The following is a 144,179-nucleotide window of genomic DNA, read 5'->3' as shown; positions in this document are numbered from 1 at the left end:
CCCTAGGTAAGCACCCACTGGTCGTGAGGTTCCTTAGAGGTGCCCGGAGACTTAATCCTCCCAGACCGCACCTCATACCCTCTTGGGATCTCTCCGTCGCCCTCCGTGGCCTACGGGACGCCCCATTCGAGCCACTTGCCTCAGTTGAGCTGAAATTTCTGTCTCTTAAGACAGCGCTCCTGACTGCACTGGCCTCCATCAAGAGGGTAGGGGACCTACAAGCTTTCTCTGTCGACGAAACGTGCCTTGAGTTCGGGCCCGGAGATTCTCACGTCACCTTGAGACCCCGGCCCGGTTATGTGCCCAAGGTTCCCACCACGCCCTTCCGCGATCAGGTGGTGAACCTGCAAGCTCTGCCCCCGGAGGAGGCAGACCCAGCTTCTGCGCTGCTCTGCCCCGTTCGTGCTCTGCGTACTTACGTAGACCGTACTCGGCACTTCAGGCGCACTGAGCAGCTCTTTGTCTGCTTCGGAGGTCAGCAGAAAGGGAATGCTGTCTCCAAACAGAGGTTGGCCCATTGGGTGGTAGAAGCCATCTCCCTATCTTACTTATATCAGGGAGAGCCATGCCCCTTAGGTGTTCATGCCCACTCCACTAGGAGTGTTGCCTCATCCTACGCGTTGGCTCATGGCGCCTCACTAGCGGACATCTGTAGAGCTGCGGGCTGGGCGACATCCAACACCTTCGCTAGGTTTTACAACCTCCGCGTAGAGGCCGTATCCTCCCGTGTCTTGACATAAGACTTAGGCGAGCGGGAGGATGGCTGGTGTCGGCTTGCTGCGCCATTCCCACGGGATCCGTGCGCTATTTCCCAGAATGTTCCCTCCGGCGAACCCTGGGTCCTCCGCGCCCCGCAGTCCGGCCTAGATGCGGAGTAGTCCCTGACTGTGATCCTGCCTGGGTCTCCTTCGCCCCGCAGGTTGTGGCTTAGTTTTTATTATTCCAGCGGAGGAGACCGCTGTTTCCCTCGTGTATCCCTAAAAACCTTTATGGATATATTGAATTATTCTCATTTCCACATGTAAAGATTTCATGTGCTCCGCCCCCCCAACCCATGCTTCAGTACAACTGGCATCCCTGGAAGGGCCCCCTTATTGGACCTCAGGGCGTTGGGAAGGTTACGTTACACTTCGCCTGCCGGCACGTATACTTGTCAGCACGTGAAGTTGTTGCGTAACGCGGCGTCAGGGTCGTGGCCTTTTCCATAGGGCTAGTTCCCATGTAACGTCGAAGTGATTCGACTGAAGGGGAACGTCTAGGTTACGAAGGTAACCCACGTTCCCTGAAGGAGGGAACGGAGACGTTACATTCCCCTGCCACGCCCTGGCGTCGCGCTGACGCCGGCTCGATCGGCTCTTCAGCAAAAGCCTAACTGAGTGATGCGCGCGGCCATCTTATATACCCGTATGTACGGGGGCGTGGCCGCCGCGCACGTCCACTCGCCAATTTGCAATTGGCCTTTTGATATAAGGCTCAGAGATGATCGGTCTCTCAGGCGAGATCCCATGTAACGTCTCCGTTCCCTCCTTCAGGGAACGTGGGTTACCTTCGTAACCTAGACGTTTCAGTGCATCTTCAAAGGGCTTTACATGATCCCAGCCAAGGAATAATGGTCTTATCTAGTGAAACGATTTCTAAAAATATATACAGGTATGTGCCAAAAAATTAGAATAACGAGGAAAAGTCCATTTATTTCAATAATTTGTTTTAAAAAGTGAAACTTGTATGTTAGTTCACTACACACAAAGTGAAATATTTCAATCCTTTATTTGTTTCAATTTTAATGATTATGGATTAAAGACAAAAAAAAAATCAGTATTTCACAAAATTAGAATATCATGACAAAGTTTCAACATTGTAGGTGCCCTGTGTCCCAATCTAGTCAGCTAATTAACGCAAAACACCTGCAAAGGTTTCCTCAGCCTTTAAATTGTCTCAGTCTGGCTTAGTAGACTTCAGAATCATGGGGAAGACTGCTGACTTGACGGTTGTGCAGAAGACCATCATTGACACCCTCCATAAGGAGGAAAAGTCTCAAAAGGCAATTGCAAAAGAAGTTGGATGCTCACAGAGTGCAGTATCGAAGTATATTAACAGTGTTAATATTAAGAGTGTTAAGAGGAAGGGAACAATGTGGCCGGAAAAGGTGCACAGGTGACAGGGATGACCATAGCCTTGAGAGGATTGTCAAGCAAGGGCGGTTCAAAAATCTGGGGGAGCTTCATAAGGAGTGGACTCCTGGAAGGAGAACCACCACATACAGACGTCTGCATGACATGGGCTACAGCTGGAGAATTCCATGCGTCAAGCCACTCCTGAACCAAAAACTATGTCAGAAGTGTCTGTGCAGGGCAAAAGAGAAAAAGTACTGGTCTGTTGCCCAGTGGTCCCAAGTCCTGTTTTCAGATGAAAGCAAATTTTGCATTTAATTTGGAAATCAAGGTCCCAGAGTCTGGAGGAAGACCGGTCAAGTCAAGCTGCTTAAAGTCCAGTGTGAAGTTTCCACAGTCAGTGATGGTTTGGGGAGCCATGTCATCTGCTGGTGTGGGTCCATTGTCTTTTATCAAGTCCACAGTCAACTCAGCTGTTTACCAGGGAGTTTTAGAGCATTTCATACTTCCTGCTGCCCGACAAGCTTTTTGGAGATGATGATTTTATTTTCCAGCAGGATTTGGCACCTGCCCACAAAGTCAAAACTACCAGTACCTAGTTTAATAGCCATGGAATAACAGTATTTGATTGGCCAGCCAACTCGCCTGACTTAAACCCCATTGAAAATTTATGGGGTACTGTCAAAAGGAAGATGAGGGAACAGAGACCCTGAAATGCAGACGAAGTACCAACAAAGTACTGAGGACATAATACATACAGTCTTTAATCCATAATCATCAAAATTGAAACAAATAAAGGCTTGAAATATTTCACTTTGTGTGTAGTGAATTAATATAACATACAAGTTTCACAATTTGAAACAAATTATTGAAATAAATGGACTTTCCCTCGATATTCTAATTTTTTGGCACATACCTGTATGTATGTATATATAAATATAACCTCAAAAGCTAGCTAGTGTTTACAAAGCGAACGTGCAAAGAAAGCCAAACTTCCTTTCATTTTTTTTTCTTTCTTTTTTTTAATGACTGATTGTTTCACTAGATAAGACCCTTATTTCTTTTCGACTGAAGAAAGATATGAACATCTTGGATGACATAGGGGTGAGTGAATATTAAAAAGGTTTAAAAGCTTTTTTAGAAAGTTATGCTTAAAATTACTAATATATTTTAAAGTTACTGAATGATATGCTTAATACTGTTTTTATTAGCAATAGTAATACTACTACTAATAATAGAAATAGTTAACATGATAACATGGAGTGAGGTACCATTGCACATTGTCTGGAAAATACAAGTTAAAACAAGAGAGAAAGTTATTGAGAGCTACTTCAGAGAAGCTCATTTAAGGAGCACTGACCCAATACATTGTTGAAACTCGATTTGGTTTAATAGAGGAATCGCATGCTTTGAATTAAAAGCGCTGGCCATTGGACTTGGGGCAAATTAACATAATGTTTTCACTAGAACTTAAAAGGATGGTTTAATTATGTTTTAATGAAACGTAAAGTTGCCTGTCCCTCTGATTGCCAGTGGCCAGATGCTCTAATCAGTCTCCTTTTTCCCCCCAATCAGAGAGCAGGAAAATTCTTCTTTTGGGATAGACCTGCTGAGAGTCTGAATATGGATGTTAAACCCCCTGCAGCAGATATTAAACTCTCCGTTTGCAAAAAGTCTTTAAATTAAATATGTGTACTTGACGGTAAGCCCTTGTGTGTGCGATTAATTCTATTACCTGCGTTCAAGACCTAAACCTAGAATTCCGGAGGACCTCATTAATGAGGTTTTTAATAAGGATTAGGATGTCAGGGTTCTAGTGCCTTTCAGACAACTCTTACCTACCACTAGTGTTAATTTCGTCACCTATTTTTAATTTAGTCTTAGTCTTAGTCTTGTGCCAAATGTCCTTGTTAGTTTTAGTCATATTTAGTTATTCACATATCTTTTTTTGTTAGTCAAGTTTTAGTCGACGAAAAGTCTCGTCATTTTAGTCTAGTTTTAGTCAAAATCAAACTCAAGGTATCTTAGTCAAGTTTTAGTCGACTAAAAGTCTTTTAATTTTAGTCTAGTTTTAGTCAAAAAAGAAGTCAATATATTTTAGTCTAGGTTTAGTCAAAAAATTGTAGTCTTTTTTTAAAATAACATAACAATAAATAACTAACTAATAAAAATAATAATAAATAACTGAGATTATTACTGATACACATTTCAGTAAAAAAAAGTGTTTCACATATCTCAAACATTGGTTAAATGTCATAATTACCTGACAAAATACACTTGTTGTATGATTTTTGTTGAATGCAAATGTTAAACGTGTCTGGTTTTCAATTTCTGATTTAGGAGACACATTCACAAATGATTAACCCTTTCAGTGGTGAGTTTAAAATATTCTAGCGGACCCCTTATTTTAGAACGTTCGTCCTTATTGTTTCCATGGCGACGCATCAAGCTTGTCACGTGACACAACACAGACACAATAACACTGTATGACAGATAGATCGCTTTTATTTCGTTTTTCCTTTTTTTCCAGAATACTCACACACTTGCTTACCATGCCATGAACTATCTAATATTCCGATTCACAAATATGTATGAATTAGTATGTTTCGTCGTTTAAAACCCTATATAAATGATCTGGATCGTAATCTGTAACGTGAGATGGGCGCGGCCATGTTTGTTCGCGCTGCCGTTCAGAGAGAGTCCTGTCAGCCGTATTTACAGCACATATACATTCATCCGTTTCTCCCGAAATACATGCAAGTAAGTGGCCGGTGAACTAGAAGAGGAATAGAGTGAACTTTTTAGTTACTAAGCCTATGTGTATGTGACATGAATAAAACACATCGGCAAATTATATTTGAATAGATTGTTATTTGCTGCTTCCATAGACCTATGTGTGTATTTTACAAACTCTAAATGTCTCCTTTTACTAGTACTTATGTGTATTTAAATGTCTGAAACCTAAAATAAGCGTTATGTGGTTAAAAACACTGCATAGTTGTGATTGTATGACAAGCGCAGAGCTCGTCCGTCTCTGGCTCAGCGCCAGCCAGTTTGAATATTTTAAAGCCGTAACAGCTGATGAAAAAGCAGAGACGATTGTAGACGAAAATGAAGAGAGATTTTATCTTAGTTTTTATTTTATGCAAAACATTTTCGTCTCGTCTTTTTTCGTCAACAATAATGCATGTTAATTTAGTTTTAGTCAGCGTTTTTGGACAGTGGTGCAGTCTAGTCATCGTCTCGTCTTAGTCATGAAAAAAAAGGTCGTTGACGAACATATTTCGTCTCGTCTCGTCTGACGAAATTAACACTACCTACCACACAAACAAATCTTATTATTCCTTCATTTGTTATTTTCTGTGGTGCAGTAGCAGTGTGAAGAAGACAAAGTGCTCCCTGTGGAGCCGGAATGAGTTTTCTCTGTGAAGGGGCGTTACCTCTCTGTCACAGCAGGCACAGGAAATGCGGAGGTAATGAACGGTGACAATGACACGCCATGTCGCCCAGCCCACAAACCAGATGCTAACAAGAAAAGTGGCCACAGTCAGGGAATGATAAGGTGGCCGAAGTCTCGCAAAATGAAAGTAAAAACTTTCATATCCTGATAATTGCATTTTATCTTAAAGGGATAGTTCACCCAAAAAATTGTATGTTTATCTGCTTACCCCCAGGGCATCCAAAATGTAGGTGACTTTATTTCTTCAGGCGAACACAAACAAAGATTTTTCACTCAAACCGTTGCAGTCTGTCAGTCATATAATGGCAGTCAAAGGGATCCATGGCTTTGAAAGCCAAAAAAACATACTCAGACAAAACCAAATCAAACCCTGCAGCTTGTTTGAGGTCTTAACATGAAACAATCGGTCTGGATGCCCTGGGGGTAAGCAGATAAACATAAAATGTATCTGCTTACAAAAACATCAAACTATCCCTTTAGAGGAACACTCCACTTTTTTCGAAATAGGCTCATTCTCCAACTCCCCCCAAGTTAATAAATTGAGTTTTACCATTCAGCCGTTTGAAATCCATTCAGCCGTTCTCCTGTTCTGGCGATATCACTTTTAGCATAGCTTAGCATAGATCATTGAATCCTATTAGACCAATAGCATCGCGTTCAAAGATGACCAACGAGTTTCGATATTTGTCCTATTTAAAACAAGACTCTTCAAACTTCCTTGACTATTACTCCGGAATGGAAGTGTAGTTCCTAATCTTATCGTCCTGAAAAAATTGCAGCTTTACATTTTCCACCGGTATTAGTACACGCTATAATTACAGAAGAGTCAAGTTTTAAATAGGACAAATATCGAAACTCGTTGGTCATTTTTGAACGCGACGCTATTGGTCTAATAGGATTCAATGATCTATGCTAAGCTATGCTAAAAGTGATATCGCCAGAACAGGAGAACGGCTGAATGGATTTCAAAACAGTAAAAATCAGCTTATTAAATCGGGGGGAGTTGGAGAATGAGCCTATTTCCAAAAAAAGTGCTCATTTAAGGGAATAGTTCACCCCCAAATATTTGCATATTTTTTTACTCACCCTCATGATGTTCCAAACCTGTATGAGATTGTTTTCTGTGGTAAAAAAAAAAGTTTTTTTAAAGCTCTAGGAGGACAGTTTGCTTGTCTGTTAAAGGATTAGTTCACTCCAGAATTAAAATTTGATAATTTACTCACCCCATTGTAATCCAAGATTCATGTCTTTCTTTCTTCAGTCAAAAAGAAACATTCCAGGTTTTTTCTCCATGCAGTGGACTTTAATGGTGATCAGAGGGATGAAGGTCGAAACTGCAGTTTTTTGCAGCTTTAAATGACTCTACAAGGGTCTTATCTAGCGAAACAATTGTCATTTTCTAACAAAATAAAAATGTATGTACTTTTTAACCACAAATGCTCATCTTGCACTAGCTCTCTGATGTGCATCTATGACTTTATGCATTCGCGTTGGAAAGGTCAACACGTGATTAGTTCTTCATCTGTTTACTCCGGTTCAAAGAGGTAAAATTTCTCTTAAATTTTGTGCAAAGAGCGTTTGACTTTCTTTGCACATTTGCTTTGTAAACACTGGTTCGGTACTTCCACCTATGTCACGTGTCCTTTGCAACATGATTGCATAATGCATGAAGTCATAGATGCAGAGCTACTGCAAGACGAGCATTTGTGATTAAAAAGTATATAAATGTATTTATTTTTTTAGAAAATGACCAATCGTTTCGCTAGATGAGACCATTATTCCTCGGCTGGAAGCCCTTTGAAGTTGCAGTGAAACTGCCATTTGCACCTTCAACCAGTTGGCCACTACTGTATTGAAGTTCACTATATTGAGAAAAATCCTGGAATGTTTTCCTCAAAAACTTTAATTTCTTTTCGATTGAAGAAAGAAAGACATGAACATCTCGGATGACATAGGGGTGAGTAAATTATCAGAACATTTCAATTCTGGAGAGAACTAATCTTTTAAGGTCCGAAAATGACCAAGTCAAAACAACAAAAAGGCACAATTAAGTAGTCTACGATAGACCGATGTCTATTTTCCTCTCTAATGAGCTATTAATTACGGGAACTGATGCAACTCACTGATTCAGTAGGCAATAGGAACTAAATCAGTGAATCATTGAATCAAGTTGACAGTGAACTAATGACAGCAGCTCTCAAAACAGTATCTTACAGAGGAGGAAAATAGCCAGTTATAATGACATATTATATAATTATTAGATTTTTTTAGGAAAATATTGTATAAAATATTGTTTCATTATATAATTTTTGTTCCACAAGAAACTTAGTCATACAGGTTTGGAACAACATGAGGTTGAATAAATTATGACAGAATATTCATTTTTCATCACTTAAGCAACAGTTTTGACAATTCTCCTCACCTCACCTATCATTCATTTCTTTCAAGACACTGAAGAAGCATATTTACATAACATGGCATCAAATCTTATTATTCACAGACAGAATGCTTATTATTAGAGTGAAATTATGAGGTGTAAGCCAACATCATGAACATAGCCTCAAGCAGAACATATCCCAAAATGTGATGATAACAATGTGATGAGAAGCAAAATGTAAACACAAATAAACAGCTCTTTGGCAGGAAGACAAAAGGCTTCTAGACAATTGTGAGAACACACAGCACATTTACAAATGAAAAATGGGTCACTGAGGCAAATTTATGGATGGAAAGCTCATTATAGCAAAATTGTGCTTGAAAAACTACCTCCCAAAGTGCTCTTTCTTGCAACCTTATAGATTTATTCTTGTCCTCAGCTGACAGTGATGCATATGTACCAAACATTCTTGTAAACACACCAATATTTTCTTATTTATTCACCAGCAAGTTCCTAGAATAAAAAGCTATTTGTTAAACTTGCTATTGATTGGATTCTGATTTAATTTTCTGACACGCAAACCAAGGCAGAGATGTACAGAACGTCCCATGCTCTCAATATGCTCGGCACAAATATATATGACCCGTGAAACGCCTATTACCACTCACATTGTATCTCACAAATTTTACAGTGAATTATAGCTGCCACACAGACAGGTTATGGATTTTAGCCACTCCTGAGCTCCTTAAGCCTGCTTTTCCTCTTCCCAAAAGCTGTCCTTGACACATGGAGCTTGGTAGAGATTGGTGACAAGCCTTTCACTTTAGTCTTAGCTGTAGCTGCGGCTCAGACGGGTTTAAGATGGCTGCCCTTTACTTTCTGTCCTGAGAGGTGCTGGAGAGTGAAACGGGAGAAACTTGCACACCTCTCTGTGAGAGAGGACCTTAATCCGTCACCAGAACATCCAGCTAGTGTCCTAAATCTGGTAAACGGCCACTCACGAATTAGTGTGATTCTTAGAGTTTAATTTGAGTGTGTGTGTGTGTGTGTGTGTGTGTGTGTGTGTGTGTGTGTGTGTGTGTGTGTGTGTGTGTGTGTGTGTGTGTGTGTGTGTGTGTGTGTGTGTGTGTACCTGGTATTCATCACGTTGTGGGGACCAAATGTCCCCACAAGGATAGGAATACCAGTAAATTTTGACCTTGTGGGGACATTTCTCAGGTCCCCATGAGGAAACAGGCTTATAAATCATGTACAATGAGTTTTTTTGATGAAGTAAAAGTATGCACAATCTCCTGTGAGGGCTAGGTTTAGGTGTAGGGTAGGTGTAGGGCAATAGAAAGTACGGTTTGTACAGTATAAAAACCATTACACCTATGGAATGTCCCCATAAAACATGTAAACCCAACATGTGTGTGTGTGTGTGTGTGTGTGTGTGTGTGTGTGTGTGTGTGTGTGTGTGTGTGTGTGTGTGTGTGTTTGTGGGGCACGCTTGTGAGATCCTGTCCCTCTGAGCACACTCTCATCTTCAATTATTTTAGCTCAGTCATCCTGAATGCCGCCGACAGGATTAACATTGCTCAAGGAAATGTCAGAATCACAAATGTCGCTCACAAAGCCAACGTTGTCTTTATTTACGCAAAACAATTTTAAAACGCCAGAGAGCATGCGTTTTTTTGGCAGCGAGGTCACGTGAAAAATCTATGCTGTTGGCCGGATGAATAGAAGCGCATGAGCGCCGGGCCAGCGATGGAAAATGTGGGGATTGTTTGATCAGGCAAAGATGGCGAGAGCTGATGGCTGCCAAAATCCAGCGCCCGAAGCGCTTGTGTTCCGTCACGCAAGAGGAAGCACAGCGCCTCTGAACGCCAGGTTTGTTAACGCTGCCTGAGAAATGCTTTCTGATGCGATCGACAGCCTACTTAAAAATCTGAAGTTTTTTATTATGATACACCGTGATGAATTGCTGGATAATCAGTTTTATCCTCGATATGTTTGTCTGGTCTTCAGACCTTCATAAGAGCCGCTAATTAATGCACCAGATGCTTAAAAGTGCTGCTTTGGCCTGTCTAATTGGCTAACATACTTCCCATCCAAGCAAAGAGGGAATACCTATAGTAAATTTCTAGGAAAACTACCAGAAAAAAGACTGGAAGCAGCTCAGATAGACGGGTTTCCCCTGAGTGATCTTACATCTGCTTGTCTTACTCTGTACAGGCATTATCAGCCAAGCAGCAGCAGCATAAAAGAAAAACAAGCGTTTCTATGCTGTTAATATTCCTGACTGAACCGGGATGCGTCTCGCCCGGCCCCGGGATATTTTCTGCATATTCTGCAACGCTGGGGTGTTTAAGTTGAAACCATGTCCTCTGGACCTTTTGCTCCCTGCCACCCCAGGTTAGAGCATGTCCCATTTGTTCAGACGTGGCAGCGGCGCTTTGCCTCTGTGAATATCACTCGCGGGGATGTGAAGACGCCTGCTTGTGTTTTGTGAAAGAGGGAGCTGTCACTAAACTGAGGCAAACTTTCTGAGGATACTTCAGGGAGACACGGAGACCTAAAATGCCATGGTTCTTGTTGACACGGTTAACATATGCCACACACTTGAAGATTACACGATGGCTGCGGCATGTTTGAGCCCTTCAGCTTTAACAAATTAAATATGATTAAATAACAACTCTGTTTGTGTCATCAACACTAGAAACAGGCTGACACTATAAATTAGCAGCCACCTGTGAATTCCTGGCCTTGTTAGCATTCTGTGATGCCTGCAAGAGGTTAGAATAATGTTGGCATATACTCTATACAACCTGTAATTTCATTGAAAGCTTCCTTAGGGATGTGTGGCCTGCTTGAAGATACAGTTTCGTCTTTGTGTACAGAGTGAAAAACAATATTGACTCAGAGCAAATGTAATTCTGTTATTTCAGTTTGAAGTAAAGAGACGTCCGTCACACAGATAAGGCAGCTGCAGATAAAGCATACGTGTTTGTCTTAAAGAAAATAAGATAAGACGTGAATTTAATTAGAAGCTTAATATGGTCAGTACAGCCTCCGGCACTAAAATTTCTGAAATCTTGATTGGTGGTCTACGATAACAACCTTCGCATTAATAACAAGATTGAATTAATAGAAATTAGCTCTGTTCGCATGGAAAAAACTGTATTTGGGAACAAGCTACCCTGTAATTAGTTGTCAATCAAATGCATTGATTTTTAAAGGGATGCGCCTAAAACTTTGAATCTGTGAATGATTTTTCTTTGCAGGGAGTTAATGGACTCTGAGGCTTCAGAGATTCTTAGCAACATTTACCATCTCGTTGGCAACAATGCCCATCGCACGCATTTCTGTGCTTACGTCGAATCCAGTAGGCACTAAGCCCACAAACACGTCAAGTTACCATGGTGAACGTTACCACAGAGATGCAGAACCTATGAACGTCTTATCGGCACGTTGATTCCATCAGTGTCCACCTCTATCCTCCCCTGCAGGGGAACAGCAAATTAAATAAAATGGCATGATGAATACATCAAAGCGGCTTGATTAAAAAGGAAAGGATTAACCAGAGTCTATATATAAAGACTGAGAGACGGAGGAATGATGGGAAAGACAATATCGCAATTTAACGGAATTACACTTATTGCCCTGACTGCAGAAGGGCCATGTAAATGATATTAAGGAGGATAAGCTTTTAAACACCTCTGAGACAGACTGCCGCTCTCACAGCTTCATTGGATTATCTCGCTATATCTGATGAAAAATGAGATATTCATGCTTTCATTGTAAAGAGACATGCACTGGCAGTTCAGCTTGGGTGTCTTTGCACGTGTGCCAGCTTGCGTTATGATCCCTGCAAACATATGCGCACTTTCACGCCGGATCACATTCGACACCTACCTGAGCAATCACCATTGACCTAAAAACAACTGCAGAAATGTGTGACAAAAAAGCATTTAGTTCCCATTGACACCTGTGTGATCGCTAGTCTTGACAGGAACAGTTTAGTGTTGTGTGAGCGACAGGAACAGAGCCCTGCTTTATTTACCCAACTGTGATCACCCTTTTATCAGAGGCCCCACGGAATAGCACCTGTGTGTGTGTCAGAGCTGTGAAGTCACGTGTGAAGATGGCCATCAATGTCTCTCTCCCTTCTTCCATGTGCCCTTCAGATGGTCGCTGATCCTCACGCTGGTGGCTAGACTCCACACAAACTGTTTTGTGACATAACGCTGTGCTTCCTCTTATCTCTAACCAGTGCTCTGGCATGACAATGCCGTCGTCAGGAGAACTCCCGGTTGAGTATTTGCGCTTCCGCAAGTAAAAGCTTAGGGGGACTTATCTACTCATGCGTGATTACCATTTTAATAGGTTTATTTTCGAGGCGAGCTTTTGTGGTTTAAAAAGCATGTGAAAAGTAGAAAAACTCTTAGTTTAACAAAGCTCAGGGTAAATGTATGGCTCCTTAAAGAAGATGTATTTATTCTTTACTGTCTTGCTTGTTTCTATACACACAGTATTTCATATGTGGGGTTTTATTCAACTACAGGCATTTTTGTCCCTGTTGAATGAAATAAGAATATAAGAGTATTTTCTAGTGGTGGGCCGTTATCGGCGTTAACGTGCTGTGTTAACGTGAGACTCTTATCGGGCGATAAAAAAAATATCGCCGTTAATCTATTGTCAAAGTTGGGTTGGGAGCTGGGTCTAAACTACGCAAGATATGATGACTTTCACCTTGATATTTTAGCGCGGATGACGTATAACTAGTGGAATTGCACTGTAGGGGGCGAGAACGAGTCTTCAACTTCTGTGAAATTACCACATCAAATAAGACGTGCAAACATGGATGCAGCTATGAAGCCGCTTCAGGGCAGGTGCGTTGCTAGACCCTTTTTACTGGGGCACGTGCCCCAGTGAAATCTGCTGTGCCCCAGTAAAATCTCAAGTTTGAGTTATAATTTACTTTGATAATCCCGAAATAAAGACATTAAACTATATGCAACAACTGAATTGACGCTTCTAAAAGCAACGCAGTTTAATGGAAGACTATGCACGCAGAAATCCATGCCCGCGCACGTCGTGCAGCCTTTTGCGCAGAAGTACTTGGTTACACAAGTTTGTATAGGTAATTATGTTGTAAATGCAATTGTCAAGCAGTTTGTGATGCATTTTGGAAACAAGAGATGAGCGCCTGATCTAATGCGCCTCCTGGCCCGTTCTCGAAGACTTACTTTTAGTCATTATTTGGGTAGTATACATATTCTGAATGCCTTCAGCAGAATTCAAATTAGCCATTTTAATCTAGATTAATCTAGATTAAAAAATATTAATCTATGCCCACCCTTAGTATTTTCACACTCTAGTTATTTGACATGGTTCTTTTTTGCACTGAAATCATGAATGTGTTTAATGTGATGGAAATGTCAGTGGAAATGACATTTTTATAGCTCCTTTGTCTGGCTAAGGCTAACTCTCATAAATACACATTGATAACTATTTTTAAAAAATTACTTAAATGTAATGCTATTTCCATTGCTATGATATATATAGTTAAATCAAATATAAATATAATAGATTGGGATTAGTAAGACTTGAAATGTTTTTTAAAGAAGTCGCTTTTGCTCATCAAGGCTGCATTTATTGGATTTAGGGATTTTTTTGATGCTGAAAAAACAGCATTTATTAAAAAAAAATGGAAATATTTTGTAATTATATACACTATTGTTCAAAGGTTTGGGGGCTTTTTCTCTCTTTTTTGGAAAGAAATTAATACTTTTATTCAGAAAAGATGTGTTAAATTGATAAAAAGTAATAGCAAAGACATATTATTAGAAAATATTCTGTTTTTAATAAATGCTTTCTTTTTAACTTTTTATTCATCAAAGAATGCTGAAAAGGGTATCACAGGTTCCAAAAAATTAAGCAGCACAACTGTACCCAACATTGATTTCTGAAGGTTCATGTGACACTAAAGACTGGAGTAATGACGCTAAAAATTCTGCTTTGATTACAGAAATAAATAATATTTGAAATTATATTTTAAAAAATCTTATTTTAAATAGCAATAATATATCACTTTTACTTTTTTCTGTATTTTGAATCAAATAAATGCAGCCTTGGTGAGCATGCAAAACTGCTTCAAAAACATAAAAAATCTTGATCCCCAAAAAATGAAAAAATAAAATAAAATAAAATAAAATAAATCCCAAACACATATATTTAAAAAATATATGTAATATATATATATATATATATATATATATATATATATATACAACATTAATCATATATAAAAATTAATATATTTACATGTATTTCTTAAATATACACATTTATGTGTGTATTTCTATATACAATATACAAATATACACAGTACACACACACACATATATTATGTAAACACAAACTTTTATTTTGCATGTGATTAATCGCAAATAATCAATTTGACAGTACTATTGTATATATTATATTTTAATACTATTTGATAATATTTTTATTTTGCATAATGTATATAATACTTGATACTACGGGCTGTTGAATGCTTGAATCTGATTGGCTGATGAACGTTCTAATGGTGTGCATTATTTTCAGGGAAACGCACAGCGAACGTAGTTCCAGGCAGCTCTTGACCGCATTACATATCTATATCACTTCGCCACACCATTTCTGTTATTTCAAAGGTCCTTACTGCCTAAAACAGCAAAATAACCAAAACCCACAACTACACTGGCCAAACAAATAACTACAGGATAAAAACGACAGATTATTTCCATTGTTTTGCCACAAAATTACGTTTTATTATGTACAGAAAGCATACTCTATTTCTCCCTCTCTCTCTCGCTTACAGACGCACACACACACAGTTTGCACGCACCTTAGCATACGCGCTAATGTTGTTAGCAATGTTCTGACAATTAAAAACTTAAAAACTACATGACAGTTCTCATTTGCGAGGTAACAACAGCGTGGTCTTGAAGAAAATGATCTTAAAGTTTCACTATTAGGAGAGACACTGCTTCTGATCACTTTTGAAAGACGCACAGACTCAGAAAGGTAATTCACAAGCTTAATATCTCTCTCCCTCTCTCTTGCCGTCTGTCTGCATGTCTGTCGGTCTGTCTAAACTTCATGATTAACTGCATTAGTTTGCTATCAAACGCTCAAGTGTCATTGCTAGGTCTAAAATTACGTTTTGGAATTAGTATCGAAGGCATTGGATGAGCTGCGTAAGAAATTAATCCTACTCACAATAGCGTTTTAAGGACAAAACCGGACGAATGTCTTGAAATATATCATCTGATCGATGTCTCGAGTTGTGGTAACCGTAGTATAAGCGGAATAATTGACTTCGGTCCGTTGAATTCTACGAAAATAATGCACACCCGATGTGTAATGGGCAATCCGCTTCGCCTCACCACCTCGGGTGTGCTTTATTTTCTAAGAATTCAACGGCCCGTCGTCAATTATTCCTCACATAATAAACACATTTCTCATATTTTTGCTTTTGTCAAAACTTTATTAAGGGTATAATTGTTAGGAGTGGTAGAAATAATGCTATGGCTGTAAAAGAGTCTGAATATTTGAATTCTTTTTTTTTATAATAGAATAATTGGTTTTCACACAATAATGGATGTGTTTATGTTTATTTCATTATTTGCTTAGATTATAGTCATTTAAAATGAAATAGTTCATATTTTTATAGTGGATAGTTTCATAGTTTATTATTGCAAGTCTGAGACAAGGACAAATCAATAAACGTTAATAATAAACGGCATTTAAAATATAGCTAAATTAAATAATGAAGGTATAGTAAAACACTTGTTGAAGAGGTAGGAAACTGCTCCTTGTTTGTGTGCTGAATTTGATAAGCAAGGTTGTCTAGCAAACAAACAACCTGAATAGTGAAGTGGGCATCAGTCAATGTCATTCAACAAATAAAACCATTCTGTTACAATGCCCACTTTCTCCCTCCTTTTCCGCAAACCCAGACAGATACATATGAATATGTATTGGCCGTGTGATAATAGAGAAGCCAGGTTCTTCTTAAACAGCACTTTTTTGACAGGGATGCTGGGTAAGGAACAATTGAACAGAGATTGTTTCCAATACCTGCCTTATTTTAGCCTCCCTATCCATCAATAATACTAGAAGATGTCAGGATCAGATTGCACCTTATTTATGGAGAAAAGTTGTCACCGGATCTTGAGAAGGGATGACAATATCTTTGTACAGTATGTGGGTGTGTGAATGTGGGTAGTATATGTAGCTCCCACATGCAAGCCACAAGCTCAGTCTGTTATGTGGGAGCTGTTTGACAGGGAGGAAAAAATACCACCACGCACATCCCACTCTCAGGCACGCTTTCCTGCACAAACAAGCTCACCTGTTTATTCCAACTTACATTGACATACCTTCAAAGCTGAAGTGTATATTCAGCGCCACTAGAATCACCAAATGCTATTGCAAAATGATTGTTTTCAAAGAGGTTTCCCTCAGAAAACTCTGCCTGTCCGTTATTAGTCAGGAAAAGCAGAGTGCTCCGCCCCCAAACTCACCCCATTGGCTGAGCCACTGTTGCCGTGCGAGGCAGGTCGGAATTCTCAAACAAACAGAGCAATGTTTTGATAGGTCCACAGAGACACACAGTGTTTACACATTTCAGGGAAATCGCCCCACCAATGGCTTACTTTTAGTCGCATCTGCTATTAGGCTGGGACGAGAGTATTTTAACACTGAAAAAATTACACACTTCAGCTTTAATTAACAAGCTGTGTGGTAGTCAAATGCGAGTCCTGCTCATTGCCTTGGCCTCCTTCGGGGGAGATATATCCTTTCTCTCTTTTTCTCTCTAGCTGTAATTTAACCAACGGGGGCACGATCATTGATGCCAAGCAACACATCCTTGAATGATAATGAAAAGCCATGAAGCAGATGCAGAAATTCTAGTTTACAATGTTGTTTACTCTGTAGGCACCTCGAATGTCATAAACACATGCGCGCACAGTGATTTTTCTTTCCTCCGATACCAAGCAAACAATGATGCATGAAATCATTTGTCGGTTTGTTTTCTCGGTATACGCCTAAAAGCTCTACAGTATCGTCTAACAAAAAAGAGGAGAAAGGGGAGAAACAAACAAATAGGCTGCCGACAGTCACGGCCGTCATTCTGCCGTCAACATGTGAGTCAGTGTTAACTAGACGGTGAGCTAACAGAGCGCAAGAGAGCAGGAGATGAGACCACACTTCATGCTCCTCACCTGTTTTCGTGACTGTAATTACAGTCTAACCATGTTTTCCCTCTTTGCAGACATTTTACAGACTCTTCCTCATTTCTTTCAGCAAATCTCAGACATGCTTCTCCAAGCCAGACACACAGACAGCATTGAGTCTAGGCAGCTATCGCACACACACTGCAGACGAAGCCAGATGAAACAACATCAGGATCATTCTGTTAAGGGTTTATTTGATGCTTCTCAGCCCGCATGCTTGTTGTTTCCTTTTGTGATGCGTCATTATCATGGTATGCCTCAAAATTACGTTAGCGTTGCACAGGAGAGAAGTGATCACAGAGGCAGATCTCAGAATTGGGCAATTTTCTGGTAAACATGTGCCGAATAAAAGGTGCAATGCTGCTGTTAAATGGAGATGAGTCTGTTTGCAGAATCGGAGGTGTGTTGTATTTGTATTGCACACAGGAAGACTACAGATGTTGGGTTAAGACATAAAATAAAAAATGCAAAGAAAGGGTGAGAGAGATGGAGAGAGCGATTAGAAGATGTCTGAAATGCTTTAGCTGGAGGGCGGCTGGTTCCTCCGCACACAGATGCAGAGCACACTGCTACTTTTGGAAGAAGTCCCCTGTTTCACATAGATCTCACAGTAAGAGTCAAGTCAAATGCCTTCGTCTTTTCCTTACGGTCCCATAGCTCAGTGGGGATGTGACATAAATGTCAAGACTGTGTTATCTGTGCGAGTGCAGGCACCACTGAGCTCTGGACAGACCCGCCCTGTTATCCCTACTTTTCTTCTTCTTCTTTCTTGTCCCTATCACCCCTCCCTCTTTTACTTGCTCGTCTTTTTCTGCATGAGGCTAATTTATAACATTTCTGGTTATTCGGATTTCTAATGCTTAGTCAATCTCTCTGTGAAAATGACATAATGATGGATGGAAATGTGGACGCGGTATTATAAATGCCACATCTGTATTCTAAATGGGTTGGCATGACATGTCAAGCAGTGACAGTGGTGCCCTGCAGTGTGACATGCTCCTTCTAGAACTATTTTAAACATTTTTCTACTTCCTGTATAATTAGATCATGCTGTTTTTTTATGATGTTATATTAGTTGAGAGACTGCATGGAATATTTGGATTCTTAAAAATGTATATCACACCACAGGACTATTTAAACGGGTATTTCAGGCTAAAATGAAAATTTAATGTATAGATAAAACACTGAATCTTCTACTGTGTGTGAGTAAATAATGACGATATATTAATGTTTTGGTAAATTAAACTATGCCTGACTATTATTAGAGGTGTGAACACAACTAATAGGTAATTAAAAATAAAGGGTGATGCAAAGAGGGCATATGAAAATGTAAACTATGCCTGGAATATACACTACCATTCAAAAATGTTTGGGGTCTGTAATAGGGATGGGTAAAAAAATATAGATTTCTTGATTTTAATTGATTCTAATTTTTACGAAATTATATTGATTCTTAAATACCTTAGAATCGATTAGTCTAGCCTGTTTTTTTTTTTTTTAGTTAATGAACAGAACATTGTAGCGCACCTCCTGTCCAATAAATCAAAATGAGCTTTGTTACTTTTGATATGAAACATAGTCTCAGATTAAAAATTTTTTATAGAATAAATAGAACAGAATAAATACCATTTTGGCGCTGTTTAATGAGGAGTGACAGATCTCTGTAGTGCCTCAGTTCAAGAGAAGTTCCTCCGCTTTATACAGTTACAGCACAAAGTAAACATGAATAAACATTCGAAGGTATGTTATATATAAAAAAAAAGAGTACATCTTACCAAAATCTCATGTAATCGCTCATTCAGTGTTTAAACTGCGGAAACATGTCAGTGTAACAGCTTGTAAACAATATAACAAACTGTAAAAAACAATTCTGTGAGCATAACTTTGTTTGTCAGCTAGATAAATGAATTCCAGAGAAAAGCATTTTGCTAAATATATGTATATAAATAACATATTCCTCATAATTTCTACTGTTTTTCAATACTTAAGTTTACAAAAATCTGTCAAGTTTATATGACAGCCACCATTTAAATGTTTTTATTAAAAAATTAATTAGAGTAATTATGTAATTAAAAGTTAAATTAAAGTTAACTTTTAGTTTAGTTTAGTATTATGATTTTAACCTTCAATATCAAAGTTTAGTACCAACTGACTCCCAGTTGTATCAAAATTAGTTTTAATAAAAATACAGTAAAACAATAGTAAAACCATATATCAAAAGTTTAAACTTCTGAAATGCCTTTATAATGCATGATTTCAGTGCAATAGACATGATAATCAAAACCAAACAGATTTTTTAGCAGAGTATTCGAGTTACAAGCTGTAAAAGCACAGCCCTATTCTGGAAAGAATGCACGTTTCTGCTTTCAACAGCATGTTTCTGCTTTCACTCAAAAAAGCATTTTCAAAATGATATATAAATCATCTGTGGGGTATTTTGAGTTGAAACTTCACAGGTGCATTCTGGGGACACCTGAGACTTATATTACATCTTGTAAAAAGGGGCATAATAGGTGCCCTTTAAAATGTCCTTTATTCCTGTGATGGCAAAGCTAAATTTTCAGCAGTCATTGATGTAGTCTTCAGTGGCAAATGATCCTTCAGAAATCATTTTAATATGCTAATATAGTGGCAAAAACATTTTCTATGATTAGCGATGTGAAAACAGGTGTGGCCTGCGTAATATTTTGATTGAAACCGTAATGTGTGTGTGTGTGTGTGTGTGTGTGTGTGTGTGTGTGTGTGTGTGTGTGTGTGTGTGTGTGTGTGTGTGTGTGTGTTTGATGTTCTAACTATGTCCAATAAAATAAGAACATCCTCTAACCTAAAATCTGAAAGCTAATATTTCTGTACTAAAATGTGGAACATTCTTCTTCTTTTGCAGGTGTAAAGAGGGTTACCGTGGACTTCGTTGTGACCAGTTTGTCCCGAAGACAGACTCCATCTTATCTGACCCAAGTATGTGTTTTTCTCTTTGAGGGAAAATATTGTTTTAATATCATGGAATACATGGATTCAAGAAAAAATGAATGTGGTTTGGATAAACACAAAGTTATTGAGTTATTTCCATTCCTACTAGCATGAACAACACAAAGTCCTTCGGCAGCAAAATGCTTCATGATACAGCGAGCCAAAGATGAGAAGACATAATTTACTTGTTGTTTACTTGCTTTCCGGTCTTGGTTTTAGAAGTTTCCTGCCTCTCTAGCATCAGGTTAGTCTCTTAGCCTCCAGGGCTGAGAGTTCTCTGGCGTTTTCTCAGAACCGTGTATTGCTTAAGTAGTTAATTATACCTCTCGCTCTAAGTGCTGAAATTGCCGTCACCCTACAATGCCACGCACTCATGAAAATCAGAAAGCATTTGCATATGATATTTTCTCTATGGGAAAGCTGATCTCTAACTCAGCGAGAGCAGAATTTTGTTTAGCTTGACAGATATAGTGCGTAACCCGTTCACTTTCATTGTCTTGCTACACAGTGTGATTGCAGATTCTAACAAGGCTCAAAGTGGCCACGAAATGTTATCAAGTGACCATTTTTCATGAAGAGTACATTTCCCCTGCCATTACCAAAGTCCCTGAATGAAAGTAATTGCTTTGCTAATTTTAGGTCGATGCTAAAGTCATTAGCCATTTCTGTGCTAGATGAGTGTCTCACAGGTTAAAAAAAGGACAGTGGAACACAAGTAGCCAAAGGGAAGTTCACAGTCACGGAAAAAGCTGTCAAAGAGAGATGTTTGCTTTCGTATAGGTTGGTATTGGAGAGATTTGTGAAACCTCACAAAGCTGTGATTCATAAAACCTTCTTCCTGTGACTCGACTTTCTGAGAGCTATTATATCGATATGAAAGGAAGTCGAAGCCTAGGAAGGAGAAAGCGGAGAAAAGAGCTGTCCGGTGCACAGATGAATCTGCAACTAGGCTGTTTTTCAGAATGGCTTGCGTTGTATGAATTGTCTAGCTTTTGGGGAGTGATCTTTTACAGAGAGCGAGACGGCAACCTAAACTCCCATTTAGTGCACTTTGAGTTGCTGACCCCACTGAGTGGCTGGTAATGGGATCTCTCTGTAGCCTTTCTGCCAAGGCCCACTTTGCGTCCCTGATACTTCTCTTTCATATCTGATTTTCTCAATGAGAGCATTCATATCCCTGCTTTCCATCATGCCCTGAGATGGAGCCCTCATCTCTTGCAATGCCATCATCTTCTTCACGGATACACCTACACTATCCTGCTGGTATTGCCTCCTCCACCCTCCTGTTGACACCGTTCAGCATTACAGCAATTCTAGGCCAGCGCTGTTGCAAATCTGCTAAATTTGGGTGAAGCTTTCAGCATCTATAGTTTTTGTTTTGGGGGGTTTTTGGGCCAGTTAATCCAGATTATGTTTGAATTACAATCCATTCCTGCCATGAAAACAAACACAACAGGCTTTGGAGAGGCCTGCATGAGGAGCAATCACAGTGCTCAATATCTTATGTCAAATTACGGCCTTTACTATTTTTTCATAGGCGATTATGTTTTCAATTTATCTTTATTCCGCCCTGTAGAGGCCAGTGTTTGTTTTTCCCCATTTCTAGTTTGAGCCTGATGTGTATGGCCCAGTGCATCTTTATTCACTTAACCCACCAAATGAGGCACAAATCACCCCCTGGGGGCGGCTTGGCTTTATCTGCCACCTAGTCTTTTGTCCCCTGAGCTTTTTCACTATCTATCTCTGCTCAACACACCAGCACAAATCATCCGTCGACTGTCGTTTTTGTCTCCATATCGACTACCACGTAAGAGATGCTCCAAAGAGCCTCGCTTCTGCTTGGCCCCCAGCTCCCTGGCATAAGAAGGCACTGCGGGTCACTGTCTGCAGAAACCCACTGCTCAATATGAGGAATTTTGTCTGCACTATATGTGCGGAGGAGGTGTTAGAAGAGTAGTTCATCCAAAATTGAAACCATTTTCTCACCTTCATGTTGTTCTAAAGCTGTATGAATTTCTTCTTCCACAAAACACAAAAGGAGAAAATTAGTTTTTATTCTCTTTTGGGAATTGGTGTTTCCAAGCTGTAAAAACGATGCATATAAGTAGCATCAAATGTGGTCCATATGTATCGTGCACTATATTTCAACTAGGGCTGGCCAATATGGCCAAAAAATGATCACAGTCCAGTCCAGATCAAGTCATTTCCTTAACAAAATAAATATCTTATTATAAAAGTTAATTTCTTGGTTTCGGCATGTTCTAATGAGTAATACTGTTTCAAATCATGGAACAGGTTTGTGTTGCCTGACTTTGACTCATATCTTCAGCTTGCAGGGCAGGCTGCAATATTAATAGAGTTAAAAAAAAAAATATCTCTTAGAAATGTACATTTGACAAAAGACTGTTTGAGTTTTATTTAAATTAACCATTGGTCTTCTCTAGTAGCATACATTTAGATCATGATAACCACAGTTCAAACACATATAGCACCTCAATACCATGGTAAAAATGTAACTATGCTTTCTAGGTATTTGTATGAATAAACTAAATACATTTAATATAAATGCTCAAATGCTGTAGCTTAATCCAAAAAAATCTGTAATTATATTCCATTATAAGAACATGAATAAATATTTGTCTATCTTTGGAGCTGTGGTGTGCCAACTTTGATCTTTCTATTTGAAATTACATTTCATTACTCATTTAATACATGTCTACATTAATAATATAATAAAACTGAATATAAATATTCCACATTTCTGCCACAATTAAGAAAATTAAGTTTTACTGGACTTAAATGGCACAAATACAATTTCTCACAAAGAGTTGCTCAACAATTAATCAAAGGAGAGGTTGCTTTATGAACACAGAGAGTGATCAAAACCAGCTATATCACGCATTACATTTTCAAACGCGAGTTCGTACATTATTCATGGTGTGAGCACTTACACATTCAGCTCGGAAATTATCAATCTGTAGTAATTAATACATACAAATGACAAAGCCAAAATTTGGTCACCATTGTGTTGTTTAAGCTAAAAAGCAGAAATTTGCGCTTCATTTTAGATCTGTTTTCCACTCCGGTCATGAAAGCAGATATAGCAGTTCATAACACAGCAAGTGTTTTCCATTCTAATGTGTTTTTAACTCCACTATTACCCAGTCACTACTGGTAGCGTCCGTGTCCTTAATTCCCAGAATGCTGACGTCATGTTTCCAGACTCTATTATCCTGTGTTTGCATAGGTTTATTGATTTACCTTACAAATCTGATTAAATGACGCACGTTATCCCAGATGAACATTATAATAAACCCAAACTCACAATGCATACTACGCTTATATTAAAGCGCATATATCAAACCTGCATAGCATATATTTATTTAATTAAATAGTAGCATCTTTTATCAAGGAAAATTATATCTAGGGATGCGCCGAATGTTTGGCAACTGAAATTGTTCAGCAAAAAATAGCAAATTGTTAAATTGTTGTTCTGTAATTGACAAAACAAGACAAAACTGTAAAAAGCACATTTTGGTTATTTAATGTATGCAACGGTGAAAAAAATTGGCAAAATACATGGGGGGAAAAACATGAAAAAACGTGTACGGTAGACCAAGAATTTTCATTTCAGTGCATCCCTAATTATATCACGAAATAATAATATAATAATAATTATATTATTGTTATCGTTTTATCGCCCAGTCCTAATTCCAGCTCTTTTTAAAGCCAAATTATAGCTTTTTGCAATAAACAAAAAAATGTTGTCTGATTGATGAACAAACCACTCTTTTAAATTGAATCTTTTTAACAAATGATTTGATTTGGTTTACAAAACTGATTACATTTTTTGATTTGTAAATGATTTCAAAATTAACAGATTTGGTTCTCATGTTCTGATTCAGTAATCTGGTGGTAGTGGTTAGAAATCTCACTAGAAGTTGTTTTTTTGCAAAAATCAAACCTAAATTTATATAAAAAAAAAATACAAGTTTGTGAGACAAGTAGTGTTGTCCAATTCACAAATCTATTCACTAATCAATTTCAAGTTGAATCCTTTTAATGATTTAGTTAACAAAAATGATTTGTTTATGAAATTTACTCATTTGGTTCTCAATTTCTGACTTCGGTCATAGCGGTTAAAAGCTCACAGGAGGGTAAAATGTTCAATGCTATTTTTCTTGCAAAAAGTTTGTTTATCTTTAGAAGACATGAAATATAGTGCACCAGTCATATGAACCACTTTTATGAACACTTTAAGGATTAACTCCTTTTATTGAAATTGTACAAACAAATGAAGACAGAAAATTAATTTTTGTGTGGACTATGCCTTTAAGAACAAGAAGGAGTTTGGTTAGTGAAGCCGTTTTCCAAGCTGTGGATAAACCCGGGGTTCAGCCGGTGACTCAAGGGAGACGGATTTCACGACTGGCTTGCTCAGGGGACAGCGGCCCCTCTCATTTAGGTATTTATCTCTCGAGCATTAGGCTATGTAAGTAAGCTGCACAAAAGAGCTTTCGCCTATTGCTTCAACTAACGGAAGGATTAAGGATTTGATTCATTTTTGTAGTTCTTCCACTCAGTCTCTGAGCGACTGACGTTGATTCAATGCGCTGGGTCCTATCTCTCTTCGCCGGCATAAATGTCTCCCAAGGGTGACGGGACAACGGATGGAAGGCTGTGGTTTATGGGAGCAGTACATCAGGACCTTGCTGCCAGGATTCGAGGAATGCATGCATATCCGTGCTTAATGACTTTGTGTGTGTGGCTCATGACAGCACAGCGATTATGACTGGATGAATGTGGCAGTTATTGTGGGCAATCAGAGGCAGCCACAGCATGAATGGGCCAAGCAATGCTGGCAGTAGGGATACGACAGAACCGCTGGATCGCCGCCTGGGCCTTTTGTCTGGTAGAGCTGTGTTGCGTTTTTTAAAAATCTAACCAGATCCCACAAAACACAGGGAATTCAAAAGGCCCAAAGGAGAGACACTGTACAAAAATCTCGGGTAGGAGTATTACGAACAATTCTGCTTACATTAGCATTTAAAACAACCTTTAAGCGATTCCTCATACTTCATTGTGCCTGCGCTATGAAGCGCCTGCCAGTAAACAAGGGCTCTGTCCTTATTCGCCATGAATTTAAATCAAAGGCAGGAATTGGCTAAAACCACCATTCCTCGCATTCTCATTAAGAACTGCTGCACGACCTCTTCGAGAGGAAAAAAAAATAGACATTTCGCCTCATTATTTTCCCACAGATCATGTTTAAATTGCCGCATGAATATATGCAAAAATGCACTGCTGAAAAATTGAGGCTACTATGTGGCCATTCATCATTTGACAGAAGGTTTTCTGTCACTGTGTTTGATTTCTGTTTTTTCCCCTCTAAGTGTGTCCACTAAAGTAATCTTTCCCAGGCAAGCCGCAGTCTATTTAAAAACCTTAGACCACCTCTGTCAGAAAGCAATTAAGTGTGAGGGTTTCATTTTAATTTAAATGAGATTATATTACAGTGGCGTGAAAAAGGGGACTATTCAAATGAAAAGAGCATGAGTGTTCTTCTCTTTATCAGGACCAGCAGTTCTGAGGCTTCAGTGGGATAGAGAAGAGAGAGAGAGAAAGAGAGGGAGTGACTGCATTTAGAAAGGCGATTTGCTAGAGCGCTGCTCTGCTGGAGAACACTCCCTTAAAGAGGAGGCATATTGGCTAAAGCCTTCAGATTAATTAATAAAATTTTGGAACTAGAAAAGACAATTATAAGCACCTCCTGAGCATTACACTTGACATAGAGGCATTTCTAAAGCCCGTCTCTGACAAAATCCAGCTTCTCTAGGGGAGCGTTTCTTTTCTACAGGCAACTAACGTGCCTTTATGTGCTTTAGATTATAAACTGCTTCACCCTCTTCAATATTGTGGCTGCTCGTATCTTGGGTAATCAAGAGAAAGCTATTTTTGTTGCCGAAACGATGCCGCTACAAAATCTTTTCTCTTTCTGAACAATGAGCAGTTTTAGTTGACACAAAACTCGCTTGCTTTTTATTCACGGATATTATCCGGGTGATTTAATATGTCTTTGTTTGTGGAATCTGTATAATAACATCTTTCTCCTTGTTTCTGTCTTTCTCTCCGTCTGTTTAACCACTTTTCTCTTTGTTATTACTCCCTGAAGCAGCAGATGAGCTGGGCATTGAGTTTATGGGTAAGAAAATTTATTTTTTTATTTCTTTACCTCTTTTTCTTTTCTGCATCATTAACATGTGCACAGAAATATTTGATATGAAATTCTTTAGGAAAATTCTGTAGTGTGACATTCATTGTAGTTATTTTTTTACTAGGGCTGTCAGTTTGACGCATTAACTTAATAAATCAGTTATGAAAATATAAAACTAGGGATGCACCGATACGAATCGGCCGATAATGCTTGCGCGTTTTGTCAGTAAAGCCGGTTCTGTAATCAGCGGTAAATGCCATCAGGTGCGTGATTTCACGTTGAGCCGTATATACTACACACAGCCGTTGTTTACCGACAAGCTACGCAAATCAATGTTCATTATCAGTGTGAATGTGCGCAGCTCGTCAGTGAACAACGGCTGTGTGTAGTATATACGGCTCAACGTGAAATCACGCACCTGATGGCATTTACCGCTGATTACAGAACCGGCTTTACTGACAAAACGCGCAAGTGATCGGCCGATAAGGATCGGTGCATCACTATATAAAACAGTTAACGCACTGGCCCCGCCCCCAGACCTTTACATCATCTTATATTTCATACAGTTGACTGTTGACAAATATGATGCAGGGAAACAACTCTATAAATGCAGTTATGCCTAAAAATTCAAGATATCGGTGCACAAAATGCCCCTGAATGAGTCTCATATTTATATCATATGATAAGCCATTTCACACCACAATTAAGTGGAACAATGGAACATAAAAGATGGTTTTTTGAAGTTGGTGAAGATGGTTTTAGTTACCAAAGACTTTCATTGTATGAACAAAAAATACTGAGATGTTTCTAAAATTATCTTCTTTTATGTTCCATAGTTTATGTTAGGTTAGGCAGTTAAAGCTGAAATCTTTATGTATAATACATTTTATGTTAAATTAATTGTAATGTCTACTTGATACTTTCTCATTTAACACAAAAATAGCTTTAAATTTAAATGGACTGACAGCCCTAATTTTTACATATGTGACCCTGGACCACAAAAAAATATATATGTAGCAATAGCTAAAAATACATTGTATGGGTCTAAATTATCGATTTTTCTTTTATGCCAAAAATCATTAGGATATTAAGTAAAGATCATGTTCCATGAAGATATTTTGTAAATTTCTTACCGCAAATAAATCAAAACTTAATTTTTAATTAGTAATTTGCATTGCAACTTTAAAGGCAATTTTCTCAATATTTTAGTTTTGCACCCTCAGATTCCAGAGTTTCGAATAGTCATACTTAGCCAAATATTGTCCTATCCTAACAAACCATACATAAATGCATCAAAGCTTATTTAGTCATCTTTTAGATTATGTATAAATCTGAATTTTAAAAAATTGACACTTATGACTGGTTTTGTGGTCCAAGGTCACATATTATATTTTATGACCACATTTGAATTGAGAGACTTGAATTGAGATGCATTCGTCACAACGCAAAACCATGTAAATTGTATAAAAGTATAAAATAAATAAAGTATAAATGGTTAAAAAGAATTTAAAACAGGCTCTTTCTAATACAAATTCCTATTAATTTAAATCTAGCATCTTGATGATGTTCGAAAAATAAACACCCACATGCTTCTCCTCTCGTTCTTGACCAGCATTAATGTATACAAACACACATGATGCTCTCTGTTCCTCACAGAAGCCTAATGTTCTTGAGTCTCCATGGAAACAGAGCAAAAGAAATGTATTGTAAAGGCGCAGGGCAGCATCTGTATGGGCGATGCGGTCTGTGTGGCTTGTGCGCATACATGTGTGTCTGCTCACACTCGTCTGCGCATGTTGCTATGTATGTTGCTGTTAATTACTGCGAAGCCCCGAGGTGTGCACCTTGCTGAGGTGGCATGTTGCATAGCAAGTCTCTGGGAATGAGAAATATCACACAGCCCAGGGCTAAATAGATGCCTTTACCCTGACAAACCACAGTATCCACAGACTTAAAGCAGTGTCGACAAACAGGAGCCCAAAAACTGCTGTGAAAATGGATTTTCCACAGGCTTTCTTCTCATCTGCATCCACACACCCCACCCGACCATCCTTTCTCATGTGCCTGACAACTGAAAGCATTTCTTTAAGTGAACGAGTGAATCCTGTGAAGTTTTCCATTAGTCGTGCTTCACACGCTCGCCTCAAGATTTCCTCAAAAACTGTCAGAGAAGGAGAGATAGTTAAAGTGGAACTGATATGCATTTCTGCTTCTCGGAAATGACTGCCTCAGTGATTTAATCTGGATGGTGAGTGAGTCCAGTTGTGGCCATTACGGAGCGTTTTCCTACGAGAGAGAGAGACGGGAGGGGGGCTGTTGAGTGCACGTGTGCATGAATGGTCAGCTCTGTGTATTTGTGGCACGAGAGAGCATTTCAGTCACGGTGTGTGTTTGTGAGGGAGTCTAGCCATCTGCTCGCAGAGACTCTCCATCAAACCGGGGCTCAGTGTCCTGTGAGGATCAGTCTTTTGGTCCCTGCTGTCCCACTAGCTGTTCTTGGTTTTTCACTTGATGGTAAACCGTTTCAAATGGCCATTTTCTACTCCTGTGCACAAAGATAGATCCATATAGATTCTAGTCTAGTACAATTAGCTTTCAAGAACAAAGCTCAGACCGGAATCCCTTTGAACACCTTTACAATGAATTGAATTGCAGGAAATGAGTCACACAGTAAATCTCAGCATCCGTCTTCTGACATCTAGTCAAACTTCTCCCACATGAGAACTACTTATTAATCAGGGTTATGTTAATTAAGATATGAATTGAGCATTGTCAAGAACACTTAAAGGTCCCATATTGTACACATTTCTGGAGGTTTATTTTAGTTGTTGATGTCTTTAAGAATATATATTTGCGGTATAAGTGCCAAAATCCATCTCAATATATTTTTACAGCTCCTTTTTTAGGAGCTCTGTCAAAAACAGGTCGATTTTGGCCCATCTAATTAATATTCATGAGCCTCTCTTCTGATTGGCCTGTTGTTTTCTGAGCCATAGAGAGAGCCTAGCCTGCTGATACTCAACAGGAGAATGATCATTAATGTTTTTTTCTTTTTCAAACACCGAATGCAGTAAGCTACATAACTGTTGCTTTAGTAAAGCCCCTTTCCCCTTTTACGGGAACGAGCGCTGTGTGAACAAAAGCCAGAACCATAAAGGCAGTGTTGTAGTGATGATGCATGTTATCATGCGACTCTTCACAACGAAAAAATACCTGCAAAGTGGAATGAAGCGGCGATCAGGCAGAGCCAGCTCCTCACTATCAGCGCTGAAGCACAGTTTGTTCAGGTTAGTTTCAGTTTAGTGAAACGTACGAGTCGCATTACATCTCACATCCAAACGTCACATGTCTTTATGGGTTGTGTGTAAAGCACGCACAGATTCCGGAAAACAACTGTGAATGAACCAAATTAAACAACTCCGGAACAAATCATGGGACATATTATCCTTGTATTTACCGGAATCGCTGTGTGAAAGAGGCTGAAGTTGACGTGCCACTGGTCTCTTATATTAACGTTGTTCTGAAGCCTGTGCAATGATGTAATTTCGACATCTATCGACTGAACAGGGTTTTCTCGACTTGTTTTCGTGTTGTTGTTGCTTAGCAATGTTATGGACACGATATTGTCTGGGTTTGACAAAAGGAGGGTGGGACATGATTGGTGCTGGGGGTGGTGACTGAAGGCGGTGACTGAGTAGATCAAAACAGCTCTGTACACAGCGACCAGTTTCAGCAACATAGGCTCATTGGAAATAAGTGCCTCTATATACTGTATATTTCTGCAAAAAAACCTACCTATATGTACGAATCACTGCAGTTTCCAGTTGAAATGAACACTAGAGGCAGTAAAACTTGGACAACTTTTATTCCTTTTCACACAGTAGTATGAATTACACACTGAGTTTAGGGTTAGGTTTTGTGTAGGAGATATTTTCAACATGGTTGGGAATTAACCTTTAGTGACACTACCGGGATATTTGTGACCCCGGAGCACAAAACCAGTCATAAGGGGCTGAAAAGCTGAATAAATAAGCTTTTTATTGATGTATGATTTGTTAGAATAGGACAATATTTGGCCGAGATACAACTATTTGAAAATCTGGAATCTGAGGGTGCAAAAAAAATCGAAATATTTAGAAAATCACCTTTAAAGTTGTCCAAATGAAGTTCTTAGCCATGCATATAACCAATCAAAAATTACATTTTGATATATTCACTGTAGGAAATTTACAAAATTTAAGAAAAATCAATAATTTTGACATACAGTACAATGCATTTTTGGCTATTGCTACAAAATATACCTGTGCTACTTAAGACTGGTTTTGTGGTCCAGGGTCACATATGAATTCTAAACAGCCGCAATACATACCTCAAGCAGTGAAATAAAAATTAGCAACACGTGCCTGTACTAATGTAATAAAAATGTGCCACGGTCACGTGTTGAATGTGTGTTTTAACAGCACTCTCTGGACATTTCACTTTGAAACTGCCACAAAACATGCAGTAAGGTTTGTAATTATGGTGTTGCAGAATTCAATATAGAGGCATTTATTTTTCTGGGTTGAGTTTTGTTGCACGTCTTTTTAAATGATAATGTGCTTCTGCTCACCCCGACCCTCTCTTCCATTTTTTGTGTATTCGGTGGCGCGTTACAGTACCTTCAAAAACAAAACTAAACTGTCATACTTGCTCATTTAGACTGTTTAGGTTTTTTTGGGAATTAAAAAGGAGTGAATAGATTTTGTCATTGTGTAGTGCCGCTCTCTCTATTGAAACCAACACAGAAGTGAAACTGCAATTCATTGACTGGCCGCTAGAGACTGGCTCCAAAAGGAAGTAAATCCCATAGACTTCCCATGTTAAAATACCCAACTTTACACCAGAAAAAAAAAAATTACAGCCTGGTACAAAAAGTGGTTTTGGTCTATATAGCTAATTTTGTCCTTCATGTCAACTGTGAGGGGAGTAAATCTTTTTTATAACTGATCCATTTAAGTTATTTTAAGCCTTAAAACTACATCCATATTTTTTACAGTCTATGGTCCACACACTGTTAAGACTCATTTAAACACCATGTAATAGTGAATTTTGCATCCAATTACCCATTTAATATGTTAACTTGTCAAGGTGTCAAGTAAATTCCACTTCCTGTAATTCCAATTCAAATATCAGTTCAGTAGTGCTTGTTACCTATAAACCCATCATTAGGCCGATTCTTTCTTCAAGTGCATTTCAAGCTTGCCTGACCTCTGACACGTATGAATGTCTAGCCGACAGCTCCCTGCATGTTTCTCTGCTTTCTGTCCGTGATAATTAAATCAAATGTGATTGTGTGCACGTTTGCACGCTAGTTAAATATGCCAAAATGACAGAGCTGGCCGATTAGTTTTGAGACGGCCCCTTTCCAATCTCGCACTGGGAATGTTTCCATTATTGTGACACTGAATTTTTCTTACAACCTATAAGGGCCAATTAGCTACACAAAATTCTTTTGTTCAATCAAGACTGCCATAGTGATGACTCTGAATAAACCCCGAAGATATGTGTCTGTTGTCTTTGTCTGTCTTTTCAGAGAGTGCAGAAACCTATCAAAGACAGATATTGTCCATCTTCAGCATAGCCATGGGGATCAGCCTGCTGGGAGTGGCTTGCATGGCTCTTTACTGCAAAAACAAGTGAGTCCAAATTATCCTTGGAAGCGGGAATAACATTGTTTTTAACATAATTCTGACTGTATTAGGTATTTGAAAGTAATATAAATAATAAAATATAAAAAGACGATTAAAAATGTAATAAAAGTGCAGTTCATACATACAACGACTTATCCCTCCTTCTATGATTTTCTATGAAATTCTTGAAAATAAAACATTATTTATTGGTTGGTTAATCTTTTATTATTTTTCCTTAGAAAATAAATTTTACCAAAACAAGCTGTTGTCTGTATAATCAGTCACGTGTCAAGGTGTTATTAAATATTGAATAATTTAAACATTTACGTGACAAGGTTAAGGTTGTAAAACCTCATATGATTGAACTCCTCAAAAACATTTTTAATGAATAATTTCTGATATGTGTACTGCAAAAAAAATGCAGTGGTGGCCAAAATAATTAGAACACAAATTTTTTAAGTCTTTTGCTGTAGTGTGTCAGTAGGAAATATCAGTTTACATTTCCAAAAATTCATTTTGTCATTAATTGTAATAATCCAGTGAGGTTTTTGTTTGCACAAGGAGTCTGAAAACAGCCAGTGCTCCACACAGAGATCTGATCTCATCATCATCCAGTCTGTCTGGAGTGACAAGAAGAAACAGAAAAAACTAAGACAGACTAAATCCAGAAGAACTGTGGGAATGTCTCCAATATGATTCAAGACCTACCTGTAAAGCTACAGTACTGTTCAAAGTTTTAGGCTCTTGTGTAAATAGGCCATAAAATGAGGATGCTGTCAAAAAATAATGTAATAAATTGATTTTCTTTATTAATTAACCATCCTTTTGCCCTAGGTGCACTTGCACATAGTTTTTCAGGTAGCTTTGCAGGTAGGTCACTTAAAGCTTCTTTGAGATGTTGCCATAGTTTTTTGGATTTAATTAATGGCAAAATGAATGTTTGAAAATATAAACTGATATTTCCTACTGACACACTACAGCAAAATATAGAAATAACTGACTGGTGAAAATACTACTGTTCTAATAATTTTGGCCACCAGTGAACTTTTATTAAAAACATTTTAAAAGCAATGTGTACACTCATGTTTTTGAGACCTCGGGAATATTTTTTAAAGTAAACACGAATACAGAGAACACATTTGTTAGAAACTAATACATTTTTGCTTTTCTTTTATGTTTCACTGACCTGAGTCTCATAACAGGAAATGAAATTTTGTGATTTAAAAATGCATTAACACTTTGCAGGAAGCAAAGAGAGAAGCATCGAGCCCATCTGACCGAAATTCGCAACATGAGGGACTGTACTGTCAACGCCTCGGGTCTCATGTCTAAATCCAGCCCCAGACTCGAGAGCTCCCTCCAGCTTCACAAGGTGATGTCTCACACCTGCTGTTTGTTTATGTCCCAGAGAGCAAATCTGCATTAAGTCCACATTTGTGCTGACAATGCACATAATGATCACTTCTCAAAAAAAAGCCTACATCTCATAGCCGCGCATATACCAAATATATACATGTACAGTTGGAAATCAAGCCACCTACATGTGCTGTTATGGAGATTCAAATAAAGTCCCCTGTGTATAACAGTCACCAGTAATGAATACAATTGGCCAGCAGGCAGTTGGAGGAATGATGCCCTCCACGGCTTTACTGCTTTCCCACCTGCTCCGAAGATCCCTCAAGCTGACAGAAATAACACTGCATGCAGCTCAGGGAGTAAACACTGCATCTATCTGATGCAACAGTCAAAGGCAGCCAAGCCACCAAGCTTATGAAGAACTGGATGAATAGAGTTACATTATCCAAACTGGAAGATCAGTCTCTCTCTGCTGCCACTTGGCGGCTCATTCCCATCCCATACACAAATGTTGACGGCTCACGTTCCCATGTGTGTCATCAGGTCCGATGACAGTGAGGAATCGAGTTTAAATTATTCCCAATGGTGTACGTTCACATTTCCTTGCAGATGCTTTCGCACAAAGTCATTTATATGAAAATGCATATAGTGCGTAAATGACACAGGGTGCAGCATATCAGATCAGTGTCACTCCTGCTAATCCAAGCATGCACTGCAAACCCTTAATTGGGCCGCTTATATAATCGTCACCAAAATCTGCTGAGCTAGTAGCAGACGGTTATAAAAGTAATTTGGGAAGAGGCTGAGAGGGGGAGCTCCAGTCTTTTGTTCAGACTTGACTTGGATTTTGCATGTTTCACTCCTCCTTCAGAAAGTTTTTTACAATTACAGAGGCAAGCACTGCTGTTCTGCTTCTCTTCCTCTGTGTTTTCTCACCCTGCTGAGGCGATGAAAGGGTGGTCAGAAATCATCCAATTTTCTTGTTGGAGAGAAGAACAATGCTAACAGGTCCCCAAGGAAGCAGCAGTGTTAGAAGGACATGCTTTTTCAGCTGTAAGGCCCCAAACTAGTTTAAAGTCAAACTCAATCGTTTTAATGATGTTCCACAAGACAGAGAGAGGGAGGCAGATTTCGCTAACTGGAATAACTGCATTATCGACTGTCTTTTCCAGCTCAGGCGACACTGTGGGGCGGGGGGCTCGGGGTACTTATTGCAGGCTTTCTGGGTTGTTGTAAGATAATGGCTTTAATTTTAAGAAGGGACTGAAAAAATAGTTTAGGAATTCATTAATGTAATCTTGTCTGAGATTAATTCCTGACTGAGGAAGTCGAAAGGAAGAATAATCAGAGTGTGTCTCGCTTAATCTGCAGTTTAAATGTAAAGTCTAATTAAAGTGGCTTTTTCTCTCACTGAGGGGCCTGTATATCGCAGAGCGAACATCTCTATATGAGTTCATGATCCCTTTACTTTGTCTTTGGCCTGTGTGTGTGTTCCTACATTTATCTGTCTGTACAACTAAAGGGAAGTGAGATCAGATGCTGTACAATGTTAAGAAAACACAGGAGCAATCCTATGTGTCATTTACGGCTGGTTGTGTCCACGCCACTTCATGAAATAGCTTGCAGCAGCGATGTACTGTATATAAAACAGAGGAATCATCTCTAATTTCTGAGCGAGAGTTTTGATTTTGTTAGTGTGTGTTATAACGAGTGGCAATCCAGCGCTGGAATTAGATTTTAATGTTTTGCTGAGTGGTTGTTGCGGTTGTCATCACTATTGGAAAGCGACAGTGTTCACATGGCTCCCAGATGCACGCAGCTCGCTATCCGTTCTAGTTAAGTCATGAAACAAAATCAAACAATTGTGTTCCCATTACTATTCAAAAGTGGAAGAAAGAACGAATATTTTTTATTCAGCAGGGAAGCATTAAATTGAACAAAAATGACAGCGAAGACTTAGACTTAGATATGTTACAAAAGATTTATATCTTTAGATCAATTCATTTCCTTCGAGCTTTCTTTTCAGCAAAGATTCCAAAAAATGTATCATGGTTTCCACAAAAATATTAGGTAGCACAACTGTTTTCAACCATGATAACTGTACAAAAAGTTTTCATATTAGAATGATTTCTGAAGGCTCATGTGACACATCACAGAAGGAAATTACATTTTAAAAAAGTATTTTAATTGGTCACATTCTTTTTTTACTGTAGTTTTGTTTAAATAAATGCAGCTATCTATTAGAAGCATTCAGAAACCCAAATTCTTGAACGGTAGTTTACACTCTCTGCAGTTGAGCTGCGATTCAAATTAATTAAAATAAGTAACATCAGGACAGACCCCGAAACAAATATGAAAAATCGTATTGCTGAACCAACAAGTCATATTCAAGCCTCATTTGCTGTTTTATGCAATCATCCACTGATCTACAAAATCATGTGCTGACAGTAGCAGATATAGGAATAAAGATGTCAAATTAAATGAAGGTTTTTCAGGAAAACATTCCAGGATTTTTTTCCATATAGTGGACTTCAATAGGGATCAGTTGGTTAAATGTCCAAATTGCAGTTTCAATGAAGCTTCAAAGGGCTCTACACAATCCCAGCCAAGGAGTAAGGGTCTTTTTGACCACAAATGCTTGTCTTGCACTAGCTCTGCGTCTATGACTTAACACATTGCGTAATCACATTGGGAAACGTGCAGTTAGTTCTTCGTCTGTGTATTCAGGTTCAAAATGGTTTTACCTTTTTTTTTTTTACTTTGTAAACACGGGGTTGGTACTTCCACCTACGCCATGCTTGACCTTTCCATGCGTGAGGTCGAGCAAGTGCAAGACAAGCATTTGTGGTTAAAAAGTATAACATTTTTATTTTTTTTTAGAAAATGACGATCATTTTGCTAGATAAGACCTTTATTCTTCGGCTGTGTTTGTAAAAATGCATTGAAACTGTAATTTAGACCTTCAACCCATTGGCCACCATTGAAGTCAACTATATGGCAAAAAATCCTGGAATGTTTTCCTCAAAAACCTTCATTTATTTTCGACTAAAGAAAGAAAGACATGAACATCTTGGATGACATGAAGGTGAGTAAATCACCAGGACATTTTTATTCTGGAAGTGAATTCATCCTTTGAATCAATGTGCCATTGAAATTGTTTAAAATTGATTTTATGGACATTTCTAATCACAATGTTTTGCGATTAGGGTGTAAACAAATGCTTTACTACAGACCTGATCTGTTTAATCAAAAAACTAACAGCTCTCTTGAGATTTTGCATATCCTAATTAATATTCATGAGCTGAGCTGCTACCATTTCATGACATTACTGCCAGCACTTCTGTGCATCCACACATCCAACTTTCTCACTCTCATTTTGTTAACACCCATGAAACATTCACACATGGATGGAAATGACATGAGTCACACATGCATAGAAAAGATAATCGGTGAGGTCATCCGCTATATAGATTTGTTCGTCTGCAATAATATCTTTTAATTCCTGTTTGTGTCTACAGAGCAGAAGAGCCCATGGTTTCTCCTCTCCGCAGGCAGCCAGCATAGTTCTCAGCAGCTCTAAAGTTTCCCTACCAAATCATAATCGCAGTCTCTCCATGGGGAAGCGCTGCAGGTACTTTCCCAGAGCTTCACATCTATTGTAAAACTTCTGACACTCGGTCCCTCTTCACAGAAGTGAAAGCAACGAAGGAAGAAATTTAATCAGCTCTCAATATGGCACCATATGTTAACGTCAAAAATGAACCACTTCAAAGAATTATAATAATTGTAATTGGTTGCAACCACGATAATTTACATTTTCGAATTATGGTGGAATAATTATTTCCACAATAGTAATTTACAAGCACTGATTTATAGAGAGAATCTAACAACAAGGCCTGAATTAATTATCCTAAATTCTAGCGCTACAGCAGCCATGTGCTAACCTAAGGCTGTCCCATATTAAATCTTTGAAACATCTATGAACTTTGTCTTCTCACTTCACTTGTATCTGTTTCTACAGAAGCTGCTCTTTCTCCTCAAGCCCTGCCCTAAAACACAAGGTAACCAATTATCGAGCTGTCTCAAAGTGGACCCCGCCTATCTCTAGAGCAGGCCATCATCTTAGTGGAGGATCTCGAGATTCTCTTCATTCATATAAAAATCTCCAGGAAGTGGAGGTCAATGAGGTGATGCCACAATCTTTCAGAAGGTGAGCAATAAAATGCAACAAACAAACTTGCAATGATTTCTCTTTTTTTCTCCCAATATCTAATTACAGAATTTTACAGACACTTTTTAAACACTTCACATATGTTTGTTTAACTACTGGCACTTCAATGTCCCAGGAGTTGATTTTTTTTAATCAAAACTGACTGATTTTTTTATGCCAGTCACTAAAACTCTCTTGAGAACTTTTTACAATGCTTTCATTTGCAGTTCAGATGTGTTTATTACTATACTTTGGGTTGTTTTTACCCTTGTTTCAGACTTTCAACAACAAAAATATTAATCACATTTTTTGATTAACTTTAAAAATGACCTAAACAAAGGACGAAAGAAATAAAAACACTCTCACACTGTTTATTTTGTGGAAATGTCTTCCAGAAATTGTCATGTCCACCATGATGACAATTTACCAATTTACAAATATTTGTTTTTGTACAGAATGTTTTTTTTTTAATCTAAATGTGCAAAAAAAACTAACTACAAAGGGCTAGCTACAAACAAATAAGTATATGATTTTTATCTTTTTGTCATTATTTGAAATGTGGTGGAAATGACACTTGTTGGATCAGAAACATTTCAGCAAGGAAATTGATCAAAAGTGACATCAAAAACCTAAATTACACATGACATTATTCAAAAGATTTTTAGCTTTCTCTTAATCATTGAATCCTTAAAAATATAATGGTTTCCACAAATAGCACAACCAATTTAGCATATTAAAGTGTTTTCTAATTTCATTGAAATATGCCTCGTGAATTGCTGAAATTTAAACTTGGCCATTACAGGAATAAACTACATTTTAATACAGTGGCATGCTAAAGTTTGGGAACCCCTTGCAGAATCTGTGAAAATGTGAATCATTTTACCAAAATAAGAGAGATCATACAAAATGCATGTTATTTTTTTATATAGCACTGTCCTGAGTAAGACATTTTTACATTAAAAAAGATGTTTACATAAAGTCCACAAGTCAAAAAAATAGCTGAAATTATTAACCCCTTCAAAGGTTTGGGAACCCTTTGTTCTCAATACGGTGTATGGTTACCTGGATGATCTACATCAGTTTTTGTTTTGTTAGTTTTGTGATAGTTGTTCTTAACAGTTAAACTGAGCACTGTTCTTTAGAAAAATCCTCCATGTCCTGAAGATTCTTCAGTTTTCCAGCATCTTTTGCATATTTGAACCCTTTCCAGCAGTGACTATGATTTTGAGATCCATCTTTTCACACTGAGGACAATTGAGGGACTCAAACACAGGTATTAAAAAAGGTTCAAACATTCGCTGCTGCTCCAGAAGGAAACATGCTGCATTAAGAGCCAGGGGTAAAAACTTTTGAACAAGATGAAGATGTCCAAATTTTTCTTATTTTCCCATTTAATACTGCACTTCGGTAGCAACAGAAAATACTTTTCCTGGAAGACAAATTAAGTACAATTTAACTTGATCTTCAAATTAAAAAAGTTTTCACCCCCCGACTCTTAATGCATCACATTTTCTGATGTTACTATATGTAAGCATCTTTTATGTAAAATATCCTACTCAGGACAATACTAAGTAAAAAAAAAACGATGCGTTTTTGTATGGTCTCTCTTACTTTGTTCAAATTATTCACATTTTTACTGATTCTGCAAGGGGTTCCCAAACTTTCGCATGCCACTGTATGTATTAAAACAGAAAACAATAATAATAATATCCCACAATATTACTGTTTTACTGTATTTTGATCAAGGAAATGCAGCTTCGGTGGGCATAAGAGCCTTCTTTCAAAAGCATTACAAAATCTTACAATCCCAAACTTGGAAAACTTTTTGACATTTTTAGAAGAGGTTCATGGACCCAAGGTGACTATAATTGAAGAAAATCCCATATATGTTATGGATAAAGACCATAGCTGCTGAATTATTCTGTACAGAACTGGTCTAGAACTAGATCCAGAGTTGAATGAGATTTCTATGGAACATACAACATAGAGTCAGACAGTGAAACTGGATTTCATTGACAGGGCCCATGGCAGGAATAATGTCCTTCGGTTAAGTAGGGTGTATGTGTGCAAGTAGCACTTACTCTTGAATTTCCAAGCAATGTTCTCATTACCATGCCAACTTGATCCGGCTTCACAGTGACTTGTAAACTCCACACTCTGCCAAACTCTCTCTATTTGACCTATTTCCATAATTTACATTCTTAAACAGTGGAGCTTTGAGCTTGGAGACTCATTTAAGGGCTGTGATCAAGCACATACGTGCTAACACGCTTACAGAAGGGGGGTTTTCTATTTCCCAGTGTGTCCGCAGCAGGGCTCTCTGTTTTTTTTTTTTTTTTTTTTGTAAAGTCTGCTGGGTTAGCTCGACTTTTGCTTAATTAATTTAAGCTCAAGTCTGACAGCACAACCAATGGGTTACCCCTCTATAGGGGTCCACACTATTCAGCTATTTTTATTATTGTTTGTGATTAATTAAATATTGATAAGCCTCTCTGAACCTTTCTCAGGCCAGTCTTAACCGGCCTAAAGAGAGACAGACTGGGGCTGAACTGACCTATTTCTAGACTTAACAGCTTTAAAACACCAACACCATCCCCGAACCTCTCTCTTGTTGCCATGGAGACACCCTCCAGTCTAATAGAGAAAAAAAAAAGAAGTGAGGAGAGGGGGGGAAAGAGAGAGAGATGGGCACGCAGAGCTCGCTTATCCCCCCTCACTATGACAGCAGGACCCCAACAGAATGTTGTCAGTTTTATGAAAAAGAAAAAAAAACACTCTGCAAAGGCACATATTTACCTGTCAGAGATGAAATATGGATTGTAACCATGTGTGCCATCGGTGCGGTTATATTTAGATATTGTTTTGATTTGCTGCGATCTGCCGGATTAACCTGCAGCTAGAATACACTTTTAATACCCATGCATTGTGTTATAGGGCTCAATTATTTAAGCCCTGTTATTTAACAGTCTTTGATGTCAGACAATAACTCAGTGGTTAGATGAGCTGGGGTTTCTGGGCAACTGACAAAGCATAGCATTTTTATGTGTCTAATGCTTTTATATTCACTTTTTACCAGAAGCAAGAATGATTTGGTGCTCTTGCAAAGCTGTAGTTAAATATCATCATGTCAAGGTTTCGATAAAAGGGTGATAACTGTGCCACATTGAGAAAGCCACAACATTTCCTATGATTTTACATCTGACAAACCCTAGATAACACGCTTGGGTCACGTCGTGAGATCTGAGTGTTACACTACGGCAGTCTCCCAGCGAAATACCAAAAGATTTTGTGGTTTGTCACCACAAGGTGTGCTGGATTCGATAAGCAGTCCCCTCCTGCAGATCAAAACCACTGCTAAATGAAGTAGCGTGGTCTTCATAAACTCATAGGTCTGGGTGAAGGATGCGCAGGCTTTGATGGGAATGGCTTAAATCTATGACAGAGTTATTAGAAGAGAGAACAAGCTCAGTGTTAAAGGGATAGTACACCCAAAAAATGAAAATTCTGTCATTAATTACTCACTCTCATGTTGTTCCAAAACTGTAAGACCTTCGTTCATCTTCAGAACACAAATTAGTGGTTCAGCTGTAATTTTATGAAGCTATAAGTAGGGTTGAAAAAATCTAAATCTTGATTAAAGGTGTTCACACTTGTCATATTTGGTTCGATTAAAATGAACTCTGGTACGATAGGCAAGGCAAGGCAAGTTTATTTATATAGCACATTTCATACACAATGGTAATTCAAAGTGCTGTACATAAGAGGAATAGCATAAAAATCATAGTCATAAAAATTTAAAATAATAATCACACAAACAGAAGAACATTTTAAATGATTTTAAAATTGATTTAAATTAATTAAAACAGTAGCACACTAACAACAATAAAAACAGAAAAATTGATTTTAAAATTAATTTGCACAGTAAAATTATTATACATAAAATAATGCAGTCTGTTCGGACGTAGCACAGTGCTCATTCAATAAATGCACAACTAAACAGGTGAGTTTTCAGTCTGCATTTAAATGTGGCTAATGTATTAGCACATCTGATCTCTTCTGGAAGCTGATTCCAACTGCGGGCGGCATAATAGCTAAAAGCGGATTCCCCTTGTTTTGTGTGAACTCTTGACATTACTAACTGACTCGATCCTAGTGATCGGAGTTGTCTGTTAGGTTTGTATACAGTGAGCATATTTGCAATGTATGTAGGTCCTAGGCCATTGAGTGCTTTATAAACAAGTAAAAGTACTTTAAAATCTATCCTAAACATAACTGGTAGCCAGTGTAAGGACCTGAGGACTGGTGTAATATGCTCTGATTTTTTGGTTCTAGTCAGAATCCTGGCAGCAGCGTTCTGTATGAGCTGCAGCTGTCTAATGGTCTTCTTGGGAAGGCCAGTGAGGAGACCATTACAATAGTCCACCCTGCTGGTGATAAAGGCATGAACAAGTTTCTCCAAATCTTGACGGAAAACAAAACATCTAATTCTTGCAATGTTTTTGAGATGGTAGTATGCTGATTAAGTTACTGCTTTGACATGGCTACTGAAACTGAGGTCTGACTCCAGAATCACACCCAGATTCTTGACTTGATTTTTTGTTTTTTGACCCCTAGTGTCAAGGTACGCATTTACCTTATGAACTTCATCTTTGTTTCCAAATGCAATGACTTCCGTTTTCTCCTTGTTTAACTGTAAAAAGTTTTGGCACATCCAACTGTTAATTTCATCAATGCATTGGCAGAGAGAGTCAATGGGGCTGTAGTCATTTGGCGATAAGGCTAGGTAAATCTGGGTATCATCTGCATAGCTGTGATATGCAATTTGGTTCTTTCTCATTATTTGACTTAGTGGGAGCATATACAGGCTGAACAACAGCGGCGCTAGAATTGAGCCTTGTGGGACTCCGCATGTCATGGACGTCCACTTAGACTTATGTTCTCCTATACTCACATAATAGCCTCTCCCTTCTAAGCATGACCTGAACCAATTTAGAACCATCCCAGAAAGCCCGACCCAGTTTTCCAGTCTATCTAAAAGAATGTTATGATCAACAGTGTCGAACGCAGCACTGAGATCTAGTAGTACCAGCACTGATATTTTGCCAGAATCTGAATTTTATGAGCGCTGTCTCTGTGCTATGATGTTGTCTGAAGCCAGATTGGAAATGGTCCAGGTATCCATTTGAGTTTATGTAGTGATTCAGCTGATTGAAAACAACCTTTTCAATAATCTTGCTTATGAAAGGAAGATTTGATATTGGTCTATAGTTGCTCAGTATGGTGTTATCAAGATTTTTCTTTTTCAGAAGGGGCTTAACAGCTGCAGTTTTCAGGGAGTTTGGAAAAGTCCCAGAAAGAAGTGAGGTGTTCACCACTTCTAAAAGATCTGCTTCTAAACAGTTAAGCACACTTTTGAAAAAAGATGTGGGAAGTGTGTCAAGGTGGCAGGTTGACGATTTGAGGTGCTGTACTGTTTCTTCCAAAATGTTGCTATCGATTTCTTCAAAAGTAGACATAATGACTTCTTTTTGAAATTGCGGTCGAATCTGTCTGACCTCTGCATAACTTGAGGGTGTGCTAATTGTCTTTCTGATATTATTGATCTTCTCAGAAAAGAAGGAAGCAAACTCATCGCACTTGCTGTCAGAGAGCAGTTCACTAGGGATCTGACTAGGGGGGTTTGTTAGTCTCTCAACGGTAGCAAAAAGAGTGCGAGTGTTGTTTAAGTTGCTGTTTATAAGGTTCGAGAAGAATGTTTGTCTAGCTTTACCTAGTTCAACATTGAAAGCATGAAGGCTGTCTTTATAGATGCTATAGTGAATTTCAAGTTTTGTCTTCCGCCACATCCGATCAGCTTTCCTGCATTGTCTTTTCATACTCTGTACTGCTGTTGATTTTCTCCATGGTGATTTCTTGCCAGTCATCTGTCTGACCTTCACAGGTGCAGTGTCATCAATGACATTCTTAACTTTTGAGTTAAAGGACTCCAGGAGAAAATCAACAGAGTCTGCAGAAATGCTTGGCATTGAAGATATAGCCTTCATAAATAGCACACTAGTGTTATCGTTAATGCATCTCTTTCTGACAGAGACTGATCTAGATTCAGATCTAGACGATAGTTATGTTGTTGCGGTTCATTTGAGTAAGTGTAAACGCTGCCGCTAAAAAGACGGGTCTCGGTCCGCTTCCAAATGAACTCTGGTGCGGTTTGAATGAAATATGAATGCAACACGTACCAAATACTTCAAAACGAACAAAAACAGGAAGTAATGACAAGATGCAACAATATGCGACATGATTTCACGAAGGGAACATGCGGTGTATCCAAAACAAAATGAGCAGCAGGCAAACGTGGAGCAACGAGAAAGTGCCTTTTATGAGCTCTTTGTGAGTTTGCAGGTGGTGAAAATAGAGAATACTTTTTGTATGCAAATAAAACAAAAATAACGACTTTATTCAACAATTCATCTCCTCTGCATCACCCTAGCACCATCCACTGAACGCAAACAGCGTAAGCTGTGTTTTATCATTCAACGCGGACACATTTTCTATGTTTATTTAAGCTTTGATTTGAACGGAAACAACGTATCCATGTGGTGCAGCTGACAGAACAGCACATGCTGTTTACATTCAGTGGATACTCTCCAAAATGGCGCTAGGGTGACGCGAAGGAGACAAATTGTTAAATAAAGTCATTATTTTTGTTTTCTTTGCATAGAAAATGTGTTCTCTTATCTTTGTAAAATTACGGTTGAACACCTGATGTCACATGGATTATTTCTCCTTGCTACGTTTAGCATCGTGTTCAAAAATGACCAACAAGTTTCGGTATTTGTCCTATTTAAAACTTGACTCTTCTGCAGTTATATTGTGCACTAAGACCGGCGGAAAATGTTAAGATGCTATTTTCTAGGCCGATAAGATTAGGAACTACACTCCCATTCCGGCGTAATAGTCAAGGAAGTTTGCTGCCGTAACATAGCCGAAGCAGGCGCAGTAATATCACGCAGCACAACGTGACCAACTGCATGCACAGGGAGCGTTCCTCGTTGGAAGTTACCTAGCTGGGGTCTTCGTCCATTTTACGTCAGCAAACTTCCTTGACTATTACACCGGAGTGGGAGTGTAGTTCCTAATCTTATCGGCCTAGAAAATCGCATCTTTACATTTTCGGCCGGTCTTAGTACACGATATAACTGCAGAAGAGTCAAGTTTTAAATAGGACAAATACCGAAACTCATTGGTTATTTTTTGAACGCGATGCTATTGGTCTAATTGGATTCAATGATCTATGCTAAGCTATGCTAAAAGTGATATCGCCAGAACAGGAGAATGGCTGAATGGATTTCAAAACGGTAAAAATCAACTTGTTAACTCGGGGGGAGTTGGAGAATGAGCCTATTTCCAAAAAAAGTGGAGTGTTCCTTTAACAGGATTAAAAAACGTAATAACCAACATGGGAAATTACATCGGTTAGAGCTTCTGAATTTCGGGTTCAATTGCTTTTCAATTAATCATCCAGCCTTAGCTATGAGAATATTTTTGGTGCAGAAAGAAAACAAAAATTCATACTACGTCATTCAACAATTCTTCTCTTCAGTTGAACCACTGATGTCACATGGTCTATTATATAGATGTCCTTATGACATTTCTGGCTCTTGAACATGGTAGTTGCGTTGCTGTCTATGCAAAGTCAGAAAACGCTCAGATATATTCGAAAATATCTTCATATGGTTTTACGGGTTTGAAACAACACGAGGGTGAGTAATTAATGAAAGAATTTTCATTTTTGGGTGAAATATCCTTTTAACAGGCACACAGCCCAAGCTGTGGATTATACCAAATTGCAAAATTCCCAACACCTCAAAATAATTTTATCACTGCTGTTTTTGGTTATGAGATTGGTTTCACAACACTCTCAGTGGCCAAGCAATTTCTTTTATGTTTAACACAAATTCAGTGTCATGGATAATGAGATGTAAGTACTAATTCCCTCGGTTTTTCGTCCTCTAGGTGCCAGTCTCACTCGGACAGCAATCAACAAAGCCGCTGCAATCTGAATATGCAAATTCTGCTCTCCGCCCATTCCAAAGGAAAGATGGGCTACACCGATGTTCCGTGCACTCGTCTCGACCAGGGAACGACCTTTCCTCCCCCTTCTTTCCGAGCCCACTCCGTACCCATTATCCCCTCTGTTCAGGGACCTGATTTTGGGGAGGGGGGCGGGAACAAGCTGCATACCGGGGGTAGGGAATCTTCCAGCTACAACCTAATCAATCCTGAGACTGAGGCGGATTCGGTGGCAAATTCCAGCCGATCACTTGCCAGCTCCTCTGCGGGGGCACAGGATCCACAGACACTCACCTGCTCCGAGTCTGCACTGATGTCAAGGGGCCAAATCAAACACAAAAGCCTTGTTACCTACACAACAGCCTTGGGATCAGGCACAAGCTCCAGAAGAGCAAAGACTGTCATTTCTATGACCGTACTGGGATCAGGGCCGAAAACCACGCAGTACGCCGCCAGCCTGCTGTCGAAGGCTGCCGGAGGACAGGAGGGTCGGTCTGCTTCTTTCGAGGAAGGACAGAAGGATGACAGTTTACAAAAAGTCTTTGAAAGCTCTTTTTCTGATGGGGTTGCAGGTGTGGCCTGCCTCACGTATCCCAAAAGCTGATTGGATAAATGCAAAGATTGCTTTGGCAACTCCATGTCAGCGTGGAAGGGGCTGGAACGTCCCCGCTTGTGCAAGACACTTACTTTTGGAACCATTTTACTGCATTGCGAAGTACAACTACTGACAACTGAATTTAAAACACTTACTGACTTACTGACGACACAATGTGAATAGATGCGAGAGAACAAAGACTTTGGTGGGATGTTGATCTAAATGGTACTGAAGAGGATTTATATGCCACTATTTAACAAAAAGCTTCAATTTAGAAACCAAATAGTGTGTCATCTCAATGTTGTTTCTCTACTGTAAAGAAGAAAAAATATAATAGATGTCAAAACTATATGTATGTCATATATTCCATGTATATGACATACCGAGTGACGAAAATAAAGATGCAAAACATGGTAATGCAGAAGCTTCTTTTCCAATAACTGCTGTTCTATAATCTCAGCCCAGCTCTGTCTTTTTGTCTGTTTTGCTTGAGGTTGAGAAGAAAAATCGGCAGTTTCTGAATAAAATCTGAATGTCACCCTGTCATTTGATCAGAGAGTATCTGCCCGTAACCGTGCGATCGATGTCGTGCATCTCACACCTTCTGTTTTTAGTTGAGAGCTCGCCGAGCACCGCAGCCAGGTATCTGCAACCATCGCCTGAAACGATCCAACGAACGTGCTGAATGGAGAGAAACCGGCAGAGTCACCGTCTGTCTCCATGGCAACAGAGATCGGCGGAGTCGGATGCGGCAGCCTCTCTATCCAACAAGACCATCAACGGATTTAATCATTTACTTGTTTATCTCCTGTGAAAGTAGCTCTTGCTAATTAAGCCCAGACTCATTATTTTGCATCAGCTATTTTGAAACCACAAAAGGGGAGGAAAAAAGTTTCCTTAACTAGCTCAGGTTTTTTTTCAGGTGAGGGTGGAATTAATCAGCACAAAGATTAAAGCACAGTGTCACGGATGTCCCTCGTCGTGTTTACCTCAAACAAGGGCAACACGAGCCAGTCGCACCCAGAACGCTTTATGAATTATCAGGCTAATTTTCTGAGCGTGAGTCTCAGCGTGAGGTGACATTATAAGAAAAAAAACACAACTGCTAGCAGGCTGCGCCAACAATTTCTTCCAACCAAGCCCCACTGAAGTAACATTTGGTAATTTTTTTAATTAATTTGCAGACAAACATATTTGTTTTGCTCTCATGCACCGCAGATCTTCCGTGAGCCACTGGCTTTGAAACTCATAATGAGTGATCCTTTCATTTTGTGGGAACATTACACATGTTCATCCAACAGCTTAATATTCAATCTAAACTCAATCTTTGCTCCAATGGGAGGAAGTCATGAAAACACTGATGTAATGTACAAAGAGCCAGAGTCCTGTGTGGATGTCTTTTTTTTGGTAGAACTCTGTATCTCTGTGCTACTGCATCTGTTTGAGGAGCAGGCCCATTTCTTCTCTATGCTGATATATTAATAAAGGCAGGATGTTTCTTGAGGCAGGCTGCTAACGTTAGAGAAAGTACAACTGCACAGCACAACAGGGGTAGAGCAACAGATGGGAAATGAGTGCCAAGCTGAACACAAAGCGCAGAGAATGTAGACGCAATGAGGGCAGTGGCAAGGAATGAAATGTATCTGTCACCTGGAAAGAGCTGCGGTAACTTCGAAATTACTCTTTTCGCAGCAATGTACCTTCGGTTTGTCTAGTTACATTTTTTCGATTTGTCTAAAGAATTCACTCGCTGTCCCAGAATACAACTTGTGGGTAAAATGTGTAATTTCGTAATAACTGCTAAGGAAAACACTTTCACAATTCAACTCACACCAAAACTGAAGGCGCTTTCTGATGGATGACTTGCTTTTTCATTATTCAATAGAAAAAAGATAATGAATAATGAGTGCATTCAATGATACGGTAGATAAACAGATTGCTTATTCTAAGCTTGGATGTGAAGAACTTCTCATGTTTAATAACAAAACACATTTTCTGTTACAAATGGGATGCTTAAGCAGTATCACACTTGCAAATCAGTGCAATCTATGTGAAATGGAAGTCATTTGCACATTTCCTGCAAAGAAATCTTAAAAAGGTTTGCAGTTTTATTATGAAAAATGTGTTGGCAAATTGGCCGTTTCATTGATTTGATTATTGTTGACCATGTTAACCCAGACATCATTTATATTGAATTCAGATGCATTCAGTAGTCCTTTAGCCAGTGTTATTATCAATGTTCTGCGCCATTGTGGTACTTTAAGTACAAAAAGAAGCTCTTCAAGTATAAAGAAGTAGAAGTTCTTTTTGTGCTTTAAGTACAAATACCTCAATGGAGAAGAACACTAATGCGAACGCTAGCTAAAGAACTACTAAATGCACCTGAATTTAATATAGATGATGTCTGGGTTAACATACTGAGCACTAATCAAATCAGCAAATGTATGTAAATTATACGATACTAGTGAGTTTTAGAGAGTGGTCTAACATTACGGTCTACATTATTTTGTTTTTTGTGTAAAGTTGATAACTAGAACATCTAGATAGACATTTACAAATAAAAATGACAAAAAAATGACTAAAATTAAAATGAAAAGCTGTGGTGGTCAGTTAGCAAGAGGTTTAGAAGTTTAAATTTTGACCCTTTTTGGGCATTTTTAGCTTTATAAGGCAATTTTTTAACATAATTAAATGTATGAATCATCTTTCGTGTCTAATTTCTAAATTCAATCAATAAATTAAAATAGCAAGACACAATAGCAGGGGTCCCCAAACTAAGGCCCGGGGGCCGAATGCGGCCCGCCCCCACATTTGAACCGGCCCTCTGAACAATGCCAGAGATATATTTTTGTTAAATGTGAGCCAAATAATCCCAATTAAAAGAACCAAAGATTTAAACTACTTCACTCTGTGTGCATTAAATGTATTTAATAGACAAGTTTCACAATTTGAGTTGAATTACTGAAATAAATGAACTTTTCCATGACATTCTAATTTATTGAGAAGCACCTGTATATCTTTTGAAAAGAAATGATCATTTGTCTGTCTATTCTAGCATTAAAAGGTATAATAAATACAGGTAAAATCATAATAAAATAATAATAATAATAGTAGTCAGTCCAGCCCATGGAATTTTCTTTTATAAACCGACCCAGCCCCCCATTAAAGAAAAGAAAATTATGTGGCCCGCTCAGAAAAAAAGTTTGGGGACCTCTGCACTATAGGGCTGTTACCAATCGAATGAAATCAATATCAACAAAATTTGTTGCACAAATTTGTATTTGAAGTGGAATTAAGATGCATTTATACAGACTGTTTAAAGGGTTAGTTCACCCAAAAATGAAAATTCTGTCATTAATTACTCACCCTCATGTCGTTCCAAACCCGTAAGATCTTCGTTCATCTTTGGAACACAAATTAAGGTATTTTTTGTTAAATCTGAGAGCTCTCTGACCCTTCATAGACAGCAAGGGTCCTTCCACGTTCAAGGCCCAGAAAGGTGCACAAAAAGTATTGTCATAGCTTCATAAAATTACGATTGAACCACTGATGTCACATAGACTGTTTAAATGATGTTCTTACTACCTTTCTGGACACTGAACGTGGAAGGACTCCTGCTGTCTATGGAGGGTCAGAAAGCTCTTAGATTGAATTAAAATTTGTGTTCCGAAGATGAATGAAGGTCTTACAAGTTTGGAACGACATTAGGGTGAGTAATTAATGATAGAATAAAATTTTTTTGGGTGAACTATTCCTTTAACGCAGGACATGAGGCATTTAACCTGCAGTTACAAATGCATAATTAATGTTTTCATGCTTAAACATTGTTAAATATTGATATTTGAAACTATTTGGGGGGAAAAAAGGGATAATATACTTTAAATATAAACCTAAAATCGCCAGAAGGTGGCGGCAAATCCCTGCATGAGTGAATCATTGAGTCAATTGTTCAACCGATTCATTCAAACGGCTGATTGATTCAGTAACGAACATCGTTGTGTGTTGCTCACAGACGCAAAACAGTTCTGCAGTGGCTTTGTTTGAAACTATTTTCATTGATGAAAAACAAAAACAAGAACTGTTGCGTCTAAAATGTCACTGAGAAGTCGCTTGATATCAACTTCTTGTTTACTGAACTGTTCATCAAACCAATATCACATTTGTGCTAATACCTAGAGTAAAACATCACTCCGTTTCATTAGCCACTATAGGAAAATAACAGGAAGAATAACAACATGCAGTAAACAGTCAAATTGTTTGCTCTACAAACCAGTGTGTTCATAATAAGAATAATACATTAAAATAATATGGTAAGACACACCAATTTACAATATCAAATAGCAAAACAAGCTGTTTTGTACAGATAAAAATAGCTAGATGCAGATAGAAGCCAGACCCATAAAATTTACAAATGGCCGTGTCTGCTCTTACGGGAAAAATAATGTGGATAACAATCTATTGCACCATTCAGATGACTCCTAACAAAGCATCTCTTTCTTAATGTGTAAAAGTTGTTAAATGAGCACAAAAGTACTGAATGCACCTTTAATTAGGCAATGAAGTGAAACTATACATCGTTAACATTAAGCATTTCCCTGGGGCTTAATATTACAAAGGGAACTTCATAAAACAGATGAAAGGTGTACATGTGCACAATAGACTAACTCTGAATTCTTCCCAGATGAGACAGGTCTTTGTGATGTGAAGTTGAGGTTGATTACACGCAAAAGGAACTTATGATTTTCTCTGATTAACTACATCCCAGTGGTGGATCATTAAAACATACGTGTCTACTTGAATACACTTAATCATAAATCTAGTGCCTCTGTCTACAAAAGTGCAAATTTTGTTATTTGTTGTTACTGTTAAAGATAAGTGACCCCCATGCTGTCTAGTAGCTAATGATTTAAGACACTTGCCTATAACACTCGAACGCATTTCATTTCACGTCTGAACATAATGTATGAAAGGTCTCCATAAAATACAGTGAAATTACTTCATATCAAAGAGTTGATTAAAAATTGTTCCGGTGGGAATGCTATGAAAGTATGTGATAGATAAAATATTAAAATATTCTAATTTATTTCATGGTAAATACAAGCCATAAAATTGGATTTTCCCAATGAAATTCACAGTGAATAGACAGTTTTCAATAAACCAGGATTAGTGACATGTGACATAAAGCTTAGGCTGTCAATATCATAATGAGATACCTATGATTTAAAAATGGTTTACTGTAAGCCTTTCCTCTGGCAACACAGAATTAACAAACAACAGATGCAACTCATTTGTTAAATCTGTGTTACTCTCCATTCCACAGTGATTTTTCGACTTTGTGCCAGACCTAGCGCCAACTACGCCCATACAGCGACGGATGCTTCGCTGACCACCTCCTGCTTCACTTCAGTTGACAAATACTACAATTACTAACACATTATCTCATTTATTAAAATAAACAGGACTATTACTGCACATATGTAAGTAGTTTTGTATATGTACATTTATTTAAATCTGTGCCTGTGGAGTTCCTCCTAAGGATTCTATCTCATCCCCCTAAACGTCTTGCTCACTGGGGGGCTTTAAGACACTTTTTTTCTTGTAAAGCTGCTATTATTGAGAAAACGGCATGCCAAATAAACAGAATAAAAACTTAAGTAGCAACTGCTCTCTTAGTAACCACACACGTTTTCCATTTCTCATGCACATATCCACATTATCAGATAAAAGATAAGCATTATGGGTTTTGGCTTTGTGATGCCTCTCCCCACTGATGTTGGTGTGCTTTTTGAACTCGTGTACAGCAGAATTGATAAGAGCAATGAGATTATGCTTATGAGCTTAATTAGAAAGATGGTATCTAATTTCTCATGCAAATACCATTACAGGAAATCATGAGCTGAGGAGAGAAGGGGCTCCATGCGTGAGTGTATAGAGGCTAAATAACATGTGAACCGAGTCTCAGTGGGTGTCTCAGAGAAATTAGAAGCAGAAATACACAATTATTTCTAAATTAATAGATGTGATTATTTGCCAAGACTTGGGGTGTGAGAATACTGGCCACCATGTGATTAATCTCAGACTGCAAAATAAACAAAGATGGAGTGCTTGCCAAAGCACTTGAGATGGAAATAATGTTCATATTTATGTTGAGTTAGAAGTAAAACTAAGAAAAATGATCTATAAATTCACTAGATACATAGTGTATATTTAGCTTCACTGGAAAATACAGATTTTACAGATCTTAGAAATTAGATTTACTATATACAGTTGAAGTCAAAGTTTACATACACTTTGCAGAATCTGCAAAATGTTAATTATTTTACCAAAATAAGAGGGATCATACAAAATGCATGTTACTTTTTATTTAGTACTGACCTGAATAAGATGTTTCGCATAAAAGTATAGTCCACAAAAGAAAATACTAGCTGAATTTATAAAAATGGCCCTGTTCAAAAGTTTACATACTCTTCTTAGCACTGTGTTGTTACCTTAATGATTCACAGTAGGTTTTTTTTTTTTTTTTTTTTTTGTGTGATAGTTGTTCATGTGATAGTCCATTGTTTGTCCTGAACAGTTAAACTGCCAGCTCTTCTTTAGAAAAATCCTTCAGGTTTTTCAGCATTTTTGTGTATTTGAATTGTATTCTTCAGAAGGAAAGACAATGCATTAAGGGGTGAAAACTTTTTGAATTTGATATCAGGGAAAAATGTAACTTATTTTGTCTTCTGGGAAACATGTAAATATCTTCTGTAGCTTCTTAAGGGCAGTACCAAATGAAAAAATATATTTAGGCAAAATAAGAAAAAATTACACATCTTTATTCATTTAAAAGTTTACACCCCTGGCCGTTAATGCATCATGTTTCTTTTGAAAGCATCAATGAGCGTGTTTATTTCTTTTAATTTTGATGATTATAACTGACAACTAATAAAAACCCCAAATTCAGTATCTCAGAAAATTAGAATATTACTTAAAACCAATACAAAGAACAGATTTTTAGAAACCTTGGCTAACTAAAAAGTATGAACATGAAAAGTATGAGCATGTACAGCACTCAATACTTAGTTGGGGCTCCTTTTGCCTGAATTACTGCAGCAATGCGGCGTGGCATGGAGTCGATCAGTCTGTGGCACTGCTCAGGTCTTATGAGAGCCCAGGTTGCTCTGATAGTGGCCTTCAGCTCTTCTGCATTGTTGGGTCTGGCATATTGCATCTTCCTCTTCCTCCATGGTCCTCCACTGTGTGCAGGTGCTAAGTCCTGTTGGAAAATGAAATCTGCATCTCCATAAAGTTGGTCAGCAGCAGGAAGCATGAAGTGCTCTAAAACGTCCTGGTATACAGCTGCGTTGACCTTGGACCTCAGAAAACACAGTGGACCAACACCAGCAGATGACATGGCACCCCAAACCATCACTGACTGTGGAAACTTTACACTGGACCTCAAGCAACATGGATTCTGTGCCTCTCCTCTCTTCCTCCAGACTCTGGGACCCTGATTTCCAAAGGAAATACAAAATTTACTTTCATCAGAGAACATAACTTTGGACCACTCAGCATCAGTCCAGTCCTTTTTGTCTTTAGCCCAGGCGAGACGCTTCTGACGCTGTCTGTTATTTAAGAGTGGCTTGACACAAGGAATGCGACAGCTGAAACCCATGTCTTGCATACGTCTGTGCGTTGCGTAGTGGTTCTTGAAGCATTGACTCCAGCTGCAGTCCACTCTTTGTGAATCTCCCCCACTTTTTTGAATGGGTTTTGTTTCACAATTCTCTCCAGGGTGCAGTTATCCCTATTGCTTGTACACTTTTTTTCTACCACATCTTTTCCTTCCCTTCGCCTCTCTATTAATGTGCTTGGACACAGAACAGCCAGCCTCTTTTGCAATTACATTTTGTGTCTTGCCCTCCTTGTGCAAGGTGTCAATGGTTTTCTTTCTGACAACTGTCAAATCAGCAGTCTTCCCCATGATTGTGTAGGATACAGAACTAGACTAAGAGACCATTTAAAGGCCTTTGCAGGTGTTTTGAGTTAATCAGCTGATTAGAGTGTGGCACCAGGTGTCTTCAATACTGAATCTTTTCACAATATTCTAATTTTCCGAGATACTGAATTTGAGGTTTTCATTAATTGTCAGTTATAATCATCAAAATTAAAAGAAATAAACACTTGAAATATATCAGTCTGTGTGGTGTGGAATGAATGTATACATTATACAAGTTTCACTTCTTGAATGAAATTAGTGAAATAAATAAACTTTTTGAAGATATTCTAATTATATGACCAGCACCTGTATATATGGCATAAAACCTACTCCTCACTAAAAGCTTGGTCATGCCAGGTGCCGGCTCTACAAATAAAGTCATCTAAACATGGTTTCACCTGATCGTTTAAAGCAACCACAGGCAACACCTCTGGCTAAACCACACTGACTTCACATTTTTTAAACTGCCTCATGAAACTTTAATATGGAGTGAATAATAATCACCAATTACATTCTTTTGATCTTGGGTCTATGCACATGCCTGTACCCTGAGGATTCCTCAAACAAAACTAACCTTAGTTTTCTTGTTCACTGGTCTAGCCGATTTATCCACTTTAGTCAAAGATAGAGCAGATCTTTGCAGCGAGGACAAGAAAAGAGGATACAGCGTGTTGAGGGAGCTCTGCATGATCTCTGGCAAATAAACACACTTCTGTAAGCTATTTTTGGTGTGTGTGAATGAGAAAAGAAGAGCGAACAGAAGGAGGAGACTGAGAACAAGCGTATCAGACACAGACAGGCACAAGAGAAATAAAGAGACAAAGATATATAACCTTCAACAATATGATGCCCTTCATGTTGTACTAGACAATCAATTCAAATCAGGGAGAGGTTCATTACTCTTGAATTCACATTGTGAAGATGTCATTATAGATGAACATTTCTAAATGCAGGGCTTTAAATATAAGTCCATGTTGATAAAACTAACTGCATTCTTTTAGTGTTGTTTTTCTGTAAATTTAATCTTTTTTTCTTTCAGGTTGATCCAGCGTTCAGGAAATCTCATTAACGAGGAGAGGTATTCAAATTAGCCTAATTGAGTTTCAGATATCTCCTGCATATATTTCTCTTCTGGTGTGTGTTTCTGCATTGTTCTACTATTCTCACGCTGCAAAACAAGCAAGCAAGCAAAAGACAATGAGAAAGAAAACGACAATGACACATGGAAAAGGCTGGGGAAAAGAGAGACAAAGGTTGAGGGAAAAGAGAATGAGAAAAAGAGAGACTGTAAGAAACAATGAAGGGAACAGGAGAGAAGAACACTTTGGTGTGAGTAAGCCATTTGGAAGATTTCCCGTTGTGGGGTCACAGGGTCGCCACAGCTTAAACTAGATCTGTTGACCTCTTGGTCTCCTGACCGTGAAAGTGTTTGTTTAGGGACCCTGACCTGGAGGGTCAATGTTTTATTTGGACATGCTCCATCCTCGCCTTTAAAGAAAATTGTTTCTTTCGCTGGAGATAATCCATCATTCCCTATTCACTGAGGGGAATAAACAGTTATAGATTTACAGGTTAGAGCAGTGCTATAAGGGTCATTCCTGTTACACAGTACATTTTTATGTCTTTATCCAATATATTGAAGCGTTAATGAACATAGGGTGAATGTTATATCATTTTTGGTTTAAGCAGACGTTATTTTTTTGCCCTAAGAGCTATTTATGATTGTGATTAATATACACTGCCATTCAAAGGTTTGGGATCAGTAAGATTTTTTATGTTTTTTAAATAAGTCACTTATGCTCATCAAGGCTGTATTTATTTTTAAAAATCCAGAAAAAAACAGTAATATTGTAAAATATTATTTCAATGTCAAATAACTGTTTTAACTGTTAATGGACAAATATTTTTAAAATATAATTTGTGATTCAAAGCTGAATTTTCAGCATCATTACTTGAGTTTTCAGTGTCACATGATCCTTCAGAAATCATTCTAATATGCTGATTTATTATTAATATTGAAAACAGTTGTGCTGCACTGCTGCTTAATATTTTGTTGGAACATGTGATATTTTTTCAGGATTCTTTAATAAATAAAATTTTATATTTAATAATGCAATAATATTAACTACCATTTAAAAGTCTGTGGTCTGTAAATTTTTATTCTTTCTTTTTTGAAAGAAATTATTACTTTTATTTACCAAGGATGTGTAAATTGATAAAGAGTGATAGCAAAGACTTATATTGTTTAAACGATTTCTATTTTGAATACATGCTGTTCTTTTTACTTTGATAATTATTGACAATAAAAATAACAAATCAGCATATTAGAATGACTTCTGAGGATCATGTGACACTGAAGACTGGAGTAATGATTGATGAAAATTCACCTTTGCATCACAGGAATAAACTACATTTTAAAATACATTAAAATAGAAAACCATTATATATTACAGTTTTTTTTTTCTATAAGTTGGATCAAGCAAATGCAGCCTTAATGAGCATAAGAGAATTCTTAAAAAAAAAAAAACTGAAATCTTATGGATCCTAAATATTTGAAGGGCAGTATATATATATATATATACACATACATATATATATATATATATATATATATATATATATATATTTTTTTTTTTTGTATAAATATAATCAGTCATTTTGTCAAGCTATTATCAGGTTTCAGAAGACAATATTATATTTAATATAGTACATAGAAAGTCAGTCACACAGGTTTGTATGATAGCCCAGAGTGGAAAAAAAGTAAATTACATATTACACATATCAAAATAATAATAATAGAAATGTCACATATTGAGCTATTAAATCAACAGTGAGATATAAAGCCTCAATTATGAGAAATAAAGCTGCTATTATAAAAACTAATATTACAAATTGGAAATGGTCACAATCTGACAAATCACATATGACGAATAAATTGTGAGATGAAGTCACTATTAGCAGGAAAAACTGAAACAGCGTAGTAGCCACATTAAACTCCACAATAAACTCATTCAAAAACTAATTTGAAACCGCAACATAAAATTTTAATTCGCAATTGTCAGCTTGAGAGTTATAAGCTTGTAATTATGAAAAACAAATATGATTTTGTATTACAAAATCACTTGTGACAAAAAAACAAAAAGACACACTGGGAGATATAAAGTCACAATTAAAATATTAGAAAATATGGTCACATTGTGGCAAATTAACTCACAATTATGACAGTATTGTTCAAAATTGCAATATAAAAACATAACTGCAAAAAATTAAAAATACTGCAATTGCCTTGCCAATTTTCACTCTGAGGGTTCCATATGTTTGGAGTCACATGAGGTGAGTAATTGTTTTTCATATTTGGGTAAACTATAATTTAAAATACAACAGTCATATTCATTTTGCTCAAATTGACTGTACTGCATATCGTAACCTATAAATCACACCCACTCATTCATGACCATCCATACATGCAAAATGAATACATGTGGAATGTATTAAAGAGTCATCTAAAACAGTGTTGTGCAGGGTGGAGTACTGTTATCAGTGCTCGAGTGTGCGAGTACGCAGCTACTTATTACAGGATGGAGAGCTAGTACTACATCACCATTAGTAGCCTTTGATACCAAAAAGAAGATTCCACTCCCACTAATGCTTCACAGCCCAGCAATGCAAGCAAGCTAGATAAATATCCACATGGCTGTTTTTTTCTCACAATGACAAAATGTTTGTGACGCAAGCTCTGATAAAGTCTTTACGAATCCAATAATCCAACATCTCCCACGGTTAAAAATGGCAGAGTGATCATTTTGTTTCAACAGAGAGAAATTCCCAGGTGTAAGATGTTTGTTTACTGTTAGTTTTCCCTCCCAAACCTTTTCGAAATATGCCAAGAATCCAGTGTGTACAGAACAAGCTCTGTGCCTCTGTAGTCCGAGGTTTAATACAACAGTAATTTGTCATGAATGGCAGTTCGTGTGGCCCCAACAGGCTTTGGACCTTCTCTGCAGTCTAGACAGCACTCTAAGATGGCTGCCTGGCCCCGCGATGAGCGTACAAATTACTCTCAGTGTAGTCTGCGACGCTGACCCTGCTGTGGCCCAAACTCTCGTGCGCTCGCTCTGGCGATGATCCAGTTGTCAGGTACTGCCATTTCCACTTCAATCAGAAGCCAGCTACGCTCTCTCTCGCTCACACACACTTGCAGACACTTGCTTAATTTATTCTAATTAACGTCAACACAAAAACAACAACAAAGAATCCTGGTCCAAACCCACAACTGCGCTGAGACAACAGAGAGGGGTTTAAGCAAATCAGACATTAGACCTGCTTCAATTAGCAGTCTGCCAGAGCACAAGGAAGGAAACGCTCACCACCAGTCTTACAGCAGAGATAAAAAAAAAAAAAAACACTTTTAAGTGTAAGATTTGTTGTATCACCTAAAACACAAACGCATACACAGATGCACACAAGATACTGGGGGTGTGGATCAAGAAAATAAGGTAGAAGATATGCGGAAAAACATCACAGAGTTCAATATTTGCCACAAAAAACCCAAAACAAGATATAAGATAATGAAGACTTGCATTTCAACACTCTTAAGAAGAAAGTTCACCTGAAAATTTACATTTTTAAAATCACTGTGAGGGAAAAAAAAAATTTGATCCCCTGCTGATTTTGTATGTTTGCCCACTGACAAAGAAACGATCCATCTATAATTTTAATGGTAGGTTTATTTGAACAGTGAGAGAGAATAACAACAACAACAACAAAAAATCTAGAAAAATGCATTTTAAAAAATATATAAATTGATTTGCATTTTAATGAGTAAAATAAGTATTTGACCCCTTCGTAAAACATGACTTAGTACTTGGTGGCAAAACCCTTGGTGGCAATCACAGAGGTCAGATGTTTCTTGTAGTTGGCCACCAGGTTTGCACATATCTCAGGAGGCATTTTGTTCCACTCCTCTTTGCATATTCTCTCCAAGTCATTAAGGTTTTGAGGCTGACGTTTGGCAACTCAAACCTTCAGCTCCCTCCACAGATTTTCTATGGGATCAAGCTCTGGAGACTGACTAGTCCACTCCAGGACTTTAATGTTCTTCTTCTTGAGCCACTCCTTTGTTGCCTTGGCGGTGTGTTTTGGCTCATTGTCATGTTAGAATACCCATCCACGACCCATTTTCAATGCCCTGGTTGAGGGAGGGAGGTTCTCACCCAAGATTTGATGGTACATGGCCCCGTCCATCGTCCCTTTGATGCAGTGTAGTTGTCCTGTCCCATTAGCAAAAAACACCCCCAAAGCATAATGTTTCCACCTCAATGTTTAACAGTGGGGATGGTGTTCTTGGGGTTATAGGCAGCATTCCTTCTCCTCCAAACACAGCGAGTTGAGTTGATGCCAAACAGCTAGATTTTGGTCTCATCTGATCACAACACTTTCACTCAGTTCTCCTCGGAATAATTCAGATGTTCATTGGCAAACTTCAGACGGGCCTGTACATGTGCTTTTTTGAGAAGGGGGACCTTGCGGGCACTGCAGGATTTCAGTCCTTCACAGCGTAGTGTGTTACCAATTGTTTTCTTGGTAACTATGGTCCAAGCTGCCTTGCCTCCCGTGTAGTTCTAGGCTGAGTCCTCACCATTCTTATGATCACTGAAACTCCACGAGGCAAGATCTTGCATGGAGCCCCAGATTGAGCGTGAATGACAGTTATTTTGTGAATAATTGCACCAACTGTTGTCACCTTTTCACCAAGCTGCTTGGCGATGGTCTTGTTGCTCATTCCAGCCTTGTGTAGGTCTACAAACTTGTTCCTGGCATCCTTTGACAGCTCTTTGGTCTTGGCCATAGTGGAGAGTTTGGAATCTGACTGATTGATTGCTTCTGTGGAAAGGTGTCTTTTATACAGGTAACAAGCTGAGATTAGGAGCACTCCCTTTAAGAGAGTGCTCCTAATCTCAGTTTGTTACCTGTATAAAAGATACCTGGGAGCCAGAAATCTTGCTGATTGATAGGGGATCAAATACTTGTTTCACTCATTAAAACGCAATCAATTTATAACTTTTTTTGAAATGTGTTTTTCTGGATTTTTTTGTTGTTATTCTGTCTCTCAGTGTTAAAATAAATCTACCATTAAAATTATAGACTAACCATTTCTTTGTCAGTGGGCAAACATACAAAATTTAACAGGGGATCAAGTAATTTTTTCCCTCACTGTATGTTGTTCCAAACCCTGTCTGTTTTCTTCTGTGAAACACAAAAGAAGTTTAATGAATATCCATCCAAGTTAATGAATTAAATACAGGTGCCGTTAAACAACAAATAAAACACTGAAAACGGTCCTGCTCATAATTTTTCAAATGATTTGAACAGTATTGGTGAAATACAACTAGATATTTACGTTTATTCATTTAGCTTTCATTAGATATTTAAGCATATTTACAGTACAATTATTGTGAAGGCCATTGCTCTTCTTTACTTACACAGAAATGTGCTATTCTTAATTTTTCCTGGCATTCAAATGGCAGTTAGTAAATTATCATAACAGGTATAAAGGTTTGGGGTCAGAAAGATTATTAAAACACTAATGTTGTGAAATACTATAACAAATTAAAAACAACAGTTTTCTATGTTAATGTATTTTAATTTATTCATGTGTTGGCAAAGCTGCATTACTGCAGTCTTCAGTGACACATGATCTTGCTTGTTGCTCATTTTGTGCACAACAAACATTTCTTATCGGCTGATGTTGAAAACAATTGTGCTGCTTTAAGAGATAGTTCACCCAAAAATGAATATAACCCTAAGATTTACAACCTCAAACCATCCTAGGTGCATATGATTTTCTTCTTTCAGACGAATACACTCAGAGTTATGCTTAAAAATGTCCCGGCTTTTCCAAGCTTTATAAGGGCAGTGAATGGCTGCTGAGATTTTGAAGTCCAATGAAGTGCATCCATCCATTATAAAAAGTAATCCACATGGCACTGGAGGGTTAATAAAGGCCTTCAAAAGCGAATCGATGCATTTGTATATAAAAAAGTATTTATTATCCTCCAGAGTCATGTGGAGCACTTTTCATTGTGGATGCATGCACTTTATTAGACTTAAAAATCTCAACAGCCACTTACTGGCATTATAAACTTAGAACAGCCAATTGTATTTGTCTGAAAGAAGAAAGTCACACACACCTAGGATTTTTGGGTGAACTCTCCCTTTAATTTCTTGGGGGGAACTATGATACTTCTTTAGCATTCTTTGATGAATAGAAAGTTCAAAAGAACAGCATTTATTTGAAAGTTTGTTTGTTTTTTGTAACAGTGCAAACGTCTTTATTGTCACTGATCACAAAAATCTTACTGACCTCAAACTTCCATATTTTCCATTATGATTTATTCTGTTGCACTACATCCAAAATTTTTAAACGCATGAAAGCCACTGGAGTACAAATTACATACAGATCAGTGGGCATAATTTATTACTTTTGTTATAATTAATTGCACCTAATTAACATATTAAATTGATGGCCCTAACAAATAGCAGGTGCTGCTCAGAATCAGACGAACAGACAACAATATTCTTCTAGTCAAGAGACATACATGTTTTATTATTTTTTCATGGGCCTCAAGGGACGAGTGAAAATCAGCCCTATTTCAGCACGGATGCATGCAGATGAAGAGGTGTGAAAAGCAGCCTAAACATTATCAACACTGCATTAAAATACATTCAATCCACAGAACAAATATAACACAAGATCAAAGCTTTCTTAGCTCACATACGCACTCGCTTTCTCTCTTTCTCTGACCATAAATCAAAGCTTTAGAAAATTGAGAACTGGATTGTGAGAGATGGAGGAAAGCAATGGCGTTTGAGTGACAGCAGTAAAAGGCTGCTGTGCGATGCTCCCTTGGCCTGTCCACTCTGATGAGACCTGTTTGCCTTTTCAGCAGTCTGGGGTGAAGCGTGTATCCGCTGAGAGCATCCCAGGAGAGGTCATTGCGAGGGTTATGTTTGCATTGTCACACATTAACAGACATACACACAGTCGCAAACACAAATAGTGTGTTTGTCATTCTGTGTCTGTGTCAGTGTCAGTACAGTCAAGAAGAGACTGACAGAAGGACACAGGGTCATCTATAGGAGCTAGACAGCAGAAGCCCATCAAAAGGTAACACCACAAATCAAAAAGCAGGTTGAGAAAACATTCTGTGTGAATGACAGAAGAAGAGCAAGAGCTTGTCACATCTTAGTGCCTTTGTTCAAGAACAGTGTTTCATCTCAACTGATTCTTCTCAGTTTTTGCTGTTTCAATCTGGGAGCTAAGGCATTCGCCCAGTGAACACTGTCAGTGCTGGTCTGTGACAAACGAATAAAAGGAGTGGTGCAGACTTGAGTGAGCAGGCCTGGGAATTGAGAACTGCTCCATTTAAAAATAACACCAGAATCTAATTCGTTTCGTGATGTTCCAAAAGTTTCTGAACGTCTTTAAGTAAATTCGTAAACAATTTTTTAGCAGTTGTTGTTAGGACGTCATAGGTCAAAAAACATACAATAGCAACATGGTGGATGCGTTAGCCTATAACTGTAAATCTATTTAACTGACCTGAATATCTGAAGAAATTCTGACGTTTAGCGGCAACACAAACACACAACAGCGCTACCAGTGTTGTTCGATTCGCGGATAAATGACTCTTTAGATTCGGTTCTTTTCAGTGAATCGAGACGAACGTTGAGTTATGCATATAACTACTGTTCCCAGAAGGAGGGAAACGAGGTACAACACATTACTATGGGATATCGCGCTCTTACGCCGTCTGCTGAAGACACTTATAAACACGCCTGGAAGGCAATTGACACATGACGACGTGGGCAGGGCCGCCTGCCCACAGCATATAAATGCAGTCGTATGTGTCATTACCTTTGTTCAGTCCAGCTCTTCACCGAGCCTCCGACTGTGCGGGGCCCAGGTGTGTTGTACCTCGTTTCCCTCCTTCTGGGAACATTAGTTATATGCATAACTCAACGTTCCCATTCAGTCGGTTCACTCGGTACAACACATTACTATGGGACATATAATCACGCCCCGTAAAGTCGCCGAACCAAACATAAGGGACCAGCACCGCCACTTAACCCATGCTTTTCACAGGAGCGACGGGCCCTGGTCTGCAACCCCTGCCGTAAGCACGGACCGGGCCACTGTTGCTGCAGTGACGTCCAGTCGGTAGAACCGAACAAACGTGTGCGGTGACGCCCAACTAGCTGCTGCACAGACGTCCTCTACAGACACTCCTCTGAATAACGCCCATGACGTAGCCACGCCCCTTGTCGAGTGTGCACACACCCCCGTAGGTAGGGGTAAACCTCTGCTTCTGTATACAATAGAAATCGCCTCCACAATCCAATGTGAGAGGCGCTGCTTAGACAGCGGTCTCCCCCGATAATTTCTCAGCCGCTCTTCGGTAGAGACTCATGAAGGGATCCTCACCGGGTTCGCTACCCCCTGCCGCCTCGGAGAGCGAGGGGGAAGCTGTTATTTGTCCTGCCTGAAATGCGTCATCAGAGAACTCTTCGCCCGCATCCGGCGAGACAGAGTCATCATCCCGACTGGCAAATTCCTGACCGAACTCATGAGCCATCAGAGGGATACCTCCGATCTCCTCGGCCTCCACACGATCGCCCCAGTCCCCCACGGCCTCCCCAAACACGGCCAGCGCCGCCTCTGGATCAGCCTCTGAGGATAGAAGTGGACCGTGACTGGCCACTGTCCCGCCCAGCACACGCTCCACCAACGCCACACGCCGATCAAGTGTGGAACGCCGGAGCCGTCGGCGGTGTGCACATGCCCCGGGGTTGGAGAGAGCCATCCTGGCGTGGACAATCCCCAGACATACCGGGCAGTGCTCGTGGGTATCCTTTCCGGACAGTGAGTACCCACATTTCATGGGACAGGTGCGAGAATCTTTATTGTGTTGTGACACAACTACTCGAAAAAGAGCTATCTAGCCCGTGTTAGCGTGGCTAAACGCGAGCTTAATAACTCTTTTCTTCGTTTGTCGGTTTTCTTTTTGCTTAGCCTCAACAAGGATCACCACAGTGGGTTTTCTCTCGTGAATGTGGCGTGATGTGTCCTAGCAGCACGGTGAAGAGCTGAAGAACAAAGGTAATGACACATACGACTGCATTTATATGCTGTGGGCAGGCGGCCCCGCCCACGTCGTCATGTGTCAATTGCCTTCCAGGCGTGTTTATAAGTGTCTTCAGCAGACGGCGCAGGAGCGCGATTGTCACACCCTCTGCACGTTCCCTCAGCCCCAATCACCACGATCCTCCACCAACCAGCCAATCACCACCACAGCACACCCGTGAACCATCACCAGAATACTAATCACCGTCACCTGCACCAGCAATCACCACACCCTTTATATACCTACCTCTGCCACTCACTCATCGGCTGGTATCGAAGTTGCATGGATGCTTCTCTGTGGATCTTCTCCCCCTCCTGTTGTCTTTCCTGTGCTCCTCGTGGATTCTTCCGATGTTCTCCTGTGCTCCTCGTGGATTCTTCCGATGTTCTCCTGTGCTCCTCGTGGATTGCTCTGATGTTCTCCTGTGATACACGTTAATCGTGTTAAAGGGAAGTGACTATTGCTAACGCTATGATCCTTATGAACTTGAACTCACCTGTTGTGTTTGTTTGAAGATTTGACCACAGAGACCTTAATTCACCCGATTGCACGTGTGTTGTACTGTGCACGTTTGTTAATAAATACCTTGAAAGATACTCACCTTTGAAAGGACCGACTCACTGGCACGAAAGCAGTCCAGCGATCTGGTTGAAGGTTTACTGCATGTTCGGTCTTTTTACAGCGCTTCAAGATTTAGTTTCAATTTTGATCTGGCTCCATACTAATCTGACTCCAATTTTTAATTGATCATTAAATTTAGACTGTATTTCCAATCAAAAGGTTATCATAAATATAGACTATGAATTAATTTGGGAATTTGATTATTCTAGACATTCCATCTTTTCAATTATCCGTTCATCAGGGACCCAATGTCGCTTTTATGTCTCACGTCGGCCTTTACGTGGATCATACGTCACAAAATCGCCAGTCTGATAATTAATCAGAGGTTGTGGGAGACTAATGCACTCTTGACCAGCCGCCTACTGCTTGCTTCGTACAAAAGTGTAGTTTACTTAGTCTTTCCCATGCTCAACTTGTTAACTTCAGTGATAAGCAGAAATCAGGAGGTCTTCAGAGGATGTGCCTACTGCTTCATCCGTTCCCGCGCCTCCAGTTTGTCTAATCCTGGTCTTATTTTGTGGTAACATCGGCCTCCATGATTTAATAGTTATAATGATTTCAGGACGTATCAGAATAGCAAAATTTAACATTTTATTTGTCAGGTAAAAAATGTATCATGCCAATTACACAATTAAACAATGAGAATCCAATTCAGTTTCAATTTAGATACATACATAACCTCAGTAACTCAAAGAAGTATCTAAGAGTGAAAAAGCATTCCTGACTATCAGAGAGACACACTGCAGCATGGGAGACTTGGAGGTTTAGCTCCAGAGACTCTTGTATACAGTGGGGTTCATTTGGCTACAAAATCCCCCCGTACTGTTTCACCACTTGCCTTATATACCAGACCAACACAAACATATCTTCTAATCAGTTGTAAAAATACAAAGACCTTTTGGTCTTTCAGGAGTTCTCGCAACCCCAGGCTTGCACCTGGTTGGGGGTTCACATTTGCGCCTAAAGGGAGAACACACCCAATGGCAACAAACCCAATTCTATGGAAGTTTTCAATCTTTCTTACAGTATATGTGACTGCTATGAAATTGAGACCATTTTACCAAACACACAGAGACCATTAAAATGATATCAAACATGAAGGAGAAAAACAATATATTCACAAGATATAACATGTGGATGATCTTACTGATTTTCAGCAAAAGCTTTTGGGAAGAAAGGTGAGAGAGTGGGAGAAGAGAGGGGGGTAGGTCAGGGTGGGGTTGTTTGCTTTCTCTTTGAAGATCGATTCTCCTGATTCCAGTAGTTTTATTGCTTTATTGCATGGCAGCTGTTTTGAGTTCCTGTGTTTTAATTCCATGAGGAGATAATTTCACTCCTTACAGACCTTCCCTGGCCCCTTGGGACAAACTCTGAGCAGCTCCTGAGGGGCCAAAATCAGATTATCTCTGAATGAGACTACTGCCAAAGTCTTTGATGGGTAGGCAGTATTAGTTGATAAGTGCAGGAAAAGAGTGGTCATCTGCACTGGCTGTACTGGTAATCAGTCTGTAGAAATTACTGTCGTATCAGGTTCGCTGAGTAGATCACACCTGAGTTGAAATTGTCCTTCTGTTCTGAAGAAGCATTTGTGTCCAGTGCCATCCTCCCCAGGATGTTTACATGACCTGCTACGAATCCTTTCGTTGCCTTTAGGTAGAAGGTGTAGTTTGCAGGGTCTGTCACATCTCCATAGGTGAAGGAATTATTTAACTGGTGGTGCTCCAATGTATGAGAGGCAGCTAAACAACTTCTGAGTGACCATGCAACACTTTAACACTGATGACTTTGGTGATATTGTGGAATGAAAGAAGGGTTATGAGATAAACAAGAAATTCATGTCAAAAGTGCGAGTGGTAAATAAGGTCTCCATCTCTTAGAGTCAAATATTTAGCAAACAGGTCTCATTTGGTTGCCAAATTGTTTATGTAATGTAATTTTGGATTTAGGTACTTGGTCTGGATAAATTAAGGAAAGTAGCAAAACCAATATAACCGGTATGTTTACCAGTGGTATACATAATCAAAATATGTCACATAATTAAACATGAAAATACACAATTTCATAATTACAATCATAAAATTGTCTGTTACTTGTTCTACAATAAATTTCTTGATGCAGACCTATGGTTTTTATCAAGTCAGTTCAAGAATGACATTTAAAGAAACAAAGATTTCAAATCTGCTGTATAGCTTTTCAATCATTCTTTGTGAATTTAATGTGTAGGCTTAAGTCACACTTTATAAGACAGGTTGGTTGGAAATTGTATAATTGATTTATTTTTATAAATTTGTATTGTCATTAGACATATGCTGTAAACTAGTGGGCCCCCTAGTTTGCAACAATGCCAATGACTGGACATAAACATTTTGTCCTAAGAGACCAGTTGCATTGATGAATAGGTCTCATTTGTATTTTTTTAAGTAGAATTTGAATTCTACTTCTGCATTCAAAATTTAAATTAGATTGATGTGTGACTGTAGCCATGCATGTCCTATACACATTACAGGTACTTACATACAATAAGTTCATTAGACCATTACATTTGCAAGACTTTAAGATCGCAAAAATGTTTGCTATTATTGAAATGAAATTATAAAAAATAATTTCCTTTGACCTATATGTATGCAGTCAATAATGTGTGATAGATTAAAATGAGTAATTTAGACCTGGATATCCTTTTGAATTATGCCAGGTAAGGATGTAGTGTGGTCATTGTAATGAAGTGTGTTTGTATGTTTGTGTTTAGGAGATGGGTGGAGTCTAGTCTATTATAATCTGTGTTGTATAATTCAGTTCCAGTGCTATACTGGGAGGTCATGTAACTACTTGCGGAGTGTTATGAGTGTGAATGACCCCTTGAAGTATCTCTACCCCCATCTCCTTGTTGTGTGTGTAAATTGGTGAGGTGGGACCAGACATCCTTGTGGAATTTGTTCCTCAGGGCTGGTAGCAGTCAGCCTGAAAGGGAAAAGACAGAGAGGAAGACAGTTTAATGTTGAGCCTTTTCACAAATTGCTTGAAGATTGGATCTTAGTTTCTTCTATAATGGCCCAGGCCACAACTTTGTTACAGGTGGTTGTAATCTAGGATTGCATACCATCCGCACAAAATTTGTTTTTGTTTACAAAGACATGTATCATTATCATGATCATACTTTTGTAATGAAAAGGTCAAGATAAACCAAGTGTCAATGGTCAGCTCAAAGAGCTAGTGTTTTAACACAATCTAAGCATAGTGTACCTTGAGCTGTTTTCACAGTCTGCTGTATTGCATGAATTTTGTCACCCAGATCTGCTGGGAAAATCTACTGGTTACACTAGTCGGATCTGTGATCATGGCATAAATTTGCCAGTTTAGGTGCTGTACTGTTATCTTAGTAATTGTGAATTTCTTACACTATTCATACCTTGACCATTTCCATCTCTGTACTCAGTAGAGATTTGTAAATCTCTGCCTGATTTTATCCCCTGATTTTAGCATTACACACAACTTTAATCACATGCCAAAGTAAAATGAGCTCTATGATCAGATTCTGAGTTAGCATTCCCAGAAAGGGGTGGGTCAGTTTGTTAACACTTGCACCCCACTGTGTTTGTGGTTTTGTTGCAAGATGAAAGGCAAACTTGTACCTTCCCTTGTTACTGGGTTGCATGTCAACAGAATCAAATTTAAATTATCTTATGGCCTTGGATGAATTTGGCCTATTCAAGATATTCCAATCAGATTGATCATTTTATCTGGTAAAGCTTAGGTTATGTTAACTTTTCTCATTGAAGATTTTGCATAAATAGAAGATCAAGAAGTTCTTTCTCACTAGTTTGATCATTCTTCCTTTCACTTTTCTTTCTTACCCATTCCTGCTTAAACCACCTTCCCTTGATACCTTTTCCTAGCACTAGTAGTGCTTCCAACTTCTTACATACATGTACATTCTTCCTACATTCTGATCATTTCTCTCATTCTTCTATAACTTTCTTTCTCTTCTAAAGCAATGCTGAATCATCATGAGACTAGAGGCCATGCTTGGCCATTGTAATAAAGTATATTATAAGATTGTTATAATATGAGTTATATTACATTAAAATATTATAAATTAAAATGCTTTTATCACTGGTCTCTGGAGGGCCTCCTGAGCAACTTGCTTAGAGTAATTGGTTATCATCCCACTGATCTTTTTAAAGATACATCTTTGATTTGGACCTGTGACCACAGCAGTTCCAGCATGTGCATCATGTGCACAGCAACAAGCCAAACTGGAACCCAGTTATAGCTTTTGTTGTCGTGGACATTGAATGCCCGCAAGCACATACTGAAATCAGGAGTCAAATCATTGCTCAATCTAAACATTTTGGGCAACACTTTACAACAAGGTTCATTAGTTCCATTAACATGAACCAAGAAAACAATACTTAAACAGCTTTTATTAATCCTAATTCATGCTAATTTCAGCACTCACTAATGCATAATTGTGTTTGTTAGCATTAGTTAATGCCCTATGGACCAACATGAGCAAACAATGAACAACGACACAATTCCCAACAATTCCCCTTAACTGTATTCTTGTTGAACACAGACTAAAAGATACCATAAGAAGTGTGTTGTTCATTGCTTATTCAAATTAGCCACTACACTAACCAATATCAATAAATGACTATTGTTGTAAAGTAAAGTGTTGCCAATCTCTGTGACTACAATCTGGGATTGGTCAAATTTTTCTTTTAGTTTTGAGCTGTGCTGTAACTAACTGTATCCTTTTAGGAATCTCTTTGAGTGTGAGAAAGTTTGGGGGTTGGGCAAACCCTGAGCAAATGCAGATTACATTTCTGTTGATTACATCATTGAATGATTGGATCAGGGTTCTAGATTCAGAGGTCTATTCATGTTTGTCTGTCTACTTAAAGACAAAGACTCATACAAACTTGAGGTAATTTTGTCAACTCTAAATTAAAACCAAGCTATAAACTATAGTTATTTAGACTGAACTTTAAAATCCGCTGTTCGGAAAATATTTCCATTGTTAGGACAATTGTGAGATCACACTGTGGCCACATGGCAATTCTATGCTCCTACACATGGATCACTGCAGCTATATTGAAAATAGCAGAGTTTACCAATTAGGAGACAAACAAATTCATTATAGACACACATTCAACTTGAAATTGCTATACAATTCCAGTTATTCTATTTTTAAACAGGACACCTGGTCTAGTATGCATATAGCATCTACAACCTTTACCTAAGTGTTTTACACACTTACAGTAAAGCAGTCATGTTTTTAAAGAATAAACTCGACTAGCCTATGTGTACATTTAGTAGCACAAACAACTATGATGTGTGGTCTATACACACAATGTGTTTAACACAATTACAAACTTGAAAATACAAGCAGGATCATTTTGTCAGATTAGAGTTTCTTTTCAAATCCTCTAAGCTTTAATTTTATTGCCCTGTCCTGCCCAACTTCACTTTCACAAAAGGATTTTAGTGAGAACTTGAACATAACTGTTTGCCTTTCCAATGTTGCTCAGTTAATGTAGCCACTAAACAATGGTGACAGTAGATTGTTCATTTCAGAATTTAGATTCTAATTTACAGCCCTCTGTTGAGTACCAGAATAAATGTGGATGATGTTATTCCATTTTTAAATTTTCTTCTCTTACGAGATTCTGATTTTGGCTCAAGAGACTTCATTCTTTATCTACTCTGCTGCTATCATGTCCCTGTTAATTCATGTGGTTTCGTCTAATTCTTAAACACCACCGGATTTCTACGTCTCCGGTCTAATTTATGAGTATTCCGACTCATTCTACAAATGTGTATATATCGGGTGCGTCTAGGCTTTCCCTCAACACTTCTAAAAAGGTAAATAAGAAATGACTTACCGCAGCAGATGAAGAAAGGGGAAGGAGAAGCTCAAACCTCTTTCCGGAGCACATTCGAATGTTGCGCTGAAAAACCCTCGCCTCATAATGGGAGATCACGTCGGGGTCACCAACTGAAAGGACCGACTCACTGGCACGAAAGCAGTCCAGCGATCTGGTTGAAGGTTTACTGCATGTTCGGTCTTTTTACAGCGCTTCAAGATTTAGTTTCAATTTTGATCTGGCTCCATACTAATCTGACTCCAATTTTTAATTGATCATTAAATTTAGACTGTATTTCCAATCAAAAGGTTATCATAAATATAGACTATGAATTAATTTGGGAATTTGATTATTCTAGACATTCCATCTTTTCAATTATCCGTTCATCAGGGACCCAATGTCGCTTTTATGTCTCACGTCGGCCTTTACGTGGATCATACGTCACAAAATCGCCAGTCTGATAATTAATCAGAGGTTGTGGGAGACTAATGCACTCTTGACCAGCCGCCTACTGCTTGCTTCGTACAAAAGTGTAGTTTACTTAGTCTTTCCCATGCTCAACTTGTTAACTTCAGTGATAAGCAGAAATCAGGAGGTCTTCAGAGGATGTGCCTACTGCTTCATCCGTTCCCGCGCCTCCAGTTTGTCTAATCCTGGTCTTATTTTGTGGTAACATCGGCCTCCATGATTTAATAGTTATAATGATTTCAGGACGTATCAGAATAGCAAAATTTAACATTTTATTTGTCAGGTAAAAAATGTATCATGCCAATTACACAATTAAACAATGAGAATCCAATTCAGTTTCAATTTAGATACATACATAACCTCAGTAACTCAAAGAAGTATCTAAGAGTGAAAAAGCATTCCTGACTATCAGAGAGACACACTGCAGCATGGGAGACTTGGAGGTTTAGCTCCAGAGACTCTTGTATACAGTGGGGTTCATTTGGCTACAAAATCCCCCCGTACTGTTTCACCACTTGCCTTATATACCAGACCAACACAAACATATCTTCTAATCAGTTGTAAAAATACAAAGACCTTTTGGTCTTTCAGGAGTTCTCGCAACCCCAGGCTTGCACCTGGTTGGGGGTTCACATTTGCGCCTAAAGGGAGAACACACCCAATGGCAACAAACCCAATTCTATGGAAGTTTTCAATCTTTCTTACAGTATATGTGACTGCTATGAAATTGAGACCATTTTACCAAACACACAGAGACCATTAAAATGATATCAAACATGAAGGAGAAAAACAATATATTCACAAGATATAACATGTGGATGATCTTACTGATTTCCAGCAAAAGCTTTTGGGAAGAAAGGTGAGAGAGTGGGAGAAGAGAGGGGGGTAGGTCAGGGTGGGGTTGTTTGCTTTCTCTTTGAAGATCGATTCTCCTGATTCCAGTAGTTTTATTGCTTTATTGCATGGCAGCTGTTTTGAGTTCCTGTGTTTTAATTCCATGAGGAGATAATTTCACTCCTTACACCTTCTCCCTTTGTGTGTGGTCGTGACAGGATACCAGCCCAAAAGTAACAACACAACCACCGGGAACATCTGACCCTCCTAGTACTCCCGCGAGCCAACGTGGATGTCATCCTGGGCAGACCATGGCTCATTAAGCACCAACCCCGCATAGATTGGAGCACAGGAGAGGTCCTGGAGTGGGGCGCAACGTGTGAGGACCACGGCTACCATCCTTCCTCGTCAGATACAGAGTCTCCATACCGTCCTATCCCTCTGCACGCCACCACCATAGAGAGCCCTGCCACTCAATCCGCCACCGCCATTCCCCCCGTCTATCAGTCTTTCACCGATGTCTTCAGCAAGGAACGGGCCACACAACTACCACCGCACCGGCCCTGGGACTGTAGTATCGACCTGCTGCCAGGCGCCAAACTACCCCACGGGAAGATCTACCCCCTCTCACGTCCTGAGCAGGAAGCCATGGAGAATTACATCCAGGAGGCTCTCCAACAGGGGTTCATCAGACCTTCCACGTCCCCAGCAGCATCCAGTTTCTTCTTCGTCCCCAAGAAGGATGGTGGGCTCAGACCTTGCATTGACTACCGGGTGCTCAACGACGCCACGGTGAAATTCGCCTATCCACTTCCTCTAGTGCCAGCTGCCTTGGAGGAACTACGGGAAGCCCGCGTCTTCACCAAACTCGACCTCCGCAGTGCATACAACCTGATCCGTATCCGAGAAGGAGATGAGTGGAAGACCGCCTTCATCACCCCCACCGGTCACTATGAATATCAGGTGATGCCCTATGGCCTGGCTAACAGTCCTTCCGTATTTCAGAATTTCATGAACGAAATCTTCCGCGACTACCTCCATCGATTCGTAATCATCTACATTGACGATATCCTCATTTACTCACGTAACCTAAAAGAACATCAAGACCACGTCCGTCAGGTTCTCCAACGCCTCCGTGAGTACCAACTCTATCTAAAATTAGAAAAATGTGAATTCCATCAGCCCTCCATCTCCTTTCTCGGATACGTGATCACTGCGGAGGGAGTTCGCATGGAAGCCGGCAAGGTGGACGCAGTGGCCAAGTGGGCGGAGCCCAGGACGGTGAAGGAGCTTCAGCGTTTCTTAGGCTTCGCTAACTTCTACCGACGCTTTATAAAGAACTATAGCCTCCTATCGGCTCCACTCACTTCCCTCTTAAAGGGAGGACGCCGGGTACTACAGTGGACTCCAGAGGCTCAGCAAGCCTTCGACCGCCTAAGGCTAATGTTCACCACCGCTCCCATCCTCAGGCACCCCGACCCTTCAAGGCCCTTCGTGGTGGAGGTAGATGCGGCGGACGTGGGCGTAGGAGCTGTGCTGTCCCAGTGGTCTGATGAACCCCGATCCCTCCATCCGTGTGCGTACTATTCCAAAAAACTCACCCCAGCTGAGCAGAATTATGGGATTGGAGACCGCGAACTGCTGGCCATAAAGCTCGCCCTCGAAGAGTGGCGGCACTGGTTGGAAGGAGCCCAGTTCCCCTTCACCGTAATAACCGACCACAAGAACCTCCAGTACATTCAGAACGCCAAGAGACTAAATGCCCGCCAAGCTCGCTGGTCATTATTCTTTGCCCGATTCAATTTCCACATTACTTACCAACCCGGCCACAAAAACACCAAAGCAGACGCCCTATCACGTATGCACTCACCTGAACCTACCTCTGACGATCCTGATCCAATTCTACCCCCATCTGTCTTTCTCGCACCCATACTATGGCAGCTGGATGAAGATATACGGGCCGCCACCTTCGAGGAACCTGCACCACCGGAACTTCCCCCGGGTCGTGTCTATGTCCCAAGCCGTCTCAGACCCCTTCTGCTGGATAGTACGCACACGTCCCCCGGCTCAGGACATCCTGGCAGCAGGCGAACCCTCTCGCTCCTCCAGCAGAAATATTGGTGGCCCAACATGAGCAGGGAAGTGGAACGGTACGTCCAAGGATGTTCGGTCTGCGCCGTCAACACAACCCCACGCCGCTTACCCGAAGGTAAATTACAACCGTTACCTATTCCCCGCCGACCCTGGACACACTTGGGCATTGACTTCGCCACAGACCTGCCCCCCTCTCAGGGTTACACCACAATTTTAGAGGTAGTCGATCGATTCTCGAAAGCTTGCAAATTAATACCTCTCAAAGGTCTCCCCACAGCACTAGAAACCGCAGAGGCACTATTCCACAATGTATTCCGGAACTTCGGACTCCCAGAAGACATCGTGTCCGATCGGGGACCCCAATTCATTTCCAGGGTCTGGCGGGCCTTCTTCCAACTTCTGGGTACCACAGTCAGCCTATCATCCGGATATCACCCTCAAACGAACGGGCAGACCGAACGGAAAATACAGGAAATCTCCCGCTACCTTCGGACGTACTGTTCCCAACATCAAAACACCTGGAGCCAGTATCTACCGTGGGCTGAGTATGCGCAAAATTCCCTCCGTCAAACCTCTACTGGTCTAACCCCATTCCAATGCATCCTAGGTTATCAACCAGCTCTGTTTCCATGGACTGGAGAGTCCTCCGAGGTGCCCGCGGTAGATCACTGGTTCCGAGAGAGCGAGAGGGTGTGGGACTCAGCGCACGTCCATCTCCAGCGGGCAGTACGGAGGCATACGGAACATGCCAACCGCCGTAGGTTACCCAACCCAGTTTACCTCCCCGGGGACCAGGTATGGTTGTCCACTCGAGACATACGCCTCCGGCTGCCCAGTAGGAAGCTGAGTCCCCGCTACATAGGGCCCTTCACCGTGCACTCACAGATCAACCCTGTCACCTACCGTCTAAACCTACCTCCACATTACAGAATCGCCCCCTCGTTTCACGTTTCCCTACTCAAGCGCCACACTGAACCCCTGTTCCCTTCCTCCACAGAGTCGGAGTCACCTCCTCCTCCCGACCCGCCAGAGATCCTTGGAGATAACATCTACCAAGTCCAAGAAATCCTAGACTCCCGGCGGCGGAACGGCCAGCTCCAGTACCTAGTGGACTGGGAGGGGTTCGGACCCGAGGAGAGATCGTGGATACCCTGTGACGACATCCTGGACCCGACTCTCCTCGAGGAATTCCACCGCCAACATCCCGAACGCCCAGCTCCCAGAGGTCGTGGTCGTCCCCGTCGCCGTTCTTGGGTGCCAGGAGTCACCCGTGGAGGAGGGGGTGATGTCACACCCTCTGCACGTTCCCTCAGCCCCAATCACCACGATCCTCCACCAACCAGCCAATCACCACCACAGCACACCCGTGAACCATCACCAGAATACTAATCACCGTCACCTGCACCAGCAATCACCACACCCTTTATATACCTACCTCTGCCACTCACTCATCGGCTGGTATCGAAGTTGCATGGATGCTTCTCTGTGGATCTTCTCCCCCTCCTGTTGTCTCTCCTGTGCTCCTCGTGGATTCTTCCGATGTTCTCCTGTGCTCCTCGTGGATTCTTCCGATGTTCTCCTGTGCTCCTCGTGGATTGCTCTGATGTTCTCCTGTGATACACGTTAATCGTGTTAAAGGGAAGTGACTATTGCTAACGCTATGATCCTTATGAACTTGAACTCACCTGTTGTGTTTGTTTGAAGATTTGACCACAGAGACCTTAATTCACCCGATTGCACGTGTGTTGTACTGTGCACGTTTGTTAATAAATACCTTGAAAGATACTCACCTTCTCCCTTTGTGTGTGGTCGTGACAGCGATATCCCATAGTAATGTGTTGTACCGAGTGAACCGACTGAATGGGAACTCATGATTCCAAACAAAACGGCTCACTTGCAGAACAGGTCAAGGTGACTGAAAATCTGCTTTACCAACTCACTAAACTGCAAGTCAATACTTTTAATCATATCCAACTCAATATAAACCATATAAACCAATAAAAACGTTTTATATTAAATATAAGGTTACTGAAACTTAAACTGCTGTAAATAAATGCAGTTACAATACACATTAGTAGAATGTTCAAAATAATTTCATAACATTACCATAGCTATAACACATAAAACAAAAAATACAGTGCAAAACAGTACTACTAATATAAAAATAGGCATACTAGCCTAATATCGAAATTAAATGTTGTTTAAAATACACAAAATACACACAACTATTTTTTGTAATAATAAATGTATATGTGACCCAGGTACATTTTTTTGAAATTGAGATTTATACATCATCTGAAATCTGAATAATAAACATAAGTAAAATTTTCAAAATAATTTCATAATACATTACATTACCACAAAACAGTCATAAGAGTGGGTAAAAATTTTTGAAATTGAGATTCATACATCATCTAACAGCTGAATAAATCTGAATAAATAAGCTTGCCAATGATGTATGGTTTGATAGGGTAGGACAATATTTGGCCAATATACAACTTTTTGAAAATCTGGAAGGTGCAAAAAATCAAAATACTGAGAAAATTGCCTTTAAAGTTGTGCAAACAAAGTTCTTAGCAATGCATATTACTAATGAAAAAAGTTTTGATATATTTACAGTAGGAAATTTACAAAATATCTTCATGGAACATGATCTTTACTTAATATCCTAATGATTTTTGGCATAAAAGAAAAATCTATAGTTTCGACCCATATAATGTATTTTTAGCTATTGCTACAAATATTTTCGAGCTACTTAAGTCTGGTTTTGTGGTCGTATATTTGATGTTATTTGTATTACTAATTCATAAATATATTTTATAATATATAAAAAAATATATAAAATAATATATTTTTACCAAAATGTCAATTGTTATCTGTCCTAAAGTCTCAGTGCTCATTTTTAGGTAAACACAAGCAAAATCCATAGACAAATAAACAAGCGTATGTGTATAACCTCGAGTACTGAGACAAAGTGATGTTGAAAAGCCGTCTTTTCTGCCTTCATCTCATGGGTCGCAATCAAAATCGGGCAAATCAATAAATAATAAAATACAACTCACAATCATAAACGTGAAGGGCACTATCACAACCTTCCCAGCAGTCACATAAAAATATTTATCAGTGTCAGTTTCTCTCTTTGACTGTTTGTCTGCTTCTTTGTCTGTCTGCTCTGGTCAGGAGATGACAGGATCCCCTGTTAAATTTGTCTTGACAGCACAAGGGACTTTTTTAGTGCAGCTGTCAATAGATTGCAAATTGTAATTGAATTAATGGCATCATAGTGATTAGCTAATCGAATAAATTACATATATCAATGATTGCAGAGAAAGTCACCCAAATGAAGGCAATTCAAGATGGCAGATATTACAAAAATATGCTTTAAAAAATGTTTTGTTTACATTACTATCTATCCTATTAATACTTTCACACAGATAGCACAAATTAATTGCATTACTTTTTATCATGGTTTGAAATGGTAATTAACACAAAATGCATGTTAAACTGCTACTTTTTTTCACCTTTTGCCCAAATATAGCTTGACAAGCCGCAAACAAAAATGCCTATCTATATGCTGGTTTCACCATGGCACAGCTGGCGCTGATGACAGACTCTGACAGAGGCTTCCTCAAGAGAATGACCTGCAGGAGGCGAAAGGGGACGCGTCCTCCGAGGTGCTGAGGAGAAAAGCAGCAGGGTTCTTCAGCAGCGCCAAAAAACTGATTCACACACTGTGAAATGAAGGTTTAGTTTCAGACACTTACTGCCTCCATCATATTATGTAGAAATGATGTATGTGTGACCTTTGCAGTGTAAATGAGATCTGAATACGGAATTAGAGGCATCAAGCCAAGCACAGTATGACTGCCGCGTGTGTATATGATTACGTGTTTTCTCTCTTTCTATTTCATCCCCAGGTCAAATTGACATTCCATGTCAGCCCGTCTGTGTCACTATTGTCTCTCATTTTCCTCCACTTTCATTTCCTGAGCCGTCTGAGCTGTTCTCATTACCACTCACAGGAAGAGTCTACCGAATGGGGCTCGGGCCCAGTTGGGCCAATTCTTGCTGCAGTAATTATGTTTTGAGAGGGAGGCAAGGGCACAGACTTACTACTGACGATGGGTTCCACCACCCCGCAGTGGTTGCACTGAAAAACAGTGGCCTCTGGTGGAAACCGCTGAATGCAGCAACAATCCCACAGTCTCTAGCAGTGGCAGACAGCTGTCAATGCAGATCTCAATCTCCTCCGCTCCATCCTTCGCTTATTTTAAATTAAAAATACTTCATGACAGTGAGGATCAAACAAGTTCAGCATATGTTGCTGTGCCGCATTAAATAAACACCAAGTATCAATTTGGATGCAAGATGCACAGCGATCAGATGGAGTAAATAATCATTATTTAATGGCCTCGCATGGAAACCAGCTCCTCCCAGTCCTCTGCTGTCTATAAGGGCCAGTTTGGCTTGACAGGTCATCAGATGAAGATGAAAAGTGCTCCTGTTTTATTAAGCAGCACTGACATAAACATCCAACGCACATCTTTGATAATGTTGTGTACTGCAGTAGGGATTTTAAAAGCCACTGCTTTCCACATAATGGAAGCGAGGCCCTCTCAGGTCGCAAGTCTGCGGTGATGAGCGGAAAGCCACAATGAGTTTGAAAGGAAAGTAAACATGCAGAGTGCTGGCTGTGTGGTGCGAAAGGCTAAATGACATAATTAGTCTCGATCTTTGCCCAAATTCGCCCACCATGAATTAGCTGTGTTAGTGTAAACACTGAGCTTTGGACAGGCATGACAGGGTTTTGTTTTTGATTAATTGTATTTGATAACGAGTCTCACTGTTAGACATGATTATTACATCAATGGCATAATTAGCATTTGTGTTGGAGTTCTCCTGTGAACGCAGGAGCCTCTTTGACAGGTTTCAGCAGATGTGAAAATATTACCGCTGTACTGTTTTTGAAGGTAAAAATTTCCCTAAAACAGTTTGACAATTACCAAATGCATTCGTTTGTTCATTTGCTTTTTTTTCTCTCTTCCGCTCATTCTTTATTCTGTTTCCCTCACCCTTGTTCCCTGTTCCCTTTGGCTAATAGTGACCAGGATGAATAAGTGACACTGGAATAATAGTCAGGAGAGAGAAGAGTAATTACGAGGTCAGGGGGGTTTTATGCAGAACATGAAAAGCCCCGTGTAGAAATCAGGTCCAAAGGGCGGAAAGGGACAAGAGGTGAAGAGAGACAATTTCGATGAAAATACTGACGTCAGAAGTCAATTACAGCACACAGAACCAGTGATGGGGAAGCTCCTTTGACAATGTAGCGTATCGAGCTACAACTTACTTATTTGTTCAAGCAAGACAAACAATAACTGGAAGAAGGAGGAAGTTACAAGCTACAAGCTAAAAGTGGCTAATTACACTGAAGCTATCTTACGGGGGAGCAGGGCAAATAAAGGCCCTGGTGCATGTAATCAAAGTTTCAGAATATTGGCACTAATGGTGTGTTAAATGGATAGTTCACCCAGAAATGACAATTCTGTCATTAATTGCTCAACCTCAACACAAATTAAGATATTTTTTAATGAAATCTAAAAGCTTTCTGACCCTGCACAGACAGCAATGCAACTAAAAAATGTGACTTCAGTGGTTCAGCCTTAAAGGGTTAGTACACCTAAAATGAAAATTAGCCCATGTTTTACTCACCCTCAAGGCATCCTAGGTGTATATGACTTTCTTATTTCAGTCGAATCCAATCAGAGTTATATCCTGGCTTCTTCAAGCTTTATAATGGCAGTGGGTGGGTGTTTCTGTTCAACAGTACAAAACAAGTCCAATAAAGTGCATCCATCCATAATTAAAAAAAAGTGCCTAACACGGCTTCGGGGGGTGAATAAAGGTTTCCTGTAGCGAATCGATACGTCTTTGTAAGAAAATTATCCATATTTAAAACATAATAATCACTTTTCTCTAGCTTGCGCTAACTGTCGTACACAGAAGCCGTTCTAGGCGAATTCGCTACAGGAGGCCTTTATTCACCACCGGAGCCGTGTGAAGCACTTTATAGTATGGATGGATGCACTTTATTGGACTTCTTTTGGACTGTTGAACAGAAAAACCCACCCACTGCCATTATAAAGCTTGGAAGAGCTAGGACCATTTTTAATATAACTCCGATTAGATTCGACTGAGAGAAGAAAGTCATATACAGCTAGGATGCCTTGAGGGTGAGTAAAACATGGGCCAATTTCCATTTTTGGGTGAACTAACCAAGGGCGTAGATTTGCTATGGACATTGGTGGGGACCTATGACTCCAACCCCCCCTTACTCACATTAGGGTGAGTAATTAATCACAGAATTTTCATTTTTGGGTGAACTATCCCTTTAGCAATGCAAAACTGCAAAATAACAACATCTCTTGTGAATGTATCACTTTTTAAAGCGTATTTTAACATAGACACATATATTATAATCATTTAATTTTGCGCCTCTAATGAATCTGCTTGGCTCTCAAGAGTCACATTAACTATTTCTATAAATGCAGCATGCACAACGATTAGCAGTGTTTATTAATGTCACATTTGTGTTCGTTTTAGTGCATCCATTCGCCTTAAATCTCTCATATGTAGCTTTGGAAAAGTTTGATCCATTCTAGTGAATTATGTTGTCCCAAATAGCTCTCTCTCATATGTAACTTTGAAAAGTCTGATTCATTATAGTGAATCAGTTTGCATTAAACCATCCCCATTTAGCCTTGGAAGTCCTTAATGCATTCTAGTAAATTAATTTGCTCAAACAGTTCTTGTAAAAGACACAGCATTTGGTGTCCCAGGTGGCATTTTATGTATTTTTTTCATGTATCAATGTCTTTGACTTGGAAAGTATTAGAGTACATTTTACAAGAAAATACGATTTTAAATTCTTTATATGCCAATTTAAAATTATTTTTAAATATTTTTAAATTATTTGTGAAATTTACTAGCAATTTCCGAGTGAAAATTGTTTCCACATCAGAAAGATCTTTTCACAAAGATCTACCCACTTGGTAGACATCTGGTCTCGCACCATGATGGGGGCAATATATTTTTAAATATATAACAATCAAACTACATAATGATCGGACGCAATCAGAGCAGTATTTATCTAGTACAAAAATAATAAGGTTGTCCATTAGCCCCACACCATTAAACAGCATGTGAACAGATAAATGTATATTAAATGTAAGCAATAAAACTAGAAAATGAGACCTCATAAATTACACTTCAAACCAATAATTATACAGCGAACCAGAGTCCCTTAAAGGCCATTATTGTCTTCTCAAGGACTACCTGGTGTCCAGGGTTAAAAGAGGGGTGTGTGGGTGGGTTAACACCATCTGCTAGTGCACAGCTATGGCAATATGAGTAGCAGATGTAAGATTACACCATGAAAAGGTAGGGAGAAAAGGACAGGTCAAATAACATGCCCACACAAACGCACACATACCGTATATACCAATTCATCTCAAATCTTTATGTTGCGTCCCTAATTACATATAAATTGTTCTTTTGTAATAGTATGTTTCATAATTTGACATCACTGAGTAATTGCTTGCATATTGTTGACATCAGTCTTCCATTTGAAGTAATTATTGTGGCATACAGGTGTATCCTAAAAGAAAATGATTTCTATACAAGTCATTTAATAGAACATCACATCCGTAGATGTATTTAATCCTGCAAAAGAGTTAAAAATGTTGGAGCTGTCAAACACAGGTAGTGGTGTCAGACACACCTGGTCTGTAGGGTCACTGCAGGAGACAGATAGAGGGGGGAGAGGGTGAAATGAAACCCCATAAAGGATCTAATCGCAAGAACAAAACACCATTGCAGCATTCGAGTAGTGGAGAGAAAGAGACCATACTTGGGTCAAGATTAAAGGAAGCAATGCAGTTGTGATCAACACTTGTTGAACAGAGAGGTATATAAAATAGAGGGTGAAAGCAAGCAGTGGGTTCGCAGTTGTTATGACACCCTCAAAAAGAGCTTCAGATCAGCTGTGCATTACACTGGACACACCTTGGGCCTTTCTCAGCCAGTGAAGATTGATCCTGAGAGACTGACAGACAGACACTTGGGCTTGCAGTCTGTGGAGCCAAAGGTCAAAGAAGTCGGGAGAGACACATACCTTGGCAGGCTGTCAAGATGATGCAGCAGATTCTTCAGGATATGTATATAGAGCCTGACCTGCTGGCTGAACTCAACGATGAGCAGAAACAGATCCTCTTCTATAAGATTCGGGAGGAGCAGGTGCGGCGCTGGAACGAGAAGGAGAGAAGAGACCCAAGCCATGCTGTGAAAAAGAAGAGTGAGTCCAGGGTTCATTTTGTACCTTTATTTGATAAGGTCTATACGAGTTATACAAATTAAACTTGAGTGTTTTTAATAAACAGTGTTTACAAAAAGTATTTTGACATTTAAGCCATTCTTAACAATGTAGGAATGTCAATGCATTCGATAACAAATTACCAAACCAAGTGGCATTTATTAAAGAAGATAACACTAGCACAATTTTCCAAAACAAACTTTAAACAAATCCTAATTCTGAAAAAAGCTTTAGCACTATTTGGTTTCAGATACAACATATTTGGTCTTTTTTTTTCATTGGTAATGCAAAATTATGATATAAAATTTGTATAAATTATTATGCAATGCATTATTACATATACATATTTTCTTATAAAGTTATGTCTATTACTTTGCACGCGCACACATACACATACATATATACACGGTTGAGGTCAAAAGTTTACATACACCTTGCAGAATCTGCAAAATATTAATTATTTTATCAAAATAAAAGGGATTATACAAAATGCATGTTATTTTTTATTTAGAACTGACCTGAATAAGATATTTCACATAGAAGATGTTAAGTCCACAAGAAAAAATAATAGTTGAATTTTCCACAAATTCTTTGGTTTCTCAGCATTTTTGTGTAATTGAACCCTTTCCAACAATGATACAGTCATTGTTGGAAAGGGTTCAAATACACAAAAATGCTGAGATGATTTTGAGATCCACCTTTTCACACCAAGGACAACTGAGGCACTCATATGCAACTATTACAGAAGGTTCAAATGCTCACTGATGCTTCAGAAGGAAAAACTATGCATTAAGAGACAGGTGTGTAAACTTTTGAACAGATTGAAGATGTGTACATTTTTCTTATTTTGCCTAAATATAATTATTTTTTTCATTTAGTACTGCCCTTCAGAAGCTCAGAAGATACTTTCAAGAAATTCTAAAAGTTTTAAAGTCTTAATGCATCATGTTTCCTTCTGGAGCATCAGTGAGTGTTTGAACTTTCTGTAATAGCTCCATACGAGTCCCTCAGTTGTCCTCAGTGTGAAAAGATGGTTCTCAAAATCATACACAGAATCAAATACACAGAAATGCTGAAAAAACAAAGAATTTGTGGGACCTAAACACACACACGTATACGCTGAAATTTCAATAGTCATTACTCCAGTCTTTTATCTTTCTGCTTTTGTGCTCAAGAATAATTTCTTATTACTAGCAATTCTAAAAACATTTGTGCTGTCTAATATTTTCCTGCGGACCATGATTTTTTTCATTTATTTTATCATTTTTTAATGAATTTATCATTCATTAGCATTTATTTGAAACAGAAATATTTTGTTACTATCACTTTAGACCCAGTTTAATGCATCCTTACTGGATAAAAGTATTACTTTCTTTTGATCATCATGAGAAATATTTTTTCTATGAAACAGAAAACACTTTCTTCATAGATTGTGTTGTGAGGTAAAGCATGTCATTTTGTTCCATTAGCATCAACAAATGAAAAATGCAGAATTAATGATTGTTTTCAAACAGGTTTGAAGACTTACCCAACTTCTCTTGTTCTGACAAACAGAGAGTCCCACCTCAGACTCCGCAGAACCAATGTTGCTGCGTAGGGCTGGTTCATATGTTGAAAAAGAGTGTAGTGCTGAAAGCACCACATAGCCACAGTGCCTAAAAATTAAATTTCTGTCATTAATTACTCACCCTCATGTTGTTCCAAACTCGTTAGACCTTCGTTCACAAATTAAGATATTTTTTGATTAAATCTGAGAGCTTTCTGACCCTGCATAGACAGCAAGCAACTGGCATGTTCAAGAGCCTGAAAGGTAGCAAGGACATTGTTAAAATAGTCCATGTGACATCAATGGTTCAACCTTAATTTTATGAAGCTTTGAGAATACTTTTTGTGCACAAAGAAAATAAAATTCACAAATTTATTCAACAATTTCTTCTCTTCTGTGTCAGTCTTCAGTCTTAATGGTTTGGAAACAAATGAGGGCAGGTAATTAATGACCAAATTTTCATTTTTGGGTACACTATCCCTTTAACAATCAGTCAACGAATCATGTATAGTTGTCTCTGCATAGTAAGGGGGTAGGAAAAAGAATTTCAAAAAGTACATCTATAAAACAGCACTTTATCTTTAGGCAGTGGTGCAATGAGCGGGATTAGGTTTATATCATTTTGCAAGCACAATCTCACATCATCAAAGGGCGTCACTGATTGTGTCTGTATGCTGACAGGTAATGTCCCCTTGTTTTCAAAAGTTCTTACATTATCTTGTTCAGTTGTCATGTTCCCGCAGCGTACAAAGGATCCCAGTAGGATAATCTCTTCTAGCTTTGTTGCGCCGTCTGTGTTATTTTGTTTTTATCTTATCTGAATACGGTCTGATGGGTCTGGAAAGTGGAGAGAAAGATGTTTTTTAGTGTTTGCCGTGTGCTGTCTCTTCCCAGGCGACCGCAGAGGCATTCAGTGGCTTCCAGGTTCAGATGGAGAGGTGTGGGTATGGGTAATGGGGGAGGCCCCAGGGGACAAGCCCTTTGAAGACATTGTGGAAGAACTGATGGAGGAGAGAGCAAGGAAGCAGGCCCAGCGAGAGGCACAGGAACTCCGGTGAGAGAACCATGGGACAGGGTCAAGGGATGGGAGGGTGGGTGAAGATTGACAGATGTGATTCAGCTAAAAATTGAGAGAGAGGGTGGTAGTGGTGGGGGGAATGGGGGGGCAGGGTAATAATGATGGAAGTACAGAGGGATGGAAAGTGCATCACTCAACCCCTGCTGAATTTCCTGAGGCGTGTGAAGGAGGCAGAGATTGAAAAGAAGTTTCGAGATGCCATGGCGAAGGAAAAGGCTCGCTTCGTGGCAGAAAAATGGAAGGAGGAGACAGATGACAGAAAGGCAGCCAAGCAGGAAGAAGAGGAAGATCGCATTAGAGAGGAACTGAAGGTGGGTTTGGCTGGAGTATGTTCCTTTGAGTGTGTGACAAAAACACAGAATATTTTATGCATCTTTTGAAAGGGTGACTCAGTTCTAAACAAAACATCAAATACAGCGTCATGCCTCCTGTCCCCTCAGATATCGAAGCCAAGTGGGTTTTAAATCAACACTTGTCCTCATTAAAAAGTTTTACCAATAAAGACATGAATAGTGCTTTTGAAAAATATGTTGAAAAATAATTCTGTACACTCACATTTCTAAATACCATTGCTTGAGGCTGAATCCAGTCATCCAGACATCTGCCTTTAAAAGCCTATTTACACCAAGGACGATAACTATAAAGATAATGATAGAGTCCACATGCTGTAACGATAAAGGCACAGATATCGCTGGAATCACTTTCAGAATGATTATTCCAGCTGATGATCGATAAAAACATTGACATCCAATCAGAATCAATCCTGCTGTAACAAGCTTGAGAATTTAAAGTGGCAGACGAGTGTGGTGTGGACGCTAATATAGTCAAAGGTTCAAGCAGGTAGCGCTGAAACCCTATTGTAATTGTTACAATGGCCAAGGATCAGCAATCTCCATGCAAACCAAACTGTAAGTCGTAGAGACTTGAAAATTGGAGGGATGGTAGTACTCACACCGCCGACAACATCACCAAGGCTCCACCCAATCGGCCTGACAAGGGCACTGCAGCAATCAAAAATACGAAATCACTTATAACTCATGAAACTGTCAGTCACAGGCTCAAGTGTCTTATGTTGTTGGAATCCTTAGCTCATGCTGGAAAAAAACGATTCGATTGCAAGCCTGGTGAAATGTTGGGTTATTTTGGATTTTTTTGAAAAACCTACTTTTGCGAACTAGTCCTAGGTTTTTTGCCCAGTCGGAACCAAACCAGTGCTAAAGATTCTCTGGAGAGTGAATCTCAAGGATTCTGACCCTGAAAAAAAAAAGTTGAACCTTCGACTCGCCATCGCAAAAGGGATGCCAAAACGTTCAAAAGGAGCAGAGCCACTTTTAGTAAAATGCCCGTAACTCCTGAACAGAATGAGATATCTTCGCCAAACTCAGAACATGCAAGAGCTCAATCTGAGGTCACAGGACAAAAATTGCAGAGCTTGGCCACTTGGTGGCACTATAAGAAGGAAAAAACATAAACATTTGTCCTATCAACATGAAAATTACTGACCACGGTCTTGGTCCAAAGTGCCACAAGTGTCTATAAGGACATTTGCGTATCTCACAAAAACATGGCTGTCACTGGCCGATGAAGTTTGAGCACCTATCAAACAAGGTTAACGGAGGCCGATCGGAACGAAGCTGTTTGTTTCCCGGTCCCAAAGGTCTGTGAGAAATTTGAAAGAAATCAGTCACTGGGGGCGATATCGATTGTACATTGCGCAGTTTTCCACACATACACACGATATTCGTATTATATGACAGAACTCCTCATTCTGGACAACTTTGCCTCTAGAACCTGTCAATCAAATAGTTTGTTAATTGATTGAGAAGATGTAAAAAACCTACTTCTGTGAAGTAGTCCTAGGTTTTTGACTCTTTAGGTCAATAATTATCAAAAAAATAAAAAATTACCCTTTGGGAAGCTATAATGAAGTCGTTTAGAAAAGGGGCCTATCCAAATTTTCCCAAAATCCCTAAAACTCAATACTTTACAAAACCTGCTGAGCACATGCAACAGGTGATTCTAAACAAGCATGCAAAGTTTTAAGAAGATTGGACCACAATTGGCGCTATAACAATCATACATGTTAAAAAACATAGTATTTCTATGGTAAATTACCTGGATTTGCCAAACATGCTAAATCATTGATTTAGATGGATACAGGCTTGCTAAATAATGTCTTTTTTCATATGTGCTTAAATGCTTTAAAGCGCCTGAACCCCGGTAATCGCTGCTTGCAGCTATATTTATCTTTATAGTTATAGTTATACACTAGAACTAAAACAATAAATAAAATACAAAAATGACTTTAGTTTCGTTTACTTGATGTACTAAAATAACTAAAACACACAACATAACGACTAAAACTTTAAATAAAATTAAAACAGAGATAAAGACTATAGACTACTGTAATATTAAAAATTATCAGTATCTCGATTCTACTCAAATAACACAGGTTGGTCTCATTAGATTACCATGTCTTACGCATACATATATTAAGAATCCCTAATTGATTTTTTTCATGGGTGACTGCTGCTTATTGTAACTTTTAAAGCACCATTTATAATAAATGTATACCCCCTTTAAAAAGAAGCATAACAATTATGATTTCTGTAGCTCAATTGTGACAAAAGATTCAAGGGTCCTTGCATTTATTCTTCAACCAGGCCTTTAATCATAGTCTCATAATAGAGAATGAGGTTAATTAGGCTTAATTACTATGTGTTCCATGTTCTGAGAATGAATTATTTAAAAGTTGGCAACCTCTCAGAATGTAGATAGTGATCTCCGAGACACAAGGCCGACATTTGTACGCCTGATCTATAATAGAGTTGAAAGCACTGATGTTTGGGTTAATGGCATTATCCAGCAAATTAATCATTTATATTCGAAGCTTAATGACACCGAAAATGAGAAAACGAAACCAAGCCGGAGCGAAACTTCTGTGCCTTTGTGTTAGCTAGGGCTGGCTCTTTCTCCTTATTTCACAGAAATGTGAGGAGGAAGAGAGACAGAGAGGCGAGGAAGAAATCCGCCAAACGGAGGAGAGGAGAGCAAAGGAGCTGTACATCTCTCTGAAGCAAGAGGAAAAGAGGAGCGAGAGAGATGACAAAGAATGGCAGGAACAATGTGAGAGAACAAACGGAATGGGGAAAGAAATGGGTAGTTTGGCTGCTCTAATACAAAGTAGCTTATTTCTATTCAAATTCCTCTCCGCTTCCCACAGTGCGGCGCTCCAAAGCGGCGGATGAGGAGATGAAATGCAAGGCACGACGGGCTAGAGATGAATACAAGCGACAGTCTCTGCGGGCTATCGAGAAGGGTCTGGTGGCCGGACTCAGCGGCTTGTTCCATAAGACACATCTGAACGGATCCGGTCACAACCGGCGGCACGGCGCGGTCATTGAACATCCGACCCCTACAGCTGAGTCCGGCCATTCACCTGCGGCTAGTTCTGGTCAACTTACCTCAGGCCATTACAGACGCAGACAACACCGACGTTACAGCAGTCCAGTCACACAGTCGCTCACAGAATGGTAAAATCGATAATCAGATCAATAATAAATTATCTGAACCAGATCCCATTAATTTTTTTGCAAAAGAATATTGTCTTTATGGAACAAGAAGCTAATATAGAGCAAATTACATTTCGGACAAAACATACCGCTCATACTCTGGTCTGTAATGGTAGAAACAAACATTAAAACCTTTCAATGCTAACTACACATCACAATTATGTCTTCTATTGCCTTTCAGCCCAGTCTGGATTCGTCCACCCAGGCCGAACTCTCGTGAATCCATTATCCGCTGGTTTAAAGAGGAGCAGAAACCGAGACGAGCAGGATATGAGCGAAGAAGCAACACCATTGCACCCTGGTTTCACGGTAAAGACAGCTAAAACATACCTAAGGCCCTTTCACAGCTCACATCAGAGCTTTAATACAAGCATCATGCTTTAAACCTTTGACCGCCATGCAAGAGGTAGATAGTGTCATGGAAGGGTGATTTCATTGAAAACTAACATGAAAGCGAACACAAACTATGAAAGCAAAGGACACATTATATACACAGTCAAGTCCAAAATTATTCACACCCCTGTCAAATTCTGACTTAAAGTTACTTTTATTCAAAGTTTTTTTTGGCCGGACATGACACAAGCTTCTCCCAAAAGATAAGATTACGTATAAGAGGCATCATTGTGGAAAAAAATATTTCTCAGCTTTTATTTACATTTGAACAAAAAGTGGAATGTCCAAAATTATTCATACCCTTTGCAAACTGTCACAGTCTATGAGAAAATCCAAAGTTCTATACCATTCCAAATAGTCCAAGCTGTTCTAAAGCATCCTAATTACCATGATTCATTGGGACCAGCTGTTTTAATCAACTCAACAGTTGAAAAACAGAAGCTCTCTGCTGTTGGTTTGTGGGCAGTCATGGCTAAGACAAAGGAGCTCACTGAGGAGCTGCAGCTGTGCATTGTGGCTGCTCACAAGTCAGGAAAGGGGTATAAGACCATATCTAAATGTTTTAAAGTTCCAGTGGTTAAATTGCAAAGTATTATTAAAAAATACAAGATGTTCTGCACTGTGAAAAATCTCAGAGGACAGGGTCGGAAGCCAAAAGTGACACCTGTGCCGGCCAGGAGGATAGTGAGAGAGGTAAAAAAAGAATCCAAGGATCCCCACCAAGGCCATCCTGATGAATCTGGGCTCTGCTGGTGGCAACATCTCAAGGCAGACAGTCCAACGGACACCGTATACCGCTGGGTTCCACAGACGCAGACCAACGACCCACGACCCAAAACACACAGCAAATGTGGTAAAAAAAATGGTTAGCAGACAAAACCATTAACGTTTTGCAGCAGCCCAGCCAGAGTCCTGACTTAAATCCAATTGAGAATCTGTGGAGTGAGCCAAAGATTAGGGTGATGGTAAGGAGACCCTCCAACCTGAAAGAGTTGGAGCTCAACGCTATAGATGAATGGGCAAAAATACCAGTGGAGACATGCAAAAAGCTGGTCAGCAATTATAGGAAGTGTTTAATTGCTGTAATAACCAATAAAGGCTTTTCTATTGATTATTGAGAAGGGTATGAATAATTTTGGACATGCCACTTTTTGTTCAAATGTAAATAAAAGATGAGTAATATTTTTTCCACAATGATGCCTCTTTTACATCATCTTATTATCTTTTGGGAGAAGCCTGTGTCATTTCCGGGGAAAAAAAAAAAAAAACCTTGCTAGTTGAATAAAAGTAACTTTATGTCATATATATATAGACAATTTAATAAAAATAATTAGAAAAAAGTAAATAGAAATTCTTATTTCAACGGCTGATTTTAGGTCAAAATGTCCACCCTGTTAAGTCAGAAAACCTAAGGTTGACCAACAATATTTATTTTTAATTTTTTTTTAATTCTCCCTGTGATAATTAAACAGGTATTGTTTTTTAAAAACTGTGTTGAATTGTTATGATGTCCAAAAGGCACTAGATACTAGGAATGACCCATTCCCCTCAACAGGGTGCACGTTGAAGTTGACTACATCAAAAATAAGTAAAGTACATATAAGTATAAAATACGAAAATACAAATCAGAGGCTCTCACTCACCTTTCTCGGTTGTTTTCATTCCAATTAAATTATGTCAGCCATTTGATATGATGTGATTCCCTTTTTCCAACTTTCATTTAAAGGACTAGTAGTCAAATATAACAGGGTGGACAATATTTTGAGGGACAAGCAAAAAATCTTTATTATTTTTAAAAATGAATTTAATACTTGGAAAATGTATGTATGTCAGCCATTTGATATGATGTAATTCCCTTTTTCCAACTTTCATGTAAAGGACTAGTAGTCAAATATAACAGGGTGGACAATATTTTGAGGGACAAGCAAAAAATCTTTATTATTTTTAAAAATGAATTTAATACTTGGAAAATGTATGTATGTCAGCCATTTGATATGATGTTATTCCCTTTTTCCAACTTTCATTTAAAGGACTAGTAGTCAAATATAACAGGGTGGACAATATTTTGAGGGACAAGCAAAAAATCTTTATTATTTTTAAAAATGAATTTAATACTTGGAAAATGTATGTATGTCAGCCATTTGATATGATGTAATTCCCTTTTTCCAACTTTCATTTAAAGGACTAGTAGTCAAATATAACAGGGTGGACAATATTTTGAGGGACAAGCAAAAAATCTTTATTATTTTTAAAAATGAATTTAATACTTGGAAAATGTATGTATGTCAGCCATTTGATATGATGTAATTCCCTTTTTCCAACTTTCATTTAAAGGACTAGTAGTCAAATATAACAGGGTGGACAATATTTTGAGGGACAAGCAAAAAATCTTTATTATTTTTAAAAATGAATTTAATACTTGGAAAATGTATGTACATTAGAGAAAACTATTACTGATGTACCAAACAATATGAAAAATCTAAAAAAAAAACACAATATTATGTGTTGTATTAGCCCTGCATTAAAAATGTAATTTGGACCTTCAGCCCATTGATTCCCATTGAAGTGCACTATATGGAGAAGACACAAAAGTGGCAAAATCACATACGAAAAATGACAAGCAAAGATGGAAAACAAAAAAGCTTTCAAAGACAGACACATCATGAAATCTGTCCATTAACCATTGACTGCACTTCAAAAGGTCAGTGGCAAGCTGGGTCAATTGCAGTTGGAGATGAAATTGTTTGAACTTCAACTAACACATTACAACGCTTGACCGGCGCTAGGGTACCGCTGACGCTGCACTCCAAAGAGTTCAATGCACTGGGGCGCCGTTGACAGAAGTCACAGTTTAGATTGACCAAGCAGCAGTTTAGTTGTTGCAATGAAGGTAAGACATTGATTAAATTGAAAAAATAATACTGAAAGAGACAGAGAGAGGAAAAGAGAGGCAGACAGAAAAAACTCAATAATTCACCGCTTGTGCCAGGATGATTGGAGCCAAAGCGTGTGGCCTCTGATTGGACAATGATAGGATTAACGACCATCTGAGTGACGCTATTCGACCAGGAAACACGAGAGCACTGCCAGCGTCACTCTAAGATCAGAGCACAACACCTGCACTTCCAGCTGCACTCTCACTCAATCTCTCACCATATCTGGCTCTTCCTGTCTGTCACTCTGCCTCGTCCCGTCTCCGGCTCTCTATCTGTCTTTCTCACTGTCACCTGTTTCCTGTCTCTGCAGGAATAATATCAAGGCAGGAGTCAGAGGCTTTGCTGACGAATGCGGCAGAGGGCTGTTTCCTGGTCAGAGTGAGTGAACGGATCTGGGGCTACACGCTGTCCTACCGCACCACCTCGGGCTTTAAGCACTTCCTCATCGATGCGTCAGGTGATTTCTACAGCTTCCTAGGTGTAGACCAGAACCGTCACGCCACCTTAGCTGACCTCATCGACTTCCATAAGGTAAGCTGGAGCTTCTTCTGTCGTAGCGTGACTGACAAACACAAACACGGGGCGATTGCAGACCCCATGGGGCACGAGGAACATAGATGTGGCGAGCGCACCTGTCGTTCCATCTGTGCATTTGATGCAGAGAATTGCTAATGCTCGGGTGTCCCAGGACTGATGTTGGTTTTGTTGGCTGATGGTCTGCTTTTCCTACAGGAGGAAGTGATCACCACATCTGGTGGAGAACTACTCCAGGACCCCTGCAGGCTGAGAAGCTCCACATCTGACTATGGAGGGCTTTTTCTGTGATGGATTCGCTTGTTGTGAATCTCAAAATGGCTAGCGTATCTCTTGCCTTCACATCCTTTTAACAGCAAGGCACAGCTTTTATTTGTAGTCTGCTAAGCTTCTTCTGTCAAATGTAAATAAACACTTTTTACTTGTGTTAATTTGCTTTTTCGGTTTAAATGTGGGTGATGGAAAAGGTGCGGTCTCATTAGACCTTAAGAATGCAAAACTAAATTAGACTTTAATGTGAGAATACAGGCAACAGGATGTGATGTCACACTTCACCGTGTAGCGCTGAAACCCTATTGTAATCGTTAGAATGGTCAATCTCCATGTAAAACTGATCGTGCCGACCAAACCATAGGTTGTAGAGACTTGAAATTTGGAGGAATGGTAGCACTCACACAATGTCACCAAGGCTTGCCCCAATTGGCCTGATGGGGGCACTACAGCAACCAAAAGTACAAAACGAATTCGACGAAATGATTCGATCGTGAGTCTGGCAAAAATTTTGGGTATTTTGGATTTTTGGAAAAAAACTACTTTTGCGAATTAGTCCTAGGTTTTTCACCCGATCAGGACCAAACCAGTACAGAAAGATGGAGTGAATATCAATAATTATTTTTATAAAAGTTGAACCTTTGACTCACAAAGGGACACCAAAACATAAAAAAAACAGGGCCACTTTTAGCAAAATGCCTATAACCCCTGAACGAAATATGATGTCTTCGCCAAACTCAGAACACCTATGTAAGAGCTCAAACAAAAATCATAGAGCTTGGCCACTTGGTGGCACTATAAGAGGGAAAACCCATAAAAATGGCTACAACTATTAGACAAGGTTAATGGAGGTCGATCGGAACTAAACTTGGTGGGCCTGTTTGATTTACGGTCCCAAAGGTCTGTGAGAAATTTTGAAATAATCGGCCACTGGTGGGGCAATATCACATTTTTTAAGGGTGTAAATGATTGTACATTGCACGTTTCTTTGCACAAACACGCAGTATTCATATTCATATAATAGAACTCCGCATTCTGAACTACTTTGCCTCTAGAACCGCTGCTGTTAATCTAATAATTTGTTAAATGATTGAGAAGATGTAGAAAAAACTACTTTTGCAAACTAGTCTTAGGTTTTTTGCTCAATCTGGGGGAAAAACACTGCAGGACAATTCTCTGTACTCTCTAGGTCAATAATTATCAAAAAATGTTGGAATTTACCCTTTGGGAAGCTATGATGGGGTCATTTAGAAAAGGGGCCTGTCCAAATGAACCCAAAATCCTATAAAGCCTAAAGGAAAACTCAAACTTCACGAAACCTGTTGAGCACATGCGACAGGTGGTTCTAAACAAGAATGCAATGTTTTAAGGAGATCGGACCATAAATGTTTAAAAAACTATATTTTCTATGATAAATTACCTGGATTTGCCAAAAATGCTTTATTAAATTGATTTAGGTGGTTACAGGCTTGCTAAATAATGCCTTAAAGCACTCAAACCTTGGTAATCACTGCTTGTAGCTATGTTTATTTTTGCTTTCTTTGCCCACAAAAAGTATTCTCGTAGCTTGATAAAATTACTGTTGAAGCACTGATATGGACTATTTTAACAATGTCCTTACTACCTTTCTGGGCCTTGAACATGGTAGTTGTGTTGCTGTCTATGCAGGGTCAGAAAGCTTGTGGTTTATCAAAAATACCTTAATTTGTGCTCCGAAGATGAATGAAAACCTTACGGGTTTGGAACGACATGAGGGTGAGTAATTAATGACAGAATTTTTATTTTTGGATGAATTATCTTTGTTTAGTTAGGCAGGTCTTCTATCAGTCAAAAATATAAGTTAACCAAATGGAAATATTATGCAACTAAATGAAACTTCTGTGCATTTGCAGTGTAGGGTGACCACCTCACCCCCATATTGTTTCAAACGCTAATCTTTCCTCCAATTTTCCAGCCTACACAAGTGTCCCTGTATGATTTCGCATGTCCCATGTCTCTGAGCACCAACAGATACCTCTCTGACTTCCCGCACAATCGAACAGAGGCGTAAAGGGGGATTGGGTTTCTGTGAAGTGCATGGCTGACCTTGCTAATCTGCACATTGTTCAAGATGAAGGAGCTATTTCAGCTAGCAGCACTGACAAAGACCTGACAAACACAGCATACCGTTGAGTAGAGGTGCAGAGTGACAGACAGAGAAACTGATGAAAGACGACGGGGAAAAAATACCTTGGAAAAAGCTGTTTCAGTTTACCCATATACAAACAGTTAAGGTCTAAAGTTTACATACAGCTTGCAGAATCTGCAAAATGTTTAATATTTCACCTAACTAAGAGGGATCCTACAAAATGCATGTTATTGTTTATTTAGTACTGACCTGAATAAGATATTCCACATAAAAGAGGTTTACATGTAGTCCACAAGAGAAAATAATAGCTGAATTTATAAAAATGACAGTTTCCAAATGTTTACATACACTTGACACTTAATACTGTGTTGTTACCTGAATGATTCACAGCTGTTTTTTTTCTGTTTAGTGATAGTTGTTCATGAGTCCCTTGTTTGTCCTGAACAGTTAAACTGTCCATTTTCTTCAAAAAAAATCCTTCAGGTCCCAAAAACCAAATTCTTTGGGGGTTTTTTCAGCATTTTTGTGTATTTGAACCCTTTCCAACAATGACTGTATGATTTTGAGATCCATCATTTCATACTAAGGGACTCATATGTAACTATTACAGAAGTACCTTCTGTAACTTCTGAAGGACAGTACTAAATGAAAAAAATATATATTTAGATAAAATAAGAAAAATGTACACATCTTCATTCTGTTCAAAAGTTTTCACCCCCTGGCTCTTAATGCATTGTTCTTCCTTCTGAAGCATCAGTGAGCGTTTGAACCTTCTGTAATAGCTGCATACGAGTCCCTCAGTTGTCCTCAATGTGATGGATCTCAAAATCATTTATAGTCACTGTTGGATAGAGTTCAAATACACAAAAAAGCTGTAAAACCAAAGAATTTGTGGGACCTGAAGGATTTTTCTGAAGAACAGCAGGCAGTTTAACTGTTCAAGACAACAAGGGACTCAAGAACAACTATCACTAAACAAAAAATAAAACAGCTTTGGATAATAACACAGTATTAAGAAACAAATGTATGTAAACTTTTGAACGGTGTAATTTTATTATGTAACTATGTTTTTTTTTCCTGTGGACTATATGTAAATGTCTTTTATGTGAAATATCTTATTGAGGTCAGTACTAAAAAAAAAAAAAAAGAATGTGTTTTGTATGATCCCTCTTATTTTGGTGAAATAATTAACATTTTGCAGATTCTCCAAGGTGTATGTACACTTTTGACCTCAACTGTATTTCCAGTCTAGCAGGTGTTATTCCAATGTCCATCAGCGAATGATAATACGTTTATGTGTGTATCTTGGTGGCGAATGGAAAATTAGATACTTATATACAAGGCAGCCGATGACAGTCAGAAAAAAGTAACAAAGCCATTACCCTGGACATAGTCTCGCGTAGCCAGACCTTCAGACTGACGGCTGAAGGTCTGGAATTCATGGCAGCTTTCATTGGCCAAGGCCCGCCCATAAGGCTGTTTGACCGACATGTCAAACAACCAATCACAGTTCGTTTCGTTCAGCGTCACGTTTCGGTGCGTGGAAATGCCCCCACAACAACAGACTGGCATGCAACAAGTCATTCACTGAAATAACCAGCATTTAAAGTTAAATAGGAAGAGGGAGAACAAGCAATAAGTCAGTAATTTGTTCGCGAACGTCGCAAATGTGTATAACAATGGCGTCTGCATAAGCACATTTTAGCAAAACGCGAGTAAATCAGTCTGCGCTTTGTTTCCCGGCGGACCGAAAATAAACGCGACACTCGCGCCTCCCGGAAATCTGGTCAAGACGACTTCGACATTCGAAGTGTTTCCAGTTAAGTGTACCATATGCATCAGACGTTTAGCCAACGTTCTGTGGGAGTGATGTCTAAGGCTGAGACTACCCTGGACACAACAGGTTCCTGTCAGACGCCAGGCAATGTAACATGATGCCGACAGGCATTAAACTGACCCAATGATCTTCACAGCACCTGCTTTAGCCAAACATGTCCAAGTAGATTATTATATCACTATTAAAAGTCAGCATTATAATAAAAGAAAAAAAAATACAATAAAAAAAACATCCACAGTTAAAACAATTCATGTTCATTCTGCCATAACTTGACTTGCTATCCACATTATTTTTCGAAGTCATTTGTAAGTTTAACATGTCTGGCTTTCAGTGTAATCTGCTTCCAGCTGTTTTTAGCTGTAGAAAATTGCTAACCGGTGTGTCTCACCATATTATCATAATGTACTATCTTAATTATGAACACAATGTTTTGTAGTGCAAACAGTTTTACTGTTTACTGCACTGTTATTCTTCTCGTTATTTCCCTACAGCGGCTTTATGAACCTGAAGTCTAACGCATTACCAGAAAAGAGCTTTCTTTCCGCATTGAACAAATAAGGTGGATAGAAAGTACAAAACAGCTATTACTACTACAGCCACATTGTTTTAGGGGAAAAAAACATCTATTTGTAGTCTTCTGCCATGATTTGAAGATAACTTCTAGAGCCGAGTTTCTTATAGGAGTAGCAAAAAAGGTGATAACTGTCTTCAAAATGCTTAGGTATCCTTACAATGTCAATGAAGCTTGACTTTGATTAGATACACTTAAAAAAAACAGCAGTTGGCAATAAAACTTTAAATGTGGTGAGACAAAAAGGACGACCTAGGAAAAAAAATTGGTATATTTAGACTCAACAAAAGAAGTGCAATAAAAAGAGACTTAGACTTAAGCTGTTAGAGTTTGATTGGCCTGCAGAGTTTTCAGAAACACTGCAATAAGCTTGCCTTCAGCAGCTCGGGTTACCATACGATTCCAGCCAGAAACAATGGAACAACAACCACCAATAGCCCCTAATAACACAAAATGACCATTTAGTTTACTGAAATCGACCAAGGTATTTGAATACAAAGTGATGTTTACAAAGTTTGTACAATGACTGAGTTTTCTAGAGTGCAAGTATTTTAGCAATATTTAAATATACAACTATAGTATTTTTTTCTTTTTACTTTTTCATTTTAATTTTGATTACCTATTAGCAATTGGATGTGCTTTTGTCATTTTTATTAATTTTTAGTTTTTTATATTTCTATTTATTTATTTTTTATGTTTAGATCTCTGCAAAGGAAACATTTCTAATATTTCTTAAAATTGTAATAAAATATTTATATTTTATTTCAGCTTTATTTCAATGATTTCAAAATGAATTTTAGTCATTTTAGTTAACAATAACACTGCCATAGTCAGTTCAGTGGCATCAAAAACTTAGACATCCAGAGTTTTGTTTGAAGGCCAGAAACTAGATCTCCACAAGCAAAACTGTATAGTATGCTTTGCTTTTTGTCTGTGAAATAACTCTATACTTATTATTACAGAGAGATACAGTGGCGATCAAAATAAGAAAACAACCTACAGATTTCCTAAATTTCAAGGTGACTGCTTAATGAAATTATCCCTAACAGGAGTAAAAGGGTAGTTTTTATACATATTCCATAAATTACTTGCATTCTGAAGCACAGTATATAAACTTAAATGAGATATTGAAAAAGAATTTGATCAAAATTAGAGAACACTTATCGATACCTCCAAGTTAGGAGTATTAATCTGGCACCTGGTGCTACTGTCCTTAATTATATGACAAACCTGATTTAACTAGAAACATTCCTCTAACTTTGAGGAGATTGCAAGTTTGTGGGCCGCTCTAATGTGAATGAAACCTTGCAACACGAGTTTGTCAAAATGAAGGCCAAAGGGAGAACCCTTTCAGCCATTGCAAGAGAAGTTGGTCATTTCCAAATCTGTGATTTCTTGAAAATTGAATATTTAATGTCACTAATTTATTCAAATCTTCCAAAAAGGCTGGTTGTCCAAGTAAGACAAATGCACAAGAAGAGACTCTTAATAGGAAAAAGGTTCAACACTGCAGCTGGAATTGCTTGCCAAATCAGTGCTGAAGAGGGTAAGGATCTGTCTCAGGACTAGTCTATATTCCTTCAAATTTTTAGTGACGAAGATATTTTTTCAGGAAAAAATAGTAGTTAGAGATTGTTCTCTAATTTGTATCTCTACTCTATTTTTCACTATTTTTCCATGTTTTCTGTGCAGCGGTTTCTGTGACTCCCATTACTTCAATTCATTATTCCACAACAGTCTATTATTATGATATAATCTATTTTAGACAAACCCGTTCTAAAGTCGATATGTCAAAGGTCTGGTTAGTTTGACTACCCGCCATCTGACTCGAGCATAAGACGTTTGAAGAACAAAACAGCGCTGTTAATTGCTACCGTTTAGAGACAGGTTCACAACAGACGTGTATTAGTCCTTAGAGACTATTAGTTGTGCAGGACAATCTCTGTGATGTTCGCTTTCTCTAAAGACTCCAAAACACGACACATTCTTAATCACCACCATCAATAAATCGCTATCTCACATATGGAGAGACACTCCCCGCACTATTGAACATCTGTCCATACAATCCCTGATGCTGACACATTGCAGTTCAGTTGCTATTCATAGGATTTTCATCAAGCTGCCATTTTGCTTTGTGAGGGAAAAACAACAACATATATTCTGGAAAAGCAGCCGTCAGATTGTGTCTGACTCAATAGCTCACAACAGCACAAAAATTCACTCCAACTCAGTAATAAGAACTAAAAAACAGGGCTGTCGCTTAAAATAACAAGGCCCAGGACAAAATTTAAGAGCCAATATATTGGCCACAACAGAGAACGCTAGTGGGCGCCTCCAGTCCTTTTAACGTGATAACAAACGTCATTTCCTTCCATTTTTCCAGTCACACAAAGACGTTTATTAAAAACAAACATAATAAGACTGTGGTAAATTTCAGTAAGAAATGGCTATATATATTTTTGATGCATTATGGATCTTTTTGTTTGGACTTCATGTTCTTGGATATATATAACTAAAAGTTAACCAGGCAGTTTTATTGTTCTAGTTTCTAGGGAGACTGTATCTTTTAAAGACTTTAGCAAAACCCATTGGGTCTGCTGCAGTGTCATCATCTCAATTCTTGAGCCTGCTCAGAAGCAGCAGTCGGCGTGGGAATCGAATTATGGCGCATTTCAAACAGCCTAACTAAGAGCGTAACAGACCGTGATCCGATGGGCCTGGAGTCACAGTCTAACAGAATCAGGTGTGAGGTAGTCTCAATTGTCCTTGGACGATCCCTTCAGGCTGGATTTGAGTTTCTTCTTCTCTTTCTGTCCCATTGCACGGTAGATCTTCTTTCTCTCTTCTTTCAGCCTCTTCTGCCTTTCTGCATCCTGCTTGTCTTTCTGCTTCAGGAACTCTTTGTGCTTGGCGTGATGTTCTGCTCTCGCCTTCTTGTTCTTGTATGCGTAGACCGAGCTCAGAGCATCAAGCAATGCTGCCACCTGGTGGAAAAGGTTGAGAGGTCATATTTATAAGACATGAGCCCTGGGGGTTGAAACCAGACAACATGGCAGCCTCCCAAAAGTACATGGATAATTAAAAATAAATCACTTTTAACAATAAATGAACTGTACTGAATTAGAAAACAACATATTACATCAAGTTTTTCCTTTTTTCTCAACTAGTTTTACTTCTGCACAGACATTTTATTTGTTTATGTAACTGTAACACATTTGTAACTATATAACAATTTAACAGTTGTATAAAAACAGTTATTTTAGATATATACACTGTCATTCAAAAGTTTGAGATCAGTAAAAATTAATGCTCATCAAGGCTGCATTTACTTGTTTAAAACCCCAGGAAAAAAAACAGTAATATTGTGAAATATTGTTACAGTTTAGAATAATAGTTTCCTATTTTAATATATTTAAAAATTTAATTCATTCCTGTGATGCAAAGCTGAATTTTCATCGGGTATTACTCCAGTCTTCAGAGTCAAATGATCTTTCAGAAATCATTCTAATATGCTGATTTATTAACAATTTTGGAAACAGTTGTGCTGCTTAATTTTTTTTTGGAACCTGTGACTCAGGATTTTCAGGATTCTTTGAATAAGAAATTAAAAAGAACACAGCATTTATTTATAATTTTTTATTTTAAATTATATAAACATTTATATAAAATAGAAGTCTTTTTTTTTCAATTTAACACATCCTTAGTGAATAAAAGTATTAATTTCTTTTAAAAAAAAAAGAAAGAAAACAATTTACTGACCACAAACTTGTAAAATGGTAGTTTATATTGTTACAAAAGATTTCTATTTTAAATAAACAATGTTCTTTTTAACTTTTTATTAAAGAATCCTGAAAAAAAGTATTACAGGTTCCAACAAAATATTAAGCAACACAACTGCTTCCAACATTGATAATAAAAAAGCATATTAGAATGATTTCTGAAGAATCATGTGAGACTGAAAGCTGGAGTAATGATGCTGAGAATTCAGCTTTGCACCATAGGAATAAATTACATTTTAAAATATATTCACATCGAAAACAGTTATTTTAAATTAAAATAATGTTTTCCCAATATTACCATTTTTTCCAGATTTTTGATCAAATAAATTCAGCCTTGATGAGAAACTTTTTTGAAAAAACATTAAAAATCTTACTGATACCAAACTTTTAAAGAGCAGTGTACATAAATACTTATTTGTCTAAATATTTTCTCTTCTACATTTTTTCTACATAAAAGCATTCTTAATGTTATAACACTATGACAAACTTGTTTTTAAATGTTTGAAGATCAAATAGAGAGTGAGAATGGCCAAAGAATAGGAGAGTTATGGGCTCTTAACCTTGTGGTCCTTTGAGAGACTTGTCCATGTAATTACTGTTTTGTACCTGAATAAAACGTTTTAGTTGTAAGAATTAATACACCAACCTCTAAAGGAATGATTAAAAAAAGTCTTGCTGATTAAATGACGATTATGATTAAAAACTCTTTATTACTTTCTCACGTCAATGCCTGGCACATCTTGGAACAAGGAGTAGGAGAAGAAATTGATTAAAAACGTTACCCCCCCTCCCCCCCCCGTGTCATCTTTCAGGCAGGAGGATTTCAAAGGGGATTGGTAAAGAAATTGGCCAGCAAGCCGTCTTGGTATTTGCCAGGGACATGGATTAAAGAAATATGATATTTCGTAGCCAACACTCCGGAGGCTTCCTTGGTGGATTAACTTCAGACTAATAGTGGATATTAAAATCATCTTTGTGTAATGACAGTAAAAAAGCTCAGTGGAGTTACAAAGGCATGACATATGTAAAACAAAGATGGACGGGTCTGACAGCACTCACCTTTTTCTCATGTGGCTCTCGTATGACAGCTGGTCTCTTCAGGTCTCGTGGGGTTTTGCCTTTGGCCTGTTTCTGTTTGGGTTTGCTCTTGAAGGGGAGGGCCTTTTGCAGCTCTTTGGGAATTTGCAGGCTGTTGAAGTGTCGAACTTGCCTCTCAATCGGCTGTAAGGATTCAAAGACACAGTGGACGATGAAGAGGACAACAGCAAATAATAATTAGTCAATGGCGACTCAGCTTTTCTGGAAGAGGGCTTACCTTGTACAGTGAGTCCTGTTTGGGTTTGTTGCGGATACCCATGTCATGTTTAAGCTGTCCGAGGGTCCTCATTCCTGACCATGTGTCCTTCTCTCCAACCGGCATCAGTAGAGACGTCACCGGATTATACAGCTGAGGAACCGTGACCGGATACCAGGAGCGCAGGAACACAATATCTACACACATTCATATACAATTTAGGGCTGCAATATTTGGTAAAAAATATTGTGTTAAGGTTTGTGATTTGAACTGCAAATGTGATAAAGATTTAACATCTTAATATAGTCATTCAAACAGTGGATTTCCTAAACCTGAACTGGATTTCTGGTCCACTTTTTCCTCATTTCTGCTTTCCTTTGTTGTTGTTTTTTGACCCAGATAAATTTTTTATGTCATATATAATATACATACTGCTTGTTCAAAAGTTTGGGGTTAGTAAGATTTTTTTGTTTTAAGAAATTAACACTTATTGAGCAAGGGTGCATTAATTTGGTCAAAGCGACATTTAATGCTTTTATAATGTGACAAAAGATTTCTATTTCAAATAAATGCTGTTTTTTAACTTTCTATTTAATCAAATAATCCTGAAAATGACATATCAAGGTTTCCAAAACAACTTTAAGCAACACAACTGTTTAACTGAAGTCTTAAATGCTTAAAATTCAGTTTTGCCATCACAGAAATGAATAGAATTTTAAAATATATTAAAATAGAAAACCGTTATATTGAAAAGTGATAATATTTTACAATATTTTTGCAATATTACACAATATTACAAATTGACTTTTTTTTTATTAAATAAATTAGGGTTGACACTAATGATCATATTGGTAATCAAATAATCGGTCAATTAATCGAGTAAATCAAACAAGTAATTGATAATTGTAATTTTACACAAGTAATAAAAATAAAGGCAAAAAATACAATAGCCTTTAAAATTACTTGCAATGAGGCAATAAGAATTGGTTTAAATAAGTATAAAAAGCAAGTAATCATATGATTATATTGACCAAAACATGTGAAAATACATAATGTACGTTTTTACACTTTATTGTGCTGTTTAATCTGTTTAATATTGACTAAACAACATTTAAATCAAATGTTCAAATGCCATTTAATATTCTTCATGACAGAAATGCTACAGCTACTGCCATTTCTTGAATATGTAAACATCAAAATGTATAAAATGTATAAGTGAGGGTTTGAGCATTTATTTTGAAACCGTGATGAACAGTTAGCATATTGAGTAGGATGATGTATTCTAATGATGAATTATAAATTATTTACTTTACAAATCTGATGAAATCAGTGGTAGTACCCTTAGGATAATTAACCACGGTTTTACTACAATTAAAATTAAATAAAAGTAACCTGAGGAACCAATGAGTGTGCCATGATGGATTTTAACTTCCATTGGATTCTAACATGCTTTCGTGTTCTGGTTTCCATAGAAATCCATGTTAAAACGGGGTTAAAACGATTAACTGAATTGAAATCTTTTTTAATATAACTAATTTAAAAAATGTACGTGGTATAACGTTATATTATCGGCTCAGAAAATATATTCAATTTGACTAGAAACACCAAAGCCCAGAAATGTAAAGCACCGTTCCAGACGGGCAAGACTTCTGCGTTTAGAAAAAGGTGGATAGTTAAACCATGGTAACCACAGATCACACCAACCGTAGTTTAACCACAGTATTTGTAGCAAAACTGTGGTTATACAAATGCTATCATGAATTAAAAAATCATGGTTACTACCCTTTTACTGCAGTAAAACCATGGTTAATTTTTCGTAAGGGTAGTACTAGTAAACAAAAAAAAAATTACATATCCTTAGTGGAAAACTGAAGAAAATCATTTCTGTGTTTACCTGTATTGTGCTCCTGTGATGAAATTTGCAATAATGTTTGAAACTATGCAAAACATGCTTGGATTAAGCTATGTGTAGCACAATACAGAAAGCAGAGTGATGAACCTTCACATTGAAACACATAGTGCAAGCATACTCATATTTTGATTAAATCAGCCTTTTGAGATTTAACAACCACACAAGTCCACAACATGATTCCGATTTATTATTCCAGTTAATTTTGCGGCCCTAATATAAATAACCATCATCTAACAAAAGAAGCAGTAGACCTAATAAGCCTCAAATACGCAAACGGCCTCACTGCAAGATTTTCCACATGCCCGTCTCTCCAGAGAGGAGCATAATAATCAGTAATAATACCCCTCCATTTTAACAAGGTGGTTGTTTATGTACAACTGCGATTCTTGGGAGTCATTACATTTGCAGACTTTTCTGATATATAAAGCCCACTGAACTCCCAAAGCACAGCTCATTATATAAAACTCAAATAAATAAATACTGCAGCAACAAAAATATTTATAAGTAGAAAAACAAGTCTGACTCACCACTCATCAGAAGTTTGTCCTCAAACGTGGCTCTGAAGGCGCCCGGCGGGGTGCGCAAGGCTTTCTTTATCTGCCCTTTAATGCCACTGACTGTGCGGATGGACGCACCCTCAAACTTCGCAACCTCCAAGACAGTGTTAAACATTCCCTTAGAGTCGAAAAAAAGAAGAAGTTATAACCAAAGATGAGAGTCCAATTATTCAGAGAGACCATGAGGTGTATATTTCTATAGTTCCCTGGTGTGCTGTGCTACTACGCTTCGGAGAAACCCCTGACTCTGCAGGACTCCCTACCTGGACAAAGCAGGTGTTCTTAAAGATTTTATGAGGGTATCCAATCAGTTTGAGCTTCTTCACAATTGTAACTGATTTGTCCAGGTCCAGAACCACTCCTGTGGCAGCGATGCGGAAATTGGCCTGAGGGGAAATAAGATAGGATGAGTCTAAGAAAAAAAAGGGAAGCCTTTCATCTGGCTGTGGTTGTTGGACTCGGACTGAAGCTGTGACCCAGGCTGCTCCTGTGCTCTCGTCATATGCTGGTGTCTTACCTTAATACCTCCAAACGTCTGCACAGCCAGAAAGCCTGTACCCTGGGGTGTTATAGGCCCTGTACAAGAGTGGAAAAAGAAAGAGAGTGGAGTGTGCATGAGATGACAAGAAAGAGAAGGGAGAAATAGAGTAGAGCTTCACTACTAATAAATGGACAGCCAGCAAGAATATATATATTGTGGACAATAATACATTTCTATACAAAATGTATGGAGAAATGGAGTTGCCTAGGACAAAATTATTATTAATATTATTATTATTATGTTTGCACCAATATTAAAATGCCCAAATATTTAAACCGAAAATAAATTTATGGCATGGATTTGCCCCAGAAAAAAAAAAAAAAAAAATTAATTTAATATTTAATTACGGATGCACCACTATTAAAACTCCAATAATTGCATTGAATGGACAACAATCCATAAATGAGCAATATTAAAATTCCATACTATGTCAAATTAAATAGAATATACACTACCAGTCAAAAGTTTTTGAACAGTAAGATTTTTAATGTTTTTTTAAATCAGTCTCTTTTGCTCACCACACCTAGTACAGCAAAAACAGTAAAGTATTGAAATATTTTATCATTTAAAATAACTGTTTTCTATTTGAATATATTTTAAAATGTAAATTATTCCTGTGCTTTCAAAGCTGAATTTTTAGCATCATTACTCCAGCTACATGATCCTTCAGAAATCATTCTAATATTATGATTTGCTTTTTAAAAAGCATTTATCATTATTATCATTAAGCAGCTGAGTACAATTTTTCCAGGTTATAGAAATTAATCTGTTTAGGTGAATAGAAAGTTCAGAAGAACAGCATTTATCTGAAAGAGAAGTCTTTTGTAACATTATAAATATCTTTATCATCACTTTTGATTAATTTAAAGCATCCTTGCTGAATAAAAGTATTAATTTCTATCATTTCTTGAAGGATCTCTAAAGGATCATGTGAAGAGAACCGAGAACTGAAGTAAAGATGCTTAAAATTTAGCTTTGATCACAGGAATAAATTACATTTTAAAATATATTCAAATAGAAAACTGTTATTTTATATAGTAAAAATATTTCAAAATTTTACTGTTTTGCTGTACTTTGGATCAAATAAATGCAGGCTTGGTGAGCAGAAGAGACTTTTTTAAAAAGCATTAAAAATCAAAAACTGGTAGGGTAGATTTACATTTATACATTTTAAGATAAAGCATTTTAAGAATGCAATTGACTTTCAGGCATCACATCATATTGTACAGTATAAAAATGGAAATTCATTTTTATATTTGCTAAGGATTACATTATACGGTGTTATTACATTTACATCAGTGTTTTAAATATTAACTTCAACTGATGTTTAAATGTAATTGAACATAAAAATAGGAAAAATGAGCATGCACAGTTAAATACTGGAGGAGAGGTGTGTACAGCTTGTCTCTCACCCCAGATGGTGGCACCGCAGTGCATGTGTTCAGGTGTGTATTTGAGCAGGCGGTGACGTCCGTTGTGGTCCTCGATGTAGTAGAGGGGGATGGTCTGAAAGCGCCTCCAGCCCAAAGACAGGATGAGAGGGTCACGGGTTTTCAAGATACGATTGTGCCAGCGGTGTTTCTTCACACGCATCTGTGCGGAGGAGATAAAGAAAGGACCTGAATGTTTTTACCCAGCCCAGCCTTGTAATGACATTTAAGCTTGGAGTTTAAAGCAGGTGCCCTTCAGTTTATTCACAAGGTTATCAACTAGAAGTTGTAAAATCTCCTACAAATAAGTCAAATCCCTTTAGACTTACTTGCAAGTAGCCCACATTGCCCTCACTAGGGCCCAATCCACCGAGAATGATGGGATAGTGGGGGTCAAAGTTGGTGACGAACTCACAGGGTAAAGCAGGGATCTCCACACGAATGTACATGCCTGCCCTGAAGCCCTCGTACTGAACACGAGCTTCATCATCCATGTCTACAAACTCTTGCCTGTTCAGCTACAGAGAAACAAGCAGCAGAGAGAGAGTATAAATAAAAAGCTCTTAATAAACGGAGAATTCACCTAAAAATGAAACTGCTATTATTTATTCACCCTCATGTTTTATTAAATTAAGTTATTTTTTTTATTTTTTTTTTCACACAGAAAGTACTTTAGTAGCTTCATAACATTACAGACAAACCAAAGAGGTCACATGGACTATTTTATAGCTCTCCTCACTACTACAGAAAGCTTTTGGATTTAATTGAAAATATCTTCATTTGTGTTTTCAAAGATAAACAAAGATCTTGCGGGTTTGGATTGACATGAGAGTGAGTAATTAATGACAGAATTTTCATTTTTTGGTGAACTATCACTTTAAATCTGAATTAGGTATCTAAATATTATTAAAAACGCATTAGACTGATTGTGTCTCAGCTTTGACCTCTAACCTCAGCCTGTTTATTCATCTCCTCCTTCAGGTCATCAAAGTATGTGGCGTCGCCGTCATCATATTGTGAGTCGAACCTCTCCTTCAGCCGCCTCTTCTTCTCCAAACGCTTGTTCTTTTTAACTTCATCATCATCAAGCTTCACTTCGGGAGCCTCCTCCTCCTCCTCTTCATCATCATCATCATCATCATCATTATTCCCTCCCTGTGTTTAAATAACAAGTAAGCGATAAATAACAATAAGGCCCACAAAATTTGTCCAATTCAATTAGATGATAATGCTTTAAAAACTAGTTTGATTTTTATACCTCAGCTTGGTCTTTATTCCCAGTCTTTGCTTTGTGAAGTTCTCCTGTTTCCAAATCTTCAAAATCTCCATAGAGTTCATCTAGTAAGACAAAACCATTTCAGTGGTCAGTATCCAGCCAGTGAAATTTCATGTACCTTAAAAAAAAAAAAAAAACTAAAGTTTGCATTTAGCTTTCCTACCATCTTCCTTAAGCAGTGTTGCGGCATCTTTATCCTCCTCCCATTTTCCAGTCACAAAACAGTCCCTGATAGAAGCTAGCATCTAAAAAAAATAAACAGTTCTTAAGAAAATGCAAAGGAGGCAGACAACAAATGGCATATTTACATACATTATGCAAATAAATGTACATGTATATGAAAGTGTGGTTTTATACGGCATCTCACCTCCTCCTGATCCCAGTCGTGGCTGCTGTCTGGCTGAAAGCGTGAGCAGTCCAACGCATCTGCTCGCACTTTTTTACTCTTCTCTGGTCGACTGACTTTAAACAAACCGCCCAACTCTTCTTCATTGTTTGAATCCTCCTCTTCCTCCTCCGCCACTGACAAACATACATAAAGCAGATTCATTATGGCCTAGAGATTGATGTGTTCTACGTAAATTAAAGGAGTAGTTCACTTCCAGAACAGAAATTTACAGATAATTTACTCACCCCTTTGTCACCCAAGATGAAAATTATGTTTCTTAAGGAAACATTTCAAATGCTCATCTTGTCTAGGTCTGTGTGAACTCTTGTTTTTTCCAGTTCAAGATATTTAGGGTATGTCAAAAAAAACTACAACAGTGCAGAAGTACCAACGCAGTGTTTACAAAGAGAACATACAAAGATCAAACACCCTTTACAAAAAAAGATAAGGCAGAGATGTATGACCATTTTAAAGTAAAAGAAAAAAACAAGATGGGAGTTTTTTGACATACCCTAACTGTATTGACCCGGATTACGCAGACTTCACATGCGCATCGCAGAGACGAGACAAGATGAGCATTTGAGGTTAAAAAGTATATAAACTCTCTAAATATATATCGTTTCGCTTGGTAAGACCCCTCTTTCTTGGCTGGTATCATTTAGAGCCCTTTGAAGCTGCATTTAAACTGCTTTTTGGAAGCTCAAACTTGGGGGCACCATAGATATCCATTATATAGACAGAAATCCTGAAATGTTTTCCTTCAAACAACATAATTTCTATACGACTGAAGAAAGAAAGACATAAACATCTTGGATGACGGGGGGGGGGGGTACATTATCTGCACATTTTTGTTCTGGAAGTGAACTAATCCTTTAATGCTGTGCCTTATTTTTATTTTTTCCCAATGAACGAATTTAATATGTCAGTCCTTATATAGCATCATCATTCCATCTCTGTGTAAATAATAAATAAGTATTAAATAAAAAAATTAGTAAATAAATAAACTATGGCTTCAGATGCTGAAAACTCAATATATAGCACAAAGGCCATGTGGACTAATTTGAGTGTTTTTAACCCTTTATGATAAATATTCATCTAATGGAAAAGGCTTCAAAATTTCTAGTTTTGTTTTCACTGAAGAAATAAAAGCATACAGATTTGAACAACATGAGGGTGAGTAAAAGATTTTAATTTTGTAGTGAACTAGAGATTCAAAGACTCACCTATGCCGTACACTAGCTTGCGCAGGTTTGGCGCTGCAAGCTGCTGTCTTACATATGCCTCTGATGCTTTCTGGGCTAAATCCTCCTTCCACCGTAGTGCTCCTTCAGTATAAACATCCACAAAAAAACAAAACATATTCAACATATTCAGAAGGGGCTTTCAGAGCAGTAATATTCAATAATAATAAAAACAGCACAAAGGAGAGCCTGGGGAAAATTAGTATGAATAAAACAGCTTAGGGGATCATTTAAGCAGAATAAACAAAAAGGAAGATGTACTTTAAAATTGCCAAAACTAAAATACTAACCAAAATTTAATTATTCTACTGTTGGTTTATAAAGAAAATCTGACCGTATTTGGGAGAATAACACTTTTCACAGTTTAGAGTAATTAGCATTTTTAATATTAATTAATACATATTTTTAAATTAGTAATTAGGGCCGTATGATTTCTGTGGTGTGGAATCCAGTCACAGATTTACTACATAACAGAAAATGTCTCAGAATTTGCCCATTTTTGAATGAATAAAACAAAAGTAGGTCAGCACACTTAAATTAAAACACGATATGAACTACTGTTTGTGAATATTAAACCGCAAAAATGTTTAAATTTGAATCCTGAATGTTCTGTGTGTTTCTGTGTGAATAAACACATATAAATACACACATACTAAAGCACACTTGACGCTCATGGTGTTTTCAGCCTCTGCTGCCTCAATATATGAGTACATGAACACATAAACACCTCTAGAACTGCTATGAAAATCAGTTCATGAACATTTTATGATTTCTTTTGAGAAAAACTATTGTCATATTACATACAAACAAATACTTAAAGGTGTTCACAGCAAACCATCAAAAAAAAAGCTGAGTTTAACTTAAAGAAACTTTGACAGAAATATATTACTTAATGTATTGATAGTGTTACTATTAGTAATAAAAAAAATATTAAAACATTGTTTCATAAGGAAAATTTACCAGAGAACTTTTTTACCAGAATTTCTTTTTTACCAGAAAAATGTAAAGAGACAACACAGTATTTCTAAATATATAAATAAATAAAATAATATATTTACTAATATAAAATTAATTAAAGATGTGTTTGATTATTAAAATTGAATGAAAGAATTAAATTGGAATCCAGAAAATTAATGGAAAACAGAATTTAGTAATAAAAAAATAAAACAGGGAAAAAAAATGTAACCATTTCATAGAGCCTTAAAAATGTAATTTTTAAAACTTTTAATAAACTGCTGTTGGATTGTGTGAGTTTTATTATTTCAATTAATTAGACATGATTTGGTTAATATATTTTTTTATTTAACTATTAAAACAGTCTAGAGAATTTCGGGGAAAAAATAAAACAGAATTTGGGAAGAAATAAAAAAAGATTTCATAGGGCCCTAGTTAATTGATATTATTAATTAATACATTTTAATTAATTTAAACAATTAATAAATTTAGACAATAAATTATGTCTGTTTTGACCTTGTCTTTACCTGAGCTCAACATTAAAAAATAGCAAATAAAAGGACAACATACCTGCAGTTTCAAAACCCATCTCTACATCCTCTGTGTATATATTTTCATTCTCTGGATGCTTAGAGGACATCTTTGATTTTAAAATCCCATCTCCATCTTCGTCCATATCAGAATCATCTTCTTCATCATCATCGTCGTCTTCCTCTGAGCAGTGACCAGAGTCTGGACCAGAGTTTCTTTTTGCAGGCTCCCCTTCTTCCGTTTCCTTATTTTCTTCATCACCCTCCTCCTCATCATCGTCTTCGCTTTCATCTTCTTCAGTTTCCTCTCCGTCGCTATTTTCCAGCTCATCATCACTATCAGCAAATGCAGGCATCTCCACGGATTCCTCAAACTTCTGCTTCTTCACAGGAGGAGCTGCTGTGGAAACTGCTTTCTTATCTAGTGTTGCCTCCCCCTCTTCATTCTCATCTTCTTCATCCTCTTCTTCCTCCTCCTCCTCTTCATCACTCTCTTCCTCACCATCTTCATCATCATCATCATCATCATCCCCTTCATCTTCATCAGCAAAAACAGCTCTCCTTCTCTCTCTCTGAGCTTTCTCATCCCATTCACGGCTTTCCATAGGGTTCTGTTTCCTGATGATTAATTCAGAGAACATCAAATGAGTACATAAGGGGAAAAAAAACCCAAATGTGTTCATTATCAATCTTTGCTGTCACTCTTAGGTACTCAGGTACAGGGGCAATCCTTGTACACATTATATAAGAGTTGTTTAGCAAAACTTACTCATGTTCCTGCACCTCCTCTGGTGCCAGTGCAGCAGTTCCTGTGAACAGTGAGACTTTGCTGGCAGCCATTTTTTCATCCAAAGTGGCTTGTGTGCCAATGAGAGACTGAACGAATTCAGTGGTAGGCCGCACCTCCTCCTGGGACAGACATTTCTCACACCATTAAAACACTTAATATCCATCAGATCACAAATCGTCTTTAAACCTCAAGGTCATATTCACTGATGGAACAAAATTGAGTGTAAAAAGTGTTATTACTTGGTGTAATAAGCTGTGACTGCCCTGTAAACTGCAGACATTATTGCATCTGGTATTAAATCTACTGTAGGTAATGCTGTCATGGGGGGACGTGCTGAGACTGAAATCTGACCTGCTCCTGTTTGGCATGTCCACTGGGCATATCGATGTAGACGGCGTCCTTATCATACACCACACCCCCTACGCCGGCCATGGGGGCATACAGTAACCGTTCCTTAACATTCAGTGCTCTCTTCTTAATCACCTCCGGTAGAGGGCAGGGATCCGGGAGATAGCTAACATCCCCCACAGAGAAGTCGCCCACACCTTTAGAGGGAGTTATATCACAATTATCAGTAGTTATAAACCATATAATCACACAACAAAATAAATCAACTAATGTTCAAAAGTTTTTGGAGTCTCATATGTTCACCAAAGCTGCATTTACAGTTGAGGTCAAAAATTGACAAGCCCCTTTCAGAATCTTAAAATGTTAATTATTTTACCAAAGTAAGAGGGATCATACAAGACGCATGTTTTTGTTTATTTAGTACTGACCTGAATAAGATTTACGTTTTACATATAGTACACAAGAGAAAACAATAGTTGAATTTATAAAAATGACCCCGCTCAAAAGTTTACATTTTTACCTGAAAGATCCACAGCATTTTTGTTTAGTGATAGTTGTTCATGAGTACCTTGTTTGTCCTGAACAGTTAGACTGCCCGCTGTTCTTCAGAAAAATCCTTCAGGTGCCACAAATTCTTTGGTTTTTCACCTTTCCAACAATGACTGTATGATTTTGAGATCCATCCTTTCACACTGAGGACAACTGAGGGATTCATATGCAACTATTACAGAAGGTTCAAATGCTCACCCATGCATTAAGAGCCAGGGGTAAAAACTTTTTGAATTTCAAGGTAAATTTAACTTATTTTGTCTTCTGGGAAACATGTAAGTATCTTCTGTAGCCTCTAAAGGGCAGTACTAAATGAGAAAATATGACATTTAGACTAAATAAGAAAAATGTGCACATCTCCAATCTGTTCAAAAGTTTTCACCCCCAGCTCTTAGTGCATGTATTTTTCCTTCTGAAGCATCAGTGAGCATTTGAACCTTCTGTAATAGCTGCATGAGTCCCACAGTTGTCCTCAGTGTGAAAAGATGATCTCGAAATCATACAGTCATTTTTGGAAAGGGTTCAAATACACAAAAAGGTTGGAAAACCAAATAATTTGTAGGACCTGAAGAATTTTTCTGAAGAACAGCAGGCAGTTTAACTGTTCAGGACAAACCAGGGACTCAATAACAACTATCACTAAACAAAAAAAAACACAGCTGTGGATCATTCAGTTAAGAACATGGTATTAAGAATCAAGGGGATTTAAACTTTTGAATGGGGTCATTTTTATAAATTCAACTATTTTTTTTCTCTTGTGGACTATATGTAAACATCTTTTATGTGAAATATCTTATTCAGGTCAGTACTAAATAAACAATAACATGCATTTTGTATGATGCCTCTTATTTTGGTACAGTAAAAACAGTAATATTGTGAAATATTACAATTTGAAACCGTTTTCAATTATAATGTGTATTAAAATGTAATTTATTCTCGTGGTGGAATAGCAGATTTTTCAGAAATCATTCCAATATGTGATTTGGTCCTGAAGAAACATTTCTTACTATTATGTCAAAAACAGTTGTGCTGATTAATACTTCTGTGGTAATTGTGGGTTTTTTCAGGATTCTTTAGGAGCATAACATTCAAACAGTATTTGAAAAAGAAATCTTTTGTTTACCAGTGTGTTTTCTACGGAAAATACTAGCAGACTGGAAAATTAAACTTGTACAAACTCAAGTTTATACCACATGTACAATGTGAAATCTCGTTCCTGAAGCAAAACCTGTTGACAAAAAAAAACTACAAACAATCTTACAAACATAAATGATATCTCACCAGGGATGTGGACCTGGCATTTGTTCTTCAAGAATGTCCCGCGTAGGTAGCCGTACAGAGAGACGGTTCTGTCACATTTCGGATTTAACCGAATAGCCTCAGGATCAGTAAGATCCTCCATACTGCCCAGGAAAAAAAATTCAAATAAGCACCAGGCAACATACGCTTAGAAAGAACAATAATAAAAGAAACACTTAAGTTCACTCACCGGTCAGCCACCACATATGGGTGAGAAGTCCGCCAAACGAGAGGTCTGAACTTCATGACTGAGATGAACCGCCCAAGATTCTTCACTTCCCGTATCTGGTACTCTCCATACACCATTCCAGACAGGTAAAAGAGCTTGGCACCCTGCAAGAATTCCATGTTCAGACACTGCACAGTCCTCTGTTATGTCAGTTATATATCAGGTTGTTGACATACCTGGTAAACTTCAGTCCAGAAGCGGTGTTTGAGGCGTTTCTTTGTTTTTCTGAGCTTCTTGCTGTTCTTAAAGGTGTCCAGATGTGTGAGGACCCCCATGACTCGAGGGAAGCCATGAACTTGGCAAATGTTTAGGAACTCAAAGGTCTCCATTTCAAAGCCGAAACTTGCATCTATCAGCATCAGAACCTAATAAAGTCAAAATATCAATACTACCTTACCGGAAAACATATTAAGTAAGTAAAACACTGTTAAATAAAACTTTTTCAATTTGATTTTGTAGTTACTAGTAATCCAGATAGTACCAATAAGGCATTAATTTGGTCAAAAGTTTCATTAAGGGCTTTTATAATGTTACAAAAGATTTCTATTTGAAATAAATGAGCTACCTATTCGCCTAAACAATTTCCAAAAAATGTCAGTCACAGTGTTTCAACATTGATAATACTAGTAAATGTTACTAGAGAACAATTCAGCATATTTGAATGATTTCTGAAGGATCATATGACAATGAAGACTATGTACTCACCAAATCAGCAACTTTTGCCAAATCAATCATGCTGTTGATGTCATTGTTGCACTCAATAAAGGTCAGGCGGCGTTTCTTTCCTACAAACATTGGCAAGAAAAAAAGTCACCTAACAGCTAATTCATTCTGTCTAAAAAAAACAAGTATACATCAGTTTTCATCGATTTTTGACGTGACGCCCAAGGCGGATATTAATAACAGGTGTTATGGGAACTATTAGTCATAACTCTTGAATTATGAATTACAGAACTGACCAGAGACTATAGTCACAGGTCCACAGATGTCAGAAAGCTTCTGTTGTGTATAGTTTTTGATCAGGCATCGAATGAGGGTGCTTTTGCCCACTTTTGGAGGTCCCATCACCACTATGACCACAGGTGGAGGCTCCATAGGGGTCCGGTCTACCAGAGGAATGTGATGTTTCTTCGTTTTAATATCCTGAGTCCTACAAAACAATGTTAAAAGAGATTAAAAAGCAATGAAATAACATCTTTTTAAAGTGCAATGTCCAATACATACACTACCAGTCAAAAGTGTTTGAACAGTAAGATTTTTATTGTTTTTTTTTTTAAGAAGTCTCTTCTGCTCACCAAACCTGCATTTATTTCATACATGCGGTACAGCAAAATCTGTAAACTTTTGGACTATTTTTACCATTTAAAATAATTTGAATATATTTTAAGATGTAATTTATTTCTGTGATCAAAACCAAATTTTCTGTGATCAAAACCAAATCATTACTCCAGTCTTCAGTGTCACATTATCCTTCAGAAATCATTCTAATATGCTGATTTGCTGTTCAAGAAACATTTTTTTAATGTGATAATCAATATTTAAAGGAGAAGTTCACTTTCAGAACAAAAATATACAGAATATTTCCTAACCCCCTGTCATCCAAGATGTTCATGTCTTTCTTCAGTCGTAAAGAAATTATGTTTCTCGAGGAAAACATTTCAGAATTTTTCTCCATATAATGGACTTATATGGTGCCCAGATTTTGACTTTCCAAAATTTAGTTTAAATGCGGCTTCAAACGATCACAAATGCGGTTGTAAACGATCCCAGTCAAGGAAGAAGGGCCTTATCTATTTTCATTAAAAAATACATTTAGAATACTTTTTAACCTCAAACGTCTTGCTCTCCCTGAACTCTGTGTATTCTGGGTTAAGACAGTTAGGGTATGTCGAAAAACTCCCATCTTATTCTCTCCCTCAACTTCAAAAATCATTTCAAAATCATCCCACATCGCTACACAATAGTGATGCGCGGGTCGGGGTTTTTTTCAACCCGCGGGTCCCGCAATTATGAAATTATTTGGCCCGCCCCAGCCCGCCCCGCAGTACTGTGTCTATTTTTACAACCCGCCCCGCCCCGCACCCGCGACAATTAAATAGACATACTGCATAATGCAAATGAAAACCGAAAGTGCTTTTCGCCCTTTAAACTGGCAACAATACTGTACGATTATGAATATGAACCATAAATCAAATCATATTAATAACAAGATAATCAGTGGTGTAACGTTAGTGGTGCCAGAAGAAATGTGGGTATATATGCTTCATTTATGAATATCGTTTTGAACTTTCTATTTGAACGCATTCGTTTACTGGATCCTTGGACTGAAAGGTTTAAAAGTTCACTGGTTTAAGGAAGTTCTGATCATGAAAATCTGCTTCTTTTTATTTGTAAGATATTGTTTTCATTATTATGTACTGTTTAAAATGACTAGGGTGCAGGAGACGCAGCGGGCGCAATCACCAAATACATTTCAAAGCAAGCCGGCGCCACAGTCCTGACTACATCATTGCTGTCTTTATTGTGTGTTTTTAGCGAATATTTACATTCATTCACATATGACTGGATGTGGTTGACTGCAATTTTTTGTTCAGGAAGTGAACTTCTCCTTTAAAAAAGCTGAGTACATTTTTTCAGCATTATTTGATTAATAGAAAGATCTAAAGATCAGCATTTATCTGAAATAAAAAGCTTTTGTAACATTATACACTATACCATTCAAAAGCTTGAGTCAGTATATATATATATATATATATATATATTTTAAATGAATACATTTATTTAGCAAGGCTGCTGGTGATGATGAAGACATTTATAATGTTACAAAAGATTTCTATTTCAGATAAATGCTGTTCTTCTGAACTTTCTATTCATCAAATAAACCTGAAAAAATTCTACTCAGCTGTTTTCAAGTTTCAACATAACAATAATAAGTGTTTTTGAGCAGCAATTAGAATGATTTCTGAAGGATCATGTGACTGGAGTAATGATGCTAAAATATATTCAAATAGATAACAGTTATTTTACATAGTAAAAATAATTTAAAATTTTAAAGTTATTGCTGTACTTTAGATCAAATAAATGCAGGCTTCGTGAGCAGAAGAGACATTTTAAAAAACATTAAAAATATATTTAAAAAAAAATTTAAACTTTTGCCTGGTGGAGTAAGTGCAAAGCTACTGGAACATGTTTACAGTAGCTTGACAGCAGAGATACACACAGGGCCATAGGAATAACTGGAAAACTGTTTTTTTCTCATAAACGATAAATTAACATCAGAAAATACAGTGGAACATGGGCAATGTTAAATGAAACTGTCTGAGCACTAACCTATGGAAGGATTTTGCCATGCGCACAGCTGAGTGGAAGGTAAACGCTTTTGGGTTCCTCTTGCGCTCATCTTGCTCTTGTTCAGTGCCCTGCTCCTTCTTTCTGTTCTTCTTCTGTGCTTTCGGTCCACTGTGCTTGGGATTGTGTCGCTTATGTTCCTTCTTCTCCTCCATTTTTGCTCTCCTGTGTGAAGATAATAAGACAATGATGTTTGACTTAACAGAAAGAAACAGACTTAACCCTGCTTAACTTGAAAAAATGGTAATAGTAAAAAATTAGATATGAGTGACAGCTTCTGTTTTAACATTGTATATTCTTTTGCATCGAAGTCTGACAAGTCATGATAACAAACGATACCAACTGAACATCATGATCAGAATGATATTACTTCTTAAACATTCCAATAACACAATAGTGTAAATATTAAACTGACTGAACTAAATAAACCACACGTTGTGTCGTGCATCTACAGTACTCACTGGTAACCTTTAAACATATAATAATTATAAAGAAACATACCTGAACAACGTCCAAAACACGAGTTGAACTTACTGGTTATTTATTATAACTTAATATCAGCTATTTTGAATTAGAATAATTCGGGAATAAAACGTCTTGCCTTTGAATTACCATCAGTGCAGTGGCTGTGCGTTTTAGTCATGAAAATACAGACTCACCTTTTGTGGTTACCGTTTATTTAAATCCGATGCACATATAATATCAGAATTCAAAATGTTAATTCATGTTATCATTTCACATGCGCACAACGTGACTCTATCCACTGTTTACACGTGTGGTGCACTTCCTGTTAGAGACGGAAGTGGCTACGTTCGACAAAGTCTGTCGTGTCCAACAGGACGATCCGTGTCACACGTTCCGCATACATGATACTAATCTGTTTTCAACGCTGGATTATGATACACAGATAATGATTTTTATCGTTCTAATAAAAACGAATGATAGGGCAAGCTGTTTAGCAAGAGAGAGCTAATAATAAATTAATTTAAATACGCATTCGTTATTTGAGGTAAAATGGCAATGTCGAATAATGGCGGGAAATGCCTTAAATAGAATCAAGAGTTTTGAATCAGTTAATCTTTGAGGTAATGTTTTGAACACATTTTGAGCAAATCAAAGATTCATTGGTGTAATTTTGTAACCTCAGTCAGTGATTTGAATCAAAATCCCCACTATAAACTGTTAAGAGTGTAGTAATCACCGATATGTTGTCAATGTAATATGTGACCTTGGACCACAAAACCAGTCAAGGGTCAATATTTTGAAATATACATTATACATTCATATGAAACAAGAAAGCTAAATAAATAAGTATTCCATTGATATTTGGCCGAGATACAACTATTTGAAAATCTGGAAGGGTGCAAAAAAATCTAAATACTGAGAAACTCGCCTTTAAAGTTGTCTAAATGAATTCTTAGCAATGCATAGGCTATTACTAATTAAAAATTAAGTTTTTATATATTTATGGTAGGAAATTTACTAAATATCTTCATTGAACATGATCTTTACTTTATATCCTAATGACCCTGCTGAAAACAACAGAATGGTTGGCTGGTTTTAGCTGGTCAGCATGCTGCATGGTTTTGGCCAATTTCCCAGGCTGGAAGACCATCTACAACCAGCTACTTCCAGCTTAAACCAGCTAAGACCTAGGCTGGTTTTAGCTGTTTTTTCAGCAGGGGATGTTTAGTGTAAAAGACAAATCAATAATTTTGACCCATACAATGTATTTTTGGCTATTGCTACAAATATACCCGTGCTACTTAAGTTTTGTGATCCAGGGTTACATGTCTGGGCATGTTAGGCCCCTCTACTCATTGGAATTGACTGTTATGTTTGGACATTTGAGTAACCTTTGAGTTGTCAGAATTGATTAATCAATTCTGATTTTCTGTAATAAATAACAATAAATGCATAAATAAAATAAACTGTGTAAGAAATCCAGTAGACATAAATTCATACATTTTAACATTTTATTTCAAATAAATAAGCAGTATTTTACAAAGTGACAGTATAGGTTGTGTGAGCATAATTAAATGTAGAAATAAATATCCCAACTGCACTAAAATACCTTAAAAGAGCATAAAGAATAAATAAGTTCTAAATTACTTTCTGGTGCAACCATAGGCTACTGTTTCAATCTACTCCTTAGTAGAAAATATAAATAAATAAAGTCCATTAAATACAAAAGTTCAATGTGGATATCAGATATTGCTCTGTAACCGGCACTTACACAATACCATGCTTCCTATATAGTACAATCCAAAAGAAAAAAGAATCCTACTCCTCAAGTTAACCCCCATGTTAAAGCAGTATTTGTCTCCTTAGGTTATGGATGTTTGCAAGACTACTGTAGATCCATCTGGCCATTGAAGCTCCACCAGGCTGGCTCCATTTCCCCAAGTACATCCTCCAGATACTGAGAGGACAGGTCTGGAAGTGGGGCCACAGGCTGCTCCTCAGCAAGCCTGTCCCATGGACTACCACAGTCGGTGTATGGCACAGATGGAGAGCAGTTTTCAAGTCCCATGTCCCAAAAAGCAGAATCACAAGAGGAAGGGGAGGTGGGAAGTGACTCCAGGCCACTAACACAGCCAACTCTGGCACTTCCATGAGGGTAAGGAGGTGGTGGGTAGAGGAAGAAATGGCTCTCATCCTTGTAGGAATTCCCAAACCTCTGCGTTGGTAGATTCCATGTCGACTCAGGAGAGGATTGTACACTTCCTCCAGAGCTCCAGCTGTCTGCCACAGCTTGCAGATCTGAGGCAAGAGAGGGAGAACAAGAGCTGGTTCCCATCAGTCTGTTTTGCCGTGGCTTAATAGCAGGTGTGCTGTAGTTAGTTGGAGGGAAGGTAAAGTGCTGTGGAGACATTTGAGCCATCTGAATGTTGAAGGATGCGTCTTGAATGCCAGTGGCCCCAACGCTAGCCATGTGAGGGGGTAGAAAAGGGCTGGGTAGAGGAGAGGTACTATCCAGCTTTGGTGAGGTCCGAGTGGCTCTGTTCTTTAGGGTTCTGGCTCTCTTGTTCTGGAACCACACCTGGAGAAATAAAACATTTATGTTAGCATTTTGATGGATTCATATTTTTATACTTAAAAAAAAAAAATGTATGAAAACAGTTTGTTTCCATAAAAAGATGTTGACATACCTGAATACGTGACTCTGGAAGGCCTGTGGCTTGAGATAGACTTTCCCTGACACTAATACCAGGGTAGGGATCCACGCTAAAAGCCATTTTTAGAAGTTCCATGTGCTCCTTGGTGAAACAGGTTCTCTTTCTGCGGCCTGCAATCTTACTGGCCTGTGAGTTTCCATCTTGAGCTGTAAGAGTCAAAAGATATGTCATTATTAATGCACAATATATAAATATTGCATAAAAAGTTATTGTTGTAAAGTTATTTATTATAATATTTCACAAAAGGAATTCTTACCATTGCAGTCAGTCCACATGTTGTTCAAGGATTTTTGATGATCACTTGTAGAATGTAATTCTATAGGACTGCGTAGGTCCAGCTGGATGCTTTGCTACTGCTCCTTGTGCTACTGATCAACAACTGAAGGTTGGCACTATTTATACCTGCCCACCTAGGTCCAGAGAGGGGCTGTCCTAACACCTGTACACTTTAAAGGTAAGTGGGCTCTGTGATCTCTAATGGGCAAGTCACACCTTCATATGTGCCACACCTTAATTTACACTTCATTCATCCATCCATCATCTTTTGTTGTTCATCACAAACACTTGATTAATTTGCAAACATGTCAAGACAATTTGTAAGATTGTTTATATTACTTTTGATAAAAGCATTACTACTATTACTGCTTACTATTTTTGAAATACAAATATATTTGTAGGTACATGACCATCTCTATTAGGATGTAACATACATTACATTGTTATAAATGTTTTTATCTATTCATTCATTCATGTATTTATTTATTTATAATAAATTACATTTTCAGCTTGTAAAGTACGATCACTTTTATTTAATTTCAAATTTTTTAAATATGTAATCATTTTTAATCAATAATAAATATATAAATAATAGCAAATATTTTAGCATTTGTATATTAATATTAACAATATACATTAATAATACATTGTCACGTGATATACATTTAAAGAAAAAATAATATACACGTAGACTCCTGTTTTTTCAGTGTTTATACTATAAGGACTATTGAAGTTTTGTATAACTACAGTGATGTTATTTTTATTTAAAAAGAGGAATTGTTACAATACATAATATTAATATATTTATGATCATGCCACGCTGTTTCTCATCACTTAAACCAAGCAGTTTGTATTAAATGATGTGATTCTAAAAGTAGCTATAGTGCAGGACTAAAATATGTTTTGTATAAAAAAAACAGATTTACTGTATATTTAAAATTTATAAATAAAACGTGATTAGTGGATTTTCATATCATGCAAGAAATAGGAAGATTCTAATCTGTAAATGTCAACATATTGTGACAATCAAAGGATAAGATTACTTTTGTCATAGGTGTGAATAGGTTTGATGAATGTGTTTACACCTCTTTGATTGATATGTCCCAATCAGTTTATACAATTGCTCCTATACAGCCAACTCATACCCTTTAACAACTGTAAATACTCCTTTATAAATATGAATAGGCTCCAATCACAGATGCCAGGTCTTTATGATTTTTATACCTGACAATAATAATAATGTGATTAATTACACACCTATATTTCCCATGTTGCTTAGAATATAAAAACACTTATTTAAACAATGAATACAATAAAGCTTAGCTCTTGTTCATTTCAAAGTGTTTAAAACAATTTCTGAGATTTCAGGAAGAATTCTTATATTAAATATTTAAAAGTATGCTTAGTGTAGAGCTAAATCTGCTCTTCTAAGGTCAGAGGCAGTATATTGTTGGTATAGAATGGTCTATAATCTGCATTTCCTACCTGACACATGGCAATACTTCTAGAAAAGTATGTTTAGTACTTCTTATACATTTTACATGTCCCTGATTACAATATTTGTTATGCTGCAAGATAAATAAGTAACACAACTAGCAATTACTTCTGTCCACAAACAGAAATGAACTTTTTAATTAGGGGCAGTTTTTGTCTTTTGGAACTGATTATCATTTTTACCTTAACATGGACATATGATTTCTGACAAATAACAAAATAATGTGCATTTAGTAGTGTACCAAGACCTGGTGAATTTCTGACTTTGGTTGTCATTCCTCATTTTAGATCTTAGCATATAGCCAACAATGACAAACAATAGTAATATCTTCAAAATTATGAATTTTGAAGTAAGTGTGCTCTGTGATGTGTAAATGGGCAAGTCACACCTTCATACGTCACACCTTAATTTACACTTCATTCATCCATCATCTTTTGTTGTTCATCACAAACACTCGATAATTCTGCAAACATGTCAAGACAATTTGCAAGACTGTTGACAGAAATATTAATTGTAAGTATTACTACTTACTACTTTTAAAAAAAAATACATTTGCAGGTACAGTATTACCATATTTTTTACTATAATATTTTGTCTTTTTTTTTTAATAAATCACTGTTATGCATACCTTACAAATAGTTTATGATAACTTATGATGAATTTAGAATATTAAAAACACATTAAAATATTTTGTCTTTTTTTTTGTAAATAAATCACTGTTATACATACCTTACAAATAGTTTATAACTTATGATGAATTTAGAATATTAAAAACACATTAAAAACAGTAAAAGCAGACATGTCACTATATGCCTAGAATATTTCTAATACGCATAAAACATAATACGTGACCCTGGACCACAAAACCGTAAGTAGCACAGGTATATTTGTAGCAATAGCCCAAAATACATTGTATTTATGCCAAAAATCATTAGGATATAAAGTAAAGATTATGTTCCATGAATATATTTTGTACGTTTTCTACCATAAATATAATCAAAACTTAATTTTCGATTAGTAATATGCATTGCTAAGAACTTCTTTTGGACAACTTTAAAGGCTATTCTCAGTATTTAGATTTTTTTGCATTCTCAAAATCCAGATTTTTTTTTTTTTTTATTCGACTTTCAGGTAAAGTATAAATCTCAATTAAAAAAGATCCTTATGACTAGTTTTGTGTCCACGGTCACATATTATAAAACATATCTGAAATATATTAAATTACAGTTTTGTCATTTTGGTGACCTTCTGGACTGGTGAATTTCTCATCATGGTAATCATTTATTAACCTACTACAGTAATACTTTAAACATGAATTTTGAAATAAATGAGTTTCAAGTTGAAATGCAAGGAAAATATTTGTCTGATTTGTAAACTCACATTATTGTGGTAGTTATTTAGCTACTTAAATTCAAAAGAAAGGCGCTGGTCAGGCTGGGAGACCAAGCTAAAACCAGCTACTTCCAGCTTAAACCAGCTAAGACCAGACAAGGTTGGTTTTAGCTGTTTTTTTCCAGCAGGGTTATAGGCTAAGTGTAATTGCGTTAACATTTTTTATGATTATATGTCATTTATTTAGTCATTTGTTGTTTTGGAAATTAGAGCTGTGAGCATTTGTTACATAAATCTGCTAAATAACTAGGCTACTATGGAAAAGTTTTATCATGTCATTATCATCACCATCACAACAGTAATAATTCATACATCTATTTGCAGCACCTCAGTGCACTGGTATTAATATTCCAGTAAACATTATTTGAACTATCTACCGTTAGAGTAATGATATTGTAGGTCAAGATGGCGCGTTATGATCTAGAATGAGTCATGGCGTCCCTAGAGTCTACAAAACAGCAGTATGCATGGCCACTTTTAAAAATGGACATAACTGCTTCTATAACAGAGCGAAAACTGCATAGACTTTGATGTAAACAACACATTATATACATAAATTAACCAATGGAGCATTGTATTCCATTTAGAAAATTGGTTTTGAGGTTTAAAAAGAAATATACGTCGGTAAAGACGATCTAATGAGCGTTTCAGGTAATCCATATTCATCCGCTCTGAGTTCCTGCCTCACGAGCAGTGAAGGGAGCGGAACCCGGATGGAACTGTCATGGCTGCCGTCACCGACCTGCCAGTCTAAAGAGAAAAAAGAGGTACATTTCTCTAAACTGCGCTTATTTAAAACATTACTTTTAATTAAGACACAACGGCATTCAATTCAACTATAACGGCCACTTTTTGGAGTAGTGTGCTCTTGCGTTGACTTCTTTGTTTTTTAATCGTTTGATTACATCCAGCGTGGGTGGGGGCGACTTGCTTTATTTCTGTTGATGTGGATAAATAACGTGGCTTATGAGTGAATGACTTTGAGTGACATTTGTAGATGTGATCGATAAAAGAGAAGCGGGATAGTCGGTGTGCATCCAGAAATGCACGGCCATAATTATCGTGTTGAGTCGATTGACATGGCACTTCCTTTAGTTGAATGTGCATTGTGCGTGTCTGCGTTGCACAAAGTTGCTGAATGCCAACTTCATTTAAAACCGACTTTTATCATTCGCAGATGCATGACTTAGTTCTTGAGTGTTGCTAGTTTGTATCATGTTTTTAAAAAGTTTGTTTGTGCATCTGTGGAGTGATTGTGAAGTAAAGAAATCCTGGTCAAAAGTTTGGCTAATATAGCAGAGTGGAGATAAATCAACGCTGTCTGTGACAAAGATGTGCATGAGATTATGGTCATGCTGATGAAGTTTACATTTCACACGTGAAATGATGTGCCTTGCATCACTTCATATGTTAGTTGTTGCATCAACTTTCTCTCTGCACTGACAAAGTGTTGTCCCTCATTGTAAATGATAAAACTGTTTATGGAGGTCATCATACAAACATGAATCCATTTGACCACAGTGTTTCTAAAGCTCCTTAGACAGAAATAATGGTATTTTTATGTCATTTTGAGTAAGTTAACTTAGTGATGTTGGTCACAGTTACAGCGGATTGGTGTCAAATTGCTAATAGAAAGTAGCGTACAGTAAAGTTTTGGTTTGTTTTGTTTTATTTGATGTAAAATACTTTGACATCTACATTGATAATGTGAATCAATGATTTGTTGTTGAATTCTAAATGATGTTAAAATAAGTCAAAATTAGTTTCTGGGCTTTCCAACTGTCCACAAATTTGACTAATGCCATGTTTACATCTATATGTGCAATCTTAAACTACATTAATAATACACCCTTTAAATATTTTTAACTAGAATTAAACTTGAAGTAATTAGAGTCCAGTCATTCAAAAACAATCACATGAAATCATATACTTGACAACTATGTGTAAATATATCAACTTTTTTTTTTTTTTTTGCAAATTGTACTGATTGTTGTAAATGCTTTGAATCACAACATATTTTTCAAATCTAACAAAAAATGATATATTTTATTTGATAGATATTGATATATTTAGACATGAGTACATTTCAGTAAGCTACAGTACCAGAGTTAGCATTTCTTAGAGACATATACTAGCCATTTTTTCCCACAGTATACATTTCATGTATTAAACCGTATTTGAACAGTTGTTAGGTGACCTTAATACACTTTAATAGACATTAATGACATTATCTATTTTTTTCTTTTCTTTTTTTACATTTGGCAGTTTAATCATGAGTCAAGAGACAAATATGTTAAAAATGTGCAGTCTGATTTTTTTTTTTTTTTCTGGTTCATTCTTCACACTGGAGTGCTATATTCTACTCAGTAAACAGTGTACTGTTCATTTTGGAAAATGTATACTATACACAGTATACAAGCTATAAACTGCAACAGTAATAGGCATGATTTGATAGTATGCTATTCTGAACATTTCTTAAACATAAGAAATATGGAAGTCTGCAATATCTCAAATCGCAGAAGTTTCTGAATAACTTCTGAGCACAAATTATATTAAAAAAAAAACTTAATGTTTAAATCCTTCTGGAATCTTAATAATTGAATTTTCCATTTTCCAAGACATCAACCATTAATAGCAAAAAGATGAAGCCTGTAGTTTTTAAACAAATACTAGTATTATAGACTGCACTGGAGAGAATATGTAGCCTATAGTAGGTCATGTTGCATAAATATTTGAGGAAAAAGTTTAAAATAAAGCATAGTAGCTTGTGCTAATTGGGTCATATTCTTTTAATGCTGTAAAAATGAAGGGTGCTGCTGTATTATTCCCATATTACAATATAACACTGTTTGTTTATTAATTTCACAGGAGCCTTTATTCTAAAGCATGGAGGTTGACCTGATGACATCAGATGATCCCCCTGAAAGCCATGACCTGAGCCAGGATGACGACACCTCACTGGACCACACTTTGCCCCTTGAGTTGGCACATCAGCTTCCAGAGACAGAGCATTGTGACCAAGATGAAACGCCCCCTGAGGAGTCAGCCACTGATAATCTTCACACAGACGGCAAAGCTTCTGGAAAGACTCCGTGTAAGATGCAGCAGGGTGCAATCTTCTCTGGAAAAATACTGAGTTTTTGTTGCTCTGAATGCAAGGACGACACCACTTACAGCCCCAACGACTTGCTTAAACATTTTCAAGGAACGCACAAAGGGACTCTTCCGACTTATCCTTGTGATCTGTGCTTGTTTGTCACCAATGAATTCTCATCTCTTCAGCGACATCGCATCGGACATCGAAACACTTTGGTCACGTGTGAGATTTGCAACGACGGGGTGCAGTATTCGCTTCTTTTGCTCACCAGGCACTTCACCAGCTGCCACAGCCGTAATGGACAGTTTCGCTGTAAAAAGTGTGAGTTCTCCACCCGAGATGCAGGAACCTTTGTTCAACACATCCATCATCACAACGAACGTAATCACAAATGTCCACATGGTAGCCCCACACAAGGGGAGCATCAAAGGACTTTCCCTTTCTCTTGTCAGATTTGTGGCTATAGTGCAGCTCGCAGAGAGTATCTGAACAAACATCTTACTGTGGCACACGGTGAGGAGAAGAACAAGTGGAGAACAAATGAGGACAATTCATCTGGATTAAAAATGATGCTTAAAAAGTCTCCTCCAGTTGGAGGATCTAGAGACTCTCAGTGGATGTCAAAACTTAACTCAATCCCTGGTGTAGGTCTGCTTGATCACAACGGCACGTTGTTTAACCCTGAAAAAACCTTGGAGGAGACCCAGCAGTTCCTTGAAAGAGCTGTTGGGGTTAAAAAAGAGAGTACTAAATGGACAAAATCTCCTCTAAAATGTGAGCCGCAAACTTTGCACCTCATTCCATCAACAACGCCACAACCAAAGTTACAGGAGCATGAGATTAATCCAGGACTTCTGAATTCAACCAACAGCAATGGACTGACTGTTCTTATGGTGAAAAATAAAATTTCTATTCCACCAAACTGCACCACTAAAGTCATGGGCTTTAAGATGGTAGATGGTAAGAAACATTTAGTTCTAAAAGTGATACCAACAAAACAAGAGGACTCCACTGAAAATGAGATTTCTGATTCACACAACGGTGACGATGAAGATAAAGTTACCAGCAGCCCCTGCTCTTCATCCTCACCAAGCATAGGATCGCTCCTCAGTTTAGAGTCTGGAGAATCAAACGAGATATCTTCAATAAAAGAAGAGTCACAAGAAGTTGAAAGTCACATTGGCAACCATCTCCCCCCAACAGAAGAGCACAAAGTTAGCTCTGAGAGTGCAGGCAAAGCAGGACAGGTTAATAATGAGGATACTAAAGTCTCACATAGTGTTAAAGTACTGTCTATGGCATTAAAAGATGCTGGGCTTGCCCCGTGTCAGAGCAGTCAGTCCAACGGGAGGTCATCGCCTCATCTTCATGAGGTATCAAGTGAGAAATGCTCAACTGATGATATCCAGACAGCCAGCACACTTCCTTTTGCAACTTCAGAGCTTTCTTCCACTGATTCTGAGACCACTGATTCATCTAAATATGAGGCTACAGCGTTAGCTTCAGTTATGGATGAACCCTCACGTTCACGGTCGTCTGCTGATGAAACAACAAGTCCTGATGCTGATATCCCTGAAATGTCTGTAGAAGGCAGGTCCACAAACACTGATATCCTGAAATCTAAACTTCCATTAAAAACAACTGTAGCAACATTTTTAGAAGAATCTCTTATTCAGGAACCATGTGAGAATAGCAGTGAAACAAACTCCCCTCTCAAAAAGAGCATCCTTGATTTAGTGGCTAAAGAAGAGAAGGATTCTGACCAAGTTGAAAGTTCTCAGTTTTACCCAAATGCTCATTCTGACTCAAGTGAGACTCTAGCCTCAGGCAGTATTGTTGGAAAGTCCTCTGAAGTAACTAAAAACGAAAACACAGAGGCAAATGCACAAAATGAAACTAGTAAAAGTGCATCAGCTGAAGCCAAAGATCATAACACAGAAGTTGAAAATAACTTTCTCAATTCCCCAAGTCAAGAAGTCTTTAGTTTCCACAATTATTCGAAAGACACCTCTGGGAGCTCTCCTGATTCATTGCTGCCTGAGGAAGACTCACCGCAGGGGTTGGAGGAAGAAGAATGCGAGGAGGATTTTGGTGATTGGAGCTTAACTCTTCCAGCATCGCCTCCTCTTCCAACTGAAGAAGATAACAAGAAAGGGGCTAATGAGAGTGATCTGGTCTCTGAAAGTGGAGAGAAAGCATTAGAGAGAGTTTCGGATAGTGATATTGAGGTCGACGAGTGCATAGCTACTGTCGATGATCCGCTCATTCCTGTGCTTCCAGAAAAAGCAGCTTGTTCATCAGCACCAGAGAAGAAACAGGAAGGTAACACCTCTGCAAGTGAGAACACAGCGGCAAGCTTGAACAGTGCGGCTGTTTTGGGCAAGATACTTGAAAAGCACTCAGATGCCATTATCAGCCAGCAACTTGAGAAAGAAAGAATGAGGTCTTCAGCGACAGCACAAGAAACTGTTATGCCAACCAAAACCACGCTTCGGATCTTGCAGACACCTGAAGGAAAACAGCAGATGTTTCTTCAAACTACTGACACCCCATATGCTGTGCCAGTTCAGCTGAAAAGTGGAGCTGGGTTCAAGCTAATTACGAAGTCCTGCTCTCCCAAAATTAATGTTTCTTATGTGAAACCTGGGATTGAGATGGCCAGCAAGGCTAAAGGAGTAGCTCTTACGTTAAATGGAGGCCGAATTGGCATGTCTGCCCAAAGTTCAAATCTCGAAACTAAAGGTCAAGCGTCTGCCCAGACGGCACCAAGTGGCAACCGCTACTTTGTCAATGCATCTGCTTTTAAAACATCTCTTCTCCTATCAGGTGCTGTCAAGTCCTTATCTGGAGAACAGGCGACCAACGTGCCACAGACTTGTTATTTAGTTCAGAGACCACTCCCTGTTACCCCTGTTAGTAGCGAGTCAAGTGGTTCAAGTTCTAAGACTGTGCTTGCAACTCGTCCTGTACTGGCCATGCCTGTGAATGCAGCCGATAAAACCAGTCCCTTGCAGGCTGGAAGACAAGCTTACTTGGTTAGATACATTTCTCCTGCCAAGTCAGGTATACTTTTAAACAATTCAGACGGAAAAACTTCAAACCAGGGCAAGCAAGTAAACGAGGCTGGGAAAAACAGGGTTTTCCTCAAGATACTTAGAGGTCCCAACGGGACCAGATTTCTGTCCACTGCTCCATACACCACAGCCAAAAAGTCAGTATATCTTGCCACAAGCTCTTTACAGTCGCCTTGTTTGTTAATGTCCTCAAATAAATCTTTAACTAGTTTGTCAGCAGGTCTTCAAACCTCTGCTAATTCACAAGGTCTCGTCCATAAACTCATCCCCGCATCCCAGCTTAAACATATTCTACCCCAGTCCAATATTCAAATCAAAAGCAGGGCTGATCACGATGTAGCATTACAGAAGTCGCCACTCATTCCCTGTTGCATCCGTCCACGAAGCCAAAGGAAACGGAGGCGAAAGGCTTTGTTTGAGGAAATGCTGGAGAGCTCTTCCAAAATGAGGAGAATCTCTAGCAAGTCGTCGACTGAGAAAGACGCTACCTCAATTTGGGAGCCTGCTGCAAAGGATGTCGTGAGAACGCTGAGGCTCTGTCCCTTTAGTCCACTTCAAGAAATCAAATGTCCCCGTCGAAACCAGCCTGTGGTGGTGCTGAACCATCCAGACGCAGACATTCCTGAAGTCTCGAGCATCATGAGGTCGGTGAACAAATACAAAGGTGAAGTTCTCAAGGTGGCACTGTCCCAAAATACAGTTAAAGCGCTGTCTGAGTCTCCAAGGACACTTTCAAAGCAGAATGCTTCCAATGGTGAAAGATCAAGACCAGTAGGAGGTGCTGTTCAAGAGAGATTTATATTGAAACTGAAGTTAAAAAAGACTAGCAGAAATAAATATGAGGTGGTGAGGTCCTCATCTGCCGGTTCGGAGCAGCAGCCAACTTTTTGTTGCTGGTTTTGCGGCCGAGTGTTTAACAACCAGGAGGACTGGATCGGCCATGGTCAACGACATCTAATGGAAGCAACAAGAGACTGGAATAAGATGTTCTAATGCAACTACAGAGCCCCTGGATTGGGCCAAATGCCATCCTTCGTTGTAGAAAACAGTTTTTGGTATCTTTCCTTTTTTAATAGTACAGTAAGATGCAGTTAACTTGTTGATATTATTTTTCCATAGTTTTTTCTTCAGAAGCTTTTAAAGGGTATAGTGTAATAGAGAAGAGTTTGGTACCTGAAACAAGTTTGTATGTAAATAATTTTCACCCTTGTATATTTAAATCAAAACCCTTGAGTATGTATAGAACGGAACTGTGAAAACTGGACACACTGTATGTTTATGGTGCAAGCAAGAAAGATCACTGGTATAAGATGGTGCTGTCTCCTTTAGACCTCTTTTAATGCAGACAATTGAACCGATTTCTCAGGTAATTGCATAGTTTTTGAATGAATGAGTGAATGGTCCAGTTTATAAAGAAGTAATGTTCAATTGTAGATTTTATGTACCATTTAAGTAGTTTAAGTTGGCTACATGTATGTCATACCTACATCACTGAACCAATTAATGTCATTCGAGGCTCAGATATCGTGGAAATGTTCCAAAATTGAATTTGATATGCAAATTTTATAGGGATAGTTCACCCAGAAATAAAAATGTTGATTTTCTCACCCTCATGTCATTCTTGACCCCACTGAACTTCTTTCTATAGACAAAAAAAAAAACAGACATTTTTTAAAAATATCTTCTTTTGTGTTGCACAAAAAAGTCAAACAAGTTTGATGGGTGACTAAATGATGACTAAATTTATATTTTGGGGTGAACTATCCCTTTAAGTATTGTTTAGTAATTGTGACACACGACAAACAAGCCCAACTGGTTCCTGTGGAAACCATCGTAAAAATTGTGTCCTTTGAGGTGGTTTGCCATTAATATGCTGTATTTGTTCTCAAAGGGTCAGTTTCATGTTTCGCCAGTACCATGCATCTCCCTTCATTACGTCAAATCAGACCCGGTGTCATTTCAGTAGCAATAATGGACTTTATAATAGTTGGATTTTTTCCCTCTCTGTAAAGATATTCTGTTCTTTTTCTCTGGTGCTGTTTGATGTCCTTCTCCTCGTTTGAAATGAAGTAATGCACCTGTAAATGTCTATTATGCTTTACTAAAAAAAGATACAACAGGATGTATTGAGATGCAAGCCAACAAACCTCAAATAGCCAACCAAACACTAACTGTATTTCATTTTCTGTGATTCTTGAGTGCCTCATTCCGCCTCAAAGTTTTAACAAGAGGATCTGTTTTTCATGGTAAAGTCCAGATTTGTAAGATTCTTGTGTGCTTAGCAGAGTTCAAAGATTAAGTTGTGACCATTCATCCTCGCTACATTGATTTTTGCTTTGAAATTAGGAGTTGAAGCTTCCTTTAAACAGTTTTTTTTTTCAGACACTATTTTCACATTGTCTTTTCAATATGGGTTTATGTTGCATAGGAACAATTGGTTGACAACTTATCAAAACCCATTTGAGATCACATAAGTTAAAGCATTCAATATATCCTTTGCATTAAAAGCACGGTTTCTTAGAAATTAATGCAACTATTATTTTAAACGTCAGCACTGTCTAGAGTGCTCAATGGTGCTTTTGAATCTATGTCAGTCTGCTATTTTTTTAGTTTCTTTTATAGAATTTTACTTACAATGTAGATGAACTCCTCACAAGTGCTCCGATCTGCCACACTTACGTCTCCCTAAGCATTCTCTGTAATTGTTAGGACAGGTTTATTCATTTGTCTTTGTCCATTGTGCTTGAAAGAAGCTTTGATGGCAGAGAGGTAATAATCCATCCTTGATTTAAGTAGCTAGTGTTTTGTAGTTAAACCGGTGGTTTTCCTGAAGCTTTACTTTCCCATGTTTGGTCAGTTAACTTTGGTTCTAACATGTTGTTGGCCTATACAGTTTATTTTCAATATTCACTCAGTATGTTTGTCACCCTCTTTGTGACATGACAATCACTGTAATACATGTGAAGTAGTGGAATTATTTATGCAAACCATAATGGCTCAAATGGCCCAGCTTGAAACGAGTAATGTCACGCCATGAACGAGCAAAAAAATAGTCCTCACTCAAGACACCTGTCAACCAAATAATGTTTGTCCTCAAGCAAAAATGTCCTTCCTTCTTGTTGTAATGCCCATGTCACAGGTTTTAGTATTGGGATCTGAGAGACAAGTTTATTTTTTTATGCTAAGTGCCTAAAATGTGATGCACCAGGTTGACACTATATTGTACTGTATTTACCTCCTTGCAGTTCCTTCTTTAATAAATGTAAATACCTTTGAAGAAGAAATATGTCTTGGGGTTTTGATATTTACAGTTGAAGTCAAAAGTTTACACGCACCTTGCAGAATCTGCAGAATGTTAATTTTTTTAACCTGAATAAGATATTTTACATAAAAGACATTTACATACCCTTGATTTGTAATGTTTGTAATGTAATGTTGTTACCTGAATGATCTACAGCTGTTTTTTTATTTGTTTGTTTAGTGATAATTGTTCATGAGTCCTTTGTTTGTCCTGAACGGATAAACTTCCTTTGGATCCCACAAATTCCTTGGTTTTTCAGCATTTCTTGTGTACCCTTTCCAACAATGACTATGCTTTTGAGATCCATCTTTTCACACTGGGGATATATGCAACTATTACAGAAGGTTCAAATGCTCACTGATGCTTCAGAAGGAAAAAAAACAATGCATTAAGAGCTGGGGGTGAAAACTTTTGAACAGAATGAGAAGATGTGCACATTTTTCTTATTTTGCCTAAATATCCCATTTTTCCATGTAGTACTGCCCTTCAGAAGCTACAGAAGATCCTTACATCTTTCCCAGTAGACAGAATAAGTTAAATTTACCCTGATCTTCATATTCCAAAAGTTTTCACCCCCGGCTCTTACTGCATTGTGTTTCCTTCTAAAGACCCTCAGTGTGAAAAGATAAATGTCAAAATCATACAGTCATTGTTGTAAAGGGTTCAAAAACACAAAAATGCTGAAAAACCAAAGAATTTGTGGGACCTCAAGGATTTTTCTGAAGTACAGCAGGCAATAATATCTTATTCAGGTCAGTACTAAATAAAAAAAATAACGTGCACTTAGTACGATCCCTTTTATTGTGGTACAATAAGTAACATTTTGCAGATTCTGCAAAGTGTATGTAAACTTTTGAGCCCAACTATGTTACTTTAAATCTTGCAAAGAGGTGTTGCACTCGCACTTACCTCTAGATGGCAGTATTGCATTAGGTTAGTAATATAGCACTGTCTTTGTAATGTAATGCAGAGGGTGTTTTACTGCCACATTAGCATAATATTGACTTCATTGGTATTCAGCAGTATGATGCAAACACAGGGGTGTTTTTTTTCCTCTGGCAAAACATTCTCTTCATTTTTGTGGAGTCAGCTACACTACTAAGGAGTTCATAATAGAGCAAATGTATGTTTATCAATGCCTTTTTTGCAGTTTGGGCTAAGATTTTAAATCCAATAGTATAAATCATTAACTTTATTTGCAAATATTCAACAGAGCTGCAGATGTACAACTGATGAATCATTTCAAAGAGTGTTATGCCAATCTGTGAGCTACTAGTAATTCATACATCTCTCACAAAATCACTTCCTATAATGACAGCATCTTCTAGCTGCACGGTTAACTTTTATTGCATCATTTAGTGTTGTAGATTCACTAATCCATTCAATAATTCTCATATTTGTCAGCCACAGTTTAGTAATCCTAAACCACAGTGGTATAAGGAATCACTCCTTTATTCCTTCTCTAATAAACCAAGGTCTTTTATTGTTGCAACAAATTTCTGAGCCTTTTCATTTCATATTTTCCAGTGACACTATAGAGTTTAACAGTACATGACACTCCAAATGAATGTATTTATTATCCTATTTTAGATGCTGTCCCATACACGCTCTAATTTACCAGACCTTGGTTCGGCTTTCACCTTCATTCTCGTGAAGGCTCTGTCATGATAATGAGGGCAAAATCTCTACCCAGGCTATGATTTGCCGTGAGTCATTATCCTTTGTCACTATGAGGATATTTGTGATGCATAAAAGGGGCGTTGCAGCAGGGAAGACTTACAGCTTCATGAGTGGATCACATAACACCAACAATCAAACAGACTGATTAGTTTGGGATCAACCGATTGATAGAAAATCTGTGGACCCTCGCTGAGCAGGAAAGTGAGAGAAAGGTCCGCCTGCTTTGACAAAATTTAAATAGGTCAGGCTTGTACCAGAGCTGTCTGCAGAATGCCTCTGACTTCCTGCCATTGAAGTGGTTCAGGCCATGAAGTGGCCTGCGGGAAGGAGGGATGGCAGCCCATTCCATGAGAAATGAAGCATTAACACACAAAGATGAGAAAAGGAAGGAAAAAGAAGAGGATAGCACTGATTAAGCTGTGGATATACAGTCACCTTTTTTTTTTTTTTGCGCTGTTTAATAAAATATATAATTTTATAATTATATATATCAAAATAATGGATATTATATTAATGATAACTATTACACATCCTTCAGGTCCCACAAATTCTTTGTTTTTGTTTTTTTTTTAGCATTTTTGTGTATTTGAACCCTTTCCAACAATGACTGTGTGATTTTGAGATCCATCTTTTCACACTGAGGACAACTGAGGGACTCATATGCAACTATTACAGACAGTTCAATCGCTCACTGATACTTCCAAAGGAAACATGATGCATTAAGAGCTGGGGGGTGAAAACTTTTTGAATTTGAAAATCAGGGTAAATTTAACTTACTTTGTCTTTTTGGAAACATGTAAGTATCTTCTGTACTTCTGAAGGGCAGTACTAAATGAAAAATATACGATATTTAGGCAAAATAAGAAAAATGTACACATCTTCATTCTGTTCAAAAGTTTTCACCCCCGGGCTCTTAATGCATCATGTTTTCTTCTGAAGAATCAGTGAGTGTTTAAACCTTTTGTAATAGCTGTAAAAGTTGTCTCTCAGTTGTCCTCAGTGCGAAAAGATGTATCTCAAAATCATACAGGCGTTGGAAAGAGTTCAAATACACAAAAATGCAACAACAAAAAAAAAAAAGAAGAAGAACAGCGGGCAGTTTAACTGTTCATGACAAACAAGGGACTCATAAACAACTATCACTAAAAAGAAAATCAAGGTGTATTTAAACTTTTGGCTTCAACTGTATGTATGTATACCCCACATTTGACATCATATGGCCAAGACTTCCAAAACGCTTAAAAAAAGAACCATCCTTCAATTTTAACCAAAGGAGGCTATTTATAAGACACCTGTCCACGTATCCAGCTCACCACGCTGTTCTATTCCTGTCCTGTGCCTTCCCCCGTCTGGATCTATTCATTCTCTGTCCTTTTCGGTACCTCGTTTTCACTGCTTCCTCCTCCTCCTCCCACTCTCTCTGACAGTTTGTCATCTGAATTTGAGTTGTGCATTCTGTCCATTACCATTCAAACCACAACATCAGGGAGTAAGCGTTCGTCTGCCTCTATAAGCACAAAATAAATAGGTCACACCGTCCCGTGAAACTCTAAATAAGTAATGTCAAAGGGTGAAGTAATTGTAATTTTGTAGTTGTGCTACAACACTGAGAAGTAGCTATCTGAGTGCTGTGGACTGTCATATTGTGTCTAAGCAATGTTAAAGGGAACCATGGGTATTAAGACTTGTATGGCTTAATATAACCAAAATGATGTCTCTTACTGAAATATTTTACCGCAACACAACTCAAAATACACAACTCAGAAAATAAAATACTGATACGATGCCACACTGTGTGGCTTTTCAGTTGAAGGGCAACAAGAGAAGGCGATGTAAGTTTTCACTGCCTTCCTAGTGATAAGAAGAGAAGAAAAGAATGGGAAGATCCCAGTGGATGAATAAAACTTTCTGAAGACCCTTGTCTTTGTTCTCTCCACTTTAGCCCTGATGCCTTTCAGGCTTTTAGTAGACCACAGCTACTGAAAGAGCTTATAAACGGCAGAGACAAGAAACGCTAAATGCCATCCTGGCAGAATGTAAACATGCCGACGCTTGTCATGACAACGCAGCCACTGAAGGAGTTTCTCAGCGCAGATTTCACTCGATATCCAGGGATGATTAGACTCCTTGTGGGGGAAAAAAACACTGGTATGGCATTTGGTTTATGCCTACGCTATCGCAATCTGTAACTTTCAGTAAATGTGGTCATCATATCAGTATTTTATTTTCAGAGTTGTGTTGCAGTAAAAATAGCAACAAATGTAGCTCACTGAGTGCAACCATTTTACATTATCTAAATAATGGCACCCACTCCCCCACCCATAGTCCAAAATATATATAAAACTATGTGGATTTTTCAAAATAATGCAAATCTGTTAAGTGTTTTCTACTACATATTTCAGTAAGAGACCTAATTTATGTTACATTAAGCCATAGAGGTCTTAAAACCCAGGGATCCCTTTAAAGACGCCTAACTGCTTAAAGAGGAGATCACATGAATGTAAAAAAATGATGTTCGCAAATAAATAATTTGGTGCGACATTGCATAAAAATCATCTCTTTTTAATGATGAGTCATTTAAATAAGTCATACCTTTTGTCTTTAGCAAAACAATTTAAATATAGTCAATATTTCATATAGCCTAAAATGTCAACTTAACTAAAATGACATCGGAATTATTTGACTAAAGTAACATTTTAGTTGTCGAGAAAGTGCAACAATGAAATAACAGGAAAAAAAAGATTTGAAAGCACAAAGACTGATCGCCTAAACATTAACTAATTAATAAATCACTTTATAATACAACTTAAAAAAGTGACTGAAAACGTTACAACCATGTCATACATGAAAACGCATATTTTGGACATTAAACAGAACTTACAGAACTATGAGCTGGTGGTGGAGCTTGAGGTCATTCAGTGTTTCTGTGGAAAATATAGGGTTTGAGATTAGAACCTGCTAAAAGTTACTTAAATGTCAAATGTTTACTTGTTTAACATGAACACAAAACAGTCAATCTATTCTAGACTAATCTTTTTGGTCAAGTTTAATCAAATTTTTTCAGCTGCAGTGTCTGTTGTGCTAATTCTGCCCAGCCATTAACTTGTCACACGAAACAACAAACGCGGCCCCTACAGATGCGGGGTTTATGCAAGTGGTACACGGTGAAAAATAATCTTTAGGACAATATAACGTTGCAATCAAATTAATAATAATATAGTAATAAAAAATGAGCTCAGGCAATTTGGCGTGACTTGCCTGGAACGCTACAAAGTTGTGAGTCGTGGTTTGAAGTCGTGATTTATGGGCTCAAAAGCCAGCCTGGAACAGCATATTGCGTTAAACAGTTAAAGGTGAGTAAGAGCCAATGGGATTCACATTTACGCTTTAGTCCCGCCCACTGCTGAGCAGATTCGGTACAGGTTTTCTATCAGTTATCTTGCTTTAGGTGAGTAAACGCATTCAACAATGCAATTCAGTGTACCGAGTTATTTTTTTGGCCTTCAACAGTATGTAAAGTTTATAAATGATAGCACTATGCACATATTTCACCCTTGTTATCGTTTTAAAAAATTACTTTCGTTAACGAGACTACCAAGCTGTTAAACATAACATTCATACTAGAGGATGGATACCCGAGCCAGGCCGGCGGTACCCGACGGTCGGCCCGGGTTCGGACAGATATTTAGAAAGGATGCTCGGGTTGGGGTCGGGCTCGAACAGGTCACATCAGCGCGATAGTGCGCCTGTGTTCTAACGGCGCTTTTTGCCCCGTGTGCACTGATGCGCTCATCTGTTGACATTTCCGGAAAGCGGGCTTGACCCATATTCACTGTCTATTAGATGTATACATGTAGTCGTTCAATAATGGTCTAACTGATGTCTAGTCTATTCTTGGGCTATGGTTAGACGTCTATTAAATTTTCACTTACAGCCCAAATTCAGTCTTGTTTTAGTCTAGACCCATATTCACTGTCTATTAGACTTATACATGTAGTCGTTCAATAATGGTCTAACTGATGTCTAGTCTATTCTAGGGCTATGGTTAGACGTCTATTAAATTTTCACTGACAGCCCAACTTCAGTCTTGTTTTAGTCTAGACCCATATTCACTGTCTATTAGACGTATACATGTAGTCATTCAATAGTCGTCTAACTGATGTCTAGTCTATTCTAGGGCTATGGTTAGACGTCTATTAAATTTTCACTAACAGCCCACATTCAGTCTTGTTTTAGTCTAGACCCATATTCACTGTCTATTAGACGTATACATGTAGTCGTTCAATAATGGTCTAACTGATGTCTAGTCTATTCTTGGGCTATGGTTAGACGTCTATTAAATTTTCACTGACAGCCCAAATTCAGTCTTGTTTTAGTCTAGACCCATATTCACTGTCTATTAGACATATACATGTAGTCGTTCAATAGTCGTCTAACTGATGTCTAGTCTATTCTTGAGCTATGGTTAGACGTCTATTAAATTTTCACTGACAGCCCAAATTCAGTCTTGTTTTAGTCTAGACCCATATTCACTGTCTATTAGACGTATACATGTAGTCGTTCAATAATGGTCTAGTTGATGTCTAGTCTATTCTTGGGCTATGGTTAGACGTCTATTAAATTTTCACTGACAGCCCAAATTCAGTCTTGTTTTAGTCTAGACCCATATTCACTGTCTATTAGACGTATACATGTAGTCGTTCAATAATGGTCTAACTGATGTCTAGTCTATTCTTGGGCTTTGTTTATACGTCTATTAAATTTTCACTGACAGCCCAAATTCAGACTTGTTTTAGTCTAGACCCATATTCACTGTCTATTAGACATATACATGTAGTCGTTCGTGTAGTGTTTGAACGGCTAATAGGCGTCTTTTAAACGCAAAATTGCTTGCTGGGTTACTTTTGAGAACGAAAAACATTGATCTAGCATTAAATACTGCCAAACAAACTATCTAGCTCTAAAGGAGCACTAATCTCTACAACGGTAAACTAATATGAAGCTAATAAATAATCATTTCCGTAACCTTTTTTATGTACAATTTGGGATATTGCATAAACACACTGGATGGAAGCACCAAGATGCGCATAAATTCTAAAAATGCTCGTAAAAACGTATGTGCCAAGTAGGATAAAATTCTTATCCGGTAAGAAAACATGCACATAAACTCGATGGAAACACTTTTACCTAATACATTCCTTGATGTGCATCAAAAATTTGACGTGACTTTGCGATGTGATAGCGTAACTAGACCAACCAACGGACCGATCTCATTGCACAGCATCTTAAATTCTAGTTCCATCATTTTAAAATGCTTGAGAAATGTCTCAAAGTGCTTCGTTATAATAAACTCCCAGAACTGTTTTCCCAAACAGCAGGCTCTGAAATAATATAACATGACTGCATTTTGTCTGCGCGCTCTGAAGCTCGTAATTTATTGTATACAAGAATGATCATAGGCTATAGTAATTAACATATTATCAAACCAAATAAAAAAAACTGTGCGACATGTCTACACTGAGTTCTGGTTCATTTAGTGACCGCGCAGCAAGCTCAAGGAAACAGAGAAGGCTGAAAGCCCACACTTTTTCTTTATTTTACGAAAGCTGTTTTTATAGTAAGTGCAAATAGAAGTTAACCTTTTACAGTTCGGAATAATGTCTTATTCTTATTTATGTGACCAAAAATGACATATTTTATGTTGGTTCCGCAATAAGGAAAAAAATCTAAGCGATCGCGCTGGAGCCTCTAGAAGTGGAAAATATTTGTATTCTTGCAGAAAGATGCATATATGCGTTTCAGTTTCTCTTTAAAATCGTATATGGTTAGACTTTTGTATGGTGTTTATAACGAATGCCATTATAATTTGTGATTTATTTCATAATGTTTATATATAAATTTGTACTATAATCTTGTAGCTGCTCATATTTTTTATGTTCTTCTGTCTGAATAGGCTACCATAAAATTTAAAGGATTTGTCGACAACAACTGTTTTTTAATACAATACAATTTTGTCTGATATGTGTATAGCAGTTTTTTTTTAAATTCATGCAGTAAGTGTTTTAAAACTAGTAAGTACGTAAATACGTTTTTTAACTTTACATGCTTTAAAGGAACTTTTAACTATAACTTTTTGGGTAGTTTAATGTAAAATATTGTCATGAATTCGTTGAATTCAAGAATATTGTTTTAGCAAAGTATATAGTCGCATATAATATTATAGTGATGTATCGATAAATATTAGACAGTGCATATGTTAACAGCCTACACGATTCCTTAAAAAAAATTATCCATTTGCTCAGCTGCGCAATTAGCAGATATGTCTGTAATCGGCTATTGTTGAATATATATATATATATATATATATATATATATATATATATAGTACGTCTAATGTCTGTTTATGAGATCATAAAAAGTGTGCCCCCCTATGAAAACGAAATGCCCCCCCAATGAAAATTTTCTGGCGACGGCCCTGAACGAGAGTAACACTTCCACAGTTTTAGGACAAAATGCAGTCAAACCCATCAACTCAGACCGCAAATCACCCGTTACACAACAAACTACCTGATATGACCCTGTCAAGTCTATTGTTTTACATTTTTTGGTTCCCAGAATGTTCCTAGAACTTAATTTTGATGGTTTGTTTTGGTTAGCCAGGAAAGTTTTCTTAACCTTCCCAGAACGTTTTTGTCGTTGTTTGTAGAATGTTCACAGAACATAATTTTTTGGTTTCCAAACAATTTATTCACAGTTCTCAAAAAAAAAAAAGGATATCAATACATTTATACATTCATTCATGTGCAGCTCTCTGTGGAATACATGTGAACGCGCGTGCTGGAGAAGCGTGTGCAGGTCAGAGGCACGCAGTAAATGAAGGGAAAAAAACACGATTTTTTCATTCTGTTATTACTCTGTGCAAAAATGAACATTAGGGGAACGTTGTGTGTTTGCTGGGATATTGTGTCTGACAGTGTTAAAATCCGCCAGCAGATGGGAGTAAGCAGCAAGGTCCAAGCAATTCTTTCGCAGATTCCACAGATTTCAACGATGGGTTACTCAGTGAACACGACATTGCTTAAATCCCATTTAGCTGTGAATGCATTGTGTAGCTTGAATGCATTTCGCTGTTCGTCTTCCACTTGAACAAATGACCTATGTTTGCCCCTTAATTCATCTCCTTTTCTTCTTGATTTGAATTCTTACATGTTTCCAAGTAAACTCAAGGCCATTTTAATTAAACATAAAGGTTTTTTCTGTTTCGAGAAGTCTACTAGTGACAACCTCAAGAAACCTTGTGGGCAACTAAGTGTTGCAGCAAATGTTCAGTATAAAACATTGAAAAGTTTTCAAGCATGTACCAGCGGTAACCTCTCACAGCTGTTGAGTTGGGAGGCTAACAACTCCTGTGCAGGTTCAGTAAGGACATGCTGGCAGTTCTTTATCATCTCTTGGTTCCTACAGTTCCGAGATGATGTCAGAGTCCTTGACAACAGAATGCGTGAGCAGGGATCAGCTGCAGAACGGGGAGGACTGATGAATAAACAATCGTCCAGGCCCTGCAGCTCTGAAGACTGTCAGCGAGAGCTGAGGCGCAGGCACGATAAGCACACGCCCGACTCAAGGCGAAGGCGATGCCTTTTCTTCCTGCCGAATTCAGGGATGATTTTGACAAAGCGCACTGGCCTTCACACAACACTGCGTATGGACGGAATGAGAAATAGATCTAGTTAGGGAAGCACTCAGGCAACTTTAGGCATTATGCATTGCATTTTCGCTCAAAGCCTCTAAAAAGAGAGCAAAAGAACAGGGCCACAGCATCAGGTGATAAAATACATTTATTGAAAATTGTGACAAATGTTAAAAAAAGGAGAACAAAAAAGAAAACGGCTGACTTTGGGTCAGGTCAGAGCACAAATCACATGTACTGACCAAAAAATGACTGCAGTTCTTTCATTTGCTATAAATGACAGGTGGGTCGTGTGGGTAAAGATAAAGCACAACACATGGTAAATCAGGCAGCTAGACAAATTTCATTTCCTCCAAGGATTCAAGAGAGGGCTTAATAGTATCCATGTGCTACACATCTGAAGTAAGCATGGGTTGATTGGTGAAGGGCAATTTGATTTAAAAAAAAAATCATATTTTTATAATTGTTTTTTTATTTTTTTTTATTTGGTGAAACACTCTTGGGTTAATAGCCATTATTCATTTCATGCAAATTTATATCTTGTGTAGATGTAAATGCAACATGATCCCTGAGCTCACAAAGAAACACAACATAAACAAGGAATCTTCCAAATGTTTCACATTACTCTTCGGTTGGCATTCTGATTAAATAATGGCACATATTAAGAACAAAATGAGACAAACACGATCACATGGTACTCAAATAAATTACACTACCAGTCAAAAGCTTTTGAACAGTAAGACTTTTAATGTTTTTCAAAGAATGCTCTTCTGCTCACCAAGCCTGCATTTATTTGATCCCAAGTACAGAAAAAGCAGTAATATTGTGAAATATTTTTGCTATTTAAAATAACTGCTTTCTATTTAAATATATCTTAAAATGTAATTTATTTCTGTGATCAAAGCCATTTTCAGCATCATTACTCCAGCCTTCAGTGTCACATAATCATTCTA

At 38.0% G+C, this 144,179-nt stretch overlaps 5 protein-coding genes across 7 annotated transcripts in view; 3 read left to right on the top strand and 2 right to left on the bottom strand.

Moving 5' to 3' along the window:
• Positions 1–46,836, top strand: part of nrg3b (neuregulin 3b) — a 205,997-nt gene extending 159,161 nt beyond the window's left edge. Inside the window, exons 3-9 of one of the 2 annotated variants that reach the window (XM_073828964.1) lie at positions 20,099–20,172; positions 26,360–26,386; positions 31,971–32,073; positions 33,313–33,439; positions 36,942–37,054; positions 37,445–37,633; positions 45,647–46,836. In XM_073828964.1, coding sequence (XP_073685065.1) covers positions 20,099–20,172; positions 26,360–26,386; positions 31,971–32,073; positions 33,313–33,439; positions 36,942–37,054; positions 37,445–37,633; positions 45,647–46,307 — 1,294 coding nt within the window. In that variant the 3' untranslated portion in view covers positions 46,308–46,836. Of the gene's footprint in view, positions 1–20,098; positions 20,173–26,356; positions 26,387–31,970; positions 32,074–33,312; positions 33,440–36,941; positions 37,055–37,444; positions 37,634–45,646 lie in introns of both variants that reach the window. The other variant, XM_073828963.1, reaches the window with a different exon arrangement.
• Positions 46,837–82,242: 35,406 nt separating this feature from the next.
• Positions 82,243–97,556, top strand: sh2d4bb (SH2 domain containing 4Bb). 2 transcript variants are annotated; one of them, XM_073828461.1, is made up of 8 exons: positions 82,243–82,694; positions 85,153–85,312; positions 85,494–85,647; positions 88,324–88,462; positions 88,560–88,869; positions 89,090–89,217; positions 92,548–92,768; positions 92,970–97,556. In XM_073828461.1, exons 1-8 carry the CDS (start codon positions 82,532–82,534, stop codon positions 93,060–93,062), a joined length of 1,368 nt encoding a protein of 455 aa, XP_073684562.1. In that variant the 5' UTR covers positions 82,243–82,531; the 3' UTR covers positions 93,063–97,556. The 2 variants fall into 2 exon arrangements, with proteins under 2 accessions (XP_073684562.1, XP_073684561.1); XM_073828460.1 differs by having other exon boundaries at positions 92,548–97,556.
• Positions 97,557–99,937: 2,381 nt separating this feature from the next.
• bms1 (BMS1 ribosome biogenesis factor) lies at positions 99,938–118,831 on the bottom strand. The gene is made up of 23 exons (XM_073828182.1): positions 118,702–118,831; positions 118,025–118,207; positions 115,654–115,844; positions 115,400–115,479; positions 114,871–115,059; positions 114,656–114,798; positions 114,448–114,569; positions 112,621–112,814; positions 112,249–112,388; positions 111,520–112,097; positions 109,978–110,079; positions 108,734–108,888; positions 108,530–108,611; positions 108,349–108,428; positions 108,042–108,245; positions 107,420–107,608; positions 107,073–107,253; positions 105,637–105,695; positions 105,383–105,505; positions 105,090–105,237; positions 102,672–102,847; positions 102,416–102,577; positions 99,938–100,561 (listed from the first exon to the last, which is right to left on the bottom strand). Exons 2-23 carry the CDS (start codon positions 118,195–118,197, stop codon positions 100,334–100,336), a joined length of 3,699 nt encoding a protein of 1,232 aa, XP_073684283.1. The 5' UTR covers positions 118,198–118,207; positions 118,702–118,831; the 3' UTR covers positions 99,938–100,333.
• Positions 118,832–120,392: 1,561 nt separating this feature from the next.
• mxtx2 (mix-type homeobox gene 2) lies at positions 120,393–123,274 on the bottom strand. Its single transcript, XM_073827889.1, has 4 exons — positions 123,234–123,274; positions 121,478–121,521; positions 121,195–121,367; positions 120,393–121,085 (listed from the first exon to the last, which is right to left on the bottom strand). The coding sequence occupies exons 1-4, from the start codon at positions 123,272–123,274 to the stop codon at positions 120,393–120,395; spliced, it is 951 nt and encodes a 316-aa protein (XP_073683990.1).
• Positions 123,275–125,086: 1,812 nt separating this feature from the next.
• LOC141298208 (zinc finger protein 518A) lies at positions 125,087–132,162 on the top strand. The gene is made up of 2 exons (XM_073828718.1): positions 125,087–125,151; positions 127,253–132,162. The coding sequence occupies exon 2, from the start codon at positions 127,271–127,273 to the stop codon at positions 131,546–131,548; it is 4,278 nt and encodes a 1,425-aa protein (XP_073684819.1). The 5' UTR covers positions 125,087–125,151; positions 127,253–127,270; the 3' UTR covers positions 131,549–132,162.
• The last annotated feature ends 12,017 nt before the right edge of the window (positions 132,163–144,179 follow it).

This window comes from Garra rufa, chromosome 22 (genome assembly GCF_049309525.1).
Source record: "Garra rufa chromosome 22, GarRuf1.0, whole genome shotgun sequence".
NCBI classification, from domain to species: Eukaryota; Metazoa; Chordata; class Actinopteri; order Cypriniformes; family Cyprinidae; genus Garra; species Garra rufa.
The sequence above is the reverse complement of the archived record's forward strand: the minus strand, read 5'-3'. Positions and strand labels throughout refer to the sequence as shown.

Bases quoted from the DNA above. Each gene is read 5' to 3' on its own strand.
- sh2d4bb (XM_073828460.1), top strand. From the start codon at position 82,532: ATGATGCAGCAGATTCTTCAGGATATGTATATAGAGCCTGACCTGCTG. The intron at 88,870-89,089 runs GTAAAATCGATA...ATTGCCTTTCAG, and splicing joins ACACAGTCGCTCACAGAATG to CCCAGTCTGGATTCGTCCAC. The intron at 89,218-92,547 runs GTAAAGACAGCT...CTGTCTCTGCAG, and splicing joins CATTGCACCCTGGTTTCACG to GAATAATATCAAGGCAGGAG.
- bms1 (XM_073828182.1), bottom strand. From the start codon at position 118,197: ATGGAGGAGAAGAAGGAACATAAGCGACACAATCCCAAGCACAGTGGA. The intron at 112,098-112,248 runs GTAAGTTTTGCT...ATTAATCATCAG, and splicing joins GAGGAGGTGCAGGAACATGA to GAAACAGAACCCTATGGAAA. The intron at 102,848-105,089 runs GTGAGTCAGACT...GAATGTGTGTAG, and splicing joins GGACAAACTTCTGATGAGTG to ATATTGTGTTCCTGCGCTCC.
- mxtx2 (XM_073827889.1), bottom strand. From the start codon at position 123,274: ATGAGGAATGACAACCAAAGTCAGAAATTCACCAGGTCTTG. The intron at 121,522-123,233 runs GTACACTACTAA...ACATTCTACAAG, and splicing joins CAGAAATTCACCAGGTCTTG to TGATCATCAAAAATCCTTGA. The intron at 121,086-121,194 runs GTATGTCAACAT...TTATTTCTCCAG, and splicing joins TTCCAGAGTCACGTATTCAG to GTGTGGTTCCAGAACAAGAG.
- LOC141298208 (XM_073828718.1), top strand. From the start codon at position 127,271: ATGGAGGTTGACCTGATGACATCAGATGATCCCCCTGAAAGCCATGAC.